The sequence below is a fragment of the Pinus tabuliformis genome, chromosome 2_1 (assembly GCF_031772625.1).
Source record: "Pinus tabuliformis cultivar Carrire ecotype Pingquan chromosome 2_1, CPIR1, whole genome shotgun sequence".
In the NCBI taxonomy this organism is placed as follows: domain Eukaryota; kingdom Viridiplantae; phylum Streptophyta; class Pinopsida; order Pinales; family Pinaceae; genus Pinus; species Pinus tabuliformis.
In genome coordinates this window covers 314,106,616-314,250,794 of record NC_142299.1, presented here as the reverse complement: position 1 = coordinate 314,250,794, position 144,179 = coordinate 314,106,616, and the positions used below count along the sequence as shown (strand labels likewise).

The following is a 144,179-nucleotide window of genomic DNA, read 5'->3' as shown; positions in this document are numbered from 1 at the left end:
TGAGACATTCAAGACCCAAAGACCAAGACCAAGACCAAGACCTTCTCAAGCACCAAGTCAACCCTCCAAAGAAACCTTCCTAAAAGGTTTGAGGATCAACAACTTCAAACTAGCCCAACCATAGAATTTTGACTCAAGCTCACAGAATTTCAACCCTTTAGCTTCACAAAAATTTCGGCCCTGCAACTTCAAAATATTTCAGTCCTACAACTTGCAAAGATTCCCTATAATTTCACACGTGTGAGCCAAAGATGCCAAAAACAAAAAGATTATTATTCTTTTTTACCTTTGCACTTCTCTGCAGCTTTTCTTTATTGGAGATCGAACTTGTGAGTGATGTTCAAATGAGGTCGAAGTCTCTTCTATATATAGCCTTATCAAGTGGTCGAATTAGGCCAACTTGTCTTTGCAAGGGCTGACTTGGTCTTGGAATTGGTTGGCGTTGCTACAACACCCTTCAAAAATTTCACTATAGTCAAGCCTACTTCACCATTGTATATAGTGTCGTCTTGATCATCAAGTGTCATTTCAAGTTATTTCAAGTGTTCTTGATCATCCTGATGTGTCGTTGCACTAATTAGAACACCTTTAGTGTATTTCATGGTTGTAACATCTTTGTTGTTGTAAAACGACACGTTTTGGTTGTAGTCGCACACACTTCATCTATTGTACTTAGGGAATGTTTGTAAAGTGGCATTCTGATGTCTACTTATCATTTTTCAAGCTTGTATAATTTTTCTTGATGATGTTGTATGTGTTGAAAATTATTTCATGTCTAAACTCATCATTTTCGCCCTTTGTTCTATCTTTTAGACTTAAACAAATTTTGGTTGCAATGTGAACCCATTAAGGCTAGGAGTACATGATCACAATCTTAAGCCTTGATTAGGAACTGTGTTCTTTAGAGGTGCACCTTGTGCCCTTCAAGAGCACATGGCGCACTCCTAAGCATATTTTTCCTTCCTTGTTTTGAACTGCGACCTTTGGAAAACTAAATCTTCCTTTGAGCGCACTCCTTCGACTCGAAGAAGTGTGCCCTCCTTGAGTGCACCCTGAAGACTTGAAGCTCAACCCCTTCAGCCTTAATCAATGCGCCATGTGCCCTCCTTGACCTTTGAGCACACTCTGAAACCCTGAAGCCTCATCCTTCATCCTTCTACACTATGCCTTGTGCCCTCCTTGACCTTTGAGCACACTCTGAAACCCTAAAGCCTCATCCTTCGTCCTTCTACATTATGCCCTGTGCCCTCCTTTGATTTCTTCAACACATGAAAGCACCCTGAAGCCCTAAAGTCTCTCCCTTCAACCTTCATATATACGCCATGCACCCTCCTCGTCTCCCTTGGGTGCATAACACACTTGGAAAGCTCGAAGCCTTCTCCTTCGTCCTTCGGACATGTGCCTTGTGCCCTCCCTTGAGTGCCTCTCTCCCTTAAGTGCATGAGCACATCCCGAAGGCTTGAAGCTTCTTCTCTTAAACCTTCAGCCTTTCGAAGTGCACCCTTGTGCCCAAAATCTCTCCTTACCTCTCCCAAGCACACTATTAAGGAATGAACAAAAAAATATACTTGCCATGAGTGATTACAGTTATAAGTATTCCAGGAACAACATGGAAACCATGCATGAAGAAGATCAAGCAAAGAAGTCAGCCAAAGGAAGCATGCGAAACAAAGAAAAAATTGAAGTCTTGATGATTGAAGTACCCTGAAAGCTCCATTAGACCAAAGACCCTTTGGAGGGTGAAGACATCAATGATCAAAAGTTTCATTCAAAACAAAGATAGAAGTGGCAGCCATGTCACCCATTGAAGAAAGTCCATGTCATCAGTCACTATAAGTCCAAGTCATCAATAATAGTGATTCTTGTCATGTCTTATCACATGATGATATGGAAGTATGATGTAATGGTGTAATCATTGTAAAGACAAAATAAGTGGAAGTCCAAGAGTCATGTGTGGACAAAAGAGCCATAAAAGTCCAAAAGACATGTAATACCAAGAGTCATGAGGATACGAAAAGTCATGCCTCAAGTTATAAAAAGATCCTCATTTCTCATACAAAGGACTTTTAACCTTGACTTCTCCCATAGGCATTAGAGAGATAGATATAGTAATTTTGGGAGCAAGTAGTGGCTCAGGCACTCCACTATTGAAGCTAGTGATGTTTATTGTACTTATGTGTCTTGGAACTTTTGCCTAATACTTGAAGCCTTTCGGCCAACACATTTTCATACATGGATTGTGGATGTTTTAAGGCTAGCCTTTGAATGTTTATGAATCATTTTCGCTTACACGTGTACTGAGGTAATTGAACTATTTTGGTGACTTTGGTGTTTAGATGATTGAGAATGTGTACTAATGATTAGAATGATTGTTACATCTATGTGAACTATTTCACTTGATGTTAGACAAATCTTTCTCATCTGTGTGTGTCTCCATTAGGGTAGTACTATTAATTCTCTCTTAGAGGCTCACTTTATTTCCCCTATGCAGTGAAATAACCTTGGCTCACTTTATTTCCCCTATGCAGTGAAATAACCTTGATACATCTACAATCAAACATTCACAAGGCACACTCATTTATTCAAAAGCACATGTGCACTTCTCTCTTGAGTTAATTGGTAAAACCAAGGCAAATCTTTAAGTAAACGATAGTTGGGCCGTATTTCAGATGAAATTACCACACCAAACAATGTGAGAAATGATTGGTACCTCATATGAGGAGATCCCCTATCTGTTGGCGGTATCCAACACTATCAACATTCTGGCGCTAGAAGGAGGGAAATCAGTTATTTATAGTTGATAACTCTACACATCCTAATCATTCATCTTTTGGATAAGGTAGCAATATTCTGAGCACTATTCCAAATCATATTCCTGAAGTAGGAGGGTGTTCTCATCATGTTCCCAAGTTGGCATACAAGGTTACCTACGAACAACTCCGGGCAATTCGACCTATAACTCGTCGGTTTGTGAAAGCTATCAGTTTACTCCTTGTTTCTCATAATCTCCCGCATAATTCTAAGAAGAAAGAGAAAACTAGTACCGATGTATTAGTTGCATCAGTAGACAATTTTGTTTTTTCCACCCAAGAAGAGTTATCAGAGTCTTTTGAATACACAGTTCAACAAGAGACACTTCCACCCAAGAAGAGTTGGCAGATTCTTTTGAATACATAGTTCAACAAGAGACACTTCGACCCATTCACAAAGAGTATGAGGAGGACATTGTTATTTCTGACGAAGAACAGTCGAGAGTTGATTTTTAGTTCAACAACGATTTAGACGATGAAGTAGAAGGCTCGTCAAATTCTTAAAAGGTTGAGGAACCAAGAGACGAAGACATGGCCAACCAAGAGCTAGATTGGATCGCCTAAGGGTCTCTTACGTTTCCGAATAACCTTCATAAAATTCCTAGACATCCGAAAAAGTTGTTATCAAATTTTGATCCAAATTACAAGACTAAGGCAAAATATCATATTGACGATTTCTACATGCATTTATAGATGTCAGAGGTATGTTGTGATGATGTTGCTTTCAGGCTTTTTACTTTTACATTAGAAGGTAGAGAAACAACATGGTACCATAGTTTGCCTGTCAATTCAGTCAACAGTTGGAGGGAGTTTAAGAAGTTATTTTTGGAGAAATTCGTTGATGACAAGACTCCCCTCATGTTATTAAAAGATATTGGAAATAGTAAGAATAGGGAAAAGGAGAAAGTAAAAGACATCAATCAAAAGTTCAACCACATATTAAACAAGTTTCCCCAGGCATGCAACCTCACGATTCAATCACTATCAACTATTATACAACTGCCTTGCCCATAAACATTTCCTTTTTTGTTAAACAAGCTGCAAAGAAAACATTGGCACTAAACTTTGTAGAAGCAATCGCCATGGAGAAGGAATTGCGTGCTATTGGAGTTATTATTGACGATGATGAATTTAAAGACTCCAAGGAGAGTTGCAGGAAGTATCAGCCTTCTTCAAGTAAGGAAAAGGAAAATGATTCGTCAGATATTGAAATCTTGACCAAGACATGAAAAGCACTTACCAATGAAGTTTCAGAATTAAAGAGAAGGTCAAGTGAGACTTCTACTAGTATCAAGCCCCCCAACTCCTTTCCATTTCAAAGGAATAATAACAACAACAACAATCAACCGACTAAATATGCCCAGAGTTCGAATGTTGTGTTGAATATTGAAAGTATGGGCATGGATAACTATTGCTCTTTCCACCAGGAATATCATTCAGAGAAGACATTCTCGTAGTGGAACCACAACATGAATGCTTTGGCCACAAACATTGTGGATTCCTTACTAGCAGATGAGCAGTCAGAACAAACAAAAGAAATAGAAGACCTTGTTGCGACTTGAGAAAGTACATGTATTAGACATGCAATGAATGCTTTTGATTGTATTCTCATTGCTGAAAATAAAAGTGTTGAAGTACCACCTCAAAAGTGAGCCCCCCCCCCCCCAAGAAGCAGAACGTTTGGTATAACTTGAGGAGCCAAGGGCCCATTTTGGAATAGGAGGTGATGAGACATAAATTGAAGAGGAAATTGTTAAGAAAGATCTCACCACCAGTTAATCTAGCTAAGAATACACAAAGTAAGTCTGGAAATGAAACTGCTTCTAAAAACACTATATACAACAACAAAAGTAAGTCCATCACTATGGAAGTGTCAAACAAAGCCACTCCTCCAGACACTTCAACATTGCCTACTAAAGGTTAAACGATTGATTATAACATAGTTGAAGATTTGAAGAGACCTTGTGCTGATATTTCCATCTTTGAGCTCGTGAAGATAAAAGGTTGGTGTGAACTACTCGTCCAAACCTTTTCACAACCTTCGCTAGGTGACAAAGATTCTACCTCTCAGAAGGTGTCTGGTAAGTCTTTTGGTTCCCTTGAATCTATGGTTAATGTTGTAACATTAGATGCTAACACTCTCTACCCTCCATTTTTGTTAACTTTTGAAAATTTCAATTACAATGTCCATAATTGTTTAGTTGATTCTGGTGCATCTATGAACATAATGCCATTCTCTGTTGCCAAGAAGATTAATGCTAAATGGGATAAAACCGATGCACAAATTATTTACTTGGACAGATCCCTTGTCCAAGCTATTGGTGAATTTAATAATGTTCTTATTCAATTATCATCTGATCATTGAGTATACTAATGTATAAACATTGTAATTATAGACATCCCTGAAGCCTATGGTGTACTCCTGAGTAGAGACTGGTCTATTAAATTACAAGGTCATTTTGCTACCGATTAGTCACATTTGTGGCTTCCATATAAGGGAAGAAACAACCAGATTCAAGTGGAAGTGAATCATACATGAAATACACTGCGACACTACTTGAAGGCTATATAAGCATGTTTCCTTTACTGATTTAATATTTGAAAATTGTTTCTTGGAAACCGCTCACGGGTGTTATCAAGCACAACCATCGCTTGTCCCACCAGATACACAGTTGGAGCTCCTTCCTTTTTCTCCAGCTAGTGCAGATGAATCTTATAATATAGATATACATAGTAATAATAATGATAGTATAGGAAGCAGTTTAGTAGCTAATAATATTTGGACTCTATACTTTGATGGTTCAAAGATGCAGGATGGCTTTGGAGTTGGTTGCGTACTTATAGACCCATGCAATAAGAAGCATATCCTATCATGTCGTTTGGAGTTCGAGTGTACAAATAATACTGTTGAATATGAAGCACTCGTACTTGGACTAAAAAAATCCATCGATCTAAAGGTAGAGTTTCTCAAGGTAATTGGTGACTCAGAGGTGGTCACTCGTCAGGTATGGGATACTATCCACTGTGTCTCACGAAATCTTAAAAACTACCAACAAGAGGTATGGCGATTAATTAATTATTTTAAAGTTTTTAATATCATTTTTGTTGCTAGGATTAGAAACATTGCAACAGATGCATTAGCTAATGCAGTCGTTAGAATGTCACCATTGACAAATGCTTTTTCTATTGAGATTATATATAAACCATCTGTGCCCAATAATGTCATTGATTTTCATGTTTTCAATGATGAGCAACAAACACTGCATTTCATGGCTAGTGCAGATGTGTTCAAAGATGTTGCCATAGAAGAGGATCAACACGACAAGGCTTTGCAGGGTTCATCTAATGCAATGAAAGGCAACACCATGCCTAGAGGTGTGGTGTCCCTTGAAAAAATATATGACCTGCAAAACCAGTCCAGAGGACCAACCAATACCAAGATCCAAAGCTCAAAGATATCATCGAACAAGTCAATCTAGGAACTGGAGAAGATCTGAATTATGTAAACCTTAGTACATGTTGTTCTCCACAAGAACGAAAATCATTCATCTGCTTATTCAAACAGTACTATGATGTGTTTTCATGGACGTACGATGAATTAAAGACATATGATACTTGTATTATCCAGCATGTCATTCCAATTAAAGAAGGGGTAAAACCTTTCCAGCATAAACTACGGAAAGTTCATCCAATGCTAGAACCCATCATCCAAAAGGAATTGAGAAAGTTGGGTGCTCGAATCATTGTCAAAGTCAAACATTCCACATGGGTTTCAAATTTTGTCCCAGTCAGAAATAAGTCCGGTGATAAGGTTATGTGTAGACTTCTGCAATCTCAACTGAGCATCTAATAAAGACAATTACGTAGTGCCATCCATGGAACAAATCCTCCAAATAGTATCTGGGTCTAATATGTTCTCGCTACTAGATGTTTTTTCTGGTTACAATCAAGTGCTAGTGGCGGAAACAGGTCGTTTGAAAACCACCTTTAGGACCAATTGGGGAACATTCACTTTTGAGTGTCATTCGAGCTTATCAATGTTCATGCTACATTTCAAAGGGTGGTGGACATCGATTTCCGTGGCCTGATTGGTCAAAGTGTAGCTATTTATTTAGATGATGTTACTATGTTTTCCAAAAGAAGATCATATAATGTACGTCATCTGAAACAAATATTTAAGCGATGTCGTAAATATGGGATTTCTCTCAATCCCAAGAAAAGCATCTTTGGTGTGTCAGAAGGGAGTCTCTTAGGGCACATCATTGCAAAGAGTGGAATTAAAGTTGATCTTGAAAGGGTCAAAGATATTACTCAGATCCCATTCCTAGTGAATAAGAAGGTTATGCAATCTTTCTCAGGGAAGATTAATTTCATGTGAAAATTCATCTCTTACTATGCTCAAAGAGGAGAAAGAGGCGACTCATAAATGGGACAAAAGGGAAAAAGATTCTTTCACTCACATTAAACAAGATATAGTTGATGCACCTACCTTATTCAGTCTTGATTATGGCAAATATTTCTTGCTTTATAGCTTTTCTTCAAATTCGTCTATTGCGGTTGTACTAACTCAAAAGGATGTTGAATGAAACAAACGACCTATCTCTTTCATGGATGCTGGCTTACAGGGGTCAAGCCTAAATTATCCTGCCATCAGCAAACAAGCGTATGTTGTGTATAAGGTAGTTAAATACTTTAGGACCTACCTTCTGAAAGCTCACACGATCATATTTGTGCCTCATCCAACAGTTAAAACATTATTTGTGCAGCAAGAGTTGGGTGAGAATAGGAAAAATTTGTTGACCCACTTACAAGAATATGATCTAGAGTTTAAAACAGGTCATACCATCAAGGGTCATGGCCTTTGCCAACTTGCACCAAATTGAGAGATGCTCTCGAGCAATATTTTCCAAGTTGGGAACAAGAAATAGAGATGTAAAATGTAGAACACGTTCCCCATACCACATCTATAGCCATGGTATTCTGATATTCGACGATTTCTAGAGCATGGCACCTTGCCCACATGTCTTTCAAACAAACAAAACAGGGAAATTCGCTTAAAATCTATATCTTACATGCTGGTTCATGGAGCACTTTTTGAAAGCACCACAATTGTGTCTTGTTGATATGCCTTGAGCCACAGGACATGGAGAAGCCACTTAGATAATTGCACGATGGACCGACATGTGGACACTATGTTGGTGACACAACTGCGCATAAGGTTATGAGGGTTGGTTATTATTGCTCCACTCTATTCAAAGATGCTCATGCTTATGTCCGCAAGTGCCCAGCTTGTCAGAGATGTGTCAGTCGGGATCAGGGGTTAGCCGCTCCACTGCTACCAGTAGCAGTCGAGGAACCATTCCAACAGTGGGGCCTAGATGTTATTGGAGAAATATTTCCATGTTCGTCAAATCAACACCGATATATTTTAACAATAATAGATTATTTTACTCGATGGATAGACGTAGTTCCCTTAAGACAAGTAAACGACCAATAATTTATCCACTTATTGAAACAAAATATTATAACCAGGTTTGGCATTCCAACATCACTTGTCTATGATAATGTGACATATTTTTTGTCATTAAAACTTTATGAATTCGCATTATAAAATGGGATTGTATTAAAGCATGCATATAATTATTACCTACGGGGAAATGTTTTGGTTGAATCGAGAAATAAAAATCTTATCCGCATCATCAAGAAAATGATTTTATCTGAGCAAAGGAACTGGCACAACTCTTTGACAAATTCATTATGGGTTGATCATGTAACCCCTAAGCCTTCCCTTAAGACCTCACCATACCTTATAGTTTATGGTAAAGAAGTTATCTTGCCCCTGAACATGTATCTCTCAACCTTGCAACTCTCCCAAGAGTCTTAAGGTAGACCTTGTCTTCTATTTCAGATGTAATAGTCCTCGTCAAAATTCCATGTAATAAATGTTAAAAATAATAACCACGGTTGATGGGACACTTATTCCAAGTTGAATGTTGTGCAAGACATCTTAAGGGGTGTTTATTTGGGTGTTTATGGGTAAGGAAATTGGCAAAGGCAATGGTTAAGGCTTTGGAAAGGAAAAATGGCATTTTCGGCATATTTATTTATGAAAATAATGGGAATTAGGAGAAAAGGGAGGTGTAAGGTCACACGTTACATGTGAGGAGGAAAATGAAGGAAAATGATCGAAAATGAATAAAATATAGGCCTAATTCATAAAAAGGCTTATGAGGATCAGTTGGTAACCTTTTGTCAGTTTAGTTTTGGAGCTCTCTCATTATTCTCTCTCTCTCACTCTTAGACACTCAGAGTTTTCTTGGAGCACTTTGGCATTGGAGCAAGAAAGGCAAAGAAGGCAAGAGGAAGCAAATATCAAGTAGGGAAACACAGGATAAAGCAGCTACAACAAGATTCTTTACAGGGATCAGTTTGCATATGTATTTTCCTTGCTAGATTTGGCATGCATGGTATTGCATGTGGTTCTTTTGCTATTATGGCATGGGTTTTTCCAGGTGTAACAATGTTTTCAACCTAGCCTTGCCATTTCCAGATAGCCATGGTGTGATGGGGTTCTCATGTTTTGGTTGAGCTAGATTGCCAGATGGATTCGAAGCTGAGTGAGGTGGATCTCCAAATGATAGAGCACATGGCCTAGTGGTCCCTGAACTAGACTGTGGATCATGGTAAATCCACTGGCCTAGTGACCCTTGAGCCAGACTGTGGGTTGTAGTAAAGCCAGGATTGTGTTGCCTTGATGGGTTTAGGAATCCTTGCCAGTGAATGGCAAGATATACGGTAAATCCAAGAGGTGGTTTTCTCTCCATTGGGCCTAGTAATCCCAGGTTTGGGATATGCGGTAAATCCTGGAGAATGGGTCTTGGTTTAGGGCCTAGTGATCTAGGTTTGGATTGCGGTAAAGCCTAAGAGACTATGAGACAAGAAGATTCCTCACGGTTTAGGTGGAGAAATCTGGTGGCATCCATGCTTTTTTGGCCTATTGATCAGGTGGAGATCACGGTAAATCATGTTATGATGATTTCATTATGTTGGCCTAGTGATCCAGGATGGATTGCAGTAAAGCCTAGTTTCTATTGATGAGGGTGAGGTGGTTTAGCCTCGGTATGCCCTGGTTGACTCTGTTGGTTTGAGTCCCACATTCATGCTTGAAATATGGCATGGGGGTGAATGGATGAAGAGAGATTTGGCTCAGCCATTCTATGGTCAGGTGGAACGTGGTAGTCCCATCTCGGTTGGTTTTTGCATTCATTAATGATAAATTAATTTCTTTGGTTTTCATGTGTAAATGTGCTGGTTTATATGTGGATCTTATGGTTGATATATTTATGGTATTTCTGTTGTTATTATGCTGGTTATATGTATGTTTTATGACAACAACTATGTATGGCTCTCAACATGTTTTTACTTGTAAATGAATGGACAATGTATCTATGACCTAATAGATGATAATGCAGCAAATTAAATGAGGGAACAATGGTCCTTAATTATTCTCAGATAAGTATGAGATCCCTATGCTTAATTTTGTTGATTACACCCATAGATTACATGTTTGTGATATGTTTGAGGAAATTCATGTCATGGCTAGTAGGGGTCTGGTTGAGGACTTATTTAAGTATTTTATCTAGCATCATTGTTTCCTAGTTATTTTATGGTTTTGAAGATGTCATTCAATTTTGGGCAGTGACCTGGGCTTCGAGCCTTAAAAAATTGGCTTAATTCCTGGGGATGTTGGCACAAAATTGAGAAAAAGAGTCCCTGGACACTAGCAGGCAGGCCTGTGAGAGCATCTAGAGGTCCTTCGATGTTGGCATGCCCATAACATGAGAGCATTGAGAGGGTAAGTGATCAGAAGTTTCAGTGGGACCCAGGGGCAAGTTGCTTGAAGTGTTGGCATGGTTCTCAGGGGTCCTGTAGTTGATGTGGAAGGTATGTTTGTTGTGTTTCCATCAATTCCATTTCCTTAAGGTCAATTAGGAGGTTGAATCCCACCATAGTAGCCTCCCATTGCATGTTTATGCCAGTTGGTTGGTTACTTTGGCAGATGTGGGAGGAGGGCGTTATAGAGTGGTATCAAAACATGGTTCACCCCTTGAACTGGATGGGTTGTGTGTTGGTCATGCATGCATGTCAGTTGCGTGTGTGTCTCTTACACTTGCATTACATTTGCTTGTTTCATTGCATAATGTTGATCATGGTTGTATTAATGTTGTCATGAGGAACTTGATGTTGTGGAGTTCATCATCATGAGTATATGACTAGTTACATGTTGTTAGATGTTGCTTACATGTTGTTATATGTCACTTGGTTACATCCTTGTATGTTTGGTTACGTGTATCAATCTTGTAGGTTTGGTTACAAGTATTGTTCGCTTATGCTTGATTACATGTGTTCATGTGTATGTGTGGTTGATTATGAATTTCTTATGCATGTTGATGATTGCATGTGGCAATGTGTACAATGGAGTAATGGTTGTTATCATGCATGAGGTCATCGCATGCACTGTTGATATGGTCTTGCATTGATGACTAGACTCTTACTAGAATGATGTTTATGTGTTGATGCATTTATTTGTATATGTCTATATGTTGTTATGATTATGTTATACATGTATCAGGCTGATTTGGATGATCTTGTAGATAAGGTATCCTCCCCGAGCTATACTAAGGTATGCTGGTTTATGGTTATTTTGTTTAGCTGACATGATATACCTTGCAGGGAGAAATATTAAATGGCTAGCAAGATGGTTGACTACGAAGACTCTCCCTATGAATGCAAAGAGCAATATGGTGGTGGGCACTCTTCTGATTTGGCAGATATGTTGAGAAGCTTGAAGGAAGAAATAAGGAGTTGTAAGGCAAATATTGATAGGATCATAAAGGCATAAGAGAAACAAGCAGAGGTTAAGGTTATACTTCTTCACAGAGTTTGTCAGAATTGTAGCGACAAGGGCCACTTCGGATCAGCCATGGATAGGAGGACAAGACTAATGGAGCATATGGTAGTAGGTCTCCTCGTAGACACAAGTCAGATAGATATGACACGGTGAGAGATGCAGGTTGTTGGACACTTCAAATAGGAGGGGTGATGAGTACAGGTACTATTCTAGTTTTGGTTCTGACAGACATGATGATCGTCATCATTATTGTCCTTACTGGAGGAGTGATAGGGGATACTTGCTAGAGGAATTTAAGAAAGCAAAGCCACCAAATTTTGATGGAGATGTGAAGAAGATGAAGATGTAGAGGCTTGGATACTTGGGATGAATATTTTTTTTTGAGTTGTATGAGTACACAGAGAACATGAAGGCCATAATCGTTATCTTTAGCTTGAAAGGTAAAGAAAACATTTGGTGGGAAGATGTTAAATAGTTTAGAGACATCAGGATGGATGACTTAAGTTGGCGAGAGTTCAAGAGGCTTTTCAAGAAAAGTACTTGTCAGAAAGGTAATACGACGGTAAGGCCAAAGAGTTCTATGAGCTAAAGGTGGTATTAATGACAAATGAAGAGTATACGACCAAGTTTATGGAGCTATTGAGGTATGTATCGTATCTTACATATTAGAAGGTTAAAGTTCAACAATTTGTCAGTGGTTTTCCATTAGAATTTAGAGATTGGATTAAGTATGATGAGCCTCGGTCACTTGAGGAAGTCATTAGGAAATTGAAGCATTGCTATAAACAGTCAAAGTGTAAGAATGAATCTCAACAATGTTGGAAAGGGAAAGACAAAGATAAAGGTAAATGGCAGCCTAAGGGAGCAAGGCCTCACCATGCAGATGAGAAAGAAAATGTGGCACCACAAAAGATGGTTAATGCAGCTAGACAGGGACATGGGTCATAACAGCAACATAGAGGTGATGGTACTGGTCGGTTGGAGTGTTGGACATGCGACAAGGAGCAACTTAAGAGATATTTTCCACAGAATCAGAGTGGTAGGCCTCATACATATAGTGCACAGGAGGCATAGACCGCTGGGGATGTTAGTTAGAGCGTTCCTCATATCTATGTAGCATTAGATAACAAACAAGAACACCATCAAGATTTATCATTGAGATGGACAGTAAGATTTGTGATCAAGTTATTTTTATTTTGATTGACCCTGGATCTAATTATAGCTATGCTAGTCCTGATTTGGTGGATAAGTGTGGTTTGAGTAAGGAATTGCATGCAGGGTCTTGGTTAGTGTTGTTGGCTACAGGTACAAAGAAGCGAGTTCATCATTGGGTAAGGGCTTGTGCATTTGATTTTAATGGTATGCCTACCACAACACATCTAAATGTATTGTTGTTGGGATCATACAATATGTTGTTGGGCATGGATTGGTTGTATCTTCATAGAACCAAGGTAGATTGTTATGACAAAGCCATTGAGTATGTTGATGACAATGGAGAACTAAGAGTCTTGCAAGGTAAGAATAAAGCCGCATTAGTTAGGATGGTGAAAACTAGGCAAGCAAGGCGTAGTCGGAGGAAATGGTGCAAGCTATTTGCAATGCACATTTCTAGTGGTAAGGGTAAGGAGGTTGAGGATGCCAATGTGTTGAGCATGTATCCAGTTTTGCAGCAGTTTCAGGATATATTTCCTGAGGATATTTAAAAGTTGCCACCTCACAGGGAGGTCTTGTTTTCTATTGAGTTAGTGTCAGGGGAAGCTCCAGCATCAAAAGCACCTTACAGGATGAGCACACCTGAGTTGGTTGAGATAAAGTTGCAGTTGAAGGAAACGCTTGACAAGGGATACATTAGGCGAAGTGTATCTCCAAGGGGCGCACCGGTAATGTTTGTAAAGAAGAAAGATGGTACTCCCATATTGTGCATTCATTATAGGTAGTTGAACAAAGTGACCATCAAGAACAGATACCCTTTATCGAGGATTGATGATTTGTTCGACCAGCTAAAGGGAGTTACAATGTTCTTGAAGATTGAATAGAGCTCCGAATATCATCAGGTACGCATCAAAGAGGAGGACATTTACAAGACAACTTTCTAGACCAGGTATGGGCATTATGAGTTTGATGTGGTTCCATTCGGTTTGACTAATGCTCTAGCTAAATTTATGTGCTTGATGAATAGTGTATTGCGTCCATATTTGGATAAGTTTGTTTTTGTGTTCATTGATGATATATTGGTATATTCTAAAAATGAGGAAGAGCATGTTGAGCATTTAGCAGCAATGTTGAGGTTGTTGAGGGAGCATCAGTTGTATGCTAAGTTAAACAAGTGTAGTTTCTTTCAAACTGAGGTACATTACTTGGGGCATGTTGTCTCCAAGGAGGGAATTGCATTAGATTCATAGAAGACAATGGCCATCATGGAATGGGTAGCTCCTAAGAATGTAGATTAGGTGAGATCTTTCATGGGGTTGGTAGGCTATTATAGGAGGTTCATCAAGAACTTCTCGCAGATCGCTTATCCTATTACATCATTGCAGAGGAAAGGTAAGAAGTTTGAATGGAAAGAGGAGTGTGAGGTTAGTTTTGAGCAACTTAAGCAGTTGTTGACACATGCACCAGTGCTACAGATTGCAAATCAAGAGAAAGAGATTATAGTGTGCACAGATGCTTGCAAGAGAGGACTTAGTGGAGTCCTTATGCAGGATGGATGGGTGGTATGCTATGAGTCGCGGAAACTAAACAAGAACGAGCAGAACTACACGACTCATGATTTGGAGTTAGCAGTGATCATACATGCATTGAAGATGTGGAGGCACTATCTTCTTGGTAGGAGGTTTGTACTGATGAGTGATCATATTGGGTTGAGGTATTTGTTTGACCAGCCGAATCTGAATGCCAGGCAGGCTAGATGGTTGGCCACGATCAATGAGTTTGATTTTGAGATCAGGTACATCAAAGGTAAAGAGAACAGGGTGGAAGATTCTCTCAGCAGGTGTGTATAGGTAAATCACTTAGCAGCTATGAGCTCCTATGAGACAGACTTACATGATAGGATCTTGTAGGCAAGTCAACAGGATGTTAGGTATATGGAGATTGTGCACAGGTTGCAGCAGAGTACATGTGGTGGTACAAGTATAGGTGATAGTACTGGTATAGGTAGAAGTATAGGTACGTGTACAGGTACAGGTGCAGGCACACAAGATGTGGACTATTTATTTACAACAGATGGATTTGTCAGGTTCCAAGACAGGATATATGTGTCAGATAACAATGAGCTCAAGAAGGTGATCTTGAGAGAGTTTCATGTGAAACCATATTTATGTCGCTCAGGTCATTAGAAGACATTGACAGCATTGAAGAAATTTTATTATTGGTTGAATCTAAAGAGGGATGTATTAGAGTTTGTGGCTAGGTTCTTTGATTGTCATCGAGTAAAGGGAGAGTGTAAACATCCAGGTGGGCTGCCACAACCGATTGTGATTCCAGAGTGGAAATGGGAGGTAATTTACATGGAATTCATCATAGGTTTTTTGAAAACAGTGAGATAACATTATTCCATCATGGTTGTTGTGGACAGGTTAACCAAGGTTGCACACTTCATTCCAATGAAATCTACATTCTCAGCTAGCGATGCAGCACAAGTATTCAACAAAGATGTGGTTAGGTTACATGATGTTCCAAAGAAGATTGTGTCAGTCAAGGATGCAAAGTTCACTTCCAAGTTTTGGAAGGAGTTGTTTGCAGGTTTGGGCACAGATTTGGCCTTCAGCACAACTTGTCATCCATAGACAGATGGATAGATAGAGAGGGTCAAAAAGATATTGAAGGACATGTTGAGGAGGAAATGGGAGGAGTATCTTCCATTGGTTGAGTTAAACATTCAACCATTCACTTTTGGAATATGATTAAATCAATCTCCTTGAAATGATTATCAGGAATATCAGTGATGCAACTAAGTGAGGATTTGAAAGCAAAAAGGTAAAAGCATGTAAAACTAACTGTAAACAACTAATGTATTTTTTACTTTCTCCAACATTCAAATGTGAAGCATTACCCTCTTGAAGCATTGTGCAAGAAATCAATTATACCTTAGTTCCTAGGAAAATAACAATGTACTGAGTAAATTCAATCACTGTATGAATTATACATTTAACCATTTAGTTTAGGATCATCATCATCTTGAAAAGGCTTTTGAAAACATCCATTAACATGGTTAATTGATAATTTTGTTCTAAGAAAATGAATGACAAAACAGTAAGAAAACTAAGCAACTGTGTATTCTTATTACTTCAATCTTAATTCAGTTTGGAAACAGATTCATTTTTCTCCACGAAATATCTTAGAAGAACAAGGTTGCACAGTTGCGATTTATCATTATGCTATTGATTAAAAACTCAAATGAAATATCATCCTAATTTAGAAAACAAATTTGCTAAAAACAGAGTAATGGAAATTGAACTAAAAACAACAATTGAAAAACCTCCTTTAGTGCAGGGGCCCTCTGCAACTGATGTGGCTGGAATGCTAGCTAGTTAAGGATGCACTTTAAACGATCATTGGCAACATGAAATTTGTATTATGAAAAAAACAAAGTCTGAATACAGAGTATCAACAAAAAGCTTGAACTCAACACATAATTCCTTCTAACTTCTAGCTTCCTCTCAGTTCCATGCAATCAATATTTAAAGGAAAATAACATAATTGTTTATGAGATAAACTTGCTACAGGTGGCTAATTCAAATTACAATAGGTCTATTTAAACTTTTTATTAGCTACAGGTGGCTAATTCGAATTAGATTTGTAACAGAACTGTTAGACTCTTGATTAGCTACAAATGAGCAAATCAAGAGTCCTATTGCTATCGGATAATATACTTTGACTCCATCTTTGACCATGACCATAGGCTTGCTTTTCTGTCGATCTGGACCAAGTGAATAGGATAGAATCAATGTGGAGATGATTCTAGAAATGCCCATGTGGCCTAATTATTCATTTGACACCTGGAACCTACCAAACCATGAGAGTAGCTACGGAATCCACAATTAGCTGCAGAATAGGCTGCGTTTTGTAGCTAATTTGCAAAAATATATTCAAATAGCAAGAACATGAAAATATAATATGGCGATCATTTTAATGCTTTCTTTAAGACAAAACCTAGCATTTATCATTGATTGGGTCAGTAATCTTATGAGAAAGTAAGGGAAAAAGGTGAGAAAAAATGTCAAGGAGAGGGTAATTCTGAGGTTCAACATAACCCCACTGCAAAATAATTGCATGTCCTCATGCAATTTGCCAAAAATGTGAGTTCTTCCTCCCTACTGCATTTGTTGAGACACCTCTGCTAGTACATCCAATTTCCTTCTTTTGTTCTTCTTTGAAGTGACTGTCATTCTGGGCTTTCTCATAAGAAGCTTGTACTTAAGGTTAATGACTGCTCTGTTCAAAATCTTATTCTTTCTTTTCAATTTCTTGTTTTTCTTATACCACAGTCCTAGATGCAGAATGGTATTATCGTGAATTGCCTTGTCCAATTTATCTTGTTCCTTCGAGGTCTCATTATTCTGTTTGATATGTCTGTTGAATGTCTCTAATTCATAAATTTCCTATTTGAGAGCATCATTTAGAGGTTCTTGTGGATTGACAGAAGGTTCTGGGTTCATTGAGGTACTTCTCTTCTCCCGTGATTCTATATAGTCATATATTTGTTGCTGCACTGGGTCTATGCCTGGATATCTTCTACTTGGGCTACCTTCAAAATGATGAACAGGAGAATTTTGAGGATTGTGTGCAGAAGAGATGTTAATGGGAGATGGTTCTAGAGTTTCCTCGTCTAAATTTATAAACTTTGTCCTTTTTGATGATGTTTTCTTTACCAAACCTCGGAGTCTAGAGCTCCTTCTAAGTTGTGGAGGACTTACATTCTCCACATTTATGACCTTTTTCTCCTTTCTTATCTTCCCTCTTCCCTTGATTTGCTTCCTAATTTATGTCAGTTCTTCAGAGATTAACTTTTCATCATCTTTCTACAATGAAGACTCAGGTCTGTTTTCAATAGTTATACCAGTCTTCTTTCTTCTACTTCTTCTGACATTATCTTCTTTAGGTGACTCTGGTGCTTCTTGGAAATGGTTTCTAATAAGGAAATTCTCCCAGGTATCTCCTATGCTTTTTAAATGAAACTCAATCAATATCTTTATCAACCCATGATGATACATGGTTGTATCTATGAATTGTATTCTCTTTTGCACATTTGAGGCCATCCTTCTTAAACTATTTAGCAGGAAGAAAGGAAGATTGATTTCTCCATTTTCTAAGAAATTCATCAGTAAACGGATATGGTAGACATACATGCAACCAAACCTCCCCTCACAAGTGATAAATTTCTGTAAAACCAAGAGCATGTTCCTCCACTTACTTTTAAGAGCTAAAATGGGAATACCTTTTCTAAAAACAGAGACATCCATACCTGGGTTTTTGAGTATTACTTTCCATGATTCATTGTGGAACTCCTTGTTCTTGAACCATCTTTCACCATGCCTTGGAAGTTCTGTAGCCTCGGTCATGAATGACTCAGTCACTACAAACTTGATATCTCCAATTTCTACCTCTGTGCCATCAAAAGATCGAGCAAAGGATTTTGTAATCTCCTTATGAAAACCATCAAATTTCTTAATGAATTTAAGCCATCCAACTTTCTGCAACATTTCTTTGAGCTGTAGTTATCCTTCCATGTACTTTGCTCCTACCAGTTTTGATATGACAATTAGCCCCGTGCCTTCTACTACGCAGAGTTCTCAACCTTCAAAATTACCCTTCCTGGTTTTATGAAATGAATTGGTTGCAAATATGGTGGAAGGAACTGCGGGTTTGTATGAAATAAATAGATGGTAGGGGTTTTGGAGAAACGTAGACAAGTATGTCATGTCGTAGTCATGACTGTTAATAATCAACGAGGGAGTTAATTATGGACTGTTCTGTGACAAAATATGGAGGATGTGGCGGATATGTAGTATGATGGAGATTGCAATGAAATTAAATGATGATTCGTCAAGGAAACATATGAATATCCATATTATATGTGCTTTATGTTTTAACCTTGCTATTTAAAATAATTTTTTGCACTTTACCTTTTAGTACTAAACCTTTTCATTTGTTGTTTTCTTTGGTGTTGATCCGTAGGTACCCTTTTAGCATATTGGTCTTCAAAACAAGATTCTTCAATTTCCTGCAATCATCATTTGTTTGTAAGTTGTATAATTATGCCAGAGTTGCTGAATGAGATATGGTTGCATGATCAAATTTGCTGTAGAATGGAATCAGCTATGGAACATGATAAAAAATGAAGTATGGCAATGGAACATGAATGTGAAATGAAATGGAAATGGAATATGACAGTGAAATGGAATGAAAGTGGAGTGAGATGGAATGAAATTGTAAAATAAAATGAAAATGGGGTGAGATGGAATGAGACTGTAAAATGAAATGAATTTGCAGATTATGAACTGCAAATGAATGTAGCTTTATGTCACTACTTATTACAGAAAGGAAATGGAAAATATTGGATGTCAGAAATCTTTGATTTTCACCCTGTATTTTCTGTATAAGTATGCCAATTAATGATTGGTTTTCATACTTATACATTTTATTATATACATATATATATATATCTACAGGAAAAATAAAAGCTAAGTTAGTGGAGAAGAAGAATTCTTCTTCACCAACTTCATTTCAATGTTATCTTGGAAAATCTTGATAAAATCCTCTCTTGAAATTGGCTTATGATATATCTTCAACTGATGACCATTCACAAGAAGAGGTACCTTTCTTTCATCTATTGTCCTTATTCTCACTGCTCCATTATTAAAGACTTCTTCAATTTCATATGGCCCAAGCCAATGAATCTGAAACTTTCCTTGAAAATCTTTGAATTTTGAATTGAACAAAAGTGCCCAATACCCTGCTTGAAACTTCTTCTTCTTGATATACTTATCATGCCATTTAGCCCTTTGCTGCTGGACTATACTGGTTCTTTGAACTACATCTTGCTTGATTTCATCAAGCTCATTAAGTTGCTCCAATCTATGTTTTTGTGCTTCTGATAAATCCAGTCCCAATTGGACTGCCATCTTGAAGGTTCTGATTTGAAACTCTATAGGGAACAGGACTTGCTTCCCATAAACAAACTCATAGGGAGTATGTCATATTATGTTCCTCCATGTAGTTTTGTAGGCCCATAAGGCTTCAGGAAGCCTTTCTGCCCAATCTCTTCTATGTAGATGTACAATCTTAGTGAGAATTCCTTCAATCACCTTATTGGTAGATTCAACTTGACCATTTGCTCGTGGATGATAAGAAGTAGACTTTCTGTGTTTGATCTTGTAATCTTCCACAAGCCTTGCCACCATTTTAGATGTAAATTGAGATCCCTGATCTGTCACAATTTCTCTTGGAACACCAAAGCGAGTGAAGATGTCCTCAAAACGAAAATTAACTACGGATTTTTCATTAGCAAAAGGTAGTGCTTTAGCCTCTACCCATTTAGTGACATAATCAATGCATACCAAAATATACTTCTTTTGTTTAGATGGAGGATTAATTGGTCCAACAAAATACAAGGCCCATTTTTCAAAAGGTTCAATGAGTACCTAAGTTTGTAGTGGCATTTCATCTTTAGGAGTAGGTTTTCCTACCCTTTGGCAGCTATCACACCTTTTGACATATTATTTGGCATCTTTGAAGATGGAGGACCAATAATATCCTAAATGAAGGATTTTATAGGTTGTCCTCTGGTCAGCAAAGTGTCAGCCACAAGGTTCATCATGACATGCCTTAAGAATTTCAAGCATTTCATCTTCTCGAACACATCTTCTGATCATGAGATTTGGACCTATTTTATACGATTCATTAGCAATCCATGAGTAACTTGCACTTGTTTGAGTGATTTTTCTTTTCTCCTTAGGGAATAAATGTGAAGGTAATTTTCCTATGACTAAGTAATTGGAAATATCTGCAAACCAAGGGGTCTGAGTAGTTACTGCAAAAATATATTCATCGGGAAATTTATTGTCAACTGGAGTGCCATCTTTGATATTTTGAATTCTAGACAAGAAATCAGCAACTGTGTTTTCTTTTCCAGGTCTATCTAGAATAGTGATGTTGAATTCTTGCAGGAGTAATAACCATCTTGTAAGTCTGCCATTAGTAATAGATTTACTCATTAAGTACCTAATTGCATAGTGATTTGTATGAACAAAGGTTTCGTAGCCTATTATGTAATGTCTGAACTTGTTGATAGCATGAACAACAACTAAAAATTCCTTTTTAGTTACAATGTAATTTAACTCAGTGGGAGTCAAATTCTTGCTTGTGTAATAGATGGCATAGGGGATCAAATCTTTTTGTCCTAATACAGCTCCCAAAGCTGTATCTGAAGCATCTGTTGAAATGTGAAAAGGTAGTTTCCAATTTGGACCTCTTAAGATGGGTGCTTCATAAATTTTTTCTTTTAAAGTCTCAAATGCCAACTGGCAATCAAGATTCCAATTGAATTCACAATCTTTGGTGAGTAATTTGAAGAGTGGGGATGCTAGTTTAGTGAAATTTTCTATAAACCTTCTATAGTATCCTGTGAATCCTAGAAAACTTCTAACATCCTTTTGACAACTTGGAATTGATAGTTTAGAGATGACTTCAACTTTAGATTTATCAACTTTAATTCCATCTCCTGAAATGTGATGTCCTAAAACAATCCCTTCTGTAAACATCATAAAACATTTTTCATGGCTTAGTGAAAGGTTTGCTTCCTTACATCTTTTAAGAACTTTTTCCAAATTTTCTAAAGCTTCTTCAAATGTATTCCCATAAATTGTAAAGTCATCCATATACACCTCTACACAATCATGTATTAGATCAGAAAAAAAAAAAAAAAAAAAAAAAAAAATTCCTAGTACTGCTCTTTGGAATGTTGCAGGTGCATTGCACAATCCAAAAGGAAGTACTCGGTAGGCATAAGCTCCCCATGAACAGGTGAATGTGGTTTTATCTTGATCTTCAGGTGCTACCTGAATTTGATTGTAACCACTAAAACCATCCAAAAACGAGACATACTTCTTACCTGCTAATGTGTCTAACACTTGATTTATAAAGGGAAAAGGAAAATGATCTTTTAGGGTAGCTTTATTCAATTCTCGATAATCAATACATACCCTCCATTTACCATTATTTTTAGGAACAATCACTAGAGGAGAAACCCATTGGCTGTCTGAAATTGGGTAAATGAAGTTTACATTCAGCAATTTTTGCAACTCCTCTTTCACAATTTCCCTAAGATTTGGATCCTTCTTTGAAGTTGTCTGATAGGTTTACAATTTTCCTGTAGATGTGATATATACAAGTCTTAGGACTAATTCCTTTCATGTCAGTGTATTCCCATGCATATGCAAAAGAATGTTGTTGTAATGTTTTGATTAGCTTTTCTTGTTGTAATTTTTCCAAGTTATTGTTTATGTTCAATGTTTTCCCTGTAAAGATTTCAACTGTAGAGCTACCAAATTCTTCCATAGAATAAAGAGACATCTTCCTAGATGACAAATATTCAATATTGGATTTTTCTTGAAATTGATTATGTTCATATTCTGAAGATGATTCAAAATTTTCCATTATATTTAAGATTTGACTATGTTCACTAATGGTTGAAATAGTAAAGAGCGGCTGAATATCATTTTCATCATCAATCCATTCTTTGTCATCTATCTCTATGATGTTCTTGCTGGAGGATATAGAGTGAATTTCTCAGTTGAGTTACCATCAGAGATATACATATCACCAGATCTACAACTAATGAAAGCATTAGTTGTAGCCAACCAAGGTCTTCCTAATATAAGTGGATGTCCTCCTAGAATGTTCTTAGGGGTTAAGATCATAAAATCAACAGGGTACTCCCAAGAGTCTAAGGAGACTGAAATATCTTCTAACACACCATTTGGTTTGATTACAGATCTATTTGCCAATTGCAGTAATGTAGGTGTATAAAGAAGATTAGGAAGCTTGAGTTGTTCCATGGTTTGTTTGCTCATGATGTTTATTGCTACTCCTAAATCAATCAATGTATTCGGAATTTCAACTCCATTGATATGTGTTTTTACATCTAGACTTCTTGGATCTACATATTTTTGTATGGCAAATTTTCCCATCATTATGTCTCCTATTTTTCCTACCAGCTGAATTCTTTTTATTTCTTTTGTTTTTCTTCCTGGTTTTTTAATGCTCAACTCCTTTATTGTTTTAACTATAATTGGAATCTCCTTAATGGCTTGTAACAAAGGGATTTTGATACAGACATTTTTCAATTCATCTAGAAAATCATAATTAGGCAACATAATATGCTTTTCTACCTTTTTATCAACTTGTAATCTTTTAGGAAAAGGAGGTGTAGAAGTAGATACTGGTGGTTGCTCTATGATAGGAGTTGAGTTTATTGGTTCTTTCTATTTTTCATTTTCAGTATTCTGGTTTTGAAGAGATGTTCCTTCAAAACTTTTATTTGGCTGTAGAGAATCTTCCTCGAAATTGTCGTGTTCTTGAATAACTACAAAAGGCTTTTTCTTTTTTAATATCCTACCAGATCTTAGTTGGACATCATTGAGATCTAGAGGAGTGATCATATAAGTTGGAAATTGTTGTCCTTCCACCATATAGGTATTCTAAGGATTTTTATTGTTGGGGTTTGGTAATGGTTGGGCAGGTAACTGATTTGGTCTCTGTGGGAATGGCAGTGAAAGTTGAGGATTTTGGTTTTGAAGTTGGGGCTGTTGATTTTGTTGAGGAATTTGTTGGGGAGGATAGTTTGGATATGATGGAGGATATTGATAGTATTGAGAGAATCTTCCATAGGGATTTTGCATTCCTTGAGCCCAAGGTTGAGATTGAGATTGAGATTGAGGCCAAGGTTGCTGCCAAGAATTCCAATTTGGTGGGGGCTAAATATACATTTGGTTGTTAAAACCCTGGTTTTGTGGCCCCTGCCAAGGTCTTCTAGAGACAAAGCAAAGAGATTCTGTTGGATTTGAAATTGTTTCCTCTTGAAAAATAGCCTTAAGACCAGGAATTGAAGGACAACTCTTGGTCTCATGGTTTTCTGAACAAATCAAACAAGTCTCTATGATTTTTGCATCCAAAGGGCATTCTCTTAAAGCATGCTTCTTTCTACATTTGGGATAGAAAATAGCTAAAGCATTAGTCTCGACTTTCTGCTTGTTTTGTAACTCAAGGGTGTCTATCTGATCACTAAGGCTCCCTACAATATCAGTTTTAAATTCATCAAGCATGTTTCCAATTTGGAAAAAATATGTTTCAAATTTCTGCCCTATTCACTGATCCAGTTGCAGATTTATTCACTCTAGCAAGAGAAGGATCTCTTAGACCTTTCCCAGTTTTGGATTTTCCTCTTGAGAGATGAACACATAATTCTCCAATGTCATTTAATGGGAGTTGAGAGATATCTCCCTTCCCCATCATGTTAAGGATGTTTATCCACTCATCTCTAATGGCTTTCAATAAAAAGAGCTTTTAAAGTATCTTGATCTAAGTTATCCATTTTTTCTCTTTTTTAAGTTATAGTTGAATATTTCAATTAAATCCTGCAAATTTTCATCCTCTCTTTGCATCATTTCAAACACTTCATCTTTGTGATTGATAGGCATGGGATAATCCAAATACCTGTCCAAAAATTCTCTCTTCATGTCATTCCATGTTCTAATAGACCGAGTGACCAATCCCAGGAACCATTTTAAAGCAGCTCCTTTCAATGTTGAAGGAAACAATTTAAGTTTTTTAGAGTCTTGTAAATAATCATAAGTTATGCACAAGACTTCAAATTCAAATAAAAAGGTTTCAGGATCTTCACTTTTTAATCCATGAAAATTTTGGAGGACAGAAGGTGAGATATTTTTCATTGTGGCATCTGTTTCTTCATCAACTATAGGGAATCCAAAAGAATTATCAACTTCCCTATTTCCTCTACCTTCTCCATCATTTCCTCTACCTCTTCCTCATCCAAATAGTGCAAATTCTCCATTCTGGACTCCCTCTCCTTCTTCTTCTCTTCCTGCCATTATAGATTCTTCAAAGTTAATATAAGATTCAACCTACAAGGTTAATTGCTTTTCCTTTGGTTCCTCTATCAATGGTATGTGGAAGAAAGGTTCTACTTCTCCCTCTCCACTAGGAATTTCTAATTCTTCAACTAAAATATGTTCCCCTGTAGAGGTGAAAAAGGCTACTCCTTCTGTTGGAGATCCAAGATTTTCTTCCTCTAGGACTGCCTCAGTAGATGAAGTAGGAGATCCTCTTAATTGGATTTTTTACCTTAGAACTTCAGGAAGTCTATGGCTAGTGAAATGTGGAATATGAGTTTGAGATGGAGGTGTATCTCTTCTTAGTCTTGGTGGAGTAAGTGGTGTTGTAGGAATTAAACTCCTGCCTCTAGCTATGAATCTACCCCTAGAGTCTCTTTCTCTACGCATATCATTTTTTAGATGTAAGAGATGAGGTTACCTAATTACACTTCCCCGACAACGGCGCCAAAATTTTTAGTCAATTTAGTGTCCTAAATTGCTTGCATAAATTATCAACCAAGGTTTGTAAGCTGATGAAGTGTGGTGCACTATATGTGCTTAGTTAACCTTTTCTTACTTCGTTGTTTTGTATTTTATGTTGTTTTTGGGGGGTTTCTGTTCTTTGATGTCTAAGAATGTACAACCTGAAACTATGAGAAAATTTAAGTGAATCTAATGAATTTTAAAGGAAAGGAAATGTTCCTAAGTTAATCTAATTTCCTAAAAATGGACCAAGAACTGTTGGCTAGTTAGAACCTAATAAAAAAAACAGAGCATCTATCTTATCTTATCATTAGTCCTAATCCATGGATCTAATTCTTAAAACCAAGAATGAAATTGATGCAGAAGGTAACTCAGTAATTGCATTCATTAAACATTCAACCATTCAATTTTGGAATATGATTAAATCAATCTCCTTGAAATGATTATTGGGAATATCAGTGATGCAACTAAGTGAGGATCTGAAAGCAAAAAGGTAAAATCATGTAAAACTAACTATAAACAACTAATGTATTTTTGACTTTCTCCAACATTCAAATGTGAAGCATTATCCTCTTGAAGTGTTGTGTAAGAAATAAATTATACCTTAGTTCCTAAGTTCCTAAAAAATAACAATGTACTGAGTAAATTCAATCACTGTATGAATTAGACATTTAACCATTTAGTTTAGGATCATCATCATCTTGAAATGGCTTTTGAAAACATCCATTAACATAGTTAATTGACAATTTTGTTCTAAGAAAATGAATGACAAAACAATAAGAAAACTAAGCAACTATGTATTCTTATTACTTCAATCTTAATTCAGTTTGGAAACAGAGTCGTTTTTCTCCACGAAATATCTTAGAAGAACAAGGTTGCACAATTGTGATTTATCATTATGCTATTGATTAAAAACTCAAATGAAATATCATCCTAATTTAGAAAACAGATTTGTTGAAAAAGAGTAATGGAAATTGAACTAAAAACAACAATTGAAAAACCTCCTTTAGTGTAGGGGCCCTTTGCTACTAACGTGGATGGAATGCTAGCTAGTTAAGGATGCAATTTAAATGATCATTAGCAACACGGAATTTGTATTATGAAAAAAACGAAGTCTGAATACATAATATCAGCAAAAAGCCTGAACTTAACACGTAATTCCTTCTAACTTCTAACTTCCTCTCGGTTCCATGTAACCGATATTTAAAGGAAAATAACATAATTGTTTATGAGATAAACTTGCTACAGGTGGCTAATTCGAATTACAATATGACTGTTTAAACTTTTGATTAGCTACATGTGGCTAATTCGAATTAGATTTGAAACATCATTGTTAGACTCTTGATTAGCTGTGAAAGAGCAAATCAAGAGTCCTACTACTTTCGGATAACATACTTTGACTCCATCTTTGACCATGACCTTAGGCTTGCTTTTCCATCGATCTAGACCAAGTGAATAGGATAGAATCCATGTGGAGATGATTCTAGAAATGCCCATGTGGCCCAATTCTTCATTTGACACCTGGAACCTGCCAAACCATGAGAGTAGCTACATAATCCACAGTTAGCTGCAGAATAGGCTACGTTCTATAGCTAATTTGCAAAAATCTATTCAAATAACAAAAACATGAAAATATAATACGACGATCATTTTAATGCTTTCCTTAAGACAAAACCTAGAATTTATCATTGATTGGGTCTGTAATCTTAGGTGAAAGTGATGGAAAAAGGTGAGAAGAAATGTCAAGGAGAGGCTAATTATGAGGTTCAACACTGCACACATTAACCTTTCATGGATTGAAACAATTGTGATATGACTTATCTTTTGTATGTTTGAACCAAGTGGAAGAAAGTTAGGTACTATGCGTATAACTCAATCAAAAGGGGGAAGTCGAGGAAATCTAATTGGTTAATCAATACTTCCAAAAGGGTTGACTCTTTAAATGAAAATTTATTCCTAAGTAGAGAAGCTGAAGCTTGCCCAATGTCGCCAAGTGTTGTCGCTGCTATAACACCCTCCTAAAATTTCACTATATTCAAATTTTGGAGCCTACTTCACCAACGTATCTAGTGTTGCCTTGGTCATCAAGTGCCATTTCAAGTTATTCTATATGTTTCAAGTGTTTTTTATCATCTTGTTGTGTCATCACACTAATTAGAACACCTTTAGCGTATTTCATGGTCGTAACGTCTTTGTTGTTGTAAACGACACTTTTTGGTTGCAATCGCACACACTTCATCTGTTGTACTTGGGGAATGTTTGTAAAGTGGAATTGTGATGTCAACTTATCATTGTTCAAGTTTGTCTAAGTTTTCTTTATGATTTGGTATGTGTTGCACATGATTTTATGTATAAACTCATCGTTTTCACCCCTTGTTATATCTTCTAGACTTAGATAATTTTTTGTTACAAAGTGAACCCGTTAAGGCTATGAGTGAATGAGCACACTCTTAAGCCTTGATTTGGAACCCTTCATTGTTCAAAATTTGCATTGCACCACTCAAGAGCACATGGCCCAATCCTAAACATCTTTCCTCTTCCTTGTTCCGAACTGCGCCCTTTGAAAAACTAAGTCTTCCTTTGAGCAAACTCCTTTGACTCGAAGAAGTGTGCCCTCCTTCGACTCGAAGAAGTGTGCCCTCCTTCGACTCAAAGAAGTGTGCCCTCCTTGAGCACATGAGGAACCCGAAGACCTAAATCTCAATGCGTTCAAACTTTAGAAATGTCCCTTGCATCCTCCTTGACCTTTTGAGCGCATGAGCGGACTCTGAATCCCTAAAGCCTCATCCTTCGTCCTTCGACACTGCGCTCTACACCTCCTTTGACTTCTTGAACACATGAGCACACCCTGAAGCCCTGAAGCCTCTCCCTTCAGCCTTCAACTCTACACCATGCACCCTCCTCATGTCCCTTGGGTGCACAACGCACTTGGGAAGCTCAAAGCCTTCTCCTTCATCCTTTGAACATGCACCTTACACCCTCACGCGAGTTCCTCTCTCCTTTGAGCACATCCCAAAGCCTTGAAGCTTCTTCTCTTTAGCCCTTAAACCTTTAGAAGTGCGCCCTTGTGCCCAAAAGCTCTCTTTACGTCTCCCAAGCACATTATTAAGGCATGAACAAAAAAATCTGCATGAAATATGTTAGACTACGGGATATTCAGGTTAATGGTTGCTTGCCATGAGTAATTGCAGTTACAGGTATTCTAGGAACAACATGGTAAGCATGCATGAAGAAGATCATGTAAAGAAGACAAGCAAAGGAAGCATGCAAAACAAAGAACACCTTGAAGTCTTGATGATCGAAGTACCCTGAAAGCTCCATCAAACCAAAAACCCTTTGGAGGGTGAAGACATCAATGATCGGAAGGTGTATTTAGAACAAAGACACAAGTGATAGCCATGTAACCCATTTAAGAAAGTCCATGTCATCAGTCACTATAAGTCCCAATCATCAATAATGGTGACTTGTCATTTCTCATCACATGATGTTGTGGAAGTTATGATGTAATGATGTAATAATTGTAAAGAAAAATAAGTGGAAGTCCAAGGGTCATGTATCGACAAAAGAGCCACAGAAGTCCAAAAGACATGTAATACCAAGAGTCACATGTAATTCCAAAATTCATTTGGAAGTCCAAAGGTCCTAGAAGTCCAAAGGTCATTAGAAGTTGGAAAGCCAAGATTCTTGAGGATACGAAAGGTCATGCCTCAAGTTATAAAAGGATCCTCATCTCATACAAATGACTTTTAACCTTGGCTTCTCCCATAGGCATTGGTGAGATAGATATAGTACTTTTGGGGGAGCAAGTAGTGGCTCTAACGCTCCACTATTGGAGTTAGTAATGCTCAATATACTTATGTATCTTGGAACTTTTACTCAATACTTGAAGCCTTTAGGCCAACACATTTTCATACATGGATTGTGGATGTTTTGAGACTACCCTTTGAATGTTTATGATCCATGTTCACTTACACATGTATTGAAGTAATTGAACTATTTTGGTGCTTAAATGATTGAGAATATGTTTTAATGACTATAACAATTGTTGCATCTATGTGAACTATTTCAGGTGTTATTAGATGAGTCTTTCTCATTTGTGTGTGTCTCCTTTAGGGTAGTATTATTACTTCTCTCTCAGAGGCTCACTTTATTTCCCCTCTACAGTGAAAGAACCTTAATATATTTGTAATTGAACATTCACAGGGCACACTTGCTTGCTCATTCAAAAGCACATGTGGGCTTCTCTCTTGAGCTAACTGCTAAAGCCAAGGCATGTATTTAAGTAAACGATGGTAGGGTCATATTCTAGATGGGACTGCGACACCAAATGGTGTGAGGCCTGATTGGGACCTCATATCAGGGAGATCCCTTGTATGTTGGTGGTATCCAACACCGTCAATAGGATCAAATACACTTTTTTAGATCAAAAGAAAAATATATATATTTTTCTTTTGATTACAAAATACCTGAAAATGGACTTTGACTCTTGACAAAATTTCTTATTGACTCAAGAAACCCTATAAAGCATGAAGAACATGCTTATCTACAATATTAAGAATATTAATATTAATAATAGATTTTATTTTTCTCTTTTCTTTTCTTTTTCATATAATTTACATTGATACAAGTACAAATACAATTATGAAGACCAAACCTAGTTACATTTTCTAAGAGAGAGGATTGGAGGCCTCATTTTGACCAAGTAGGAGCTTGGGTCTATTCAAGGTTGGAGCCTTGAAAAATCTAAGACATTGTTGTACATGTTGGAGCCTGTTGTTTAATAAGAGGACTAGAGTCCTCGTCCTTTTTATTAATAAAATTATTTTTATTTTGTCTCTTATGTTCAGGTTCATTTTGTGATGAAAATCTTAACTGACAAAAATAACAATTGAAAGAAATATTGATTCATCTCCCCTCTTAGTATTTCTAATAGATTCACCCCTCTCTTAGTATTTCCAATACTATGCTTATTGGTCTACTGTTAAGGAAACTAGACTGATAGCATAGTAGTAAAATTTGTGTTCATTTAAATAGTTTAAACTTGATAACAAAATTAAAGAGATAATAAAATCTATACTAGTTTGACACTTTACTAGAAACTCATAGCTGACATCGCCTAGGATTGCAACCATGTTGCTACTGTCACATTTAACAAAAATGAAAAGTAAATGCATCTATTTGGATAATGAACCCACTTGAAAAATATCAAGGGCTTGATCCTCCTCTTCGGAGGTATAAAACTATAAGTTTGCTAGCTTTTTGACCAAAATCAAGACCCTGTCGATGAGATTTCTTGTTTTCTTTTGCATTTCATTTATGAACAAAAACATCTCCTATTGGGTTTCAGAGCGCTCAACTAATTCTTTGCCCATGATGGTCTTCGATTGCCAATATATTTCAATAGTTTAAATATATATTGTTTGTCAGGTTCTTTCGTTTCCTATATCGAGCACCCAACCTCCAATCTCCTTGTAAATCTTGACATATATATTAAATATCCTTTCTATTCTATCTTCATGTTCTACATAATGTACCTCTATATGAATTTCAGGAGGGGTAGATTGCACATAAATATAAGCATAATGCTCTACAAAGAATTAAGCTTGAGAGCTAGAAGGGTGGTGATGGCCTCTTATCCTCTATGAGCCCTCTAAGCAAGATGGTTGAACCATATTAACAAGGAAGTATATAAAATTCACTAGGCCAGTAATGGGGAATGCTAAATTTCCTAGGATACTTTTGAATAAGAATCGGAGAGGTGAGGATAGAAAAGGGAAGTGTTGAGAGGCGACTAGAGAGCCAAGCTGACCCAAACCTAACAGGCTCGACCAAAAGGTTGTGGTGAGCCATCCAAAGCAAAACCCAATCAAAACCCCCTCTAAACTCGAGATAATGTAAATAATATGTAGGAAATGTTGAGGAATATTAAATTTTGGAGAAGTAAAAGGAAAGAGAATCGCTTGACAAGGGAGATCCATAATAATTGAAGAAACTTCTAGAAAAGCTAAGACAAAACATTGATAAGTAAAAATAATAATAATATGCCCAAGACAAGCTCGAGCAAGGAAATCAATCATGAAAGAAACCTAAGAACCAAAGCTACGTTGGTAAGGTAGAGTAACATTCAACATAGTTTGACTAGAAACATGTGTTTTCCCATTGAGGATCATCAGTGTTTCCTAACAACACAACAACCATAGCTCCCTGGCCACATATTACAGGCATAAACCTTAAGCCCAGTCTGACTTGGAACCTCCACCTATAGGCAGCTACACCTGCCAAAGATATACAACTACTAGAAACTCCTCCAAGCACCAAAATCCAACTGGGCAAGAATAAGATAAAATCCCATATGACTAAAGAGCTTTGAGTTTAAAAAACCCTTCCTAGATAAATACACAAATCACCAATTAACTAAAAATAGTATGAATTCCTTACCAAGTGTCTCCAAAAATTTCCAAATCCTTAGGTTTACACCCTTGTTGTTGCCATGAAAATGTTCCATACAAACAAACCTCTTAAAAAATGATGATACAATGGGGAAGTTGTTGACTTAATCTACCAAACTATGCCTAAAGTTTTGAGTTGACATCCCTCAGGTGCATGAGGGCTAAGTAAGGGTGACATAAACCTCCACCATCTTTATTATCACCTTGATTTATTAGCCATTATCCTGCGATCATAATCATCTCCCGTGGAAATATCCTTCTCTCTAATTATAAATTCAATATAAAAATATTATTGTCATCTTAAACCTTTATTGTGAATTAAATATAAAGAAATAAACAAAATATTATTATCATTCTATTTCTTTAAAATCTTTATTGTGAAGTAAATATAAATATATATATTGATGAGATACAGTGAACATTGCTTCAATTAAAATTTACATGATCGAATTAAGTTCGATTCTTGATACCCTGAATCTCCTTTTCAAAGTTTTATTTGAAAAGGAAATAATAAAACATAATTCACCCAAAAATTATTTCACAAAGAAGTGTTCATTTAAACTATGTACTTACCCTTCTATTACATGCAACCTTCCAACCCATCACAAAATCATTGTACCACACCTAACTTCACCAACCTTATTGTGGTAGTCCAACCAAGGTGGTATTACATGGTATCTTATATTGCCTTACTTTTTTTTTTCTCAAGGGGTTTATGAAAAAGTGGGTGGGCCAAGCCATTCACATGGCAGGTATGGGACAAGGGATTTCTTAGTAAACAAACATTCTATTTTTTCCCTTGACCTTAGCGGAAGATAAAACAATTCCTTATCAAATTATTTTCACTTTATAAGATCCTGACAGCTTCAATGTGCATGATCTATCTTTTCTTTGGTGAGTTAACAGGGTATGGCATTTTAGGTATGGATGAAGATAATATAAGGCAATCAATGCAATGGTTAATTCATAATTAATGAATAAAGGGGAAATACTATAGTGAAAGTTTTGTATTTTATGTATGAATTTAATTATGTTGATATGAGAGGTAATCATAATTTGGTGGGATCAATCATAATATGATATAACAAAAAATTTGGTCATTTGTTAAATGATCATTATCTTTATTTAAATTTTATACTTGATTTATTTTAAGTTATTATTATTTAATAATTTATATTAATTTGAAAATTAAATTATCTAAAAAATAATTCATTAAATTTTAAATTAATATTATCATAACAAATACTCTAAATTATAATAAGAATTTTAAAAATATAAATAACATCGTAAAATTTGTAACATAAGTATGATATATTTGATTAAAAGAAATTAAATTTAAAGAATATTTATCTTATTAAAACTATTATATTTAATTAAAAGAAATTATATTTAAAGAGTATTTATTTTATTAAAATTATTATAAATTAATGTAATTAATAAGTTTGTCCACAGGGTCTTGGATAGATGGTGATTGGGTGTTTTGTTAAGGCACTCCTTGTGAAGTCACCGATTCAATTCCCTATCTCGTTCAAGGTGATATATTGGACATGATGTAGATGTATTCCCACCAAGCTAACAAAAAAAAATGATAAATTATAGTATTGTAACAAAATTTTGAAATTGTGATTGATGTGAGTGTATGTAAGATATATTGGACATGATGAAGATGTAGTCCCACCAAGCTTACAAAAAAAAAATACAATTAATAAACTCATCAAATAAATTAACTTGAAAAACAATTTTGTTAAGTTTTGAATTTATATCATCAAATTAAGCATTCCAACTTACATTTGAATTGTAAAAATATAGTTAAACTATTTAAAATTTGTATTATAAATACATTTTACTTAAAAAGAGTAAATATTAATGAGTATTTATTTTATTAAAGTTATATAAAAGTTGCATTTAACTTTATTCCTTCAAAGGTTGGATAGACATAAGGAATAAGTTTGTTAAATTTTGATTTTTGGTTAGTATTGTTATAACTATTTTAATCTGTGAACGTATTATAATTTAATAAAAAAAATGAAATTTATACTCCATATTAGAACTGTTACATAAAAAAAATTATTTCTTTACATGAATGGGTAAGTTTTATTTATTTATAAAAACTATGATTGAGGCATACATGAATTACATTGAAGACGTCTATAATCCAAATGAACAACTATGCTTTCTAAGTTGATACATTAATACATGGAGATTAGAAAAGGGATAACTATCAATTTTGAGGGAGACAAAATTATAGAGGTTTAACTAGTGTAGTGCAGATGAAACATAAATAGGAAAATTAGAGAAAGGAACCTCTATCATTTAGAATTTTCCAAAAAGAAGTAGAATGTAATAAAAGTACTTGTACTTTGGGAGTGCCAACTGATTCGACACAGACATGGAACCATCCGTAAGAAATTTCAGTGGTCCTGGAGCAGTGGGAGGACTAGAGAGAGGGGGATTGTTGGGGAAGCCCGCACCATCGAAGAAGTGCCTTCAACCATTGTGCCATACGGGGAGCAAATCTATCATTCATCAATTTGAGCATTATTGCCTCCACAAATCAACATGATGTTTCAAGTATAGGTATGACAGAAGCTACAATTCTCCGTTGAGCTTATTTGCACCCTCACCCTCTTCTAATGTTACACGTCATTGAGTAAGAGCTGCTAATTTAGAGTGAATTTCTTGGATGGAATCACTGTGGAAACATAGTTGGTTGCGAGTTTGCAAAAGTTCATTAAAATCCATTGAATCTAGAAAGAGCAGCCTTGACAAAATACTCGAGACTCTGCTGCTTTGGAGGACAGAGCGGATATAGCGAGGTGAAAGGAGGCATTAAAAATATACCTATCAACTTGCATGACTATGAAACAATGCCATGGACGAAAACAATTGATATCCCACTTGTAATGCTTGTGACTAAGGAGGGTGGAATAATTTCCATCGATGGGGGGGCGAGGATTAATGTCATGAGTGACAAGGAGGTGGAGTGAGATGGTGGGATGTTCTTCGTGTGTAGATTTAAAATCTTTCGTTGCCTTTTTCTAAATGCGTGATGAGTGAAACTTATGGAGTGCATGACCAAGGAATTGGTATGAGGTCATGTTGGTCGTTGAAACTATAAATCCCTTTTGCACTTAAATGAATAGCCTCCTTCACTTGAGAATCCACCAGACAATTATTGGTTCTTTATATGTGGAACTAATCAATAAGGCACCCCATTGAGGATGATAAAGCTTTAATTTAGACATGATAACTTTTAGACAGAGGTTCTTAATATGAGCCGTTTTTTGCATGTGTCTAGATAGAAGTCTTTGGATTAGGGAATCTCCAAAAACAATGAGATAGTGAGAATAATAAGAATAAGAAATGAAAACACTTCGACAAAAAACATAAGTTTTAGCAAAATTGTCATTATAACCCCCAACTTCCAAAAAACTAACTTTCTATAATTCCTTGGGAACTTAAAAAATAATATAAAAATATAATTTATATAATTTTGTAATAATTAAATTAAATAAATATCAATGATAAGTAAAAAATATTAAAGTAAAAAAAGAGCACCATCAAATCGTTTTCAAAACTTACCTTTTAAAATCATTTTTAGATTCGCAAATCTTCTTGTTAGTTAAACCCTCTCTTCACGGGTCAGGGTTTAAAACTCCATAGACAAGCATGGTACTTTTGGTTAAGAGGGAACAACCATGGTTTTTAATAACAAGTATGGTACTTTTGGTTAAGAGGGAACATAAAGTTATTAATTTGGTCAAAATATATGTATTTACATTTACATTACTTGGAAGGTTAATTTGATATAAGAAAAACTTTTTTCTATTTCAAATTCATGTTTTTTTTTTTTTTTTTTTTTTTTTTTTTTGTTTTTTTAGCACGAAAAAAAGCTTATATTTTCTATTATGTAAAAAATATATAGAGATGATATACATTTTTTATAAGATAGAGATATACATGTAGAACCTGTATATCTGAATACATACCAAAATATGGGTAGAGCGATAAGCAGAAACATAGGAAAACCGACTGATTGTTCATCATGTTCAGAGAATATAGCTTTGATATAGGGATGTTATAATCAATATGCAGGAAATAACAAATAACAACAGAGGTCATCCAGGATAATAAGCAAAAAGAAAGGTCTTAGGTACATACCAGATCTGTGGACATGAGAAAGTAGAGTTATATACCTGGCATTTGAAATCCTGAATCTGGTAGGAAGTGGTTTCCACAGTGATGCACATCAACCATTTACCATGCTGAGAAAGGAGACCTTTTTTCGATAATGCATCCGCAACAATGTTTTTGCCCCTATCAATATGTTCAATGGAGAAGTCCGATCTGCTGTTCCATATAGACATAATCCTTTCCAGCCATCCTGATAGATTATAGTTCTTGATGGCATGTTTGGATTGGACATGGTCTATAATCATCTTAGAGTCTCCATATATTTTCAGCCCTTGCAAATTGAGAAGTCCGATCTGTTGTTCCATATAGTTCTTGTTAGGATTACTTAACTTGTCATTACATCACAATTTGATGAGATTTTTGATAGCTAAGCCCCTTTTTAATATAATTGACGAGGATACAAAATTCTATTGAAGATCATATTCCTATCAAGAGTGAGGTCATCAATTTTTTTGAACCTAGCTAATTGTTATTGTTATTTTATTAATATGAAGAACTTCACAATTATAAGTTTTAAAAAAATATTATTAATTTTTTTATTTTCTTAGTACTTTAATATATGATGAGTTTATTTACTTTTGTATATTAGATAGTTTTAATAAGTAATATAGATTTTTCTGGAGTTAGTTGCTTGAGTGGATGGGAGCACAATTTGTTTTTTCATTTAATGAGGTTCAATTCTAAGGGATATGTTTGGTCCATTGTGATAAGCCTTGAAGAATAAGATAGATCCCGCTTCGCTAGGGTCAGGACATCATAAGTCTTACTAAGTCATAAGCTATTGGTATATTTGACTTGCAGGTTGTAAATATACTATTGGCATTATGGTGGCGTCATAAGATTTGATCTTGAACTTTGCCCAAGTTACTCCAACAAGTTACAAAAAAAAGAAGAAAAAAACAACAATACAAATTCGTAAATAAATGAGATTATTCCATAATTGTCCATAGCTTCATTAAGGTCCTTAATTCTCTAAAGTCTCATGTTTCACTCTCTTCGAGGAGCTTCTCTTGACGAAACCACAACGAAGATTGGATAGGTTTGAGTGAGCGCGTGCATTATTAAAAGTGGATGTTAGGCCCCTATACTACTAGTGTAACCCCTTATTGTTATTAGTACAACCCACTTATTATATTGATGTACCCATGTAGTGCCCATATTGTTACTATTATGCCCCATAGAAGCCCACTATTGTTATTATTGTGCCCTTACATTATTATTGTTATGTCGGCTCTGATTATGTTATGACCCCTTAGACTCCTATATATAAAAAGGAGGTCTTTTCATTTGTATCATCGAAGAATTGTTCATTTATGTAATGTGAAGGAGGTTTCCCCCTCGAAGAGGCTGAATTCTAAGGCGTTGATCTATCTTTTCTATCTTTTCTTGAGCTGGTTTCATAACATTTGGTGTCAGAGCTTTGGATTCTAGGGTTTTGCTGCTCCAAACAGGTCATCGTGGAAATTTTGCTATAACTTTTTTTCTGCGACATGTCAGAAGTTGCAAAGAAAAACCCATTTGAGAAGAAATCGCGCTAAACCTTGAGTCCGAATTTCAGAGCTTTTCGTGCTATATTTGCGGAGATATGATCTGAGGAATTTGGTCTTTTTGCAGACTCCTGAATTACATTCCAAATAGCTGACCAGGGAAAATCATCATAACTTTCTCTCTAGGGATCAGATTGAAATTTCGTAAGAAGGTACAGAAAGAGGACGGACTGTAGTTTCTTGTATACATTTTTTAGATCCAAAGGTTGAAACAGTGACACGTGGCACTTAATACAATTTCACTCTTCTGGAAAGGTCTATAATCAGGTCATCTTGGGAGATTGTCCATAACTCTTTCTTAGAGAATCCAATTTGGATCAGACTGGTGGCATTGGAAAGAGGACATAGAGGGCTACTATAGATCACAATTTCAGAGCTTAAAGATCCGAAAGTACAGAGTTACAGTCGTTTCAAGGTCGAGCTCCTAAAATCAAGAAAAAGCAAGATCAGGAAGTTTGATGGCAAGGATCCGTAAATTGGATACTTCAGATGGAGTAATATTTTAATCTACATGGTGTACAACTATTACAAAAGGTATGTATTGCATCTTCATATTTAGAACCATATCAATTTTTATGGTACGAAGGGCTTTGTTCTCGTAAACAACTTGTTACGTGGTCAATTTTCACGGAGGAAATGATAGCACATTATGAGGATACAAAGAGCAACACCACAACAATTGGAAAGAGTAAAAGGGCTTTGTGACATAGTGGAAAGCAAAATTATGGAAACCAGGAAGCGTACCCCTCACAACTATAAAGATGGAAGTGTTGTTTCTCCTAGCCTTCCACAACCTATAAGGGTTACACCATAACAATTGGAAGAAAAAAGAGAAAAAGGGCTTTGCTACAATTGTGATAGAAAATGCACTAAAGGTCATAAGTGTGCTGAGAAGAAATTATTTTACATAGAATATGAAGAGGAGGAAGAAAAGGATCAAGAAACATCAAAAGAAGAAGATATACGCCAGGACCCCACCCAAGAGAAAGAAGAAATGAATCAGACCATATCTTGTAAAGCATTGGCAAGAATTACCACTCCTCAAACTCTCAATATAGAAGGACATATCAAGAAGAAAAAGGTGCAAGAAGTGAAAGATCCCATCGAGAAAGAAGAAATGAATCCAACCATATCTTGTAATTCATTGTTCAAAATTACCACTCCTCAAACTATCAAGATAGAAGGACGTATCAAGAAGAAAAATGTTCAAGAAGTGAAAGATCACATCGAGCATCAAGAAATGAATCCGACCATATCTTGTAAAGGATTGGAAGAAATTACCACTCCTCAAACTCTAGAGATAGAAGGACATATCAAGAAGAAAAAGGTTCAAGCAGTGAAAGATCACATCGAGCATCAACAACAAGTTCTCCAACTTTTAAAGGATAAAGCCACTTCGGTGCAAAATCAAACAAAACAACAGGTAGATCAACATCGTAGTGAAAAATGTTTTGATGTAGGTGATTGGGTATTTTTACTGCTACATCTCAAGCAAGCTATTTATGAGAAGGAAACGTTGGCAATACTACATGCACTTAAAAAATGGCGACCTTACCGAATGGGAAGACTCTTCAAGGATAAGGATGTGGAAGCATTGTTTTGTGCTATTTCTATTATCCAACCAAATTGGATAAACGAAGCAAGGGATGAATGGAAGAAGGACGAAGAAGTATGGCCACTCATTCAAAAGTTGCAAAAGATCCCAATTCAAACAATAGTGCCAGAAATTGAAGAGGAAGGAAAAATCATATTGGAACCTGGAGCAGTCACAGAAACAAGAACCCGACAGCTACGAAATTGATCAATTTCAGAGTATCTCATCAAGTGGAAGAACTTACCCGTTGAAGATTCCACATGGGAGGACGAGATTTTTTACAGAAGCATCAAGAACCATTCAAGCGTTGAGGACAACGCTTTTTGAAGGAGAGGGGCATGTTAGGCCCCTATACTACTAGTGTAACCCCTTATTGTTATTAGTACAACCCACTTATTATATTGATGTACCCATGTAGTGCCCATATTGTTACTATTGTGCCCCATAGAAGCCCACTATTGTTATTATTGTGCCCTTACATTATTATTGTTATGTCGGCTCTGATTATGTTATGACCCCTTAAACTCCTATATATAGAAAGGAGGTATTTTCATTTGTATCATCAAAGAATTGTTCATTTATGTAATGTGAAGGAGGTTGCCCCCTCGAAGACGCTGAATTCTAAGGCGTTGATTTATCTTTTCTATCTTTTCTTGAGCTGGTTTCATAACAGTGGATCTTGGCTTATAATAGGGATAACATTTGTCAAATTAGATCCGATGAAATGTCAACTAACTTTGTTATATGGATTGTTATAAGATTTTAACATTTGTGCACTTCAATATAGTTTACAGTCCTTGTTGACTCTTTTGAGGGAGGTCCTCTCAACCAAGCCATAACAAAAACTTGAATATGTTTAGGTATACATGTGTAATAGAAAAAATAACTCTAAACTTTTAATACAATAACGTTTATAAAATTTAGTCAACATTTTACTTAAAACATTATCAAATTTGTTGTATGTATCATTGGGACATCCACATTAGCAAAGAATGGTGAATATAAATAGGGACCATTAATAAGATCACCATCCACCAACAATACAGACATACGCCATCTAACACTTAGAAAAAAGTGGATCTTGGCTTATAATAGGGATAACATTTGTCAAATTAGATCCGATGAAATGTCAACTAACTTGGTTATATGGATTGTTATAAGATTTTAACATTTGTGTACTACAATATAGTTTACAGTCCTTGTTGACTCTTTGGAGGGAGGTCCTCTCAACCAAGCCATAACAAAAACTTAAATACCTTTAGGTATACATGTGTAATAGAAAAAATAACTCTAAACTTTTAATACAATAACGTTTATAAAATTTAGTCAACATTTTGCTTAAAATATTATCAAATTTGTTGTATGTATCATTGGGACATCCACATTACCAAAGAATGGTGAATATAAACATGGACTATTAATAAGATCACCATCCACCAACAATACAGACATACCCCATCTACCACTTAGAAAACTCTCATTATTAATCAAAAAGTCAAATTATTGGTCAATACAAATGAAAAAGAAACACAACTATGAAATATAGTCATATTTTAACTCTTACATTTCGACTTTTTTGTAATTAATTTTATTTAAAATCCAACAAAAATCTGTTGAAATCAAAATTTAAATTATAAAATCTTAAATTTTTTTTCCAGGGTACTAAATTTATTTATATATTCAAAAACATATTTTAAAAAATAAAAAATTACAATATTTATATCACCAAATTCCAACCAAAAAAACTAAAACTTAAAGTAATTAAAAACCCCTAAAATATCCCACCACCCACCACCATCCAATTTGACGCTCCCCACTTTTTCCAAAATAAACTCTCCTACGCATTGAAAAACTACACTACTATTCACAGCTTGTGGGTTTTCCCTTCCACTTTGTCGTTAACGAAGAAAAGACGCACAGCAAAATCATGATAGATATTTGATACTAAATATAAACTTAGAAGCGTACACCAAACATATATTTTTTCTAGTTATGAAAAAACAAAAAATCCTTTTTGTAGGCGGTGTTGTAATTTTAACCCGTTATTAGAAAACAAAAATATCCTTTTTCCTTGGCGGTCTCGTCGACAGCCGGTCTCCTGGCCATAGACAGCCAAAGGGCTGCCGATAAATGACCGGGAATACCCGACGACAAAAGAAGGGGATCGTGTCAAATCCCGCTGGCATTGCCAAGCCAGGGTTGGACAATAATGGGTTAATATTTAGTAAACAAATTTTCATCCTCCCTGAAACCGAAGAATGTCCACGTAATCACCAGTCTTCATTCAGGGGAAATTGACCAATGAATATTAACACGTCATCGAGGCATAATGCTCTGCACTGTACTGAAGTGCGCTGTATTGGGCACGGCTTTTCGTCTCGGTGCGTGTTACGAGGGTTTCAAGGTGCAGATCCGGCCCTGTTCTTTCCGGCTTGATGCAGAAGTTTGCAAGGGAGATTTCGTATTCGTGCTCTGCAAGTTTTCATCCACAGAGCAAGATTAAATCTGGGGTCTAATCGCCGTTTACGTGCATATATTTCTGTGATGATGAGAGATCATAAGCCGTTTTTATAGTTCACCTTGTCGAAATCTGGGACAAGGTCGACAAATTTAGCGAAGCTTGGAACAGTGCAGGAGATTTTCTCCGCCGTCAAGATGTACGTGGCTCCGCCTCCGCAGTTATCCGATGCAACGCAGAAGAGCACAGATGAAAACGCGGCTACCAGCAGGATTTACCAGATTTGGTTAGGCAGCAATGTAATATGGTTTTCAAACTCAATTTCTTATCGTATTTACCTGAAAAATGCATTTATTTTGAGCTTATTTTGAATTAAAATTGCAATCTTTGTTTCTGCGTGCTTGATCGGGCTCTAAAGACTTCAGGTCTCTGCGCCGGTGCTTCTAGGCGAATCTCTGCGAATAATATGAGCGTTATTTTGGAGAGTTGTTTGGAAGCATTTTTTGTTGTTGTTGTCTGTCGGTGCTTTGAGGCCGGCCATCATTCTTGAAATCGAAATTATTCGGTTGTTTTAGCCATTTCCTTCTAAATACTGCAAATTTTCCTCTAAACAGTGCATCGTTTCCCCATCACTGCTCTGCTGAGCACCGAATAGCCTTATAAATTCCAGCTTTTCCGTACCAATCGAGTTTCCTGACAGTGATCGAAGAAATCGGTACATTTTACCCATGTTCGATAATTTCTTGATATATAGAGGACTAGAAAGGCTCTGAGCAAAAGATCTTCGTTTTGAATTACCACTGCATTTATGGTCTGGTAGACCTCGATTTACTACTTCATATCACTGGAATGATAAAAAGTCCAGTTCTGATAAGACTTAGGTGTACTTCTGCCCGATTACTTGTTCAAATTTAACTGGATCAGGTATTATTTCCAAAATTAGATGAAGCGAGACTCTGTAATTCCTTAATCAGATGCAATATTTTGCTCCATTGTGCCAATTTTACTTCGACTGCAAATCAAGCTTCAACATCACGATTAGGCTATCCTCTTTTTTTTGTTTATATATATATATATATATATAAAAGAGATCAAGAAAGGACGTATATTGAAAAAAAGAAACATGCTGGGAAGGCAGGGTTAAATAGAAAATAAAAATTAAGAGAATTCCTAAAAGGACATAGTTTCATCTCCGCACGGTTAATTATGGAAAAAAGATTAAGATAACCTGGGATTTAGCATTCCTTATTCTGTCTCTGGGCCTGTCTTGTCTCTCTGACAATGTTACCAGGTTTGGTTGGACCCCAAGCCTTTTGGACTGGCCGAACAGGTGTGGACTGAACCTCTCAACCTTTCATAAAAATGCAAGGAAAAAACCAATTTTTTGGATTTAATAGCGAGAAAAAAATTGTATTTTGTGTATATTTATGTAGTTTTGTGGAATTATCTGAATTCAGCAATATGTATAGATTCAAGTATAATTTTATATGTTCCATATTTCTGAACTCTGTTATTTTTTTTGTTGATTTTATATGTTCCATATTCCTGAACTCTGTTATTTTTTTGTTGATTTTATATGTTCCATATTCTTGAACTTTGTTAGTTTTTGTTGGTTTGACCCATGGGGGATTTGAATTTTGATTTTCATGGTTTACACAATACTTCGTAACATGGCGATCACCCGTTGAATTTATGGGCTCACATTCCTAAACCATTTGAACTTTTTCGAAATTTTGAAATTTTCTGATATCCCCTCAACCAGACCTATCAAAAGTTTTGAGGCTGGTAAAGTCTTTGTTTGGTTTTCATCTACCTCCGCAGCGGACAGATGGGGGTTTTGCATTGTTTGTCGGAATAGCTTTTCCTACATTTTTTCTCAGGGAAAAAACTAACTCACTGAGCTTCTCCACACAAAATTTTAGGTAGTCAAAGATCTGCTGGATCTCACCTTGGTGCGCAATCATGTATCTCAGCTGCTCAATTTACTCCGACGTGGGATTTTATATGCTGCTTTTCCATTGCTGTAATAAGTTATTACACCAATTGGCCTAAAGCTGCTTATGCTTAAATTCTGCTGCTGATGTGAAGATATCTTGTATTCCCCTTGAGTCCTTTTGGTGCTTTGGCTATCCTACTTATCCCAGATGGAAAGTGGTCCTTATATCTTCAATACATGCTTATGTCAATATCCGACAATATTCTTTGAAATCAATATAGCATGTCATCTCAAAGCATTTCCTTAACATAGATCTATTTTTTCATTTCAACGGTATTTTACTGTTTTGTCATATGCTATTTTGGCTCCCATTCCTCTTCTTCAGGATAGCTTCCGGGAGTACTGGGGTTGTGGATTGCGATTAGCTTCAAGGTTGGATCAGATTAAGGTCCGGGGACAATTGTTATATTTTCATAAATTCATCTCTATTTTTAGAGTTTATCACCCATGAGATTGAAGGCCAAAGAGATTATAGTTGGTAGCATAAAGGTCACCGTGGAAGCTGGCTTAAGAAGCATCCAAGAAAGTTGATGAGTAAATTTGTCCGGTTGAATATTTAAAACTTTTGACGACTTAAAGGTCACAGTTGGTTGTTGAAAGTTTTTTGCTTTATCCTCCTTCATGCTGAGACTAAACAGTTTTAACAACGTTTGTACTGGAATTTAATTTAATTTAATGAGTATTTGTTTTTTGATAATGAACTTTAGTTTAAAATATAGAACTGCAGGAACTGGCTGTTTAAATGATGGTTTCCTTTTATTTTGATGTAACATAGTCCCAAAAAGGAACCTTTCAAAGATTTCTCAAGGAATTACATTTTCTGTTCGAATATAGTGAAGATTAAAAATGGAAGCTCAACTTTATTGGAGCATCGAACTGATAATTTAAATTGTTCAGAAATTGGTAGTTCAGAAGCTTGCATCAAGTCAGTATCGTGCCTTTCCTTTTGTAGGATGGAATCATGACAGAACATCCTTGCAAAAGAAATCCTCAGAAAACTTTTCGGTTGTCCCTGATAGTGGGCAAAAGTTTTGCCCAAAATGTTAGAAATCTTTATAATTATGATGCAGTTTCCCTGAGGCACAATGATACAAGTTGTGGAAGTCTATGTAGCTCTAATATTGTAGTATCAAAGTGCAGCTTGAAATTTTTTATAAAGTAAGAATTATATATCATATTTAAATATTGTAGGGAAGAACATGGAATTTACCGTTAACCCTTGAAAATTGTGGCATAAAATGAATATATTGTACACCAAAATTTTCAAGGGTTAATGGTAAATTCTATGTTCTTCCATACAATATTTAAATATGATAACAATTATGTAAAATTTAGCAAATATTATGGAAAGATTTTGTCAATTTACAAACTTGTTTTCTATGAAACTAGTAGAAAATAGCTTTGTGCCAAAAAATGGTCCATAAATATTCCCGTTAAATTGACACGGACTTTAGAATATGCGAGGGTAGTTGAATGAAACTGCCTCTAGTTTGAGAAGCTTGTTTTTGTGTCATTATCAACCAGAGTTGTGGTAAATATTGAGGGGACCTTGATGAGCTGAGCTGCATAGGTGACAATAGTATCTAATTGAAATGTTAGTTTTCAACTCAGACTATAAGAAACAAAATAATCAGTTATCCAAATCAGAGATACAAACATGGGGGATGTCCTAAGGTTTGAGTCACTCCCAAGAAATAACAGTTATCCATATGCTGGCAATAGGGACAGACTGACCAAGATGCATTATGTGAAGTTAGAATTAATTGATCACCCAAGCACATTTTCCTTTATTTTATCTTTAGAAATGTATAGGTGCCTTTTCTTGATTTATTTTGTGTTATGAACAAAGTTCGTATACACAACAGAATACTCAGAAGATCTGAAATATATAAATATCCATGATAGGGCAAATATATTTATATAAGAATGTATAGAAGATATGAGACATTGTTACAACCGAGGGCCTGCTTATATACCTAGGCAGGTGCTCCTTTGTGAACAGTCATGTCCTTAGGGACATGCCTCTTCATTAACTAATATATTATTATGATTATTATTTATTTATTTATATTTATATTCACATCTTCTACAAATTTTTGGAGTTGTCATCTTCGTTGATACAAGATGATAGGATCCTTTGAGTGATAAACAAAATTGTTGCACTGAGAAGGGATCTTACTATCCCAAATCAATCTTCTGTGGAATCTTGTAGTCACTGGATACTTCGTGTGAATTTTTATCACAAGACTGAATTATACTGACATTAGTAGTCTTTGGAACATAAGTTCGTTGTTTCTGTTTTGAGTGATACAAATATGCACACTAATGGAGTTGTCTGTTCTTGTGATTCGGATGTCGATAAGGAGTTCTCGTGGTTTTATTTTCCCTTATCATGTTTGTGGCAATTTCTTGATTTACTTCAAATACTAATGTTGTTGAGTTGGTTACAGAATCTTCATTTGGATTTTTCATCATTTGATTTGCAACGTCCAAATATGTTTTTACTTCAATTGGTTTGTGTTAAAATTGGCAACGCCAAACTCCACCTTGGACAACTCATATGATGGAGATGGTATTTTTATTGGATTCCTCTTTCCAAGAGGTGTAGGATTGATATAAAGATCATCTCATTCTAACAAGTACAAATGGAATTATGAATTTATTTCTTCTATGGACAAATTGTCAAGGTAGGCCAGAAGTCAAATGTAGTTTCATAAAGCCCAACTGACGTGTCTCTTCACCTTCAACGTTGTGTATATATAGAGGAGTCATTTTCCTCATTTGGTCACTCATCATTTCACATCTTTCTCTCCCTTCATTTGATTGAGTCGTACAAATTTTAGGTAGCCTGTTTCTCTCCACATGTGCGAAGAGTTGACTAGAAATTTCTGTTCTCTGCGTTGACCAAGTTGCAGCCAACTTTGACCAATGTTGATCGGGTAGTGTTTGACTGCGTTTTTTGTGGGAAATTCTCTGTTTGGGCAGGTCGCATATTCTGGCATAGAAATCGAGATTTTCTGTGTAGGTTGACTAGCGTCGACTGCAACCCTTTGACCGCAAAAAGTTGACTGTGCGTTGACCAAGTTTGACCAGATTTTTCAGTATTGTTTTGGGCTGATTTGGACTATCTTTGTAGGCCGAGTTGACTGGGTTTGACCGGGCTGATTTGGAAGAGATATTCTGTTGGTTTGACCAACGTTGAATTTCTGGTTAGGGCATCCTATTGATTGCAGTTTGACTGGACTGTTTTACAGTGTTTGGGCAAGCAAATTTTGTATATTGTACTCTTCCTCTCTCCTGAACTTTTGAAGAATATTAAGAAGATTTGATCAAAGGGTTTTCCCCACATTGGGGTTTTCCCCGGCATCTGTGAAATATTCTGTCCTCTTGTCTTGGCTTGTCTTCTGCTTATTGTTTATGTTCTATCTGCATTTACTATCAATGTTAATGTGATTGCTAACCTGGAATTGATATTGGGTTAATAAGAAAAATTGAAGTAAATTGCTCTAAAGCATAGAACATACCATTGTTATCTAAAATTAACAGTTTGTCATCTTCTTGAGTTGTGATATTGACTAGAAACTTGGACTGTTATGTCTGAAGACTTCGATATTTCTTTTGTTATAAGTTTTTCTACTTTGTTTTTTCAATGATTTCTTATCATCCTTAAGTTTCTTAATTTGAGTAAGCAAATTTTGGTTTTGATATTTTAAACATGAAAGTTCATCAACTTTTGATTCTACTTCATTTTGACGCTCAAGCTTCTCATTTTTTAAATCTGCGATCTGTTTTAAGAATTTTTGATTAAGGGTTTTTAAGTGAAAATTTTCCTCTTCTTGTTCTGATAGGTGCTTCATGAGTTCTTTCTTTGTGACCTTAGCCTTCTTGATTTTTGCCAACAATTTTTCATTGTGGTCCCTACAACGAGAAATTTTTTTCCTCCTTTTTAATTACTTCCTTATAATGCATGTCCTCAAGATCCCTTATATTTCTGTTTGACACCTTCCTGTTTTGCTGAAGTTTGGCTATTTTGTCTTCCAAATTTTTAATATGTGAATTTTCTTGATCTTCCAACTGCAAATTTTCAGTACATTAGATTACATCGTCTTGTGGGAGCGATGTTGGTTATTCAACTTGCAAGTTGGATTCTGTTTTCTTCAATTCTTGATCCACAATTTTTTTATCAAAAATCTGTCTTTTGTTGCTCAATTGTTGCCATTAATTGTTTTATCCCTTCATAAAACTCAACATCCCTTTCCGATGATTGTTTTTGTGTTACTTTGATATTCAACTAAGGTAAACAATTTTCGACATGCTGGACAATATGTTGTGCGATTTTTAAAAACTGACGGATACTCAAATTCTGTTCTACAAAACGAGCATCTGGTCCAAACGTAAAGTTATGTGTAGAATCCATAGTTCTTTCATTCATTTTTTATTATTGCATTCAACGATAATTTTAGTAACTTTTTACTTCACCCTTCCTTTTAACTTATATAATAATATTTTCTAGTTTGTTTTTTTAATTTTTTTTTGTTTTTGTTTTTTATTTTTATTTTAATAGCCAAAGGCCTGATTGTAGAAGGGAGAACCTCTCAAAACTTGTGTAGTGAAATGTTTGAATCGCAACGACAGCAAAGTTGATGACAGGTTGATGATCAAAGGCTGGATCAAACAGACTCTCTACAGTGGTTGAGCGGCCAGAGGATCGAACAACTCTTATACCAAATGTTATGAACAAAGTTCATATACACAACAGAATACTCAGAAGATTTGAAATATATAAATATCCATGATAGGACAAATATATTTATATAAGAATGTATAGAAGATGTGTGATATTGTTACAAATGAGGGCCCACTTATATACCTAGGTAGGTGCCTCTTTATGAACGGTCATGTTCTTAGAGACATGCCTCTTCTTTAACTAATCTATTATTATGATTATTTATTTATTTATTTAGATTATATATTTTTATATAAATTATATTCATGACATCTTGACTTTTGCACGTGGATGAATATTCTCATGTTAGGAAACGACCTTTCTGGAGTGTAAACACAGCTATGACATTTGAGGTTCGGTTTAATTAAGAATTGTGTTTGCACACTTGAAGCACATGAAGATAATAAACTTGACATTATAAGGTTTACTGTTAGTGCCAATGCATATGTACTGGAGTGTTTAAGGTGTGTGTGATCAAGTGCAGTACTCTTTGCATGGTAGACAATCATGCACACTTTAGGGAAGCTTAAATCCTCCCATGGGCTGATTTTTCTAATCAATCAAAACTTGATGGTCGTAGTGAGCTCCACACAAGGAGATTCCATGCATGTGACCCTTAGACCTTCAGTTCTAGCTTCTTAGTACCAATAGGTCCAAGGTGACTTCATTTGACTCTCATCTTATATGTCATTTTTTTCAGCTTATAAACCGAAGCTTAAATATAGAAGGGGCCTCATATCAGCCTCATATCACTCAGAACTAGGCCACAAAGGGGTTCAACATATGACATGAAAAAGACAAAGTCAAGTGAGGCTAAAGAATCCATGCCTCTTGCACACCCCCCCCCTGCCTTGCCCAAGTCAGAGAGGTAAGGAGGATTGTTTGAGGTTCAAAGGAGATGAAGGGTTTCACATTTCCTCCAGGAACCCAAGGGTCAGGTGGGTTTGAAGACAGAATTGGAACACTATAAATATCTCCCCATTGGACTCTTTTGAGGCATGCTGTGCTAGTGATAAGGGCAAGAGATACTATGGCATTTCAAAAGTTAGAAGCTGCAAGTTCTATATTTTGGTGTGTTCAGAGCTGCAAATCAGATTGACAACCAGCTGAAAGTGATACCTCTTGTGGCAGATTGGAAGGAGAATCATTTAACTTGTTTGATATTTGTTTCCTTCTTCAAAGGGGAGTTGTATTGTGGGTAAAGGCTTTATATCGGCTGCAAGCAACTGACACAAGGGGCTGAATTTTGAAAGAATAACTTGTGCCCCTATTTCTTCTTGTCTATGTACATAAACATTTGGTTTTACGAAAATAATGATATATTTATTTCTACTTTCCCTACTTATTATTGGCTATCTTGATTATTGGTGTTTCACCATTTAGTCAGGGATGGTTCTAGTCCAGGTGACTGTAAGTTGGTAGCTGCTTGTGAAAGTGGCTGAGGAGGATATGATATTTATTGGGTTACAAGATGGTAAAGCATTATATTAGATACACAAAAAATTACCCTCTACATGGTGGTGAGCCCTAGCATGTCTTTGACAAGAATGGCCTCATATGACTACTGAATTTGCATATGTTTTTGACTCACTATCCGTGGGTGGGCATGGAAGTTATATCAAATGAAACTAGGGATTGCATGTACATCTGTATTCTGCATATTTTTTTTGTATGCATTGTTTTGGTATGTGTTTGGAGTTTTATGGAGGTTTGCATGGGTAGTGGAAAATCCAACTAGAGTTGGAGGGACTAATCCTGTGTATGTTGACACAGAACCCCCTGGTGTCCTAGTGGAACGGTTATTACTATTCTTACCTATGAGTAAGAAGGGTCTGAAGGAATTAAGTAAAATACCTTATATGCCCCCAGAGTATGATAAATGGTTGGCGTCACTTGTGAAAACTATGATTATGTGTAAATTTTTAAAACCTAGGTGACTGTTGTCTTAATGTCCTCTCATTAAATAACTCAAAACATAATTTATTTAACAGTGGAAAATCAGATTTCTGAACATTGCATCCACACAATTGCATATATACACAGGGATTTCTCTTTCCATTCAGCGTTTCATTACTTTGATCAAAGCTTATGAGTTGACTTTGACAGCCTGCTCTAACTAGCAACTGGGTAGTCATTAAATCACCTCAAACATTAGTGTACGACCTGGGTAAAAGAGGGGACAACTACAGTAGTATGACCTGATCTGTTTCTGCCTTTCCTGGACAGCAAACTACTCTCACTCTTTTCTGAACACTGAAACATACTTGAGCAAGCACATATGACTGTGTGTATGGTATGGCCAGCTTTGTAAGCGCATGGTCTGTGCATAAAGAAAAGATGGCTACAGCAGAGGTATGACTTGTACGGCCTACTGGTATCTAACTGGTCTCTTTAGCAATCCGCTCCTTTCCTCTTGATGCAATATTCTTCCTGCCAATTCTCTTGCTCTCTTCTGATATATGAGATCAATCTCTTCCTCCCTTGTTCTATTTATGCTTTGAGAAAAATAACTGATCTTCTCAATCCTATTTGTCACTATCTCGATCTTGAGATTTATAGCTAAGAGTAAATCCTAATCTAAGATCCTAATGTCTTAAAAATTTCATAGAACATTTCATTGACTTTTAATATTAGGTTAACTTTGAAACACTAGACTTCAATTTATTATGTATTTTTCAAGTGAAACTAGAAGAGAGAATAGTGATCAAACTTTTCAAGGTGGTCGGTCAGTCAGTAATGAAACATCTCGAACCTCTTCTTGCATGTTCACATTGAAACTTGTGCAAGAAGTTCTTGCTCGAGTTACATTTCTCAACACTCCCTCTTAGCGAGGAAGGAATTTTGCAGCAATTCAAGTTTGTCTTTGAATGTTTCAAACTTCCATTTTGCCAAGGGCTTGGTCAAAATATTAGCTAGCTGCTGATAAGTGGGAATATGTTGGAGCATCATTGTTCCCCTTTAAACTCTGTCTTCTATGAAGTGTGATATAACTTTGATTATCACAATAAATGACTATGGAGTTCAACTCTTGATGAAACAATCATGCAAATAAATTGCAAAGCTAGATAGCCTCCCAACTAGCAATACTTGTTACCATGAATTTCTTCCGCTTTTGTTGAGCTAAGTGCAATGGAAGTCTGCCTCTTGTTGAACCAGGATATTATTCCTGATCCCAAGCTAAATCAACACCTTGGGGTGCTGCTATTCCTATCTACTGCATTGCTTGCTCAATTTGAGTTCAAATATCCCTGCAACTTCACTTCACCATCTCTAAGATATCTTAGATCAAAACCCGTTATGCCCCTCAAGTACCTCGACACATGTTTTGCTACCACTTGATGCTCTTCCTTGAACTCCACCATCCACTGACTCAAGGCGTTCACTAAAAAACATGTTTATGGTCTAATGGTGACCAAATACATCAAGGAAACTATTAATTGCCTGTACAAGATGGGATCCACCAACTCCGAATATGAAGTTGTCACTTTCTTCATATTAGTCATCATGGGTGTGGCCATAGGTTTGCAGTCCTCTATTCAAAATTTATTTAGGGTCTCAATTGCATACTTAACCTGCCCAAGGGAAATCTTCCCTGGTGTTTGCTAAATCTCTAGACCTAAGATATAATGCATTATGTTGATGTCTTTCATCTTAAACTTAGTTGTCATGTCTGCTTTGCACCTACAATGAGTTTCTCTACACTTGTAAGAAACAATTCATCTACATATTGTTACTCCCTCACATCATAGATAGTGGTCTCGACAATGGCATTCATGGTTCTCCGCAAACAACTAGTTGTAGATGCCTCTCATATCATGCTTAGCTCTCTCATTTGATATGGTGTTCGACATATGAGCTACATTTGCTCATTTGCTTCATATTAAGTGTTAACGCCCAATGTATTTGGCATGAAAGTAGTGATGCAAATGGTGGAGGATCCTAGCACAATGTCATGTACTAAGTAAGAAATGCAAGGTTGCTGGCTGGTTGGCTATCCAAAGAAGCAGAACAAATTTCTCCTATTGGGTTACCCACATTTTGGTGGGTAACAATTCCATTAAGGAAAGCTGTCTTCGCATCCATTTGTTGTATATTCCATCTCATAAATGAAACTAAGGATATAGCTTCTCTAATGGAAGGCCTAGTGAGTGAGGCAAATGTCTCCTCATAGTCCACTCTCTCTTTCTAAGAGAACCCTCTTTGTTGATTTGGGGTAGCATCGGATGTGTTCTAGCCATGAAAATTGGTGGAGGCTAAAGCACATGAGATCTCCAAGATCCAGAAATGGTTTGGACATATTGTACCCGGTTTGGGAGATATTAAAATAATTAATATTTTTAATGGAGTTCCCAAGTCTAAATTTAGGAAAAATAAAATACTAATGGGTATTAATATAAAACTAGGTTAGAAGGTTCCAAAAGTCATGGATCAAGCCAAATCTAATCTTAGCCGTTGATTAGAGATTTAATCTCAGTTGTTGAAGGACCAATAAGAAAAGTATAAGAGGAGGCTTGAGGGTCAGTTGGAGAAAACACAAGAGGGATCAATCATTTGATTTGCTAGAGCGGGGTTGCTAAACAAAGTCGAATCAGTGATCAATAGCGAGGGGCAGTGATTACTGGACAAAGAGGCAAAGATAGTGCCTAGAGACCAGCATAGAGGTAGAGAGCGAGAAGCAGCAGCTAGAGCAGGCCACACAGAGCCAAGCAGAGACAACATAGAGGCCAGAGGGCCTGCGTCATCCACGCAGAGGGCTGCAGGAGTGACGCAGAGGGTCCCAGAGGCTACGCGATGCCTCAGAGGGCTGACGCAGAGAGGTTTGAGGTTGACGCAGAGGCCAGAAGGGCCAGCGCAATGCTTCAGAGTTGATGGAGAGGGTTTCGTGGGACAGGTTTTCTAAATACTTGTTTCCTAATAAAGAGGTATTACTGCAGGTTGTTTTTTTTTTATTTTTATTTTTATTTCTATCAGGTGAGCCAGTTTGGCACCCAGTTGTACTCAAGGAAATACTTTATAATAATAAACCCTCAGAATAGCTGCACCCATTTTCTCGCATTGGGTTTTTTCGGAGACATTTGTCCAAAAATAACGGTGTCACTTGTGTGTTTATTTTCTTTTAGCCGTTGATCTGTAGATGTTGAGACTGTATTGTGTTTATTTCATTATTTATATGTTTTAAATAACTTGTTTAGAATTAACAAGTAGAAGAAATAAACCAGAAGAATACAGATTAAATTTCTAACGGATAGACTTAGAAATTTCAACACTCTTGCCATGAACCCCGCCTTGAACTTCTCAATGTTTCCATTTGCTGCATGCTTGATCCTGTAGAGCTACTTGGAATCTTGCTGAATTCCCCTCTAATCTTGGCACTATGTTGCAAACATCATTTTTCATGATGGAGGTGTACTCTTTTACAGTGACATCCTGCCATACTTGCTGGTTTGCTGCATCCTGTAGGTTGGAAGAGTTAGGATCTATGATGCTTGTCACTATTGCCATGTAGTATGGAAACTTCTTCAGAGATCTTCTCTCTCTAAATGTGCTCCTAGGAGCCTCATTATAATCCTAAGCATCCCTTAACGTTTGAGTTAACCATTGAGGTCTCTTGATGGAAGTGGAAGGGACAGTTATCTCCTCCTCTTCACCTGAAGACTATTGTATTACTTTGAAGGTCATTGGCGATACTAGCTCAACCTTTGGAGCTTTCTACTCCTCAGTTGTATTGCTTTGGAAGTCGTTGGTGACCTTGGCTCAACCCTAAGAGCTTGCTCCTCATCCTTTGTCGTTGGAATAGGATCATGGGGCTTTTTAGATGCAAGGTCTTCTTTAAACTTTACATCCCTCCTCACTATTACCTTCCTCTACTTTGGAAAGTAGATCTTATGGGCTTTTGAAGTTTCACTATAACCCACAAATAAACCCTTCCTGCTGAAGGGCTATAACTTGGTCCTCTTTTCTAATTGTACATGAATATAAATTGGACAACCAAATATGTGAAAATAACTCACCTTTGGCTTCACACTAGTGAATGCATCCTTTGGTGTATGGTCCTCCAAGATCTTGTGAGGGTACGTATTCTAGATGTAGATTGCTTTGTTGCATGTATGCCATAAGAAACACCGGCAAGTCCTGGTCATGAATCATGGCCTTAACAACGTCGATGATGAATTCATTCTTCTATGTTGCAACCCCATTGTACTATGGGTTGAATGGAACGATTAGCCCCCTCTTGGTTCTTGCCTCCTTGCAGAAACCCTTGAACTCCTTAGAGATATACTCACATCCATTGCCCAATCTCAAGATTTTAATCTTCTTCTTTGTCTGTTTTTCATCTAAAGTTGTGAACTCTTGAAACATGCTAAAGACCTCATTCTTGGTCTCAAGGAAGTATATAGATGATCCAAAATGGATTTTGGATAGACTCCTAAGTCTAAGTGTTCCTCACAGAGGAAAATGAAAGTCCAAGGAAGTTCCTGGGCATAACCCCATTGCAGAGATCTTTTCATTATGAATCTACTACAACTTGAATGGGCAAAAATGGACTTAGGATGCAGAAGTTATCGCATAAAGAAGATGCCCTTTGTTCTTTGGAAAAAGAGACAAAATCCCCTAAAAATGGCAAAAAACCCTTATAAAGGGAAATCGCATCGAAAAAAGGCAAAAGGCCAGACTTAAGCGAAAGCGAAAGAAACCTCGATCGGCCGATCCGATGTATCGGGTTGGAGGCAGGTATATATGCGATATCGGGACCTCGGACTCGGCGATTGCGATTATGCAATATGCTGATTGCCGATGATCGGATTGACAAATCAGTATCGACGATGCCACGAGGCAAAGGTCGGACCCCTGGGCCAATGCGTCTTGCAATTGCGATTTGTCGCATCGCAACGATGTACAAGGGGCGATAAGGCCAGACCCGATGGACTCTATAGGCACGGTTTGATAACATTTGAGTTCCGCCATAAAGGGACTTTCTTGTGTGAAAGCGTGTTTTGGTGTAAAAACCGAAATACAAAGGAAAGCAATAAAAGCCAGACTCGAAGGGGAATTAAAGGCACGATTCATAAAATTTTGAGTTCCGTAAGAGGGATTTCGGGCGGGCCTCGAGTGGTAAATGGTATTGGACCAGCTCCGCTCGATCCCATACAATGAACAATGTGTGGCTTGGAGGAGGAGAGAGGAAAACTGCCTTTTCGGGCGGGTAACCTCCCTACCATTCAGCCACCCGAAATCGCATGATGACCGTTGGATCGGAGATCACCCAGATCGATGGTGGAGCTGTGAAAGTGACCTAAGGCGGACCCGATGTGTTTATAGGGTGGATGTGATAAATTTTGTCCGATAAAAAGGATTTTGTCAGGTTTTCCAGTGTTTTCTCGTGTATTTGGGATTTTACCCAATATGCCTATGCGATGCGATATAACGCCTAATGGCAGACCCGATAGGGATTTTAGGGGCGATTGAATGGAATTTCATGTCCGAAATACATGCCCGATAGTGTATTTTCCAGAAATCTTTGTGTAATGGGATTTTCTCCAATTTTTGGGTTTTTGCCTATGAAACGGCCCCGATTCCTTTTGTAACACCCCTGATCATCATGCCACGCTGAAGCAGGCGTTTATATAGGCAATGATGCTTTTTGCAGCCACAGAGCCGCAGAGCCAGATGGCCAGTGTAACCGACAGGGGGCAGAGAAGCCGCAAAGGGATAATGAAACACAGAGAAACGACTGGGGTAGCCAAAAAGCCGGAAAAGTACCTCAAAGGAGGCAGAGAGCTCAATTGAGAGGGGAAGCAGAAGGCAGAAGCTGAGGGCAGAGAGCATAGAGAGCGAAAGCTACTACGAAGAGCAGCCGAGGGAGTCACTTGGAGGTCAAGTGAAAAGCCAGATAGCTGTAAGTTGCAGAGAGCCAAAGAAGCCAAGGCTGAAGAGCCAGAGCCAGAGCTAGAGCCGAGAGCCAGAAAGCCGAGAGCTTCAAGAGCGAGGGATAAAATGGTGTCTAAACCCATTGTTTCTGTGTAAAACAGTGGAGTTGAGCGAAGAGCTTGTAAAAAGGACTTTGCCATAATCCCAAAGAGTCTAGTTGAGTTGACTAGAGCTCACGGAGACGTAGCCCAAGAGTTTTGGGTGAACTCCTAATTAAATTGCTGTCTTATGTGTTTGTTTTATTGCTGCATCGTTTATTGTTACATGTATTTATATATCAATTTAAGCACATCAACTTACAACACATAAACAGTTCTAAAACAGACATAAGCATACACCTATATTGTCAAGCATGTATTTAATTCTGCATTGGTTCATCATAAAGACTTGGGAATAATTTAAGCTTTGGAAGTGGGAGAGGTTCTTGTAAGTTAGACAAGAAGCCTAGGTGCCCCATTTTCAGATCAATAGATGTTTTGCAAAAGAGAAGGAAACATAGTACATAGTACATGCTTCCTAAAATTAATACTACTAACATCGATCCACAAACATCCGAATGTATTTGGCCTAACATCTCCTAGACCTATGCTTATTGCTTGGGAAAGCAATTTTGGCATGCTTGCCAAGTGTGCACCCTCTGCATATTCTTGGGTTCTCAATGTGCAATTTTAGAAGACTTGTGACTTCTTGCTTAGATAGGTAATGACTCGTGACATAGGTGCCCCATCCTCCTATACTACAACTCGCACAAATTGTCACTATTATGAACCAGGGCTAGAACAGGTTAATTATGCAATTTGTAAATATTACCTTCTCTAACTCCTATTACTTGAGTTGTATTTGGGCTAGATTCCTTTGGTTTGATGAGGATCTATTGGTTCTTGAACTCATCTGCATAGGCCTTGTCCTCCATAACTAAAACTCAAAGAAAGTTCTTTCTAAGACTTGGAATAGACTAGACATCATCAAAATCTTACGACTTACATGACTCAAGCTGGAAGGGAACAATGCCAGCTCATACTACTGGATGCTTGGCATCATAACCAAACTCAATTTGTATCCCAAGTCCTGCTTTGTTTGACTAGAAAATTACTGTTGGGACGGTTGTAATATGACAAGTTGCCCCATTATGCACATACCATGCATTCATCGGAATTGTGTTTCTGGAAAGGAAAGATATCATCGAGAAGTCCTTCTATTATTGTTTTCCTTTATCGTTCTTTTTATTTGGATATTGTGATGCACAATGATCGTGCTTTTGACAAATGAAGCTCTTGATTTTACTCATGCCCTTTGCTCGTTGTGCTGTGAGGTTGACCCTTCACTTTATCTCTTACCCTTATTGGGTCCTTTATCTCTGTGCTTATTGGTCTAAGCAAATAGGGGTAGGTTCTTGTTACCACCCTTTTGTTTGCCTTTGACTCCATCCAAGTCTCCTCTTAGATGCAGTCATCCCACTGCATTTCAAAGTTTGGAAGATTCTCGTAGGCACAAATACCTTTAACAAATCGTTGCCATGAAGATGGGAATCCATTTAGTGCCATGTTTACCAACTCTTTTTATCCGCATTCTTCTCCCTAACTGTTGATCACAAATCAACGTGACCTTCACAAGGTGACTGGTAACTGAATATGATTTTGTCGTCTCTACAGATTTGAGTTTTGTTTCACAAGATTATTTTTCCATCAATGTTTTCACTTTGGTAGAGGCTATGTCATAGGGTTTGCCGAATTTGAACCTTGAGTTTCGAAATTCTTAGAACCCAATTTTTTTTTTCAAATTTGTTCAAGTTCGGTGAACTTGATAGTTGAATCTCAAATTCAAACCTCAACGAATTCGAACCTGAAGTCGAACCTAAAGAGGAACCTGAAGCTGAATTTTATAGTTCTTTTAAATTTTTTTGGGGTTCGAGGTTGGAGTTCGGGCGGTATTTGTCAGTTGTTTTAAGATTTATGAGAAAAGCCATGGGAAACACATGGTTTTCTCTTGTTTCGCTTCCCGCCAGTTAGTTTCCCGCGGTGGCCATTGGTTTGGCTTTATTTACCATGGTTGTCGATAGATTTTCACAAGCCAACTTCAGTTTGAGTGTACTCGCTCTAGTGTGCTCAGTGTTGCCGCTGCGTGTTGTATTCTCTGCAATTTCCTGAATTCAATTTCTAGATGTTGCTTGTCCCCCTAGAGCATGAAGTGAATAGTGGTCGTGATTTGTGGCTTGTGGTTGCTCATTGCTACTCATATAGCTTTATTGATTGATTTTTATTTTTTATTATTTTGTCTTTTATATATATACATATATATATTGAAAAATATGTATATTCGAACTTAATGCTGAACCTCATACGAACCTCATCGGAAAATTTGAATTTGAATCGAACTTAATTGTTGCCGAACTCGAATTCGAACCCGAACCGTGTGACATAGGGTAGAGGTCAACTAGAGGATACAATATCTCTTTGCAGTTTTCTTTTGGGATACATGAGGGATCAAATGATCCTATATGGTGTCCATGGTCATCTGCTTGGCCCTCTCTTTCTTTTTGTGAGATACCAGCTGTTGCAGCACTGTAGGTAAAGGTACAACATCACTAACAATATTCAAGAGATCATTCTCTTCTAATAAGAATTTAACTGTCATTATCCATGACAAGAAATTTGAGGCACCATTCACTCTATTATCGGATCTGAGGCTAGCTGTGGCCATCTTTGAGATATAATGCACAAACTCCCAGATTTGAAAATTGGTCCTTAAAAGGAATATTGAAACCCTCTAACTGCCAATCCTCCTTTTCAGTAGTTTATTTATTGGTGTAAACCCTTGAGAATCTCAATTATAGAAATAGCTGCAATACCATGTAAAGTTTTAAAGCCAAGGTGACTTGGTAGCATAAAGTTATGGTTATAACTCACAATAAAATGTACTTAACATCAGAAAACTAAATTTCTGAACATTGTGTAAAAATTTCTGTTTTCCCACCCCGGTTTTCAGTTTCTCCTTATTTCTCCCATGTAGTTAAATGCCCATTCCCATAACCATACATTTAACAGACTGAAAAAAATAAATATTGCTGAAAACACAAATTCTGGAAATTTTTCAGAATGCTGGAAATTGCAGAATTAAAAATCAGCAATTAAAAACAGCGATTAAAACACATTAAAACACTGATATTTTTGGTCAACTTGACCCTGGAAAAACCCCCTACAACTCTTGGGGAAAACCAGTTTGAGAGCTCTTCTTTATTTCTGAAAATTGTCTTTTTACAGTGAGAATTATTCAGCAAAAAATCAGCAAGCAAATTTACAACTTATCTCCTTTCCCGTGCCTCACAGCAATCTGGAAATTACAGCAAACAGGACAGCAATAAATGCTGTACGACCTCCGTTTTGTGTGCAGAAAAATCAGCAAACTGCTCCTCTATTTTTGTGCAAAAATCTGCCTTTCACTATGTGCTGAATCAGCTGTACAAATCTGCTCAACTGCTGCCTTGGAATGTGTGCCAAGCTGCTGTCTCCTTCTCCTTCCTGCTCAGAAATCTCTCTTGCTCTCTTGCTCTCCTTCTCCCAATCTGCTCATGAAAGAATGAAAATGACCTTTTCCTCCTTTTCCTCCTTTAATATAACTCCAAGTGACTTTTGGGTGATCCAAGTGACTTTTGGGTGATCTCTAAATCCAATGGCTGAAATAGATTTAGATCAATGGTTGAGATTAAATGCTCATTTAAATCTCACTTTCTATTTTTTTAATTCACCCCACTTTAATAAAGACCCACTTAGTCATTTATTTTCAAAGTCACTTTTCCTTTCTAATTTTTCATTGACTTTATAAAAGTCACTTTAAAATTAGACTTAATAACTTTATCACTTAAAGTCACTTTTAAATTAGATTTAACTTTATAAAATTATAAAGTCACTTTAGGAGAAAAATTAAATTCTTTTGGACACTTTTCCCTAGGCCAAAGATCAAAGCCTAAGGGAACCACCTATCCTCCGGTACCAAATTTCAACACTCCCTCTTACCGAGGAAGGTGTTCCTCACCACACCCATCTTGTCTCTGAAGTAGACATGCTTGCCCCGTGGTAAGGCTTTGGTAAGGATATCTGCAACCTGCTCATCAGTGGAAATATACTCAAGCTTCACAGCTCCCTTCTGAACATAGTCTCTGATGAAATGATATCTGATCCCGATATGCTTTGACCTGTCATGAAATACTGGATTCTCCGTGAGTTTAATGCAACTCTGATTATCACAGTAAATCACTAAAGGTCTCAACGGCTGACCAAATAAGCCAAACAACATCTTGCGAAGCCAGATGGCCTCACAACTAGCTAGACTGGCTGCCATATACTCTGCTTCCGCTGAACTCAGTGCTACTGACTGCTGCTTCCGGCTGAACCATGACACTACTGCTGAACCCAACCCAAAACAACACCCTGAAGTGCTCTTCCTATCAGAAGCACAACCTGCCCAATCAGAATCAGTGTATCCTGCCAATCTCACTCCATCTCCCTGCCTGTAGTCCAGACCATAATCCACTGTCCCCTGCAAGTACCGCAAAATGTGTTTTGCAGCCACCCAGTGAACCTTCCTAGGCTCACACATAAACTGACTCATCGTGTTGACTGCAAAACAGATATCTGGTCTAGTGTTGACCAAATACATCAAGGAACCAATCAGCTGCCTGTACAATGTGGGATCCACCAACTCGGAATCCGAAGCATGAAGCTTCTTCCAGTTGGTGATCATCGGTGTCGACATGGGTCTACAATCCTCCATGTGGAATCTGCTAAGGATGTCCACAATATACTTCCCCTGCCCCAGGAAGAAATGCCCCTCCTCCTGCCACACCTCCAAACCCAAAAAGTAATGCATCAAGCCGATGTCCTTCATCTCAAACTCCGCCGCAAGATCTCTCTTGCAGTGCTCTATGAGTCTCTCTGCACCTGTAATGATCAAGTCATCCACATACAGCACCAGAATGAGAGGCTCCTCACCAATCACAATAAAGTAAAGGTTCGGATCTGCCTCACTCTTTGTGAAACCCATCCCCTGCAAGTATGCATCTATCCTGGAGTACCAAGCTCTGGGAGCTTGCTTCAGGCCATAAAGGGCCTTCTTCAATCTGCACACATGGGACTCCTTCCCATGCACCTCAAAGCCCCGTGGCTGCTCAATGTACACCTCCTCCTGTATGAAGCCATTGAGAAATGCGGTCTTCACATCCATCTGGTGGATCTTCCAACCCATCTCTGCTGCTATCGATATAATGGAGCGGATCGAAGTATATCGAGCCACGGGAGCGAAGGTCTCCTCATAATCAACTCCCTCTACCTGGGAGAACCCTCTAGCCACAAACCTCGCTTTGAATTTCTCAATGCTGCCATCTGCAGCATGCTTTACCTTGTAAAGCCATCTGGAAGTAACCACAGATTTGCCCTCAGGCCTCGGCACCACCTCCCAAACATCATTCTTCATGATAGAAGAATACTCCTCCTGCATGGCCTCTCTCCAGACCTGCTGGCTAGCTGCCTCCTCATAGCTAGAAGGCTCAGAGTCAAGGATGCTGGTAACCATCGCCATATAACTACAAAACCTCTCAGGTGGTCTACTCTCTCTGACCGGCCTCTTCGGCTCAGCAACAGATGTGGCATCTCTCAAGGTGTCCTGAAGCCACTTGGGCTTCCTCTTCCCTGAGCATGCTTCTCCCATAGGAGAATGAAACTCCTCCTCCTCATCACCATCAGTAGCCTGAACTCCTGACTGTCTGTCTGCTGTCCTCCTGCCTGCACCTGAACCTGTAGAAGCTGAGGTACCGTGTGAACTGTCCATCAGTGGACTCCCTAGTGAACTGCTCTGTGAACTGCTCTGCATGCTGCCCGGAGCACCACCCCTCTGGCTCGGCGAGCCACTGCTCACTGATGGACCTGACATCCTCATAGATGTACCTTCGGATCCTCCTGATCCCTGCCCACTGGATCCTTGCGACTGACTCAACTGCTGCTGAGGGTCTGGCTGATCCAGATACTCTAACTCCCGTGACCTCCTAAAGGCCCTGTCCTCCTCGAACTTCACATCCCGTCTGACAACAACTCTCCTCTGTGCAGGAATGTAAATCCGAAAGGCCTTTGAGGTCTCACTGTAGCCCACAAAGATACCCTTCTCTGCGGTGGGCTCTAGTTTGGTCCTCTTCTCCTTGGGTATATAGGAGTATGTAATGCATCCAAAGATATGAAGATGACCAAGATCAGGCTTCTTCCCAGAGAAAGCCTCCTCCGGAGTCATGTGCCCCAAAGCACGATGCGGACTCCTGTTCTGCAAGTAAACAGCTGTGTTGCAGGCCTCTGCCCACAAGAACAATGGTAACCCCTGATCATGTATCATGGCTTTGGCAGCCTCTATGATGGATCTGTTCTTCCTCTCCGCAACCCCGTTCTGCTGGGGGTTGTAAGGAACAGTGAACTCCCTCCTAATGCCTGCCTCCGCACAATAGTCAACAAACTCTCCAAGGGTGTACTCTCCTCCATTGTCCGACCTCAAGGACTTGATCTTTCGACCTGTCTGAGTCTCCACAAGAGCTCTGAACTCCTGAAACCGCTTGAAGACCTCACTCTTGGTCTTCAAAAAATAAATCCAGGTCCTCCTGGAGTGATCATCAATGAATAAAACATAGTGCTCATATCCACTCAAGGAAACATGAGACATCCGACCGCTCACATCGGAATGAATCAAATCAAGTATCCCCGTCGCTCTGCTGTCACTGCTGGGAAAAGGGGATTTGGCAAACTTGCCCATCGCACAACCTCTGCAAGTATCAAAGTGATCAGTACTGAAATCTGGCACACCTGTAGTGATCTCCCGCAATGTCCTCAAGGCTCCATGATACATATGTCCCATCCTGCGGTGCCAAATCTCACACAGCTCAGAACTGCTAGCTCTGCTGTCGGTACTACTGCTCAATGCCAAAAGGGGTTGGAATGCAAACTTGTACACCTTTGCATGGCGTACACCTATCACTCTAGCTGAATCAGCTGGAGTGCCCCTGGGATACATCAACACCTGTCCTCCCCTGAACAGTACCTCATATCCTCTGTCCTCCAAAGCTGAGACGGATATGAGGTTCTTCCTCATCCCTGGCACATAAAGAACCTCTGACACTTTCAAGGGAGGTTTGGACTCCCTCTGAAATGTCACTGTCCCCACCCCGACTGCTCTAACAACTCTGTCATCACCAAGTACTACCTCAATATCAGTGCCACTCTCTGAAAGCTCTGAGAAGTACTCACGGACTCCTGTCATATGACGTGAAGCCCCACTGTCCACATACCAGATACCTGAAGATGCTCCGCTAATCGAGGGAAAAGCATGCTCCCTCTGAACCTGTGTGGCAGGCGATCCTGTACTAGAGGACTCACACGTAGTGAACGCAAACTCTCGGTCAAAACGACCAGCAAAGTCTTCAATCTCTGCTGAAGCTGCCACGTCCTGGTACTTCCCCTTCTTCTTCTTCTTCTCCGGACACACAACTGCATAGTGTCCCATCTTTTGACAATTCCAACACTTCACCTTGGAATAGTCCTTCTGTGTGTTCCCCTGTTTACCTTTACCTTTGCCTTTGCCCCCACCACTGCTTGTGGAAGCCTGCTTCTTCCCTTTGCCTTTCTTGCCTCCTGCCACCAGTGCTACGTCCTCATCCTGCTCAACTGGCTTGGCTGCCCCAAGCTGTCCTTTCCTGATCTCTGTCTGAATACAATCATCCCAAAACCTCTCCCATGTGGGAAGGGTCTCACGTGCACAAACCCCATCAGCAAAGTTCAACCATGAACGGGGGAGGCCATTCACTGCAATACGCACCAACTCAGTGGATGGAATGGCCTCTCCAATCGCTGCCAACTCATCTCTCACATTGGTAATCTTTGTGAGATATCCAGCTGCACTATCATTACCCATCTTAATGTTCTTCAGCTTCTCCTTCAGGACCATCTTCCGGTTCTCATTGGTACTCTGGTAGAGATTGGACAATGCTGTCCACATCTCATGGGCATTGCTCTTTCCTCTCACATGAGGAATGCAATGGTCTTTGATTCCGTCTAGAATCAGCCTCTTACCCTTATTGTTCTTCTTTTTATACTCAGCCAACTGAGTAACATCAGTGGGCACAACAACAGGGTTCTGTGCGGTATGCACCATGATATCCCAGACTTCTGCCTCCTCAAAGATACTCTGCATTCTCTCCTTCCAAACGCTGTAATTTATATGCCCATCCAGCCTATCCTCCACCCTCAATCCCAATGACATCCTGCTGTCCTAAAACTGAAAAATAGCACTGCTGTAGTAAAGATAAAACTGCTGTTTATGAAAAAATCAGCTTGCTGGAATTTTCTGAGTGAAAAATCAGCAACTGTAATTTTTCCTTTTGCTGTCCCAAACTGCCCTTCAGCACTCAAGCTCTGATACCATGTAAAAATTTCTGTTTTCCCACCCCGGTTTTCAGTTTCTCCTTATTTCTCCCATGTAGTTAAATGCCCATTCCCATAACCATACATTTAACAGACTGAAAAAAATAAATATTGCTGAAAACACAAATTCTGGAAATTTTTTAGAATGCTGGAAATTGCAGAATTAAAAATCAGCAATTAAAAACAGCGATTAAAACACTGATATTTTTGGTCAACTTGACCCTGGAAAAACCCCCTACAACTCTTGGGGAAAACCAGTTTGAGAGCTCTTCTTTATTTCTGAAAATTGTCTTTTTACAGTGAGAATTATTCAGCAAAAAATCAGCAAGCAAATTTACAACTTATCTCCTTTCCCGTGCCTCACAGCAATCTGGAAATTACAGCAAACAGGATAGCAATAAATGCTGTACGACCTCCGTTTTGTGTGCAGAAAAATCAGCAAACTGCTCCTCGATTTTTGTGCAAAAATCTGCCTTTCACTATGTGCTGAATCAGCTGTACAAATCTGCTCAACTGCTGCCTTGGAATGTGTGCCAAGCTGCTGTCTCCTTCTCCTTCCTGCTCAGAAATCTCTCTTGCTCTCTTGCTCTCCTTCTCCCAATCTGCTCATGAAAGAATGAAAATGACCTTTTCCTCCTTTTCCTCCTTTAATATAACTCCAAGTGACTTTTGGGTGATCCAAGTGACTTTTGGGTGATCTCTAAATCCAATGGCTGAAATAGATTTAGATCAATGGTTGAGATTAAATGCTCATTTAAATCTCACTTTCTATTTTTTTAATTCACCCCACTTTTTTTTTTTTTTTGTAAGCTCAGGTAGTACTCATTCTATTACTGAAAATTTTTCAAAAAGATACATCAATCCAAACATAGATGCCCGCCCTCAAGGGGAAACCGGGTCAAAAACCATCTGTAATTTTTCAGTCCAGCCCAGAAGTAATAGGCTCTCCGACTAACCAAAGTAGCTAACACAGCATAGCAGTTTTGAAACTTACAGTAGATCCTATTCATAACTACATTATTATTTCTACTATTCATTTAAAAAGACGCAAGCAAAATCAGGACCAACAGTAGCATAGCTAAACATATCTGCCTTCATGCATTTTCCTCGTCCATCGGTCGGCGGGCTCCTTGCGCGGGATTCCGCTGTCTGTCTTCTTGAACAGGATCCTGACGTTCACCCTTCAACAGGCAGAGGATCTCATCCAGTTTATCCTCCTGCTTTGACAAGGTTGTGCGGATATAGCTTAGCTCCCTGCTCATCTCAGGTTTCTTCTGGAGCAAATCCGCCATTTCTTTGGCAACCTGTTCCAGGGCCTTCGCCATCAGGCCTTTCATTACCCAATACATGTGAAGGGATTGCTTGAAAAGGGTCCTGCGGCCACGAGTGTGGCCCGGGTCGTGGAAGATTGTAGCCCATTCCTCCATCTCGTCTGCCGATTGCTCCTGTTTGGCCTCCTCTTCAAGAAATTGCATAATCCTGCGAATATCGGGGTCAGCGTTGTTTTGAAAGGCTTTTTCCGCCGCTCGAATTTGATGCATGACGGTCCTTTTCGGTTTCGTTTGTCTCTGCTGACGCCTGCCAGAATTTTCCCCTTCCTCATACTCTGTCTTTCCGTGGTCTTTATCCCCCTTGTGCGTTTTGCTTTGCCCACTGCTCAGTGGACGACCTCTCTTGCGGAGCCCCGAGCGCCTATCTTCAGAAACCTGCTGCATGGACGAATTTGTTTCCGCTTGGGGCGTGCTGCCCTTAAAGCTCCTCTTTTGCAGTTCCGTGGATCTTTTCCCAGAGCCACCCTCTTCTTTCTCGTCTGAGTCGTCCTCTGTATCCCAAATTGTGATTGGGGGTTCCCGGTTTAGGGGGCTTTTGCCCTTCCCTTGCTCCCATTCTTCCTCAATTACACCCCGCTCCCCTGCGCCACGGCCTCTCTGACGGGTCTCCATGCCTCCTGCAGCCCTGCCGCTCTTCCTTCTCGGATTATTTCCCCGCTTCGACTGCTTCCGCTGGAGACTCTGAAAGTGATTCCAAATTATCCCGCAAAGATAGTTGTTTATCGAATTTTGTTTCTCTTGAACTCGACGGTTTCCAGTATATTGCATATATAATGATGCCCGAATTTGAGTTCCCGGCCTCTTCCTATCTAGATCCGGTACCCCACTACCGTCGACCGTTCCATCCATGATCACATCTACTACGGTGTATCCTGACACCTCGTTAATCTCCCCTCTCAGCTGATGCGTCTTAATTATCGCATCGAATGCGTAATCCTTGGTGCTCATCCCCTCTGCCGCCACTATACCTCCTTTCAATTCCTGCTTCATCATTGTATGAATTGGCATGCCATTTAGCACCTGAGGTGATCGAACTTTGGTCATGGTTCGATCGTGTCTTTGCCCTTTGATCATCTCTTTCATTAATTGAAGTGTGTTCCCCGATAACACCGTCACCTTAAGCAATCGAACTTTGGTCATAGTTCGATCGTACCTCTGCCATTTACTACTGTCTTTCATTAATCTAAGTGTGATCCCCGATGACACCCTCATGATCAGCCTTAATGAGCGTGTGTAGATTTTTCCATTCCCCGTTTGCCTCCGGATTCCTCCACTGACTATCAATCCTGCTCTGCTGTCCTTTGCTGCCCCAATTGGCCAGCCAGTCCGCAGGTTTATTGCCATTTCTTCGAACATGATTGAAGATACAGTAGTCTATTCTTTTAATCATATCCGCTATCTCCTGAACGATACCTGCTGTGCGCCAGCTCTTAGTCACCTTTTCCCACCCCTTGCCATTCCTGAGTTTCTTAACCATTTCAATGGCTATTTGGGAATCGCCCGAAATTTCCAAGTTTGAATATCCATTTCTGATAGCTATTCGCAATCCAGTGTGGAGAGCCCAGAACTCGGCCTCATTGTTAGTCATATTCCCTCCCCAGTCAGCATATATCCATCTTACTTGTTTGTTGCTGTCACGGAATATACCCCCGAACCCTGCATCCCCAGGGTTGCCCTTAGAAGCCCCGTCAAAATTTAGTTTTACAAATTGATCCCTGGGATAGGTAAACGTGTCTGGACTTTTAACCCTCATGTCCTGATCTTTCCTGAATTGATACTGCACCATCTCAAATTTCAGGTTTAGTCTGCGCAAAATTTCGTGTTCCCCTGGATCTGCTTTCCAATCTTCGTCCTGCCATCTCTCTACCAGAATGGTTTCTCTCAGCGCCTCTACCACCCGCTCCCAAATTGCCTCAGGCTCCTTATTAACACTTTTAAAAATTCTAGCATTACGTTCCTTCCATACCAGCCATATTACAAAACCTGAGGCAAGGTTCCAGGCTCTCTGTATGACTCTGCATTTGAAGGTTTCCTCCCTCCAATGGAAAACCATTTCGTTGAAATCTCTAATCTCCACCTCAGGTTTATTAAAGGTATGCTTTGTATGAGACCATAGTTGTTTAATATACTGGCAATGGATCATGATATGATCTCTGCTTTCTTCATGATTTTTACACAGGTAACAGCTCGAAGGTCCCGAGAAACCCCGTTTCTGGATGCAGTCCCAAGTAAGAATTTTGTTTTTCAAAGCTATCCAAGCGAAAGTGGTTACTTTGGGCCACCAATTTAGATCCCAAATTTTCCTCCAGTCCTGTTGGCCATTAATTCACCCCACTTTAATAAAGACCCACTTAGTCATTTATTTCCAAAGTCACTTTTCCTTTCTAATTTTTCATTGACTTTATAAAAGTCACTTTAAAATTAGACTTAATAACTTTATCACTTAAAGTCACTTTTAAATTAGATTTAACTTTATAAAATTATAAAGTCACTTTAGGAGAAAAATTAAATTCTTTTGGACACTTTTCCCTAGGCCAAAGATCAAAGCCTAAGGGAACCACCTATCCTCCGGTACCAAATTTCAACACATTGCATTCATCATATGATAGCTGGAAAATGAATAGCAGAAGTAAAACATATAAAGATTTCTCCTTCTAAGAAGCTTATTCTTTTGATCAAAGCTTACAAGGTGACCTCTATAACCTTGTGCTTTTTTGTGTTGTGGTTTTAGGTTGGAGCTTGAGATTGAGAACTTGTTTGGAAAGTTTTGAGATGTATCTTGATAAATTACTCACAAGGTACAACCTTATCAAGAAGTTAATCATCTAATAAAATTAAAAGTTGTAGCACTCCCTCGTCTACAAGACGTGGTTAAACTTAGCTATGCAAAAAAAGAGGAGGCTAAAAAATAGGTGTGGGAGCTATTGGAGTAGGGGTTTATTCAAAACTTTGAATACCCTTTTAGAGCACTTGTATTGTTGGTAACAAAATGAGATGGCCTTATGTAGATGTGTGGACTGTAGGGTCTTCAACAAGGTCACTATAAAAGATAAGTACTTACTTCGTGGCATTGATGGCCTTTTTGATAGTTTAAGAAGGGCAACAAGTTTCTCAAATGTTGACTCAAGGAGTGGATAACATCAAGCATACATTGTGGACAATGATGTATGAAAAAGTACCTTTAGAACTACTTAGGGAACTACAAATTCTTGGTAATTTCAGTTGGGATCATGAATGCCTTGTTCACCTTTATTAGGATGATGGATGTTCTCTTTAAAACCTTTTATGGTGGGGGGGAGTTTTTAGTAGTTTTTCTTGATAATTTGATCTTAGTAATTTGGAGTAAGGGCTCATTTGACACCTTGAGATGGTACTAACTTTGCTGTGATAGGATAAGCTATATATGTAACATTTCTTCCAAAAACAAGTTGAGTACCTGGGGCACATTGTCTTTGGAAAAGTAGTGGCATGAGACCTTCAAAAGATTCAAATCACTAGAATGGGAGTCCTTGATTAGTTTTCATGAGGTGGGAGTGTTTTAACTTTTGGAGCTTGGCTGATTTCTATAGATGATATGCATCTAATTTTTGTTTAGATCGATGTAGCAAATTGTTATTGAGTTGAAGAAACCCAAAAGGGTTTCACAGATACACAGGGTTAAAGATAATGTCAAGTTGCGTATGAAGACATTAACATAGGCACTAGTCTTGATTGTTCAAGATTCTTCCAATTTTTTCTATTTATACTAAAGCTAGTGGTGTAGCCATTAGTGCTTTGGTTTTTGTTAAAATACTTTTTATAGTCATATACATATATTTACATGAAGGAAAAAAAATAAAAGGGTATATACAATGGTATTTACATCCTTTTCCTTAAAGCCATAATAATAGAAATAAAATCCAAATAGGCACTAGGTTCTAAGATTTTGGCGTCCTTGAAAAGCAAAAACCCTTTTGCCAAAAGTTGTATATGTATCTCCTCTATCCACATATGACTAAAGGCAAACAAAGAGCTACACTCATTCTAGAAAATGTATTTGCATTGAAGTTTCCAAGGGACAAACATGGCTGTGAAATAGTGCCAAATGAGAACAATGGAGTAAGTATTTGGAGTCACCAAACAAAACTGCATACCAATACAATCTACCTTGAAGAATAGTTGCTTGTTTTAATTGTAAATGATCGCAGCAGGCCATGGGAACAATCCCATAATAGATGTTTCATTGTTTTTAATGGGAGCCAAGTAGCATAGAGACCATTGTAGATGCCACTTTTAACCAGTTAGGCCTTGGTAGGAAGGCCATGATAAATTGCTAGGCATGCAAACACATGTGGCTTAGAAGAAAATCTCATTGACTAAACATTATGTAACCTTTGAATCCATTGATTCTTTGCATCAAAAGCCAATCACCTCAAAATGTACCTTTAGAGTAGTTTCAATCCTATTAAATATGTGCATCTTCGAGGCTATGCCTTGAAAATGTACAAGGAAACACTAATGTTAGAGTTCAAAAAGGAATGTGTACCCCTTACTTAGCTAGGGTTGGGAAGTAGGCATCAAGCTGAATATCAAGCTAGTAAATTATATACTATAGTAAGTGAATGTTGTAGTAACCTTCATCTCTGCCCTTTGAAGAAGTTAAATCAGAAAGAGTGCTCATAGAGGTGTTCATAACCTAATTTTCTAAGGTTCACCACCAACATCTTTTGGTCACAAAAATTGGTGAGGGCATCTAATTGCCTTTGCAGACTATTGTGGGAGGATGCTAAGAGAGGGGTATTCAAGATGTGGCGCAACAATCATCCAATTATGTGTTCTTCCCAAGGTACTTCCCTAAATTTTTTGGTTTAGATCCCAAATAATGCCAAGGAGAGGGGCATCCTCGATAAACATGATTAACTTAAAGTCCTTGAATTGTAAAAAACTAGCCTACAATAGTCTCATAGAGTTTCATAATAGTAATGTTGAGAGTCTAAGAGAATCCAATGTCATGCAATCTTTAAATCAGTGAGTGTCTCGATATAGAATAAAAGGCCTTTTAAAACTATACAATACAACAAAAGACTTTTGAGGATTGTTGACTAGCCTCTTCAATAATAGCTTGAAGTGTAAGGATGTTATCAATAGTTTGGTACTCTATTCTAAGACTTGCTTAGCCTTTGGCTCTAAGCTGCTTATCTCCAAATGTTTAAAATTGTAGCATAAAGCTTGGCAAAAGTATACCCAATCATATAGTCATGGAACCATTTGAGTTAGAATTGTTATTCTATTTAAAATAGTATGAAAATATATCATGACCATGAAGGAGGAGAACTCAAGTAAACTACATTGAAGAGGTTGGTAATATAATGTGCAAGAGAGTTAGTATTGTATTTGAGAAATTTATCTTGAAACCCTTCATCATTAGTTGCTTTGCTAATTTGTAAATTCCAAATAGCTCTTTTAATATCTTCTGGGGTAAATACATGACACGAGGTATGAGGAGAGGAAACAAACACAAACAATTGGATTGACATGTCATAAAGCGTAAGGGGAGGTGGCATGAAACGCCCAAGATTGGGAATTGATATCTAAGGGGGTTGGGGGTTGGGGTGGGTAGGAGCAACCTTTCCTTGAAAGGAGAGTACATAAGGATTTCTTAGGGAAAGATGAGAACATTGATGCTCTATATGTGGTTAGAATAGATAATGGGTCATGGGTGAGAACATCTGACAAAGTGGAGGTACTTGTGCATAGCTTTACACTCTTAATCATATCGTTGATTCATAGGCCATTTACCTAGGGGATGGATAGGGTTTTTATGGTGGATGGTGTGTGGGTAATAATCAAAGGTGGCCTCTTGAAGGATATAGGATAAGAAATATATGTGGTAGTGGCAATAATGAAAGAAGAAAAGAAAGAAAAGTTAGAAATAATTTGTGAGAGGTGACTGGTATAGGTATTGGCATACAAAGTGTTGAAATGAACCATGATAGGTTGGTTGAAATGAACTTGGGGGAGGGAGAGTGTCGCAAGAGAGTAAATGAATAGTCATGATCAACAATGGGAAGTGGGTGAGAGATAAAGAAGCTTTTGATATGGGGGATCAAACGATGGTTTGCTAAAACTTAATCAACCATAATTGCCTTTACCACTATGGAGAAGGCAAGTGTACTTGTTGAAGCTCAATCAGCTGGGGAGTCCATTAAGAATTGATAGATTGTGGGATTCACCTAATTAGAGAAGGTGTCACTCATATGTTGTGATGGGGCCAAATCCATTTGTCGAATGTCTTTGCAAACCAATATTGTTCTAGTCCCTCTCATGTACACATAGTGCCTCCTTGGTCTAGTCATCCATTGATGTTTGTAGGGTCCCAAAGCATGCATCGAAATATTGCATAACCATTATATAACCCAAAGAATAATTGTGAGAAATCTGTGTAAGTCTCTATAAACCAAGATGTTGCCATCACTATTATATATGAAGTTCAAGGATGCTAGGGGCATATAGAAAACAACAATGAAGACATTCCAAACATGTGGTGGGCTACTTTGAAGCTAACAACACATATATGTAGAATTCTACCATGGAAAACATATATTTGGAATGTGCATCTGAAGCTTGTATTGACATTCCAAACAAGTAGTGGGCTATTTTGAATTTAACACTAAATATATCTAGAATTTTCCTATGGATCACATATATCTAGAATGTGCATCTAAAGGTAGCGTTGACATTCCAAATAGGTGGTGGGTCATTTTGAATCTAACGCCACATATATTTAGAATTTTTTTGTGGACTACATATATCTAGAATGTGCATTTAAAGCTAGTATTGACATTCCAAATAGGTGGCCGACCACTTTGAATCTAACACCTCATATATCTATAATTTCTCCATTGGACACATATATCTAGAATGTGCATCTAAAGCTAGTAATGATGCCTTGGACTAGAGGTAATCACAATTTGGTGTCTTGTTCCTAGACATTGATGTCCATTCATATCCCATAATAGGTGGGATTTCTCTATTGAGGTTCTCATATGTCTTTTTGAGGAAGATGTAATCTTGTGTCAAATCATATTCTAGAAGGTAGATGTAGAAGACTAGACATAACAATTGTAGCTTCAAGAGTTGGTTAGCAGTTGTCCCCACCATGATTTGAGAAAATCCACAATTAGTTGGCCAAGGGCCTAGGCACCTTAGTGTAGGGTAATCACATATCGTTGCCTTAATATTGTGAATTTTTGCCCATATGTTCTCTTTTCTAGTTGTTATCGTTGGTGCACTAGCCTCCTTAAGTTGCTTGACTTGTATTCATGTGACACTCTTTTCCAGAAGACCATAGGAAAAGCATAAGGGTAGAAGCAACTGTCATCCATTCTCTTGAAGTTAATGTCTTTCAGGGCTTGGGTGTTGTGAATGAAGGTTTGACTAGTCTACAAAGGGTAAAGAGAAGAAGGGAGGCCACAAATTTTGATGCTAAGATCCTTGGTGAACATGTAGTTGGTCCGGATTGGATCATTATATTGTTTGTCATCCATATCGATGCTTTTAGAGTGGAAAAGAGTGGAGGAATTAGCTCACAGCACTGTTTTTACTGGCATGACCCAATTTGGCAAAACAGGGTCTGAAACCTTTCGTGAATGTTTTGAGGCTTAAAATGACGTTTTGTGGGGGTAAAACTTTGTTGCTTTAGCACCACACCTTTTCATGCTATTCTACACATAGAGATCTTTCCAACAACACAAGAATTGCGTCAATCAGAGTTCGTATGTGAAAGTTATGCCACTCAAAATTTGACCTTCCTGTTTTCACTGCCATAATTCGAGAGGATGCCATGTCAACCCCTATTATTCATGGAGAAAGGGCTAGCCATGTGATTACGATGTAGAAGACTCGAGAAGAGTCAATATTGTAACTCTAATTAAGAGTTGAGGTAGTCAAACATAACCACTAGTAGGCTATCCGGTTGTGTTATAATCGGGCCACTAGCAGGAATAGGTATTTCATTCTTTCTAGTCCACTTGTTCCATAGTTGAGCAAAAATAACCAAGAGGGATAGGAGGTAGATCACACAGAGAGGATTTATGCACTATAGCAGCCCACGAGCCACATGCCATACTTCTTTGTACTTGCAACCATATTTCCATTCAGAGAGAGAGCAGAGCGACCTCACCTTCCAGCTGGGTTTTTCTCCCGAAAGGGTTTCCTAGAGCATATCTTGTGTCAAATGTGTGTGTGAGCTTTTATTTTGCCATTCTCTATTTTCTGCATAATTTTCATTCGCATGCATGCACTATTAACAATAAATCTACAGATCCAGAAATCTAATAAAATCGTAATAGAGTAGAATTTCTGTTTTTAATATAATATTATCATGTCTGTTGTGACGAACTGTTCAGTGGAATATCCGTGACAATTTACGGATCAATAATGCTCTTATTTAACTTTGTTTGCATAAATAGCTCCACAGTTAAAGGTATTCTCTTTCCTTTTACAACCTACACGCATTGACTATGTTCTCCTTGTTCTATTTTTGGAAAGAATGTTGGTAAGCTAATGTTTCTATTTTTAGATTCTCCTGTGGATTTGGAATCTCCATTTGTTTGTTTTTTAAGTCAATGACTTTGTTTAGTAGCAAATGAGTTTCTTGAAAAGCAATGTAGGTGACTCTTTAAGAATTGAATATTCTTATGATGGTTTAGGTCGTGCTAGAAAGATAGTTCAAGTAAAATGGCAATGTTGAGGTTGATGTAGGGTGGAATTGGACAAAAGGAAAATAAAGATATTTAAAGTGGAGCCAAAGAAGGTTGAAGTAAAAGAAACATGGTCTACCATGAGAATTGTAATGAGACACAAAAATCAAGGACACTTACTAAAAGGTAGATGCTAGCAAGGACAAATCCACCAAACTGGTCCCCCTCTTTTACGAGGGAACAAGTGAAAGAGTTTGATCTAGAAAATATGTGGTGGTTGTATAGAATAATTTGATCATGGAAGTCACATAAATCTCCAAGACCAAGAATACATTGATTGTAATAAATGGCATGCATTGATGAGTTAATAGATAAGATAATGAGTACAATTCAACATGGTCTAAATCACATATGAAATTCTTCCTTACCTAAATCGCATGTAGATTTTGGTTCCTATGCAATCATCAAAACCCCCTAATAGGTTGACATTTTCCTTTACAAAAACATTATTTGGATAGTGATCAAGGTATGGATATGTATTATAGACTTTGATGAGGTTAGATGAAGCAATGGATGGGTGATTTCTCGTTGATTCTAGATATATGATGAGTATGAGGTGTTGGACCCTCGGGTTAGGAGAACCCTCACTTTTGCAGATTATTGTCATCTAAAGGAGAAGTACAGGGGGGCTTGAACCTCATCCAAAGGAGGACAACAGTACTAGAGTTGAGATAATCAGAAGTTGGCAGGGAAGGTGACATTGCCCAATTTGATGGGTCAGCCAGGAGTTCAACGAGGGCTTAGGTTTAGAAGCTAGATATTCTTAATCTGAACCCAATGAGGGAGACATATGCCATTCGATTTGCCGTGCTACATCTTAAGGGGGATGCATAAGAGTGGTGGTACCGTGGGCTGATCACACTTGGGCATGCTTGCATCACTTCTTATACCGAGTTCACTCGCATGCTAGTGGTGAGGTTTGACCGAAAAGATCCGGAGTTGCACTTTAGGGAGTTGGCTAACCTAAAGGAGACAGGCAGTGCAAAGGCCTATATAGCTAAGTTCCAGAGGCTTGTAGTGATGGTCTGAGACATTTCGTAGGCGAGATTGATTATGTTGTTCGTAGAGGAGTTGGCCAAGCCACTGAGAGGATGGGTGCGTGTGTACAAGCTAGTTTCATTGCAGGATGCCATTAGTTGAGCTCAGGACATGCTAGATGCTGTTCCAAAGACGAGAGTTCCTACACCCACTAGATCCACTTTCTTGCAGAAGGGAAAAAACATCAGGCCTCTGCAAGAGGAGTGGACAGGGAGGGGACAACTGGATGATGAGACCAGGAGGGACCTCCTGAGGAGGAACTTGTGCTTCACTTGTCAGGAGCCATGGGCACCTAGGGCATCGATGACGCTGGATATATTGGCTCTCTTGGAGAAGCACTAGGCAGTATTTGGAGAGATTACATTAGGCAGGCCACCAGACAGAGGGTTCAAGCACACCATTGATCTGGAGGAGGGAGTACATGCAGTCATCACCACTCCCTACAACCATCCTAAGGCATATCGGGATGAGATTAATAGAGCTATATAGGAGTTGTTGTGGTTGGGGCATATCAGGCCTAGCTCGAGTCCTTTCGCTTCTTCAGTGGTCTTAGTGAAGAAGAAGGATGGGACCCTTCACATGTGCATAAACTACAGGGCCCTCAACAAGAAGACGTTGAAGAACAGGGATCCCATTTCGTACATTGATGAGGTGATGTACGAGCTTAGAGGATCCAAGTACTTCTCTAAGGTAGACTTGTGCTCAAGGTACCACCAAATCTAGGTGAGGGAGCAGGACATCCCCAAGACTTCCTTCCGCTGCCACTACAGACACTTCAAGTTCTTGGTGATGCCCTTTGGGCTAACCAACCCACCAACTACATTCCAGTCTTGCATGAGCCATGTGTTTTGCAAGAAGTTACGTTGATATGTCCTTGTTTTCTTCGATGACATCCTCATTTACAACAGGACATGAGAGGAGCACCTCCATCATCTGGAGGAGGTATTGCGCATATTGGAGGAGCAACAACTGTATGCGAAAATATCCAAGTGCGAGTTTGGACTGACATAGATGCTATACCTTGGACACACGATCAGGGAGGATGGAGTACTGGTACACTAGGAGAAGATTAGGGGCATCCTGGATTGGCCTACGCCCAGGAATGTAACATAGTTGAGGGGATTCTTAGGCATCTGCACGCACTATAGGAGATTCATGAAGGGGTTTTCCCAGCTAGCAGCACCCCTCATGAATTTGATGAAGAAAGGGGCTTTTGAGTGGATGGATGTTGAACAAGAGGCCTTTGAGTGCCTCAAGAGAGTGATGAGGAGCTGCCTTGTCTTGGCCCTACCAGATTTCTTATGGCCATTTGTTTTGGAGTGCAATGCATCTAGAGAGGGAGCTGGGGCAGTTTTGATGCAGGGGGGCCGTCCTATAACATTTGAGAGCAAGAAGTTGCAACCGCATGAGAGGTTGTACTCCATCTATGACAAGGAGATGCTAATCATGATGCATGCGCTGGCTAAGTTTAGACAGTACTAGGTGGGGAATAGGTTTAAGGTGAAGACTGAACACAACAATCTTCAATTCTTCTTGGAGCAACAAAACTTACAAGAAAGGCAACAAAAATGGGTCAATAAGATCCAAACATATGGCTTTGAGATTGAGTATGTCAAGGGCAAGCAGAACATAGTGGCTAAAGCACTATCACGGAGGTCCAGAATTGCATTTCTCCACCAAGATCTTTGCATTTCACGTTGGTCTTAGGAATTGCATTTCATATAGGACAACAAAGCATCAAGGTAGTAGTTTTCCATCTGGTACTTGGTCTTAATTTTATAAAGCAAGAATATTGATTCCATAAGGCATTGGTCTCAAATATAAAAATTCAATGTAATCCTTAAAATCTTGCTAGATTTAACCAAGTGCTAGGCCACTCAACTGTGTCTCCCAGGCTAGTTGGTTCTCGACTTGTCCTTCATTATTTCATTTCCATAGGGTCTACCCCCCATAGCTTGTTGTTGGGAGACAAATAGAAAGGATAGGTTGGGGATCAGGGTGGCAACCCTCGACCTGAGTCGTTGTTGCAGTGCATATACCATTTGAGTGACAACAGGGATGATAGGTACTAGGTGATGGATGACGTTATTTACTACAAAGACAAGATCTATTTGGTATTGGGATCACAATTGAAAGGGAAGATCCTGCACACAATTCATGATTCACCATTGGCAGGGCACTAAGGATTCCTCAAGACTTTATAGGGCCATTTGGGAGCATTTTAGTTGGCGGGTCTTAAGGAGGATGCCTTGAAGCATGTTTGGGAGTGCGATGTCTGTCGGAGGAACAAGGCGGAGCACAGTCATCTGGCGGGGCTCCTACAACCTCTTCCTATTCTCGAGAGGAAATGGGAGAGTATATCGATGGACTTCATCATTGGGTTGCCAACAATACAGGGGTGAGATTGCATCTATGTGGTGGTTGACAAATTGACAAAATTCACGCACTTCCTTGCAATTCCAGCTAAGTACTCAACCTCTCAGGTGGTCGAGTTATTTTTACGAGAGGTATTCAGGCTGCATGGGCTGCCCAAGATTATTGTCATTGTCTGGGACAATAGATTTATGGGACGATTTTGACAGGAGTTGTTTCACCTTGTAGGCACAGAGCTTACTCCTAGCATGAGCTGCCACTCCTTGACAGATGGGCAGACAGAGATAGTGAACAAGTGGTTGAGGGCTTCCTACGCAACTATTTGACCGGGTATCAAAGAGAGTGGGTGAAGTGGCTGCACCTTGGGAGTATTGCTACAACACCACACATCACATGTCCATAGGTATGTCACCTTTTCGTGCTCTATATGGTTATGATGCACGAACTTTTGTTGACATGGTCTTTGGAGATAGCTGGACCCCAGGGGCAAAGGATTAGATACAAGAGAACCAAGACACCCTTAGAGCTCTTAAGGACAACTTGCATATTGCCCTGAAGCAACAAAAGTTGTATGCAAATATGGATAGAGTAGACAGGTAGTTTGAGGTGGGGGACTTGGTTTTTCTGCGGCTTTAGCCATATAAGTAGCCCACGTTGAAGGGAGCTGAAGATATCAAACCCTACTTCTATGAGCCATACAGGGTGAACATGAGGGTAGGAGAGGTAGCATATGAGCTGGAGCTTCCACCAGGAAGCAAGGTGCATAACATTTTTTCATGTTTCATGCCGGAAAAAGGTTTTGGGGTAGCAGGTGACAACTACTACAGAGCTACCACCCTTGGATGATGAGGGGCACTTGGTTTTGACACCAAAGGCTATTTTGCAGGAGAGGGAAAGGAAGCTTAGGAGCACGACTATTAGGGAATTCCTTGTGAGGTGGAAAGACTTGCCTAAGGAGGATGCCACATGGGAAGGAGAGCAAATTTTGCAGCATCCAGCGCTTCAGTTGCTTGTGGATAAGCAACATTTGGGAGGGGAGGACTGTCATATCCCCAACAAATAAATATCGCTAAGGTGGAATTCCAATTTTTGCATTTTCGATAATTACCAAATGTTTTGACTTAGAAGAAAAGAATGGAGGCATAAATTAATTTTGTGAAGGGAAAAGGGTGGCTAACTTAGGAGAAGCAAAAATTAGAAAGATGGTGGGTTGTGGGGGCCACCCACAAGAAATTCGAACCCCTTGGAGAAGTATGCACCACATGAAGAAGGAAGCAAGGGAAGAGTTCGATTTGGTGGGCCCACAAGGAATTGGAAGGGGCAACAATTATATATATGAGGAGCAAGCTCATTTTTGGGGGTCTTTTGAATTGTGCATCTTGATGAACCTTGAGTGTCACCATAAGGGAGAGATTGAGACTTTCAAAGGGACGCATTTCCAGCTATTTTGAGCCATTTCAGCAGTACCTTTAGCCAGTGCGAGTTTCCCAGGAGGGCGCAATAGCAAAATTCGTGGTGCTGGGTTAGGGGTCATTCCGGGGGAGTTTCACTGAGATAAATTGCAGAGTTTTTCCTTGTAGAGGGACGAGTTTCCTTGGAGAGTCTCAGGGCTGGAGATTGCTGCTCCTGTGAGAGCTGAATTCATCATTTCTAGGGCCTGTGCCGGGGTCTTCCTGGGTAGAATTTGTGGGGCGAATTTGAGCTGGATCTGGGCTGGATTTGAGCAAAGGATTTCACTCTTATCTTCAGGGAGGATTTGCAGAGGCTTTTCCAGCAATTTGAGGGAGGAACCAAGACCGAACTAGCAGCAGCTTCTTGGGTGGGACGCAGAACCAGTTAGAGGGGTATTCATTCAAAATTTGGGTGATTCCGGCCACCGGGAGGTCAGAATTAGCCCAAAAAATTTCTGGGTTTTGCTGGTCTGGTGTCAAGGAGCCTGTATCTAATTTTGCAGATTTTTTGGGGGAGTTTTGGATCACCAAACCACAGGTTGCCTCTAGCAGCAGTTGCAAAAATTTCTGGGTAGAACGCACAGCCAGAGCGAGCCATTTTGGGAGGGGAAATTCACTTATTTTCACCTGGGTATTTGCTTGCTTGTTGTAGCAAGCCCAGGTGCACACTTTCCATCCCATTTGTACTCAGATTTTCCATGGATAATAAAATGGCTCAGATTCCTTATTTTTGCCCAATAGAGTTTTGATTTGTAATTGCATGTGTGTATATTTCAGATTTTGTATGTTAAATTGTGCTGTAGCTAGTTCATGTTTTGGTATTCCACTGTAAATTTTCTAGTTAGAACACTACACATTTACCGAACACCCATCCTTGGTGTTTCCAGAAAGAGCCTCACATACCAATGTTTAGTTTAAACAAGTCCTCAGGGGGATCAATCCAAGAATGTCCTTAACAGCTGGCTGTTGTGTTAATGATTTATGGTTGTTCTGAGATCTAGCCTTAAAGTCCCAAAGATCTCACCAAGTAAAAATGCCCTTTCAACTCGACCTGCACGCCTGGAACCACAGGAGCTTGACAGTGCACTAGTCATAGTGCTTTAGCTCCAAAATTTGATGCCAGTGCAAATAACAAGCTTCTCTGCTGCCCAAGTAGTTCCATTCAACCAACCTGGCAACAATTTCCATGACTCCCAAATGCTTTTGGAGATGAAGGATCATGGAAGCTAGAGCAACTGTGGGGACAGGATTATCTCACATAGGTTAAAAAATTCACACACTTTCAGCACATGCTGGGCTGGATTAAATCTATGTATGACATAGGAGGACCTGCCATGGGGCAGAGCCCTCTAAGCATCTCATGACCCACTTTGCAGCCAAAATACTTTCGTGTGAGACAATATCAAAAGACCCAAACCCCTCACCTCCTTAGGGGTAATGGAAATATCCCAAGGAACCATTGGAAGACTTTGCTCTCGACCATATTTCGACCACAAAAAGGACCTGAGAACCTGCTCCAACCTTTTGAACTGAGCCCTGTAGGGGACCTAACATGTGTAGCATGAGTGCTCCAAAAAATAGTCAACTTACCTGCAAAAGAAAGATACTTAAATTGCTACAATTAGAGTTTGATCTGCAAAGTTTGAAGACACCATTCCCACATAGCCATGGTTGAGAGGCTGTGTCAAATGGGAGCTCAAGATGCCACAAATGTAGTTTGGGTGTCTGCTGCTTCAAGAGTGGTTCATGATAATATAGTGACAGAGTTGGATAAAGAAATTGGCGTTTATGAAACCTAGATTAATTTGATTTCATTGTCTATGACTCTATGGCATTTTGAATTACTATGTTGTACTTTTAAGTTTGATATTTTGCTTTGATCAAGGACAATGTGATGTATGCAATTGATATATAAAGTTTTTATGAGAGGTTGATTACGAGTATACCAGAGTTTTGTTTTCCATATAGCATTTTGTAAAAATTACTAGATGCCAGTCTCAGATGTTTGAAATCATTTTATTTGCTTCTTTCGAGTACTGGCTGTGTCTTTAAAAAATGTGCTTTCACATGTGTGATCTGTGCAGTCTTTTTGAAATGACGTGGACTAACATTTGTTAAATGTGGCTTTGTACAGAAGTTTTTACTTGGTGGGAGGCTAATATTTGGTCCAGATGTGAGGTCATTGTTCTTAACCATATTCATGATAATAGTTCCTGTTGCCGTATTCTGTGCCTTTGTTGCAAAGAATCTTTTGGACAAGTTTCCCCACCATCTCGGGATTTTTATATTGGCCATTGCAATTACCTTCACAGTTTATGTGAGTACTCATTTTTTTTTTCCTTTTTTAATATTTCTCAGTTTGGAATATGCTTGTGTTAAAATTTTCGTGGAAAGATTCTTTAATCTTTAACTGAAGTTTTTTTTTTTCCATTCTTTTATATATTTGTTTAGTTCTTCTAGTGAATTGCTTTTTAAAAATTGACATTATGTTTCTTTGCTTGTTTTCAGTTTTAGTGATATGTCAAAAATGGTCATATGAAATCGTCTGTTTCTGGATTGTTGGTTCTTGTTCTAGATATAGAGATTATCTTTTCAGATTACTTTTTGGTAAATTAAATGAAAAAAATTGCAAAAGAATGTTTATGCTAGATAGAAATCCAAAACTAAATAAATGTACATTAGAGTCCAGAGATAAGTTTCTAGCCTGTACAACCTGTTTTTTTCCTTTTGGTTAGGTTTCTTCTGAGAATAGCATTGTCTAATTTCCGATTTTGGCAACATATGATTCATTTTGATGACATCGAATAGAAATCTTTATAGCCATCTTCATACAAGATCCATGAGCCATTTACATTTGGGCATTTCATTTCATGCTCAGTTTCTGATTTGCCCAAAATCACCCAGGAGATGCACATGGTTTCATCCCTTGAAATTCATGCCATTTGAGTGGGAGACAGTGAGACTGAAACTTTGTTGGACGGACTAACAAACTGTTGACATCACTAGTGAACCAAAGTCCCATTGGGACAATTTTTGAGAATGGTGTAATCTGCACATGTGGCCCTGACCATCTTATCTTGTCTCCTTAATGCATTTTGTCAGGCATTAGTTATGGTTATGTTGACTCCTTAATGCTTTTGTCAGGTATTAGTTATGGTTATGTTGGAACAATGTTCCACCTTGTTTCTAGGACATGGGGATGCGGGAACAGGGAGATGCACATGGGGGACCTGTGGGTGCCCCTCCACAAATTTTAGGGAAATTCAGGGGGGATGGGAGGACGTAAGAGTGTGTGTCTATATATATATAAACATGATTCCAATTCAAATTCAATAATAAAATTCATTGATTCAAACATCAGAAATGATTCAATAAAATAGAAATAGTAAAATATTGTATACATTAATTTAAATTCATCATTTGTTACTGTAGAATCTGATTAGTACCAAGCAAAATATTAGATATTAATGTCTGAAGGTTGGAATAGTAAAAAGTGGTGAGCCAAGGACTTGGTCTAAAGTCATCGATATCAAGAGTCAAGACTCAAAAGTTAAACTAAAAATGAACAATGAACAATAAACCAATGTTATCAGAACTGGATAGGAGGAGATCGAATCAGTCAACCCCAAAACTGGGAGATAGAAGAAAAATCAGCCCAAAAAACTAGTCGACAAAAAATATATATAAATATTCAAATTTTGAAAAAAAATGTAAATATTCATGTTCATCCATATGAATCCAAACCATCATAAGCAAATATGCAAATTTTCTCATATATATATATATATATATATAGGCAAGGGTGCATATAACCAAAATAGCAGAAAGAGGCTCAGATGGCCTCTATTGTCCAAAAGAGTTCATGCTACAACAAATACCTACATATCATCAAAAGCATTACGTATGTTGGGATCCTCATCATTAATATTACCCTCTAGCATTAAAATAAGATAGCAAAAGCTTAACATGTCAAGTTGAGATTTTGTTTGAGTGGTAGGTACAATTTTACTAGGGTCATGATAGAGGAGTTCAATATTCAATGCCACTAACATCGAGGTACATAGAAGGCTTGGTGCTCTTGATTAAATGCTAGTTCCATACCTTCATACATGATAGAATCCAATGGAAACATTGCAATCCTCACAATTTTGAAATCTTGAAAACTGTTAACTCTATTGGATTTTGAGTGGGATCTAAAATTATAGTTTCTCCATATGAAACCCATTGAGGTCAGAACCAATCTCAAACATCCCGAGTCAATTAATGGTAATGCTAAAAATTAAGTATAAGGTTGAAAATGAAAGATAAAGGAGAATGCCACTTTTATTACATTATCATTAATTACATAGCATTAGTAGGGCCATAGGGTTGAATATTAGGCTTCCCCACTCATAATCTATTGTTTTCAAGCAAAATTTAGGGGGGTGCCCAACCCTTTTTGAGGGGGGGCATCCACAAGCACCCTTTTTGGGGAAATGCATCCCCCACATTGCAGAAATGTTACCCCGAGTTTCCCCCAAAAGGGGACATGGGGAATCGTTTCCCCAAGTGTCCCCCTGTCCTAGGAGCATGGAACACTGGTTGCAACAAAAGTTTGACCCAACAAACTCGTCTGTATGATTCAACAAGAATTCAACCATATGATTTTTGGGAGGAGGCAATGCGATTCAGATCAGCAAGGGGCCATATGAGTAAGCTGTACAGGGATGTACGACGACCATATTTTGCTGTAGTTCTTTCTTATTGGATAAGTTTTCCCAGTGTGGGAAGCCCTTGTAAGTTTGGAATAATTTTTAATGAAAAACTGTAGGAAAATTACTATGTGCGTGGAATTTATTTTTCTTTTGTTGATTTATTTTTTCCAACAATTGTGTGATAATTCTATGGTATGAAATTTTTTGCTTAAAAATTAAATTTTATCAAGTAATTTTACTTGAGATCATAAGAAAGTTATTCACCCAGGGTTTGGAAAAAATTTTAACATGTTATTAGAGCTTGGTCACTAATTGGAGGGGGGGGGGGATTTCCAAGTATGTACAAAATAGATCGAGTAGATCTATAAAGTCCATAAATTGGTTTTACTAGTGCTTGAAGGACTAAGTACTTTGTTGGGTAGTTTGTTTAGATCAGGGAGGATGGCAATAACATGTCTTAGATTTGAGGACAAATTGGACGGAGCCTCAAATTTCTTCTTATGGAAAGCTAGGGTTACACCGTTGTTGGAGGAAAACAATCTCTGGGATATTATTGAGTATATAGTTCCATTGCTGACATATTTGTACCGGTGGGTAGCAAGAAAAAGGAGGTTAAACCCAAGCAGGTGATTTTGGATATAGTGAAGGATCACTTGGTTCCTAAAATATTCGAGAAGAATATGACCAAGGAGATGTTCGATGCTCTGGTAGGTCTCTACCAGACTCCAGAGCAAGAAAATTAACATGAAGATGATCCTGAGTAATAAACTCAGATGCATAGAGATGTCTAGACATGTCCCAGTCACCAGTTACCAATGTTCCACCAAGACTCCGGTGCAGGGAGATGCATAGGAGGGACGTGTTGGAGTACCCTCAATTTTTTGGGAAATTTTAGTGGGGGATGTCGGGGTATATATATATCTATCTATCTATATATATATATATATATATAGATATAGTTCAAGTTCATATTCAATAGTGAAAGCATAAATAGGCTAATAGTAATACATTGAAATTTGATCCACACATAATTGAATTAAATAATGACATACATTAATCCATCCTCACCATTCATTTTGGTACATACATCATTCATAGGACATACTCATCATTCATCCATACCATGAGATTCAATAATAAAATTCAATAATGAAATATTCAAATACATTGATACATATCATTCATCATTCATCATTATACAATCTAGATTGATTTAACAATTAAATTCGTCATTCATCATTCTAGAATCTAAATTGAAAGCAAAACAAACTATGATACTAATATTAGTATTACTATATAATATATACTAGATACTGAAGTTTGAACACTAAAATAGTAAATTACTAAATTCAAAATTTATATAACTCAAAGTCTCAAACTCAAAAATAGTTAAGAGTGAGGAGTCAAGAATCAGTGTGAGGTCATCAATATCTAGTGTCACAAGTCACAAGTTTAAATTGAAAAGTAAAAATGGATAATGAACACTAAAAATAAAATCAACATCAAGGACTCAATCTCAATGATTGGTCCTTTACATTCATCTGCTGCATGAATTCATCGGGACCATCAATGGGAATGTCGCTATCTGAGTCAGAGTCACTCTCTTGAGTAACCAACAGAACTCCAACCAAACCATGTTGCAGCTCATGTAGTCCATCCTCATCATCTATCTGCGCACTCTTTTATGGATCCACATTCCATCATGTTGAAGGCCCCCTCTGATACATCGATGTCTTCCTATGTGCAAGACATAGAGAAATGTGCATTGCAACTAACTTCTCTGCTCTCCTAGAGGAAAGTCTATTCCTCTTGATAAAGTTGATGAAGCTATATGTGGACCCATTCCTCTCTGCTACAGAGGAACTTGATAAGCTTGGACATATGCATCACGATGTCTAGAGAAGAAGAATGGCAAAGGGAAGCAACAATAGAAGGAGGTGACAACCTTAGTAGAAACTCAAATGAGTGAGTTTGCTACAAAGGTTGAGAAGGATTTCTCATTGGTTTCTTGCCTTTCTATGAGCACAGTTCCAAGGAATGCATGGTATGTAGATAATGGGGCATCTTGTCATATGACATTAGCTCCACAATTTTTGAGCAAGACTCAACAATATAGGTGGAGTTTGGTGATGACGCCAAGTATTCAGTAGCTGGAGTTGGATTGATTTCATTCCAACTTGATTTAGGGAGCTCATTGGACTTGAAGAATGTGGTGTATGTTCTAGGCCTCAAAATGAATTTGCTTTCAGTTTCGGTCATGGAGGATATGGGTTTTGTTGTAGTAATCAAGAAAGGCCAAGTATTCATCAGGGTGGAAGGATATAGCCTAAACACAAATCAGGTGATTGGGGGGAGAAATGGTAATTTGTACATGTTACAAGGTAGGCCTATTTGAGCTCTAGGTCATAGGAATGATAGCTTGTGCGAGTTGTGGCACAAGAGAATGGGGCACCTGCATTGTAGAGTGTTGTTGATTTTGAGGGGGATGGTCATAACTCTTCTAGATTTTAATGTTGAGCATTAAGGTGTATGCAGAGGGCGCACACTTGGTAAGTATGTTAACGCTGCTTTCCCTATCATTGAGCATAGGTCCAAGGAGATTTTGGATTTGATTCATTCAATATGTGTGTGGACCAATGTTAGTAGCATCAATATGGGGAGGCATGCATTATGTCTAATTTATTGTTGATTACTCTCGTAAGAAATGGATCTATTTTTTGAAAACAAAGGATGAAGTCCTTAATAGGTGTCAAGAGTTTAAGGCTCTTGTGGAAAACTAGATAGGAGAAAAGATCAAGGTGTTGAGTTAAGATAATGGATGTGAGTATACCTTTAATGAATTCAATGTAATGCCCCCATTTTTGATTTACTGTCTCAAGAGGCCACAAGGAGGCTATCCACACCAGTGGAGAGAGAAGTGCAAGTTTGGGAGGCAAGGTGGGGGCCACTTAGGGTAATACACATTAAGAGGAGGAAATCAAGCTCCTAGTGGAATGTGGGGGTCGCTAAAGGAGGCAAATCGAACTTCAAGGAAGGGAGGATGAGTTAGTTGATTGTGGGGGCCACCAAGGGAAGGCAAGGGATCCATGGATATATAAGGTAGAAAGGAAGCATTTCTGTTCATCTTTTGACTATTACACTTCACATTTCATTTCTCTTGGAGCTGTTTAGCAAAAGGGCCAGAGTGCTGTTTAGCACTAGGGTTTCAAGCGAGGCTCAAGTCCAAAAAGGGAGGTCGATTTAGCCATTTGCGCAAGTTGGAGAGACGCTCATGTGGCAAACTTTGCTGGAGGATTTTCTCCCTTTCAAAGCTAGAGATTTAGTAGAATTTTTTTGTGGTAGTTCGGGGCTTTCTTGAGGGCCAATTTTCTCTTTCTTTGGCAGTGCGTGAGCTTTCTTGGGTAGAGGCTGTGTAGGTGTTGGAGCAAGATTGTTGGGGAAAGTGAGGAGTCTAGGAGTTAGGCCTTAAAATGTTATTTTTTTTTATTGGAGAGGAGTCCTTGGATTGCGAATTAAAGGGCTTTCCTAGTAGGTGGATTTCCACACAGAAGCACGCTTAGCCAGTCAGTTGGGTTGTAAGCACTTGTTGGTGGGCTCTCTCGTTGTTTGGAGGGAAGTCAAACAATTTTAGGGTTTTTGTGGGTAGTTGGAGGAGAGGCCATAGCTCAAGTTTCAGAATTTTCTGAGCAGTATACAAGGCAAAATTGACTAGGGCATATAGCCAACCAGAGAGCCACTTGCACCCTTTTGGAGGGTTGCTTCATCATCCGTATTCAGCCCAAACCATTTCCGAGTTTTTGTGGTTTTGTCAGAGGAGTCCGGGGCTAAAATTTTAGAGCATTCTGAGGGATATTCGAGCCCAAGGACACCATTTCAGCCAACAACTAGTATCAAATTATTTAGGACAATGCACATTTCTTGTTCCAGATCACTTCTCCATTTGGGTTTGATCATTTAAACTCATTTTATGTACCCGTTCCCAGTAGGAGTCCGGGGCTAAAATTTCAGAGCATTCTGAGGGGTTTTCGACCCCAAGGACACCATTTTAGCCAACAACTAGTAGCAGATTATTTAGGACAGTGCACATTTCTTGTTCCGATCACTTCTCCATCTGGGTTCGATCATTTCAACTCATTTTATGTACTCGTTCCTAGTATATTAATAAACTAGCTTAGAATATTTTGTTGGTGTTTCTTGTCTATTGATTTGGGTTGTTGTGATTCTTTACCTAGTTTGTTGTTCCTTGTACAATGTTATGGTATTATTGTCATTTTTTTCCATTAGGAATATTACAGTGGTATCAGAGCATGATCTTGGCCAGTTATGAGGAAACTAGCAAGATCATGAAAGAGTTGGGCATGCATGCACATTGATTAGGGGGGGACTATGGACATTCCAGTGTCTCAAGGAAGAAGGAGTACACAGGGAATCATGGATGAGATCCTAAAAAACAACGAAACGCTGATAAAAATGTTGACCCAATAGAGTAGTGGTAAAAGGATAAACCAAAGCCATCCTCATTTTTATGACAGGGGCCCTATAGATGCTCATGCCATGGGGATGAAGCCATTCACACAATATAGGGGAGATCAGCCGAATCAGGACATGCGGATGTTAGTGGAAAATATAACCTTGCCCAACTTTGATGGTTTGGTTCGGAGCTTTGTCATAAAGTGGGTGCAAAAACTTGACACATGCGTCTAGCTAAACCCCATGAGAGAGGTGGATGCTATTAGGTATGCCACACATGAGTGCATACTGAGACCGTAGGCATCAACCTGCATTCTGTCAGGATCTCCATCTCCACCACCTCACCTCCATAACCTCGGATGAGTGGACCTCCTCTCCTGATCCTCTTGGAGAGATCTGACAGACAAGCCTCCCTTAGTGTGCACCTCTGCATATTGAGACCACTCTACCTAATATACTGGTGTTGAGGGATTCCACCTTGTTAGGATAGTGCGCAGATCTAGGGTGATGCAGTGGCACATTCAGAACCTCGATATTGCTTGCAGTGATAGTGTGGGCCAGCCAATAGAGAGAGCGCTTGTTTGAGCATTGCTCGAGGACAAGCAATTTTGGGAAGGGAGGGTTGTAATGTCCCCAATTTTGATTTACTGTCTGAAGAGGCCACAAGGAGGCTATGCACACCAATGGAGAGAGAAGTGCGACTCTGGGAGGCAAGGTGGGGGCCACTTAGGAGGTAATACACACCAAGAGGAAGGTGGGGGCCACTTAGGAGGTAATACACACCAAGAGGAAGAAATTGAACTCCTAGTGGAATGTGGGTGCCTCCATAGAAGACAAATCGAACTTCAAGGAAGGGAGGACGAGTTAGTGGATTGTGGGGGCCACCAAGGGAAGGCAAAGGGTCCATGGCTATATAAGGAAGAAAGGAGGCATTTCTCCTCCTCCTTTGACTATTACACTTACACATTTCATTTCTCTTGGAGTTTTTAGCACAAGGGACAGAGTGTTGTTTAGCACCCGGGTTTCAAGTGAAGCCCAAGCCAATTTAAGAGTACTTCGAGTGCCTCCCTAGCTGGAGATTGGAGGAGTCTACTTCAAGGCTTCTATGGAGCTACATCGATAGTAGGTTAGATTAGCAATGCACATTTATGGGGCGCAGAAAGGGATGTTGATTTAGCCATTTGTGCAGGTTGAAGAGGAGCTCATGTGGAAAACTTTGTAGGAGGATTTTCTTACTTTCAGAGCTGGAGATTTAGTGGCATTTTGCTGTGGTAGTTCGAGGCTTTCTTGTGGCCGATTTACCCTTTTTTTGGTAGTGCGTGAGCTTTCTTGGGCAGAGGCTACACAGTCATTGAAGCAGGATTGTTGGGGAAGGCGAGGAGTCTAGAAGTTGGGCCTTAAAAGGCTATTTTTTCTAATTGGAGAGGAGCCTGTGGATCGGGAATTAAAGGTCGTCTCCAATAGGTGGATTTCCTCACAGAAGCACGCTCAACTAGTCAGTTGGGTTGTACGCACTTGTTGGTGGACTCTCTCATTGCTTGGAGTGAAGCTAAACCCTTTCTAGGTTTTTGTGAGTAATTGGAGGAGAGGCCATAGCTAAAGTTTCAGAATTTTTTGAGCAGTATACAGGGCATAATTCCAGTAGGGTGTATAGTTCGCTAGGGAGCCACTTGCACCCTTTTGGAGGGCTTCATAATCTGAATTCAACCCAACCCATTTCCAGGATTTTGTGGGTTTGTGATAGGAGTCTAGGGCTAAAATTTTAGAGAATTTCGATGGGTATTTGACCCCGACGGCACCATTTAAGCCAACAACTAGTAGCAGATTATTTCTAGGCAATACACATTTCTTGTTTCAGATCACTTGTCCATCTGGGCTTTGCACAGCTTGCTTGGCAGGCCCAAATTCTATCATTTTAGCATAGTTTATGTACCCGTTCCCAATATATTAATAAAATGATCCAAAATCTTTTGCCGGTGTCTATTGTGTATTAATTTTGTTTGTGATTCTTTATCTATTTTGTTGTTCCTTGTACAATTTTTTGGTACTGTAGAGAGGAAAAATCACTGCACTTCTGTTAGATATGTGATGTATATTGTCTTAGTCATGGAATGGAGGATATATCAGATTGATGTGAAGGTAACATTTCTTAACAGGGTCATTGGGTAAGAGGTGTAAATAGAACAACCTCAGAGCTTTGAGGTACATGGGAAGGAGTCTCATGTGTGTAGGATTAAAAAAGATTTGCATAGACTCAAGCAGGCACCTAAAGCATGGTATTTCAGTATTAACGGATATTTGTCGAGCATGGGCTTGCCGCTTCACTAGAAGTGAAGCAGATCCTAAGTTGTATTACATATTTGTTGGGACTGATTTTCTTATTTTGGTGCTATATGTAGATGATTTTTTCTTATAGGTGCAAGAAGCTTATTGTAGGGTGCAAAGTAGATTTGGCAACAAAGTTCAAGATGAAGGATGTCGGCTTGATGCACTTCTTGGGGTTGGAGGTTTGGTAGAGACCAAGAGAGATATTTTGTGGACAAGGAAGTATGCAGTTGAGATCTTGAAGGGATTTTGGTTAGAGGACTGCAAGCCTATGGCCTATGGCGACAGCTTTGGTCACCAATCTGAAGAAGGTGACTACTTTAGATTCAGAGTTGGTGGATCCCACGTTGTATGGGCAATTGATTGGTTCTTTGATTATTTGTTCAACACTAGCTTTGATATATGTTTTGCAGTGAACACCTTGAGTCGGTTCATGGTGGAGCCAAGGCAAGAGCATTGAGTAGTTGTGAAACATGTGCTAAGACATGTGAGGGGCACAATGAAGTATGGTCTGAGGTATATTGGAGATGGTGAAGTGAAGTTGCAAGGGTATACAAACTTACATTTGGCAGGAACTTCAACAAACAAGAAGAGCACAATGGAGTATGGTCTGAGGTATATTGGAGACCTTGAGTCGGTTCATGGTGGAGCCAAGGCAAGAGCATTGAGTAGTTGCGAAACATGTGCTAAGACATGTGAGGGGCACAATGAAGTATGGTCTGAGGTATATTGGAGATGGTGAAGTGAAGTTGCAAGGGTATACAAACTTACATTTGGCAGGAACTTCAACAAACAAGAAGAGCACAATGGAGTATGGTCTGAGGTATATTGGAGATGGTGAAGTGAGGTTGCAAGGGTATACAAACTTAGATTTGGCAGGAATTGCAACAAACAAGAAGAGCACCTCAGGGTGTTGATTTAGTTTCGGATCAGTGATGATATCCCAATTTAACAAGAAGTAGAATTCCGTGGCACTTAGTTTAGCAAAAGTAGAGTATATGGCAGCGAGTACAATGAGTTGTGAGGCCATTTGTCTTTGCAAGTTACTTGCAGGGTTGTTTGATCAAGAGTTGGATCCTACGGTGATGTACAATGATAATTAGATTTCTATCAAACTCTCATTCCACGAAAGGTCCAAGCACATAGAGATCAAGTACCACTTCATTCGAGACAAGATTCATAAGGGAGCAGTGAAGCTTTCAATATATCTGCATAGATCAGTGGGTTGCAAATATTTTGACCAAGCCCTTAAACAATGGGAAGTTTGAGGTCTTCAAAGACAAAACTTGGATTGGTGTAGAATTCCTTCCTTGCTAAAAGGAGTGTTGATGCTTGTAGCTCGGATAGGAACTTCTGCACAATTTTTGTCTCAAACATGCTAGAAGTCATTCGAAGTCGTTTCTTTTTTATAATTCACTTTTAATCAAATTATTAAAGTGAAAAGCCTTTTAATTTTAAGTTATGAAAGGTCCAATAAAATGTAATTTAATTACACTAGTGATTTAGATAAATCTCCACCATTGATATCTAGTGAGATTGGGATTTAATCTGAATTGTTGATCTCAATACGAGATTAGGGTTTTAAAGATTTACCTATCAACTCAAAATTATAAATGAAGGGCAAAGTGAAAACAAAAGGCAGTGGCACTCATAGTAATTCAGTTGCAGAAAGTGACAGAGGTTTCTACTCAGTGTGCAAGCCAAGGAGACAAGGAAAAGCAAAATAGTAGCCAAGAAATCGACTTTAGCTAATTTGTGGAGACAGTACGATCCAACAGTGAAGGAGGCCGACGAATTGGCTGTTACACTAAAATCTAACAAGCTTTAGAGGGGGAAAACAATACAAGAGCTAGACTAAGTGCTAACGATGGGACAATGACCCACTATCACCACAACCAAAGTCCTTTGCTCTTTACGGACTTTTACTGATGGGAGGAGTCCCAATAAGATAATGATCACCTCTATTAGATATTCTAAGGTTTAGGGTGAAAGGTGATGGATTAGGACCTCTCAACGAAAGATTAAGATTATGATGTGATGCTTCAAGAGGTGCCTCTCTTTTAAGACACCTAGAGATGAATTGCACAATACCTCGGGTTTTGTGAATAATTGAGGATAAAGGTGCTGCCAAGATCAAGGCAATAAGGAGAAAGGGCTTCTTATGATACCCTTCACCAATTACTAAGCTCATACAACCCTTAAAGAAGTCCCCAAGTTGAGGAAAAATTATCTAGGGTTTCCATATTAGGGCAACACCTAGGGCAAGAGATTTTATGGATGAAATCCAAGTGGATGCCCACCCTATGCTTAATACTTAGGCTCTTGGAATAACACCAAGTGTCCTCCTATGCAATTCACTCTAAGCCCTAGATAACCTTCCTACCTTAAGAGGACTGAAATTTAGAGAGGAGAAATTGTGGAGAAAAAGTGAGTTTGATTACCAAGGACTTGGATTAGTGCCTTGTCCTTTGGGCATATGGAGTCTTAAGAAGGTTAAGATGAGCTAAATCATCTCTAAGGAGGCTTAAAAATGATGCCCTAGGTACCAAGATTAAGTATTTACCCGCTTCACGAAATAATGGAGTTTCAAGAATTTCCTCCATTAGTACATTCATTACATGCCATACATTGAATAACATATGCAATACTCTACTAGAAAGCCTTTCTAATTATTTTTCAATAATTACGGTACAATTAGCTCATTCTAGAAGCAACAATTCCACATATTAAACAAATTCAAGAGAAAGATTCATAAACATAAGGCACTGACAACATGACATGCAATATATCCCTCCAAGATCCAAGATATAGCTCCAAAGCAAAAATCGAACTAGCTCCAAATATCAAAATGCATCCAAAAGATTCTCGAATCGCCAAAGAAACAAGTGTGAGTTCTTCTCAAGAGATCAAACCCAAGAGTAATGATGATGAGAGACTCAAATGAAGTCTCTTCTATTTATACATGATCTATCAAGTCTAATTTTAGCCTAGAAGCCCCTCTTAGTTGTCAAATGGAGGGAAAAACTAATTGTGGTTACAATCCAACCACATAGCCAATGAAAAATCATAAAGATAAACACACAAGAGGGTCGAAATGCTGATGTCATCACTGTGTGGGTCTCTTAGAGGCATGTGTTGAGCTCTCTCTGCATCAAAGTGAGTCAAGAGGGCTCCATAAATCATCTACTAGGGGTTGGCCCCTAGACATCCATGCAAATCATCAAGTGGACCCCAGTTTTGTGTTTGGGGCACAAAATGGGTCTCATGGGTCTCTTGGTGGTAGAATAGTTTGTATCTACTCCATTGTTGAGGGCTCAGAGAATGGTGCTAACCCTCCCATGTCTCAAAGGGTGGGACAAATCTCATTTGGGCCTCGGATCAACTGCGAAACCATGTGTACACAATTAAGCCCTCTAGGGCATACTCGTCCAAGTGCATAATCTCGTGAATAATATGGGCCAAAGTGCAGAGTGCTGTGTTCCATGGCATGAAGTAAGGATGCTCTGTAAGTATAAGAGTCCCATGGCTCTCCACGCTTCACCTGGAGAGTGTTATGTGCTCCTCTAGTGGACTTAGGCACCTGTTAATTTGCCCAACCCATGATGAAACCACCTGCCAATCACATATAATGTCCAGTGCTGCATCCGCACCATTAAGAACAATAATTCGTCAGTGCATCTAAGTGAACATGCTTGTTAATCAAGGGCACATTGAGACTTCATATGGGGCTTCTCTTCCAAATTTGGAGCTTTAATCTTTTAGTAGTGTTACCTCCCTAGGTAGGAGTGGCTAATAGACGACCCTATTAGGTGCTCCCAACCTGTAAGGGGAAGGACAGGTCCTTGGTTCATTCTACAATTAATAGGTGTCATTTGCATGACGACGAAATGGATGAGGATAGGGGATCTCAATGCCAAATGCCATGGGCACAAGGATAGAAATGATGAGGTATGTGCATATATTGGGTATATAAATGTAGGAGGGAGCAATCGTGGAAACACGAGTTAACCCAACCTTTGTTTTTCCACCCCTCTTTATCTGCCTTTTGCCTTTCCTTGATTTTTCTTTGTATTACTACTTGAGGCTCCAAGAAATGAGAGCTTGTTGTGGATGATGTAAAGCAGTTATTACCCCCTTAAGGTGGGGTAGTTCATTGCCCACCAAGGGTTGGGATGTGCATGGGTTCCTTAATGATGTGAGGGGCATTCATGGGCCCTAGGAATCCGGGTGATGGCCATGCTAAGGGGTAGAGCTCATGTTTGGCTTTTGCCCACGTGCTATATTAAATGCCCCAACCATCTTTTGCATTTTATAAATTCTTTTTCTTTTAATTCTTGCTTGTGGTCATGATACACTTTTAACTTTCTTTTAGCTGCATCAACCTCTGGGGCAACATTTTCAGGCTCGACCCAGATATGTGGACAAGGGGGGCGAGGGTGGTGTGTGCCAGTGCCATGTGGACCCAATGGTCATGTGGAACTAGAGAAAGAAAATTATGAAATGGGGCTTGTAATGTGCGGAGGGGGGTGAAAAATGTGGAACGGAAAACAAGACCACGTTACCAAAATCAGGGTTTCCTAAGTAGTGCCCTTCTTAGAGCCATAGGCCACTAGGGGAGATCCCATGAGACTAGGATTAAAGATTAACTCCCCATTTAAGGTGAGGGAAAAAATCACAGTCAAAGCCTTTCCTTCTTCCAAATCATCCAATAATCCATGCTTAAAATGCCCAATGAAAAACAAGCATAAACACCCAATTACATAATGAAAAGCAAGCATAAACAGTCGATTGCACAATGAAAAACATACATTTTGGGTTGGATTGCCGACCTTCTAACATATGATGTCGATAGATGGGCAAGGAAACATATAATCGTTGTAGGGAGCAGAGACAAAGCGACACATCTCATCGGCTATGGGTGGCTCTCAGGGGCTGCATGCTGTTGGTCGAAGAAGATGACTAGAAGGAAGCTCTCCTAGGGGTCCCCACTTTTAGTGGGTACCAGGTTGCAACAATAGTAGCAATAGAAGTTTGACCCAACAAACTTGGTCGTACGATTCAATAAGAATTAGGCCATACAATTTCTCTTGAAGGTTTTATGATTTAGAGTAGTAGGAGGCTGTACGTGTGAGCCACACAGGGCTATAGGATGACTGGGTTTTGTTGTGGTTCTTCTTTCTCAGTGGGTGAATTTTCTTAGTGTGGGAAGCCCTTGTAAATTTTGAATAATTTTTAATGAAAAATTGATTTGAAGGGCAAGAGAAATTATCTATGTGCTTGAAATTTATTTTTCTTCCAATGATTTATTTTTTCTAGCAATTGTGTGATAATTCTGTGGTCTGAAATTTTTTGTTTAAAAATTAAATTTCAGCAAGCAATTTTAATTGAGATAATAAGAGGTTATTAACCTACGGCTTGGAGAAAATTTTAACAGATTTCCAGTTATTCAATCAAAAGATAATTGCTCCTAAAGGTAGTCTCCATAAAAAAATTCACGTGAAGTGGTGTGAAATGGCCTCATAAGTGAAATTTGCCCTCCAAAGGGTACAATGTTTCATCCAACAAGTGCAATGTCTCATCCAAAAGGGTGCAAGAACCTCATCATAGGTTTGCCACACCTTCTCCAATGGATACTAGGATGTCTCATCATGGGTGCCAAATCATCATAAGGCTCAACGTCCTCCAAAAGCATTGGACGGCCTCTATCAAGTGTGTAAGAAGACTCATCACCATCCTCCAGAGGAACCAATACTCATGTCTCCATCATGTCCATGCGAGATATTGCATCCAAGGAGGGGCTTAAAGTGTCCATGAATGACCATCCAAAGCATATGTAGAAGTAAATGCATCAAAGAAAGTGAGTTATGTCCAATATAAAATCCATTAGGTAGATCACGTTGTGTATCGTCTTCAAGTATTACACTAACTCATGAATTTTTGCAATTTGCCGAGTTTAGGTAAGGGAGGATCATCACTAACCCATATTGCGTCTGCTAGTGCCCTATTACCCACCAAAATGGGTAACCTCATAGGAGAAAGCTTTTCTCCTCCATTTGACGACCAACTGGACAGCCAACCAGCCAACAGGTTGTAGCCCTTGACAACAACTATTTTCATGATGGTTTTCCATGTGCCTCTGCCATTTGCATCAACCATGTGCGTCTCACCAACCAACATTTATACTTGGACGAAGGTGGGCTGCTTTTCAAAAGGTACTTTGATCATTTTGTAATTGGGTGCTTATACTTGTTTGTTTTGGGCATTTATTATGGATTAAAGGGGTGATCTGGAAGATTGGTGGATATTGAATGTAATTTTATTCTCTCACCTTACCAGAGGGGTTAATCTTTAGCCCTAGTCTAGTGGGACCTCCCTTGAGGCGTTAGGGTCATAGGAGTGGCACTACTTGGAAAACCTAGATTGAGGTAACGTATTCATTACCCCCTATACCATACTTGACAAGTTGACACTTTCCATCCCACATTGCAAGCCCCATATACCATATCCATTCTTTGGGTCTAACTTGTCATTGATTCTTTGGGATTTGGCACCCACATGTTCACACTCCTTGAGTGGGGCCAAAAAACTATTGCCTTGGAGGTTGATGCAACTAAAAGAATAAAAAAGCGTATCGTGGCCACAATGTAAGAAAAGGAAGAAAATCAAAATGCAAAAAATGTTTGGGACATAAGTTAGCATGTGGGCAAAATCCCAACATGAGCTCTACCCTCCTCGTTTAGCCATAACCTAGTTCTTAAGAACGTGATGCTCCATTACATCAAGAGGAACCCTTGCATGTCCCAACCTCGATGAGCGATGAATTGTCTCATATTAAGGGGTAATACAAATGCTACATCATAAAGAGCAAGCTCTAACACTTGAGCTATATGCAGTAATACAAAGCATTATCAAGAAGTAAAAGGCACACAAGATGGGTGGAAAAAGCAGGTCGAGCAAGGTAAGTCAAGCCTCCATGATTGGTTTCTCCTTTACATTCATACACTCAGGATGTGGACACCCCATCAGTTGTTCCCCTTGACTATGGCACTTGGCGATGAAACCTTTTCCCCTTCATTATCATACATATCTACACTAACACCTATTGATTGAGGGGTTGACCTTGAATTGCCACTTCCCCTTGAGGGATGGGAACACCTAATGGAGTTGGCCATTAGCCACCTCTATCAAGGTAGGGAACATCTTTACGAGACTTTGTCTAGGTAGATATGAGAAGGTGATCCTTGTTTGAAGTATTGACATGCCCTTAACATTCAAGTCTAGTTCACTTAGAGGCATATATGATCTTAGTCTCTGATGGATGGTTGCTTTCACTTGAGTTCTTGTTGTTTTTGTTAGGTGGTCCATTCTAGCCGAGGCCTTGACGACATCCACAACACAAGTACACAGGCCCTTCAGAGAAATATGGCTTAACATATGCAATGTTGAGAGAGTTGAGCCTTTTCACAACATGGGCAAATGTTACATGTCCTAGAGCACCTTCAAGACCCAAGCCATTGGTCTACTTTGACTTAACATGGAGGATTTCTTCATGATGACACCATTGGATCCAATGTGCCACCAGTTTGTCCTTGACATAACCTGAAAGGAAAGCCTTGATTGAAGATTCAGAGCCCAAATGATGATGGTTTCCCATTAAGAGACTGGGGAGGGCTTGTTGCACCTAGAGAAGCCCTAATGCTGGAGAGACGAGGTCTCATTTTGACAGTTGGAGACCCATGAAGACCACATGATGGCAACCAACTACACTTGGGACCCTAAAAGGAGGATTTGAGGGACCTTCCTCAAATTTTGGACAATTCTAGCATCATGGTACCTTTTAACACCTTATCACATCATGGCATGGCATTTAGAGCCCTAAAAGGGCATGGCATCAACTTTTCTAGGGGTTACGACTCACACGTGTGGGCATATGTGGCTTATTTTGTCACTTAGCTAGTGGGCTGGCTTGTAAGTTGTAACTTAAGGTTATTTTATGTCAAACTTGATTTAGGGGCTTCATTAGTCATAATTTAGTTGAAGTAAATATCATACAAATAGAGGTCACTTCATTTGTCTTTTCATGATCACTTTTGGATCAATTCAGCCTTAGAGATTTCAGCCTAGCTAAAATTTGCCTTGTATCTTCTAGAGATGTGATCTATTGTAAAGTTTTTGCTTATGGAGAAATAAATGATTGGTTCATGCATTTGTTTTGTAAGTGTTCTTGGTATTTGGGAATATCATTTATGGCTATTGCATGGAATGGATATTTTTAGGGTTTCTATGGTCTAGTAAGTATTAAAAGTTTTTCTATGAAATTTTGGCAATTGGTATTGTATCAATTCAGCCTTAGAGATTTCAGCCTAGCTAAAATTTGCCTTGTATCTTCTAGAGATGTGATCTATTGTAAAGTTTTTGCTTATGGAGAAATAAATGATTGGTTCATGCATTTGTTTTGTAAGTGTTCTTGGTATTTGGGAATATCATTTATGGCTATTGCATGGAATGGATATTTTTAGGGTTTCTATGGTCTAGTAAGTATTAAAAGTTTTTCTATGAAATTTTGGCAATGGTATTGTATGCATTACCCTTTTAAAATTTTTGTGACAATCCCATGAGTGATTTTTCATATTAAGCTCTCCTCATTGACTTTGCTCCCTCCTTAAGTGATAGCTAGGGTTTGAAACTAGGGTTTTCATATTTCCTTGCTCCATTCTAGGGTTTAGTCTTTTCTCCTAAGTAGACGTTCCATAGACTCCATCACACAAGGTCAAGGCACTGGCCTTATTCACATTGTTGATCACACCAAAAATCATATTTTTCTCCGCCATCTTTGATTTTCAGCCGCTTAAGGAAAGCCGCTAGGTTAGGTTTAGGGTTATAATTCAACTAGGGTTGATGTGTTGCCTTATGGAAGGGTTCAACACGTGGATGTAAAGTCATTGCGTCAAAATCATCTTGTTCCCTTGGCTAATTCTTCCATTTTTAGGGCTGAAGTCATTTTCCCTAGGTAATTTTTGCCCTAGGTAAACCCTAGTCTTGCCCTAGGCTTCAACTTGAGGCTTTTTGAAGACTTGTGTCTTAAATTGAGTATACTCATCTGTTTCAAGCCTTTCCTTGGCCTTGTGATCCTAGATAAGCTTGTTAACGTTGCCTAGCTTGAAACCCTAGGTCACCTTATGCCTTAATTAAGCCTTTTGGAGGATGCACACTGCCTTGTTTGAGCTAACTGGGCCCTTTTCCTAAGTTGAGTATCCCTCCTAAGCCTCTCCTTATCATTTATATGCCTAGAATTTGGTATATCCATTGGGTTGCTTAACATAGGGAAGCCTTCCTTGTGGTGAAAGTCTATGAAAGAGCAAGAGGTAGTCGCTATGGTGAGAGTGGGCCACACCTCATAGTGTTGTCAATTGGTCTAGTTCTTGTCTTTCTTGTCTTGTGTGATCCCCTCACAAGAACTGCTAGATTTTGAGGCAACATACGCAAAAGGAGTATCATCTTTTGAGAGACCCATCCAAGAAGAAGTGCAATGACATATGACATGGTTCAAGGTTTGCTTCATGTGTGGTGTGATTAACATGCAAGGTTACATAAGATATTCATCCACATGAGCGCCACTATAGAGGGAGTGCCTATGCATTGCGTTACCCTTTCCTTGGCACTGTGTCTTTCTACCCCTTACCTTTTTCTTGTATTCTCTTTTCTTTACTTTGTTTTCTTGTATATGCATTTTACTGCATAGGGTTTTGGGATAAGTAAATCTAGTCTTAATTATGTGTTTCATTGCATGTGACTTGGGGCAATGGCCTGCTTATATGAGACATGTTCTACAATTTTGGAAGCATGACTTGGTTCATGGGCACCACTTGCAAGGCCTAAAGGAGGAATGCCCTTCACACAGTAGGACCACATAGCACATCATGCTTGTTGATGTTGTCAGAAGGATACAAAAAAGGGGAGCACTCCACTTGGAAGGTACTAGAATAACACATGTACCAAAAAATTGATAAATGCATTTAATGGAAATATTTAGAAGGCAGTCATAAATGGTCCCTATACATAATAAATCATTGTTTTAAGGGAGCATCCCATGATGAAGGGACTAGAAAAGAACATATATCAAAATAGAGATGTTATTTGATGGCTCGGTTCTAGATATGACAGGTGAATTGATGCTGTAGGAGTGGAGCGTCCTTATTTTAGCGTGTTCTAGATCATTCTATTAATATTTCTTTCTATGTTAAGTTGCAAGGAGAACCTATAAAGGAAGGCCTCCTCTTTATTTGCAACTCGTGCTTTCACTGTGGAGAAATTCCTAGACTATTGGGCTGAAGTTGAAGATATCTTTTGCAGGTTTGAAGCTTTGTTAAGGAAATATTCAGAGCTGTAATCTTTGTTTTGTAGGGCTGCTTTTATACAATTGCTTTTTCTTTTATGTTGGAAATATTTCCGCTGTTTTAGAGTTTGTTTCCAGCATATGATTCTTGAAGAAAGACCTTTGTGTCCTCTTTAGGTACCGTGATTTCATATCTGGATCATTTACTGTATTGGGTTGTTATCCTAATATAAAGCTTCTCTTTTATTCTTTATATTCAGATTTTATTATATGTGACAGGGAAAATATTTAACAAGAGTACTCTAGCATCTTATTGAGCTTGGTACGCTCTCTGAAAGTGAAATTGGAGACTTGTTATAACTGATTACATTTCCTTTTTGAGCATGCTTCTTGGTTGAATATTTCCTACTATAAAGTTCTCCTTGTCATTTAAGTGTTTTGATTCCTTTGCCCGAGAATAAGGCACTAATCTACTTGAATGCACAACCGTATGTCTATTTCATATATAAGCTCTTAAATTGCTAACTTTGAGATTGCTTCAAGGGTTTAAGGACAGACTTAGCAATTTCATTGAGAAATCCCCCCTTCTGCCTGGGGAGAGCTGGCTTAATGCGAGGGAAATGTCCACTAAGGTGATTGTGAGTAAAACTTCCAAGTTGCCCTAGGTCTGTATCTTTATATTGTACTTGATTTTTTTACAAGTGCAAGTCTAAAAGGTAACACTTCGAATCTTCATTTTCTAGATCCATTGCTCTTGCCTGTGTTTCATCACACATTGTAGGTGGTAGGATCCTCATTTTGTTCTCGCACTTAAAACAAACACCGTTCCATAAGCCATTTCTTCAATAATCCATTCTTAACTTGTATTTCCATCTGTTTCTACAAACATCTTTACATTTTGTTTGCATTTTTCCGTGAGTTTGAATATCTCATTCATAATTTCGTGATTATCTCTTAATAGTTTAAAATCCTTTGTGAATGCATTTTTTTTCTTACTCAAGTTTCTGGACAACACGAGCAAGTGGGAGCTTGAACTACTTTATTTTAGATTCAACACTTGGACAGAAATGTCCTATGTTATGGATATAATTTATATAAAAATAATAAAAATGTAAACAATAAAAGCATAAATAATGATTAATTAACCAAGTAGTTAATAATGAAGATGCATGTCTCTAAGGACACGACCGTATGTGAAAATGTACCTGCCTAGGGTATATAAGCAGGCCCTCACCTTCATTTGTAATCATCTCACTTGTATTCAAAATTTTTTATACAATATATTATCTGTTCCATGATGGACATTCTTATATAGCAGATATTCTGAGTATTCTGCTGCGTATACAAACTTTGTTCGTTACATTGGTATTAGAGCGTACACAAACTTTGTTCGTTATATTGGTATCAAAGTATTCCTCTGAGTATATGATCTCTGCTTATAAACCCTAGGCAGGTACCTTTTTATATACAGTCATGTCCCTTTTCACATACGGTCATGTCCTTAGAGACATGCCTCTTCATTATTAACTACTTGGTTAATTAATCATTATTTATGCTTTTATTGTTTACATTTTTATTATTTTTATATAAATTATATCCATAACATAGGACATTTCTGTCCAAGTGTTGAATCTAAAATAAAGTAGTTCAAGCTCCCACTTGCTCGTGCTGTCCAGAAACTTGAGTAATTAATCATTATTTATGTTTAATTTACATTTTTATTATTTTTATATAAATTATATTCATAACATACTACCATGTTATGGAAGTCTTTGTTCAGCTAAAAATCCATGAGTGGGGTATCTATTATGCCAAAGTCCCCTAGGGCTTGCACTTGGCCAAATCCATTTTAGCAGGCACAGGTTAGTACAAGCATAAGCATGTCATTTAGACTTGAACCTGATGTAGAGATTTCTAACTCATTGTACAATGTAAACATATTTGGTACTGTGCTTCAATTCCTACAGGAAACCAAAAGCATCAAAACTGAGAACCTATCAAAACATCAATGTTAGTAAATGGTAGAATCTATAAATGCATGCTGTAGAAAACGATGCACAAAATTCAATATATGACTGTCAAAACCTGTCACTGCTTTTATTAATTCTGAATATGAAAAAACTGCTGCAGAAGAATACCCCTAAACTTCTCATTGCTAGACTCAGGATTCAATGAATGAATCCATAGATTCCATACCTCTGCCCTCTCTCTTATAAATTTGGGAAGGGCATACTAGGGTTTACAAAGATAGGTTTGCATGTGACTCAAATTCTGAAATAGAACTTACTAAAGAATAAAAATAAGCTGATTTTTTTTTTTAATCTATATTTCTATTTTGACTGCTATCTTCAATTGGTGGTGCATGCCTCTAAGATAAGTTGGTGATGGCACATACCTTATCTAAGGTTAGCTGGGAGGCACATACATGCATGTGTGCACCCTATCCCTCTTTAAATCAAGAGTGATTTACCCAGATCTACAGGTGCCCAGATCTGCTACTATAGTAGACAGCCTGTAGCTCATAGGTGCATGCATACATATACTCTTTCCCTTTCTCTGAGGTACTTTCACTAACACTCCCTCTTGATGAGGAAAGTGTTCTACACCAAACCAAGTTTCTCTCTATGGTTTTGTTTTTGGGACGGCAAGCTCTTCTACCTCCACGGTCACTGCTGGAGGTTTCTGAGACTTTGAGGACGATGCATCCTCACAAGTACCTTCTATTGAGATGGAGTGCATACTCTATAAGCTTTTTAGATCTCATTGTAACCTACAAAGATGCCCTTCAAACTAAAAGGTTCCAAGTTGGTCCTTTTCTCGTCAAGAATATGAATGTATACAGGACAACCAAAAATATGAAGATGTGATACCTAAGGCTTCTCTCTTATGAATACCTCCTCCGCAAAACTCCATGAGAACCATAGAATGTAGACAGCTGTAAGACATGCTTCTACCTAGAGGTATATGGGTAGATCTTGATCATGAATCATGGATTTGGCTGTTTCTATGATAGATCTGTTCTTCTTCTCTGCAACCCTATTCTCCCAAGGGTTGTAGGAAACTATCAAGTCTGTGATTCTTTCTTCCTTCCTGCCTCCTCATAAATGGAAGGTTCTACATCAATAATGGAAGATATTAGTTCAACAGAACTAGTGAACATTTTAGGAACATGGCTTAAGCAAAATGAAGTATACGGAGCACCAACTTGCTCTAGTGCCACCTGCAATGTCTAGTTGAGCGATCTAGGCTTTTTGGCTGAATTGAAAGGTAAAGAGGCACCTCTGGAAGCTTGTTGATCTGAATCTATTTTTTCCGATTTTTCCAATTTCTGCAGATCAGTTTTCTAGTTAAGTCAGGTACATACAAATTGCCAATAAGCTCAAGGATATCACCTGATGGCAATTGGAATGAGATGGATCCCACTCCTGCAATTAGATACATAGCATCATCATCAAGTTCCATGTGCATGCTTAACTCTTGCGCCTGAAGTTTGCTGAAGGCCCTCTTGTTAGAGGTTTTATTTTTGGAGGCTTTACTGTCCACATACCAACTGACACCATGAGCCCATAGAGAAGTGTGTCTCAAGCTTGGATGAAAGCTCATCCATTTAAATTGATGCTCGTGCACTCCCTGCAAACTACTTTTGTTGCCATTGCTTCCCATTCCCTTTCTTCACATGACACTAATAAGCAAAGTGCCCAAACTTTTGACACTCTAAGCATTTGATGTGGCTTAAGTCTTTGCTTTGGTAAGAGGAACCTGGGTCCTCTTCTCTTTTGGATCCTTCCTGAGGCTTTCTTGTTTCTCTTCTTCATATTGCTGATGAGGGCAAGATTCTGCTCCTTCTCCTCCTCCGTGTTTCCTCTTGGATGAAAGTCATCCCATTGCCTCCAAAAGTGGGAAGCTTTTTCTCGGCATAGACCCCACAGACAAAAGGTTACCTAGAAGAAGAGAACCCATTTTGATTGCAATGGTTACTAGTTCCACCCTTGACTTCCTCTCCAATTGCAGCAAGCTGATCATGGAGTTCAGTGATCTTCATCAAGTAGGCAGCTATGGTATCTGTCTTCCTCATCCACATGGCTCTAAGCTTATTCCTTGACAACATCCTCTAATTGATGTTCTCACTTTGATAGTGAGTGACTACAGCACCAAATATGCCCTTTCCTCTAATTGATGTTCTCACTTTGATAGTGAGTAACTAGAGCATCAAATATGCCCTTTCGCATGGTCTTCTTGGCAATGTGAAGGATCAACTGATCCTTCACATGGTTAAGGATGACTTGCGCCATCTTCTTTTTATGATTTTCCAACAACATGAGATTGGTAAGTGCTACAATTAATTTCTCAACAAAGTCCCATAGATCCTGCTCCTCCAAGAACATCTTTACCGAACATTTCCACGAGACAAAGTTAGAGGGATCTTCCAATCTGTTATCATATTCAAGATTGAATGTAGTCATACGTTGCACTGGATTTTTCTGCTAAACAAAGCACATCAGCTACTTCAGAAGAAAACAACAACTTAATCATAGGTCCTCTATGCTTTTGTCAAGTACGGATCACAGACATCTCACCCCTAAAACCTCCAGACAGCTCCCTCTCAGAGGTAGCGTTGACAAATCACTAGGGCAGCCAATTAGGGTTGACTTTTCTTACTTGATAATTGCTTGTGAATATACGTTAGCTTCTTTATTACTTTTATTATGTTCTCTTCATCAAACAATTATCAAAAGATAAACATGAAGATCACAAGAAGACAATGAACATAAGATATAGGTTCCAAGCCAGGGCAAAACCCCACAAGGGGGAAAACCCAATCAAATTTTCTCTTCTCATAGAATCAGATTAATGTAAGAAATCCAAGACCCAAATTCCAAGGCCAAGACCTCCCACAAGACCCAAGTCAACCCTCCTTCAATCCTTCCTCAACAAAGTCAAATGCAACCAAGTCAACAATAGTCAAAACTCTCCAAATCTGGTCAAACTTCTGAATTTTGGCCCCTGCAATAGGTCTACAATTTTCGGCCCCTGAAAATTCGCACGTGTGACAGAAACTAGGGCAGAAAACTTCGCACGTGTGGCTGATTTCTCTCTCCTATGACCCTCGCTCTCTCTCCTTTCACTCTAGCTCTTCTTCTCTTGTCTTTCGCTGGTTTTCTCTCTCTTCTTGGCACAAAAAATGTATTTGCTTGTGATAATCCAAATGAGGATGAGTTGCATTGTATTTACTATTTATACACATCCAAGAGGTTAAATGGGTCTTTTCTAGGGCCAACTTGGTCTAGTGGGGACAAAATTGACAATTTTGACTGAAATAAAATTCTTTTTCTTGCTTCTTTCAAAAGTTCAAATTGGACTTGACTCAAGTACAATAGATTGAGTCATGACAAATATTATTTTCACTCAATAAACCCTAGAAGCATGAAAAACATGCTTGTCCTAAATAACAATTTGACTTGAGCATGAAACCCATGCTTGAAAAATAAAAATTCTTTTTCTTCTTTTGCTTTTTACATGAAACCCTAGTGCATGACACAGGGAGAATAGAGTGTCCATCATAAATCCCTCTCAACCAGGGAGGTAGTCCTTTACTCCCTCTCAACTAGAGAAACATCAATACAATCCTTAGCTTGTCTCAATCATTAACTACTTATTCTTCCATGGAGATCTTAATAGTAGCTGCAAGGGCTCCCATCTTGCATCATCAACTCATACCTGGGCTTTGACCTTCCTGGATGTCACTGAGCCAAAATTATTTCACAATCTATCTTTGTGACGGGGTTCTTTCCATCAACCTTTTATATCACTTTCCATCAATCATCATTAGCATCTTTGTCAAGCCAATCATTGTGGAACTTATTATAGCTCCCTTTGTCCATTTGGGAAAGTGAACTTCTTTTAGATCAACATCAAATCGATCATACCATCAAGTGATCAACAAATTATCACATGACTTCCTATATCAAATTGTTGCCTCTCCTACCTTTATGGTGTACACATTTCTGTCATATACTCTTTCAAGAAGTCATAACATATCCAAACACCTTTTCAATATCAGATTTGCCAAATCATAATGGCCTTTAGTTAAGGTTTCAAATTCTACAACTTACTCCCTCTGAAATCAACATTCCTTTGCATGGTCTATTTTCATATTGTTCTAGAGTTCTTCTTCAAGCTCTTCAGCATTCAGTCAATGTGTTCTTGAACCAATCAACAAGCTTCAATATCATATCGGTTGATTTTTGGTAGCATCAAATGTGCTCTAGCCATGAAAATTGGTGGAGAGGCTAAGGCACATGAGACCTCCAAGACCCAGAAATCGTTTGGGGAAATTTCGCCCGGATGGAGAGATATTAAAATAATTAACATTTTTAATGGGTTCCTAAGTCTAAACTTAGGAAAATTAAAATATTAATGTGTATTAATATAATATGGGTGAAAAGTTCTAAATAACGAGGATCAAGCCAAATTTAATCTTAGCTGTTGATTAGGGACTTAATCTCGGCCGTTGAATTGTCAACAGGAAAAGTATAAGAGGGGGTTTGAGGGTCAGTTGGAGACACATCAAGATACCAAGAGAGATCAGTCAGTTTGATTTTCTGGGGCGAGGTTTGCTGAGGAAATCGAACCAGTGATCAGTTGCAGCGAGGGGCAATTTGACAGAGGGCTGAGAATACATAGTAGAGAGGCAGAGAGAGTGTCGGAGAGACAACGCAGAAGCTAGGAAGGTTGATGTAGACCCTGAGGAGGCTAGCGCAGAGGGCTGTAGAGCTGACGGTGGGTTGATGAGGCTGCGCTGAGGCATTTTTGTGGGGTAGACTGAGAGCTGATTAGCTGACGTAGAGCCTAGGAGGATGATGCAGTCCTTGGAGGGTGACGCAGATCCTGAGGGTAATTTGGAGCAGCTTTTGCTGTCCGACTAAGGGAGCAATCAAAGTCACTATGGGGCTATTCATCCAGTTGCTGATTAGCCGGAATATCTGTCTCCGAAGAGAGGTACTACTGACGATGGCATTCTCTGATGGGGAGCCATTTCTGGCACCCTAGTTGTATTCAGAAAACCACATAATAATAAAACCCTCATATCTGCTGCACCGATTTTCTCGCATTGGGTTTTTCCGGGGACGATTGTCCAAAAATAATGGTGTCCCTTGTGTTGTCTCAGTTTATTTGAGTTGCTGATCTGTATATTTGTGAAGGCTGCTATTGTGTTTATTTCAATATGTATGTGATTAAATAGCTTGTTAATGTAAAGAACAAGTAGGAGATAATAAACCAAAAATAGCAGTAGGGATTTTTGATGCGTTAGATTCAGAAATTTTCACATGGTATCAGAGGGATTGCAGATCACAGGAGGACTGAAGATGCCAATAGGAGAAATTTGAAAATTTGCAGCAGAAGTAGTTGTCTCGAGAGACAGCGCTGTTCCAGAGTTGAAGTGGCAAGAGAAGAAGTGATGTAGTGCTTAAAGGGCGATGCAGAGGTTCACACAGAGCCCGTGTCAGCATTTCGAGCCAAGGAGAGCCAGTGTAGAGGCAGAGGAGGGGCATATTAGGCCTACATAGTGCCCGGTCATCTTTCTTAGACAAGAAGGATTGACGCTGAGGCTAGGAGGAGCTGATCGAGCGCTCATTATGATTGCGTAGAGCCAGGAGGGCTCAGATTCTTCAGTTGCTGGGGCTAAGGGAGCTGTGTAGATTGCGGTTTGAGGAGTTGGTGGGACGCTGTTTCTATCTGTGCAGAACAATGTCTAAGGAGACAGAACCAAGGTAGAGGGAAGCACTACCTCGACGGATTTCTAGCCAAGAGATCCAGATCCGAGTTGCAGCAACAAAGGGGGATTGGAGAGGAGTGATTCGATAGTTGGCTGATTTCCAGGAGGGAAGTTGAGACTTAGAGGGAGTCTAGAAGAGGAGCAGAGATGGCAGTGAACGGATTGAGGGATCTGGACAGATTGGATGAAGCCTCCAATTTTGTCATTTGGAAGGCTAGGACCCTGGCAATCCTGGATAAACCAATGTTTTACAAAACGGACTCGGATTCGGACTCGGCCGAGGATCGACTCGGAAACGGAAACGGAAACGGCAATGACTCGGCCGACTCGATTTCAATGACTCGGTCGTTGTAAAAAATACATTAAATATTTATTTTTTTTTATAAAAAAACATAATTTTAAATATTTTAAACATAATTTTAAAGATTTTCATTCAAGTTTCCAAACACACAACATTATAATATACATGGAAGACAACATATGATCAAAGTAGGCTCATGAACCAATCCATTATATCAAAATGGTACGGTGTACCCAATGGCAATAGTAAATACATAGTCAATTGTAGTCTGTCATACATGATCAAAGACTCAAGAGTACGGGAAAGGCTTCCATACATGATGAAGACTCAAGAGTACTAAACAATTGGAGATAGGCTGCCAAGGTGACAGTGGCAACCAATCTCTTGTTGCCCTGAGGTCTGGATTTGTCTAGTGAGGCTCTGCACTAGGCCTGCTAGATTTTGCAGCAATGGGATGAACAGTCATGATACATTAAAAAAACATTCCGAGGGAACTTCCATTAAAAACAGAGTGTCTTTAATTGGTATGTTTTGTCTTATGTCTAGGATCATTTGAGGAATGGCATTACCATACATCTGTGCTGGTATAAGGCTGTTAGAAAGAGGTGTTAGGGCCATATTTTTTTTAAAGAAAAAGAAAAAGAAGGAATTGTATCACTTGCATTTGAATATTCTCTGATGTTTGTAACAGCCATTTCCCTTAATGCTGTTTGAGGTTAATTTCAAGACCATAATTGCAAGCCCAATATGCTGTCAAATACCCTGAGAAATCTATATATGCTGGGTGCTAGGAAGAGACTTGTTCTATGCATGAAATAGTAATTTGTATAGTATTTGAAGTTACGAACAAGAATTCCCATTTACAGCAACATTTGATTGAGTTTTCCATGTAGTATATTGTGTAATGAGTAACCCCAGTAATTTTCCATAAAACTCAGATTGGTATAGGATTGCACCAAATTGGATGCGTGTTTGAAGCATCAAATGAGACCTTGATCACCAGCTGTCCAATAACACCTCCTTAATCAGTTTCCAGCCCAATCAATATTTGAAATCCACAAACCCAACTTAACTTTACAAAATATCAGCAAAAAAATGAATTTTTTTTATTAAAATCGCTGCCCAGCCGGTTCCAATCGGTACGGCCGTTTTTTGACATGACCCGGCCGGGTTGACCGGGTCAGCTATGACCCGGCCGAGTCATTGGCTGACTCGGCCGGGTCATAGCTGACCCGGTCACCGAGCCGGGTCATGGGGCCGTTTTGAAATTTTTTTGTTCAACCCGGATCGAAACGGCCGTTTCGGAGTCAACCCGGCCGTTTCGTAAAACACTGGGATAAACATCGCATCAAGGACGGACTATGCCTTGAAAACCGTAGCTGTCCCAGTTGACCCGAATGCTAATGAGAAGTATGAAGAGGCCGAGGCGAAGGCGAAATGCATGATCCTAGATGGGGTTAAAGATCATGTCATACGACATATTGCTGAGAAGAACACAACAAGGGAGATGTGGGAGGTGCTGACCACCTTATACCAGGGCTCTTCTGTGTAGCGGCAAATGTTATTGGAAAATCAACTGTGGTCATATCAGATGTAGAAAGGAGACGAGATAGATCACTTCCTCCTCATGTTACAAGGAATTCACAACCAACTTACTTCCGTGGGGTCTACACCGGATCTAGAGTTTATGGTCAGGACTGCTCTGAACGCTGTATCCGAGGATTGGGAGATGTTTGTCCAAAGCATTTTGGGCAGAGTGACTCTCCCTAGTTGGGAAAAGATGTGGGCAGCTCTTTGACAGGAAGAGATGAGGAGGTTGACTAAGGCGGGGAGTAGTGGTAAGGGAGTTTGAGTCAAGAAAGACGAGGAGGATGCGACTCTAGCATTTGCGGGACAACAAGGGAAGAGGAAGAAAAAGGACATCTCCAAGGTCAAGTGCTTCAATTGTGGGGAGCTGGGACATTATGCATCTCAGTGCCCTAGGAAGAAAGGCAATGGAGAAGATTCTGACTCTAAGGCAGCTCCAGCAAAGGTGGAGAAGGATGTCGAGACTGATGACAAATTGTGCCATGAGTGCTCATACGCCTTCTGAGAAGAGGTGGGGAGACATTGAGTTGTAGTCAGGAGGACTACATGCTAGGGGCAAGATCCTTGAAGTACCCAAACTCTTGGATCACATCTGGCTACGGGAGCCCTTAATGACAATAGCATGATGATAGGTGTCAAGTGGAGCAAAGTGTGGTGGAGCAGCAAGGCAAGGCTAGACTGCAGAAGTTTGTAGCAGCGCAACAAAGGTTGTCGCAGTGCGAGAGGCACATAGGTGTTTGCAACAGCGCAATGGCAACAGAGGGAGCACATGATAGCAGCAGATGTAGCTTCAACATCACGGGGCTTCTAGATTGATCGGGATGTCAGTATTTGGGAGAAGACAATTACTTACTTCTTGGTTATTGAGTTGTAGTGCAATAGTTAGTAGTGGAAGTGCTGTGGGTAGCATGATTGAGCATGTTGAAAGGGAGCTGTAGTACAGATGTGGTAGTTCCATGGGCACCAGTACAGGAAGCAGTAGTGCAGGGGATGCGAGGTAGCAACCCAAGCATCAGCACAGGTACCGATGTAGAAGATCAGTGTGATGTTTCTATGGTGAAGCATTACTAGAACACATCCTTTCTAAGAAGGAGTGTTGATTTTTGGTAGCATCAGATGTGCTCTAGCCATGAAAATTGGTGGAGAGGCTAAGACACATGAGATCTCCAAGACCCATAAATCGTTTGGGAAAATTCCACCCGGATGGAGAGATATTAAAATAATTATTTTTAAAGGGTTCTTGAGTCTAAACTTAGGAAAATTAAAATATTAATGTGTATTAATAAAATATGGGTGAGAAAGTTCTAAATAACGAGGAGCAAGCCAAATCTTATCTTAGCCGTTGATTAGGGACTTAATCTCGGTCATTGAATCGTCAACAAGAAAAGTATAAGAGGAGGCTTGAGGGTTAGTTGGAGACACACCAAGACACCAGGAGCAATCAGTGAGTTCGATTTTCTGGGACGAGGTTTGCTAAGGAAATCGAACTAGCGATCAGTTGCAGCGAGGGGCAGTTCGGCAGAAGGCTGAGAATACATAGCAGGGAGGTAGAGAGAGTGCCAGAGAGACAACACAAAAGCTAGGAAGGCTGACGCAGAGGCAGCTAGGATTGATGCCTACGCTGAGGAGGCCAGCGTAGAGGACCCAGAAGCCGTAGTGGCTGATGCAGGCAGCACAGAGGGCTGTAGAGCTGATGTTGGGGTGAAGAGGCTGCGTTGAGGCATTTCGTGGGGCAGACTGAGAGCTGATTAGCTAACACAGAGCCGTAGCAGGGTGACGCAGTTCCTAAGGGTAGTTTGGAGCAGCTTTCGCAGTTCGGCTAAGGGAGCAGTCAAAGTCACTGTGGGGCTATTCATCCAGTTGCTGATTAGTCGGAATATCTATCTCCAAAGAGAGGTACTACTACCGAGGGCATTCTCTGTTGGGTGAGGCATTTCTGGCACCCTAGTTGTATTAAGAAAACTACATAATAATAAAACCCTCATATCTGCTGCAACAGTTTTACCGCATTGGGTTTTTTTGGGGAGGATTGTCCAAAAATAATGGTGTCCCTTTTGTCATCTTAGTTTATTTTAGTTGCTGATCTGTATATTTTTGAAGGTTGGTATTGTGTTTATTTCGATGTTTATATGATTAAATAACTTGTTAATGTCAAGTAGGAGATAATAAACCAGAAATAGCAGTAGGGATTTTTGATGTGTTAGATTCAGAAATTTTCACAATATCCATCAAAGTCTCTACAACTCACTCTGAAGTTGCCATTACTTTGTTTCTTTCATTCTTCAAGAGACCATATTGGATGTTGATCAATATCACCATGTGTCCTGCTCATCTATCATGCTTCTATATATCGAATAACCATATGGAAGAGTCTTGACTTTTCCAATGTAACCAAGACATACCATGCTTATGCTTCCAAGTATATTTCTGTGTCCAACTCTTCCTATTACCTACAATACTTTTTGAAAACATGAATCTACTTTCTAATGAAGAGCCCTTTTTCTAAAGATATGCATACCTCTTCCTTTCATATAGCCATCTAGTTGACTTCCTTTTGAACGAACTGCTTCTTTAACTTTCCTTGAAGATAATGTCTATGATGATACTCCTTTCTTAAGATGAGAAATGCTTCAATTATACCTTCATGCTGCAACTCATCTATCTTCATACCTTCAAGCTTCTTAGATGCTTGCTTCCATAATCTTCTAGTGGAATATACTTCTGCCATGTTACTATGAATCTTTCATACATCGAGGAACCTTCTATGATGCTGCATATTGTCCTTGATCTTGCTTAATGTATTTGATTTTATAATAGATCCTTGTAGTTCCTTTTTTGCTAAATGATAGCTTCTAGATCATCATGATACAATGTAGTTGTTGCATGAACTATGAGTTGCTAGATGGTCGAATTCTTTTTAATGTTGTTCTTGCTAGATGCTTAGATGAATGCTTCCAATATTGCAATTTACTATGTAGACTCTAACTCTTCCAATGCTAGATGCTTGTTTCCATGATGCCATAATTTGCAAAATCAAGAACCTTCTACGAATGTAACTGCATATGCTATTCTAATTGCCATCTTCTAGTAAAAGAGAAAACAAACTACTTGTAGACTTGGTAGTGGTGGAGTTCTTCAATAGTAGAGATCCTTATGATCTTCATTCTTTGGCTTCTTTTCGGGTTCTTCATTCTCTTCAGTGATATGAGCTCCACTTCTTTCCTTTCTCTTATTGTTCTTCTTGTTTTGAGGATCTTTGGGACAATCCCTTTTGAAGTGTCCATATCCATTGCACCCAAAGCATTGTACTTTGGACATATATTGTCTTCCACGTGGTTGATTGTTGTTGTTGTTGTTAAATCCTCAACGAGGTTCAATCCTTCCAAACTTTCCATTCTTCTTCTTTGATATAGCAACAAAGGCTTGAGACTTTCCATTGATGGGATCCGTGTCATCCTTGGTCTTCAATCTTGTTTCTTCTCAAATACAAAAGCCCATAGCTCATTAAAGTTTGGAGTGTCCTTTCTTGAATAGATGCTAGTCACAAAACTGCTCCAGTCTGAAGGTAAAGCATTGAGTACACAAGTGGTTAATTCAGAATCGGAAATGACTTCTCCAAGTCCTTGTAGTTGATCTTTCAAATGTGAGATTTTTATAAGATATGAGGCCAAGTCTTCATCTTTTGATATCTTGGTTTGGTAAAGTCGATTCTACAAAGATATTTTTTGACCTGTTGTACTAACAAAATATAGTTTTACCAATTTGTCATAGATTGCTTTAGATGTGCCCAAATCTGCAACAAAGGGGATAAGATGATCTTTGATGGACTCAATAAGAATCCTTTGAGCCCTAACTTCTCCTTTATTGTACTTGGCCAATTCTTGAGTCTTATCCTTCTCTGGTCCATGACGTCATTGTCTATGAGCACCAAATCAATTCTCTTCTTCCATGCTTGAAAGTTTGATGACCCATCGAGTTTGTTGCCTTCCTTACAAAATGAAGTCATTTGATTTGAAGATTGAGACATAGAGAGTAATAAAGTACTTACTTGTCAAGAGAGTGACCTACTTGATGATGATGTCTTCAAATACCTTGATGCTCCCAAGATTCCAAGAGTCTTTGAATATGTCCTAGAATGATGACTTCTACAATGGCTGATGCAATAGTAACTTCAAACTACTTCAATAATGATTCCTTCAAGAGTGTGAATGATGTTCCCAAGAATCTTGATGCTACATAGATCTTCATAGATGTCTTTTTATAGAGAGATCTTCCCATATGAATGATGATCAAATAACTTTAGAGAGAGAGAGGGATTGGTAAGATGATGATCTTCTTCTATGATGATGAGTAACCAAGAGCCTTCAATGATAGAGAGAGAGATGGATGGCTGATGTAGTAGTCTTCCATCAGGATGTTTAATGGTCTTTGAGTCTTCTTCCTCAAGCCCCTTCCTTATGTCCTTTGCAAATGATATCCTCCAAAGTAGCTCAGATGAATTTATTCCACTTATGCCAACAAGAGTGATCTTCAAGCTGCCTTCTCTTCACCTTAGCTCTGTTAGCATGTTTAGAAATCATCACTAAGGCAACCAATTAGGGTTGGTTTTTTTATTTGATAATTGCTTGTGAATATATGTTAGGTTCTTTATTACTTTTTTAATGTTCTCTTCATCAAACAATTATCAAAACATAAACATGAAGTTCACAAGAAGACAATGAACACAAGATATAGGGTCCAAGCTAGAGAAAAATCCCACAAGGGGGAAAACCCAATCAAATTTTCTTTTCTTATAGAATCAGATCAATATGATAAATCCAAGACCCAAATTCAAAGACCAAGACCTCCCACAAGACCCAAGTCAATCCTCCTTCAATCCTTCCTCAACCAAGTCAACAATAGTCAAAAATCAAGATCTGGTAAAACTTCTGATTTTTGGCCGCTGCAACAGATTTTCAGCCCCTGCAATGGGTCTGCAATTTTCGACCCCTGCAATTTCTTGAAATTTCACGTGTGACATAAAATAAGGCAGAAAACTTCACACGTGTCTGATTTCTCTCTCCTTTGACTTGCTCTTCTTCTCTTGTCTTTCACTGGTTTTCTCTCTCTTCTTGGCACATAAATCGAACTTGCTTGTGATAATCCGAATGAGGACGAGTTGCACTGTATATATACACATCCAGGAGGTTGAATGGGTCTCTTCCAGGGCCGACTCGGTCTTGTGGGGACAAAGTCGACAATTTTGACAATTTTTTTTTCTTGCTTCTTTCAAAAGTCCAAATGGGACTTTGACTCAATTACAATAGATTGACTCATGACAAATATTCTTTTGACTCAATAAACCCTAGAAGCATGAAAAACATGCTTGACCGAAATAACAATTTGACTTGAGCATGAAATCGATGCTGGAAAAAATAAAAATTATTTTTCTTCTTTTGCTTTTTACATGAAATATATAATGACATAAGTACAATGAAAATAAACTCTACCTCCACTGGAATTTGACTTCTCGTGGCAAACTCGGCTTCCTCATGCAAATCCATCTCTCTGGCAAAATATCTTCGTGCTGCAACAACTCGGCCTCTCTGAGTCAATTCACACTGCTAGGAAACTCGACCTCTTTGCAGATAATAACGATCTCCTCTAACTTTGACAAGCTGTAAATATCTGTGAAGAATGTCCTCTGGCAGCTCTGTCTCCAATCGTTGCGAATCTCGATATGCTGGTGCTCTCACACTATCACTGTGCCCTTTGCTCTCACTGCAAATCTATGTCTCTGATGTGTTCTCCAATAACCCATTGATTGCCTCTTATAATCTCTCGTTGACGAATCAACGACGACGATCTAATCTCAATTAATGGTTAAGATCATCTTGACCCCTTCCATGACTTTTTTGGAAGTCGGTAGAGACAAATCAATTTACCTCAATTAATCCTGATTAATTAAGCCATTTCCCCAAGTTTGACTTGGGAAAATTAATAAACTGGTTAATTAATTCTAATTAAGGCACTTTTCCTTATAAACTTTTTTTGGGTATTGGAGAAAATTAATTCACTGTGTTCCTTAGCCTCATAGACACCATCGGAGACTAGAACACCTGTCTGAACTACACAAACTAACACTAAGAACATATCCCAAAAAATTTGTTAGTAAATACTAGAATCTATAGACACATGCTATAGAGAATGATGCACATAATTCAATATATGACTGCCAAGACCTGTCATTGGTTTGTTTTTCTGGGCCGGATGTAGCCAAGTGGACCAAGACAGTGGATTGTGAATCCACCACCTGAGGGTTCAATTCCCCTTGTTTTCCCATAAAAGAAGATAAAAAACGGACTGAATCTGATTCTTTTTCATTTTCATATTGCGATGAAAACATTTCTATCTATATATCCTGAACATGAGAAAACTGCTACAGAAAAATACCGCTAAACTGCTTATTGGCAGACTCAGGACTCAATGAATGAATCTGTATCTCTGCCCTGTATTGCAGATCTGAGAAGGGTGTACTAGGGTTTACAAAATAGGTTTGCATGTGACTCAAACTCAAAAATAAAATTACTGAAAAATAAAACCAAACTGAATTTTGTTTTTATTTTTATTTTGATTCCTAGCCTCTCTTTAACTAGTGGCACATACTTTTAAGATAATCCAGTGGTGGCACATGCCTTATGGCTAGCTGGCAGATGCATGCATGCAGCACCCCCTCTCTTTATAACTCAAGAGTGATGTGCCCAGATCTACAGGTGCCCAAATCTGCTGCTGTAGAATACTTTCTGTAGCTGGCCCTTTCAGGCACCATTCATGTCTTCTCCACATTCCCATTTTATTGGGTAGTGTAAGGTGAAAAAATTGCCTTTGGACGCCTTCTTATTTACAAAATTAAGTAAATTCATCAAAACAAATTTTTCCTTCGTTATCAGTTTGGAGTATCTTAATTCATCTACCAAACTTGTTTTTGATCACTGCTTGAAATTTTTTGAACTTTCCGAAGGCATCAAACTTTTATTTAAGAAAACTAAACCCACAAGTGTTTGTTTAAATCATCATCAAACAACAAAAAATACCTTGCAATAGAAACAAAAGTGTCCTCATAGATCCATAGATATCACCTTTTCTATCTTCAAAAGTCAAAGCATATTGTTTTCCTTCTTAACAAGCTGAAAATATGCCCTTCCTTGCTTGAGTATGGTAATCCATGCACCATTTTACAGTTCATTAATAAGGAAAGATGCTGGAAATTGAAATGCCAACACATTTGATTCCATAGACTATTGCTGTTGGTCCCAATCATCGCCATTGAAGCATATGATAATGTGATTTCATCATCAATTTACGTCTATAGACCTTTATCCTTCACCCCTAATGCAATTGATTTATTATTCTTTTTATTTATCACCAAAACCTCTCTCCTCAAAGTGATATCTAGCTGCAGATCATGTTTTATGATCTCAGTAACTGAAACATATTTTTGGTCGATTGAGGAATTTTAGAAAACATTTGCAATCATCAAAATCTTACCATTCAACTGGAATTGCACATTACCATGACATTCCACATAGTGCTCTCTTGTGTCACCCAACACCACTATATTTGACCTAATCTTATCTTCCACATACACAACGAACAAGTCACTTCTGTTAGTCATATGTTTAGATGCACCAGATTAAACGAAACTCTATCTGTTGGCTTACCACCCATTTGCACTGATTTAAATTCATAAAACCCCTATTTTTACGATTTGCAACATTTGTATGTTTCTTCTCATATTGCCCCTGGTTGCATTACTTCTCCCATGTCGTCTTCATGCCGTGCACCCTTGTATGGCCATGTTTACCACGATAAAAACATTTCAAATGCTTAACTGATTTACTCAGACCTGAAGCTTTTCTGCCATTGCTTTTGCCTTCATCATGCTTTCCTTTGCCTGCGAATTTCACCGCAAAGGCCCTCTTGGATGCACCACTGCCATCACAACTTTTGAATTGCTTCTTCCACTTGTCTTTTTGAAGCCATTGAGTGCTTAAGTGCTCAAAAAGAAATATATGTGGACTTAGATGTAATATTCAACGTTTTAATAAAAAGTTCAAACACAAATGGAAGACTTTTCAAAATGATTGCTATCAAGTGTTCCTTGATTACTTCTTTTTTAATGAACAACCCTCCCCAACCAAGATTGCTTCTCCTCAAGCAAATTCAGTCCCGGATGTTGGAGGACGTGTTCTCCTTCCCAAGTGGCATCTTCGACAAACAAATCTTTAAGTTTGACCGGATATTCTTTAATGGTCCCATTTCTTAGTGTCCACTCCCTTACCGCCAAAATTTCTTTCGAAATCATAATCAATTCCCCTTCTTCGTCCAATGGTGGAAGCTCAGTAGAAGTGACAATGTGTTGCCCCAGGGCTTTCTTGACGCATGAAACATGGAAGACATTATTTATCTTACACACCTTTGGAAGCTCTAGCTCTTAGGCCACCTCTCCTATACGCCTCACAATTCTATAAGGTCCATAGAATCTGTGTTTCAATTTCTCTGCCCCCTTCCTTCTAAGTGATGATTGTTGGTGGGGTTGCAAATGAAGATATACCAGGAGCCCAACCTCAAAACTATGCTCCACCCGATGTCTATCTGCATAAATCTTATGTTAATTTTGAGTGGTCTACAAATTTTCTTTGAGTTGCAGTATGTCCTAGCTCTCTTGAATCTAGTCCTTAGCTATAGGTGCCTTGTTGTCTCCAAACACCCAGTCTACAAATGTTGGTGCATCATACCCATACAGGGCTATGAAGGGAGTCATCCCAATCAACATGTGATAAGTGGTGTTATAACAATACTCTCCCAAGTGCAACCACATTATCCAAGCTTTCTAATGGCCCAACACATAGTTTCTCAAATAGCCCTCCAACCATGTGTTGACTATCTCAGTCTGCCCATCTCTTTGTGAGTGGTAAGTAGTACTCGACGTTAACTCTATCCTAGTCAACCTGAACAACTCCTACCAAAATTCTCCCATGAATTTGCTGTCCTTGTCAATGATAATGGTTTTTGGCAGTCTGTGCAACCAAATTACCTCCTTGAAGAAGAACTCTGCTACCCGTGACTCCGAATATCGGGAATCTATAGTGAAGAAGTGTGCAAACTTCATGAGCTGGTCAATGACCACATAAATGCAGTCCTTTTCTTGCACCTGAGGTAACCCCATGATGAAGTCCATTGAATTGCTTTCCCATTGTTGTTCTGGAATAAGAAGTGGCTGAAGTAACCCTGCTAGATGAGTATGCTTTGCTTTATTTTCTTGGAAGATATTGCACTCTCATGAATTTTAGATAGAGGAGGAATGACCTGTTGTAGAGTTTTGTAGTCCGAAACGTTGGGTTCACAAAACTCTACAACAGGTCATTCCTCCTCTATCTAAAACCATCCTCACCTGTATGGATTCACTATTTAACAACTCTCATGAATCTCAACATATCTGTCTTAAGGCCCTTCCATGTGAACCTTTCCTTGATTTTCTTGTACGTTTTCAAGTACCCAGCGTTCCCTGCCAGTTGTAAGCAGTGCGCGACATGCATGATCATTTCCTTAAGCTGGGATTCTGGTACCCGGTAGATCCTATCTTGGTAATAGATGGTGTCATCAATAACACAGTACTTGTCAACCTGGGTCAAACCATCAAGGATCTCACAAGCAAACTTGTTCTTGGAGTACTCAACCTGTAGAAGAGATTTCCAACGAGCTGAAATCTCCATGAGAGAGAGAGTGGGTGGTATTCTAGAAAGGGCATCGGCTATCACGTTGGCTTTTCCATTCACATACACGATCTCAAAATCATATGCCTGAAGTGTACTGATCCACTTTTGTTGTCGCTCACTCGACTTTTTATGCTCCATGAGGAACCTTAAGCTGTTATGATCCGTCTTTACCTTAAATTTGTTCCCCAACAAGTACGGTATGAATTTGGTCAATGCATGCATAATGGCCAACATCTCTTTGTCATATATCAAGTAATGCCGCTCATATTCCTTGAGTTTGTGGCTCTCAAAAACAGTGGATGGTTATTTTGCATCAATACGACTCCTATCCATCCCTGAAACATCACTCTCAACCACGAATGGCTAAGTGAAGTCTGGTAATGCGAGAAAAAGACATGAGTTCAGCTGTGAGAACCCCTTAACAAACTTCTTGTAATAGGTGTAGAGGCCTAGGAATATTTTCAGTTTTGCCACATTCTTTGGGGTAGGCCACTCGATGATTGCCTTGATTTTCTCCTAGTGTACTTGAACCTCGTTCTCCCCGATTATGTGCCCCAAATAAAGCATCTCAGTCATACCAAACTCACATTTGGACTCTTTTGCATAGAGTTGTTGTTCTTCTAAAATTCCCAACACCTCGTCCAAATGCTTGAGATGATCCTCCCAAGTCCTACTGTAAATGAGTATGTCATCAAAGAAAACCAACAAATACTTCCGCAATTGTTTGTTGAACACATGGTTCATGTAGGATTGAAATGTACCGGGCGCAATGGCCCAAATGGCATAAACAAAAGCTCATAGTGCCCATAACAACACCGAAAAGCAGTCTTCGGAATATGCTGTTGCTGAACTTTGATTTGATTGTAGCCATAGCAAAGATCTATCTTCGAGAAGTATCTGAGCCCCCTTCAGTTCATCCATTAGCTCATCAATCCTCATAATCAAATACCGGTTCTTGACTGTTTTCTTATTAAGTGCCTGATAATCAATTCACATCCTCAAGATGCCATCTTTCTTCTTGGCCAACATTGTCGAAGAAGCAAAGGGACTAGAACTAGGACGAATGTGGCCCAATCGCAACAACTCTTTGATGGTCCTTTCAATCTTGTCCTTATATACCTTGGGATGATGGTAGGGGCTAGTTATGACTGCCTGAATCCCCTCCTCTAACTCTATGACATTCTCAAATCCTCTATTTGGTGGTCTACTTGGGGGAATATCACCAAATACCTTTTGATGTTTTTAGAGCAATGATTGGATATCCTTTGGATATTTTTGTGGTTGGTCTGGTGGCTAACTGTCAGAAATATAATTCTCAACTACCCATTCTATGTCTCTTTGCCGCAACACTGCCTCCTCCATGTTGTGAGATGACACTATCTTGGGAGGATACTGATGCATGGCTCGCAAAACTACCTTTTTTCTATTATGGTCTGTTGACTCCATCTCCATCCTCCTTTGATCTGTAGTGTACCTCCCAATGGAATACAACCACTGAACTCCAAGTACTAGATTAGTATTTGGGACATCCATCACGAAAAAGTCATTTGCTAATGTGTAAGTTCCCATGGTTATTTTTTGATTGGGAATCCACCTAGTGCACTCCATCTGATGATCACCCAGTATGACCACTGTAAAGCACTCAAATTCTTTTGTCGGAATCTCCCTCTGATCCACCATAGATGCGTCTATAAAGTTGTGGGATGCCCCACTATCAATCAACACTGTCACCTTATGTCCCAATAGAACCCTCGTGACTCTGAATGTGTGGTATATAGGAAGCCCTGACATGGATGGGATAGCGAGGCCTTTATCCCTAGACTGTGATGTCTCCTCACCTGCTGCCTGGTGTCACTGTTCTTGTACCGGTTCCTCATCCTCATCACTTTCACTATTTGAATAAACCTCAATGTATTGGGCTTTGCCTGCCTTGTCCTTCCCTGCACATTTGTGCCTTGGTGCCTAAGGCTCCTGACAGCTGAAACATAGCTTTTTCTTCCTCAGTTCTTTCCAGGTCTCCTCATCCATCTTTGGTTTCTCGGTCCACTCCTTTTGGAAGGGTTTAACTTCTTTGTTCTTTGGGGGAAAGGATGGTTTAGGAGGAAATCTGCTTTTAGCAACAACATCCTGCATGTCTCTAACCCTACTGATTGCGTCTTGTAGAGTGGCAGGCTTGTAAGCCTTTACCCAACCTTGTAGAGGCTCAGATAGCTGTTCAACAAATATCACCAACCGTGCCTTGGGTATATCAGTGGCCATCACTGCTAGCCTCTGAAAATCTGAGATATATGCCTCTGGACTGCCAGTCTGCCTGAGTTATGCCAGCTCTCTGAAGTGAATCTTTGGGTCCTTGTCAAAGCGTTCAATGAGTCTTTGTGTAAACTCGTAGTAAGAGGTTATGCTGGCATGACCCAAGGTCACTAACCCATGGTACCACCACTCATGGGCCTCACCATCAAAATGTAAAGTAGCCAGCTTGATAGCATCTTACCTCGGTCATTTGATGGAGCTGGAAACGTGTCCAATTTCTGAACCCATGATCTAGTTGAACATTTCGAAGATCCATCAAAACAAGGGATGGTCACTTTCCCCACTGTTTTCTGAAGCTCCTGGTTTTGCATCATAGCCCTCTTGGCTCCTTTAGGCTTGTTTCTCATCTTGAGGTTGTAGAAGTCTATGAAAGTCATGGCAGCTTGAAAGTCCCCTGCCTCCTATATTCCTCCAAATATGCCCCAAAAGGCTCATCCTGATCAGCCTGTTCCACTTGGCCTGCTGCTGTCTCTTTTAAAAATTGTGGCATAGTGGGTCTAGATGACTTACTGTGTATATGTGGGTGGCTTTGTAAGGTTGTGCGGGCATGGCTGCCTTCTCCAATATTAGATCCTTCACCGTTAATGGGGTCCTTCTTTTGCTGCTCCCCCAATGGAATCTCGGTAGAACCTCCCAATATTGGCTAATTTCCCCAGCAGTTCCACCACCACCTTCTGGCCCTTAGCCAAATCATTTAGGATGCTAATGAAGCTGTTAAATCCTTGGTTTTCCTTATCACCCATGACTGCCCCACCTTTTTCAGACTGTACTTCCTCCACTTTTCCCTCTTCCAAAATTTCTTCTATCTCCCAAATTGGAGTGGGTTCTCTGACTTGATAGCTTCTCTTATAGGTAATGTATTGGTGGTCTTCGGAACTCATCAAATTATGTTATAGATTTCCCTTCAAACCACATGACTGTCCAAGACCATGCTCAGATACCACTGTAAGATACCCCCTTGGAATATGTTAAAATTCCCCTTAAAATTTCCCAAGTTTGTTTGAGTTAGTCATCGTGGAGTTTCGTCAAAAAAATTGCATGCATATGGCTGTAGGTGCAGTTTTTATATTTTTTATATCATACATAGATATACAATGCCAAAAAATGACCAATAAACACTTCAAATCAACAACACATGATTTATACTTATGCCCCAAAATACAAATACCACTGATATATGTTTGCCACTGCAATAAAATCCTTTTTTCCCACTGTAACAACCGAGAATTATTACAACAACAGATCTAAGGACTCAGTTATTTTAGTAGCTTGGTAACAGAGGTTACAATGCTCACTATTTAAGGGGAACTTGGTAGAATCTTTAGTAGGACAAACTCCCATGTATCAGTAACTGTCGCGTACGACACCAACAAAATAGTCTTCGGAAGTACTAGCTTCAAGATGACTGTAAATTCGGCTCTTTCCACAGAGATCTTAGCTGTGGCGTACAAACTGTTAACAACAGTCAACTCAACTAGCAAAAAGAAGTGACTCTTGGCCTCTTGTAACTGGTGTAACTTGGCCTCAAAAGGGTCAGACTTAGCCCTCAATAAAAGCAGCAACTCATTCCTCTGATAAATGAATTCGGCCAGCAAGAGGGACACAGGACTCGGTCTCTTTGCTATCAGACTCGGCCAGCTACGAAATGAACTCGACCTCCCTTGAGATGTGAAACTTTACCCCCTTTTCTCAGAACTCAGCCCAAGAAATGATAGTGCTTGGCCCTCCGGAAGTGATAGAACTCAACCTCTTGGAAGGTGTGAACTCAGCTTGTATAAGAAATATAGAATACTAAAAATCAGATAATAAATCAACTAATAACACCTTTGGCTTATTCCTTTCTGCCCATGTCTTCTTTTTCTTCAACAAGGAAGCACAATGTCGGAATTTGAGTGACACCGCTCCCACATTGGCTAGGGTGTATAGTGTCAACACTGAAATCAACAACCAGAATGAAGGTTTCCAAAAACTTAGTCTCTTTCTCAAAAGCTCATCCAAAATTCTATTTTCAAGTGAACAAATGCAAGAATGAAGAGGGACTCCTCATTTTCCCTTTTTTTATAACTCATTTGACTCTTTTGCCACCTTTTTATCTTTTTATTTTAAAAAAGTCACTTTAGTGGGTTTCCTCACATTATAATTTTAAAGTGACTTTTCGTTAGGCTAGGCCCCATCTCCTCTTTTTCCCCTTTTAGCTTTAATAAAGTTTTCTCCTAGATGAATTGTATTCTCTTGATTAATTTTCGCGTCCTAGCCTACGAGAACTTAATTAGGCTAGCAAAGTCATCCCTTGGGGACATTACAAAGGGCTGCTGCAAGTTCACTAATGCAAGAATCGATGCTTGATTGATTTTCTTCTTTAACTCTTCAAAGGCCTTATGTTAATCTTTCCCCCACTCATTGTTAGGTGTGGAGTGGTGCAACTATTGCTGAAAATGAGGCTATGAATTTCTTTAGGTACTGTGTTGCCCCAACAAAAGTCTTGACCTTCAAAATAGTTTATGGAATTGACCACTTCATGATCGCCTCCTTATTGACATGATCTATCTTTAGCTCCTCTCTACCAATCATGTACCCTCTGCCTAAGTACACCAAAGACTATTGTGCATACTCACATTTCTTGAGATTTGCCAAAATTGGGTACCTTCTTCAAAGTCTAGCACCTGCATCAAATGTGAGATGTGCTCCTCACAGGTAGCACTGTATATCAATATATCATCAAAATAAACAATAAGAATTGAATCTCGATATGGGCACATTATATCATTCTTTAATCTCATGAATGTAGTTGGTGCATTGCATAAGACTAGATGGCATGACTATCCACTTATACAAATCCTCTGTTTTTGAACTCTGTCTTTTAGGTATTTTTTTATTTGATTTGAACCTGGTGATAAACTGATTTTAAATCCAGCTTTGTAAGTGTTGTCGCACAGATTGTCACGACAACGCTCAGACCGGGGGCTATCACCCTGATCCTCGATCTCTCCGTTTAAGCCTGTCTCCTGCATCTAAGGGGGGTAGACCCTATGGGATAATGGATGACCAACTGTGGACCAGTTGGGTTTGGGAGACACGAGGGAAAACAAGCACTTATTTGATTTTATTAAGTTAATAGACCGGTGCCTTATGGAGTTAATGACAGAACAATTGTTTATCAAATGCTTGCAGAAATATGAGCTCATTAACAATCATTTACCATCAAATAACTCAAACAAAGGTTAACTTTTGCCAAATGCGAGATAATCGATAAATTCTCAATGGCTTAACAATATTCCAACAATTAAAATTCAAAAGATTGAATGCTTTAAATAACCACGAAATTTTAAATGCTAACCAGTGATCACTTTCATATAGTTATTCTTCAAATGAACATTTAAGCATGTTTAACCACATAAAAAAATGATAAATATTAATTCCACATCAAAATTTTAACTTCAGCAGAAAATATATATCACAAACATGACAAATCCTTGAGCCAAGACTGAATCCGGCAAAATATTTCCAAATTTTTGTATTATTTATATTTTCAAATAAAACAAAACTGAGTTAACTAAAGACGAAATAAATGAAACTTTAAATCTAAAATCTAAATAATACTAAAATCTAAACTAAATTAAAAGAAACCTTTTTTATTTTTTATTTTTATAAAATTAAATCTAAAATCTAAATAAAACCTAAATCTAATCTAAACTAACTTACATCTAATATATATGAAACAAAATATGAATGCTAAATAGAATGAAAACTAAATAGAACAAACAAAAAGAAAAATTCCAAATATTTATATTTTTAGGATTTTTTTTTTAATTGTTAAGATCTAAATCTAAACAAAATTAAATAAATCTAAAATTAAAACTAAAATTTAAAATCCAAATATCTAAAACCAAAAACCTAGGCCAAACTAGGGCCAAAAAAAGTTGTTGTTGTTGTTGTTTTTTTTTTTTTTTTTTAAATCTAAAGCTAACACTTAATAGAAAAATGAAACTTACAAATTTTTTACGTTTTTATTTTTTCTACTTTTTATATATTAAAACATACTCTATATATATAAACAAGAGCTAGCTCTAATCGCGTATGCATATTAAAAAAAAGAACTAACACTAAAATATATTACATTTACAATGTAAAAATAAAATTTGAAATCGAAACTTATGTACAGTTACTCTTGTCATCCACGTCTGATCTACTCTTCACTTGGTTGCTCAAATCTGTGGTTATGAGATTTTTCTTCTTCAGATTCTTCTTACGGTTCTTTGGGTTGAGCTCTGGATGCAATTTTTAGTGCTTCTCCTCTATGTGACCATCAATTTATCAGTGGTTGGTAGTATCTTTGCACTGGTTCGCTGTGGTCTTTGTCTTCTTGTCCTCCCCCCTTTCAAGTTCTTCTTCCACCCTTTGGAAGCCTATTGGTGTTCTGCTTTAAACGCTTCACTACTTTTTCTACTCGCCTATGTTTTCCAAGAACTATGCCTGTACACAAGCCTTATCCATCGTTCTGGGTTTGAACAACATCACTTGCTTTTGTAGATGGCTCTGTAGACCCTCGTTGAGCACATCTAGGTTCTTGGGGGTATTATTACCATGTTCTTGAATTTTGTGGTGTACGCTTGTACACTGTGCCACCAGATCCACTGTTCCTCTACAAACTTGATAGGGTAGAATTGGGACTTCATGGGGATTTTAAAATTGTTCCACTTAGTTACTAGGGGATCCCCATCCAGCTAAAGGGTTTCCATGTGGCTTTCCCACTAGATTAGGGCATGACCCTCTAATTTCAAATGAGCAAATGAAATTTTCTGTTCCTCATCTATGTGGTGAACAAAATAAACCTCTAAATGTTGCAATCAACGATTTAATTTGAAAGAATTGATCTCACCTTTATATGATTTGATGTCCACCTTTGCTTCAATTTTGAAGAGGGACCGTGAATGGTTCACTTTATTTGAACTTGGTTGCTCATTTTTTGGATTCTTTCTTGAACACCTTCTTTGGATCCCAATCCCTCCTTCGATTTTCCCTTTGATTAGACCTCTAAGTTGGAGCTCCCATCTTCCTCGATTAGCAATAGTTTATTGGTTAGGGATGCCATGATGAGGTTCACATTACAGTTTATATCTAACTTGTGCTTCTAGCCATGCAAACCTCTCTTTTGCTGGATCTTGAGGGTTATCATAAACTAATTTGTCAACCATGGCCAGGGTTTTATGACTTTCTTCTTAAACCGACCCGCTCCCCTACCATTTCCCCATAAAACACCTAAAGAAACGTGCTATGATCTCAATGTGATCTATAAATTGCTGTGGATATTCCATTGGACATTTTGTCACAACAAATCTATGAAAATAAACTGGAATTTGAACTATGAAGGGTTAATTCCTTGTAGATTACATATTTTTTATCACTGATTTTGTAGATTAGGCATGTAATAGATAATATGCGGAAAATAAAAAGCGGTATATACAATCGCCCACAAACCACAATGAACACCAAGATATGCTTTGGGAAACTCTTATGAGAGAAAACCCAACTAGAAGGTGAGGTTGTTTTGCTCTCTTTTGTTTGGAATGGAAATAATGCAAATACATAGGAGAAAGAACTCTCTATGGAGTTTCCTGAGACTCGTGGTGGTGGGTTGCTACAAAACACAAACCTCCTCTGTTATGCTTTCTCTTTCTATCCACACTCAACTAATCTGCTCTATTATGGAACAAAATGCAACAAAATAGAATGAAACCCTTTTCCATCCTATTGGCCCGATTGTAACACAACTAAGTTGCCAACTAGGGGTTAGATTTCATTGATTCAACCCTCAACATGAGTTACAACTCGACCTTTCTAGAGTTCTCTTCATAGTCCCCATGCGGCTAGCCCCCCTTGTCCATGAGGAATGGGGTTGGCGTGGCATCCTCTTGAATCATGGCAGATAAAACAAAAGATCAACTTTTAGGAACTCTTGCATATGGACTCCGTTTCATGTCTTTTTTCACTGTTGGAAAGGTCTAAGTGTAGAACAACGCTAGGGGGTTTGGTGCAAGTGAGACTCTTTAGACCCCAAAATACTTTGCTTAATGCCCCAAACTACCTCTAGAAGGCTTCAAATCCCAATTCGCCAACCCGCTATTATGAATAAAATATAGATATAAAATAATGTAAATATAAATAATAATAACACATCATAAATAATGATTAATCAGTGAATGAAGAGTATGTCCCTAAGGACATGACCATTCATAAAGGGACACCTGCCTAGGGTATATAAGTAGACCCTAATTCTCATTTGTAACACCATTTTCATTCATACATTTTAATATATATTTTTGTATCTTTAATGGAAATCTACATATTCCAAGTCTTTTGGAGTGTTAACCTGCTATAATGAACCTTGTTTGTTACATTGGTATCAAAGCCGTTCGATCCTTTGGCCACTTAACCGTTGCACAGACCCACGTTATCTGATCCAGGTCCTTGGCCATCAAAATTTGTCAACTTTGTTGCCGTCAAAGCGTTTTGCTACAAGAGTTTGGAATTTCTCCATTTTGCATATCTTCATTCAGGGCTTTGGCCATAAAAAAGAAGGAAAAAATATATTAAAAAATAAAAAAATATAAAAAGAATTAAAAAAAAGAGTGTTATATATATATATATAAATTAAAAAAAAAGTTAAAAAATTCAAAATAGAAAAAAATATATATAAAAAAATATTTAAAAAAAGAGATTTAAAAAAGAAAGAAAGAAAAGAGAGAAATAAATAAATATATAAAAGAAAAAGGAAAAAACACAAACGCGGTCATAGGACCGACTGCATAGCAACTATTGCCTGACAAAGCTGTGACCAACTGTTGCTCGCCCTGACCACGCTTCTCCTACCGCACTCAACTTCTGCACGACACTTCTTCGTTGTTGCAACACGCCGTGCCACCTGATATACTATTACCGACAACCCCTACAAACTTGTCCGCTACAACTGCAAGAGGTTGCCACCACTATACATCATTCATTGCTAGGTCACACACCATAGCCTTGTTGCCTCCTGCTCTAGTCGCACTGTGTCTAACCCACACTATAATTGTCGCCATTGTTTAGTTCACTAACATGTTGTAGTGTATCATTGTTTCACCATTGCCATACTTGTTGTGGATCGCAGGAGCCACCACACAGTTACACAACCTTGCAAGCCACTAATCCACTGTAAAGAAAAATCATGTCATTGAGATGTTCTGCTTGTTACATATTGTTTAAGAAAACTTTTCCAACCCATTATTAAGAGAAAAGGTGCACAAAATAAAAGGAAGGATCGTGAGAAGGGTTCTCTGTCACATAAAGTGCTGTCAAATCAATTTTGGAACAAGGTCTTCAAAGGTCATGTCTGGACATAAAATACCTTATACGTTATACCCTTACGACAGTCAAGGAGTGGCCAATATATTATATTGAACGAAACAAATAAAAGTAAGGAATAATTATTTAGGTGTGCTTTTTCCTTTACAAAGTTATTTCTTCATAGTAAAAATGATCAAAAGGTGAATTAAAAATAAAGGGACAACTACTACTATTCAATTAAAATTCAAAGCAAGTACAAGGAAAACATTATAAGATGACACCTACAAACTACCTTAAAAGTGAGTGAGATTTTAAAGAGAGTTACTTTTTGAAATTCTACTAAAATAATATTTTAGTTAAAAAAATTAAAAGAGTATTTTAGGATTCTTTAAAAAAAGAGATAATTAAAAAAATATTATTAGAAAAAAGGGTTATTTTCTAAACCCTAAGTCCATCTCAACAAAACAAAATGGAGTCAAACATTGAAGAAAAAAGAACAGATTCTAATCTTGAAATGAAAAAAAAGAAGATTTCCGAAAACCTCGCGTAATTATGCTTCAGTGCTATTCATAATTAAAGGTTCTATTGCAGGGAAAGATTTAATATTGCTATTTCACTTGCCGAAGACAAAATTTTTATAAAGCCTAAAATCGCAACCCAATTAGTGATTTCCGAGTCAAATATAATCGAAAAATTAGACTTTTGGCAGCAAAAAATATGACATAACCAATTTACAGTTAAAGATAAGGGATTATACATTTATATCGCAATTCTGAGTTCAAACCCTATGGAACACTCAACATTATTTTGGGTTCCCCCTAGACGAAAACTCTAGGATCCTTCATCTTAAATACAAAGAAGAAGCTTTTAACATTTTTCTACAGGAAGAAGAAAATAACACTTTCGGACGTTACCCAAAAGCCAAATTCAGTAACACCAGAAGACATACAAGATATCTCAAAGGTAATTTTTTAAGAAGGTAAAAAAGTACAACAAAATATGCAAAGAGAAGTTGACAAGATCACCACTGAAGTTTCTCGGCTTAAAGACCATAGTGAAAATTTACAGACGCAAATTAAGAAGCTTAAGAAGGATAAGAAGTCATTGGAAAACAAGGTACAACAACTTATCGAGAATGAAGCATCGAATGTAGAAGTCCAAGTTGAAGAAAAAGGAATAAATTTCGATTTAGTGAATATCACAACTCAAGAAAAAGACAAGCTAGTTGAAGAAAAGACACACTTAGATGTTGCAGTTCAGATGATGAACATCCCAAGTGAAGGTTTTGTAACCAACTCAACAACATCGTCTCTTGAAGTAAATCAGAATATTGCCACATACATGATAAAGGGAAACCAAACCACAAGAACACCCTATCGACATTCGAATCAGAAGAGCAGACAACTCGATCAAACTGTATTTCTGGATCACTTAGATCATAAACAACAAATTTTTGTTCCAAAGACTACTAATGTCAGTGCAATTCAGTCTTGTGATAATAGTTCACACAAAGTATCCAGTAACCGTAAGATTCTGCAAAAGATTGATTTAGGATGGTTAGATCCTTTCTCAGTGCGACAATTTTGTTTATCACTTAGAGGATCATATCATCTTGTATCAACAAAGATGATGGTTCCAAGACAAGAAGACACTCAAAATAGAAAAAGAGATCAAGCTTTTTCATCAGTAAGCTTTGAGGACAAAGCTTTTTGAGGATTACGACAATGTTATGAACAAAATATAGATTTAAAATAATGTAAATATAAATAATAATAACACATCATAAATAATGATTAATTAGTTAATGAAGAGGTATGTGTTGGGAACTGGGTAGGGCAAAGATTAATTCAAATTCTCTTACATGATAATTGCTTGCGTTATATCTTTACTTATTATATTTTTTCATCACTATTACAGTGTTCAATACATCAAACAACTATCAAAACAATAACATTAGTGACACAATAGTTAGGCTCCAAGCTAGGGCTAAAACCCCTCCTCTTGAGGGGAAAAACCCGCAAAATCTCTTCTTATAGATACTTCAATTGACAAATACCAAGACCCTTGACAAATACACTTGACACCAGTTCACTTTCAAGACACTTGTCACTATACTCCTCGGCCTTCACACTTCTGTCCTTCTTCTTCGCATTGTGTGGCACTGTCACCTAGAGAGTCTCGATCTCTATCTCGCAGTTCTTGACACAATCCTTCTCAGCCTCTACTGATCTCTTTCTTCGGTCCACAAGAGTCTCCTGACTTCGGTCTCCTTCCAACACTGTTTTGCACTTGATATAGCCCTTAATCGAATTACTACTGCCCTAGAACAGTCTTTGGTCCTTCGTTAATATTGTAGAGATGAGACAGACTTAGTCCAAAATCTTTTGAGACACTTACACACTATTGTAGCCTTTCCTCCTCATTGTACTACCCTTATCAATTCGCGCTGTTGTAGATCAAATGTGTCTGAATTGCTTGGTGCTACAATGAGTTCAAGTCACTCTTTATATAGTAACTTATCCTTGCTATCTAGGCCGACATGAGATCTTGGAGGTAAGCCGACTTCTTCACAAGGAGAATATTGCCTTTCTTTAAGCCAACCACAAGAGGGATAGTGACAATGTCTTAGAGTGCAACTTTTACATAAATGACATGTCTTTCACATGTGTAACATGACTTCATATACATGACTTTCTTAATTATATTTATGACAAGACGACAAACTCCTAAAGACATCAAGAAGTCTTTGACCTATAATAAAACTCCTTGCTCATGAAACCCATGAGACAAGCATTACAAAAATATATTTTATTATCTTTGCCTTCTTCATTACATAAATTCATAATTACAAGTCATTATGAAAACCGAACCTAGTTACATTCTACACCTAGTTACATTCTACAACAATAGGTCCCTAAGGACATGACCATTCATAAAAGGACACCTGTCTAGGGTATATAAGCAGACCTTCATTCTCATATGTAACACCATTCTCATTCATACATTTTAATATATATTCTTGTATCTTAAATGGATATCTACATATTCCAAGTCTTTTGGAGTGTTAACCTGCTATAACGAACCTTGTTTTTTAGACCCGCCTGAAAAAATGGCCTTGTAAGCTGATTCCTCCACTTTTTGACTCTGAAAGCATCAAGATGTATGACAAATATAATATAATGATTCAATCCAGATCAAGGAACCAAAAATTGTTTCCAAAATTAATGCAAGTAGATCCAACAAGGCACTAATGGAGAGATGAAAGGGACCTCAGGCTCCAGTTGTGACTAGGAAGGATCTTCAAGGCAAAGGAACATGAAAATGGCCTGTAGAAGTTGAATGAAGCTCCTCCACAATATCACACAATATGTATATGGGCTTAATAGGTACACATATATATTTATCATCATTAGGATCAATTGTGATTGTGTGAAGAGTCCAGGTTTTTCTGTTGCAAGGACAACATGTTTCTTGCATTACATTGCCTCTTGAAAAACATAGATCCAATGACCTAAAAGTTATTAACAACAAATGCGACTTCCATGAAAGACTTGATGCCAAGTGGCTGATTATTCTTAATGTCTCTGGTTGTTTCCAAGTGAAATTTGCATAACTTTCTTTGTTGGGGAACTTTACTAAGCTGAGTGGTAAGTGTGGGAGGCCAAGATAATGCTAGAAACAATCTGATAGTTCCTTTGCAGGAGTGAGTTCTTGAACAACCATAATAAAATTCATTTTTAAGCCTTGCTTAGCACAGCTGGAGAGATTTTCAATCCAAAAGAAGCTCCCATGAATATAGTTATTTCCTATTTTCTAGTCTTCTCATAACTATTTTGTTGCATCATCTTCACCAATTATTTCAAATATTCCATTTATTTACTTCATACAAACCCCTAAAATGGTGCAATAGATCAAGGATATCCAATGTAATTTGGCGCACATCTTCAGGGATTGATTGGGTTTGATGTGGAATTATCTGCAAAATGACTCTGGAGGGTACTTTCCTTATCAGGAAGGACAATTCCTTGATGGGTTTTAATGTCATTACCACTGCTAACATTTAGAATCTATATCAGTGCATCGACGATGACCATGTACAAATAGGAAGCTAAAGAACAACCTGCTTTTATTAGTTGTGGTTATAGAATGACTTTGTATTATTGGTTGCAGCCTAAGTTACCTGGTTTGCGTTTGAATTCGGGGACCAAGAAATTCAAAAGAATTCTAATGCAAAAAAAATATGATGAAATTTGCAATAAAGTTTGATAAAGACAATTAAGAGAATCCCATTGTAATTATACGTATTCAAATTTCAAACAAACACAAACACAAATATTTTGAAAATTCAAATTTGATCCAAAAATATGTAAACTTAAATGTGCTACACATATAGATACATGCATGGTTTTGTTTCTATATTGTTTAAGTTTATAAAAATGTCTGAACGTTATTTTTTGAAAATTGTTAAAATCTCTGCATGGCTGATTCAAGTCAGGATTCAATTTCCACTGTTTGAGATTTGATGAAATTTGAATTTTTTCGAAGAAATTTGCCATTTGTGGTGACCAAGGTTGTAGCTATAGGGAAACCTTGTCCATTTGCTATTTGTAGGTGGAAGGATCTATCATGTTCTGTCCACAACCACTTGCGCAGGTGCATTGGAAACCATGAGCATATCAAGAAGATGGAAACAAACAAACTTCCACTCTTCTAAGCACCCAGATATCATGTTCTTTGTCACCGTCTGGCCCAACTAACAGTCTTTTCAAGAGCCATGTTTACAAAGTATTCTTTCCTTTTTTCTTTCCTGAAAAGGGTGTTAGTTGGGCCAGACGGTGACAAGGAACATGATATCTAGGTACTTATAAGAGTGGAAGTTTGAAAAGTATAGACAATGTGCTCTCTTCTTGAACTTTATCAACTTCTTGTCCTCCTTTAAGGCCACATCTCTGAAAAGTAATGAACTGGTATTTAGTTGTTTTGAAAAGTTTTCTTTAACATTCTTTGTTTCTTCCTTTGAAGTCTGAAACAAAAAATTGAGTGCCAACTAAATAAAAGCTTTCCTAGCAATTTACTTATAGCATATTTTGTACCTATAGTCTTTAGAGTTCTGGTGTCACCCATTTCCATTCTTGTAATGTTATTTATTATAATATTTTGAGTTCAGCAGATGTATAGAAAAGGAATTACCTCTATCATGATTTCTAAAGTCTCTCTTTCATTCTTGAATTTATCAGGATCTGTTTCTTCTTCTTTTAACATCTGGAAGGGATCCTGGCATAATACCTCGGAATGAACACCCTCCCGAACCAGAAGAAGATTATGATGCTTCGACTCCACCTGCAGATTGGGGAGGTGGGCAGACACCACGCCTAAGATTACCACGTACAAAGGATATAATGGTCAATGGTGTTGCAGTTAAGATCAAGTTTTGTGATACTTGCATGTTGTATCGTCCTCCTCGTTGTTCACATTGTTCTATATGCAACAACTGTGTGGAACGATTTGATCACCATTGCCCATGGGTTGGGCAATGCATTGGACAAGTATGTTATGATTCCTCACTGATCAATGATGAAAACACCATTTTTGAAGATTGGGGCTGTATAAGTTGTTTATTTGTTTGTTGCAAGGAACATAGACTCATTGAATATTAAAGGGCAAATTTATCACTGTTCTTCACTCGCTTCTTCTATTTTTAGTTTATTGTTTGGTTGAGTACATAAAGAGGTGCAGTAGATAAGTGACAAAATTTCATCAATTTGTAGGGATTAGTAAGTTTTCCTGCAGTGAGGTTTCTCCCAAATCTGGTGTAGTGGTGTTGGGGCGGGCTGTTCGTCTTTTGCCTTGTGCTACTAAAAAAACCATGTATTCTCTGAATAGGAATATATGTAGCATGCTACACTAAATTTGTGAAGGAAGCACTTTGGAACCTGTAAAAGCCACAAGTTTTCCATTCATTGGTCATTCATTTCACTGTCTCAATTGACTGAAGCAAAGGTGTAACAGAAACATAGTAATCTCTTTCAAAACTCTTAGCATTCAATTTTAAAATCCTATTTGTGATCATTTCTGACCATCCTGAGATTTTTCTCGCAATTTGTGATGACTAAGCTTCTACTTGAAACTATGAAAGTGGGTTTCTATTTGTGTAATATCTTTTGCTTATCACAGATTAGGTGCCATTCAGGATATATGGTCTGTTGCATATAGTTTGCAGAACTTGTGCTTGTACGTAATATGATTTTTTCATGTTTATGCTGCTACCAATTGAATCTCCTAAGTTCCCTGCCGAGTTTACCCATGCAGCTTCATCTGGTTGATATATTTTTTTCAATAGTTGTAGTTGTCGGTGATTAGCGACCTATTTGAATTACTATAGAAACTATACATTTCAATACTCATGCTCCAAGTACACTGACTTCTTTGTTGACTGTTTGTCTGCAGCGTAACTATCGGTACTTTTTTATGTTCGTATTTTCAACGACGCTTCTGTGCATATATGTATTCGCCTTTTGTTGGGTCTATATTAAGAAAATCATTGAGGAGCGTCAGATCAACGTGTGGAGGGCAATGCTAAAAACACCTGCATCGATTGTGCTTATTATCTACACATTTATTGCAGTTTGGTTTGTGGGAGGGCTGACTGCTTTTCATATCTATTTGATCAGCACAAATCAGGTAACACTTTGAACAATTTAAATTTCATTGCTTTTAAACTTGAGTCTTCCACGATTGCCTTGTTCTTCTGGCTTTAAGAATGTGGATCTCCTGAGCTTGGTTGTAACTGGCTGATTTCTATGTTCATAATTATGGTACAGTTGAATACGCTATTTTAGTGCTATTTGGTAGTTATGAAGGTTAGTTTCTGTTCCTCTGCAGACCACTTACGAGAACTTCCGCTATCGATATGATAGCAAAGTAAATCCGTACCATCGGGGGTTGGTACAGAACTTCATAGAAATATTCTTTACAAGTACACCCCCTTCAAAGAACAATTTCCGAGCAAAGGTGAGGCGAGAACCTATAGGGTACGGGGATTCTAATTCTGCAATAGACAGAGATACTTTGGATCCAAACATGGGAAAAGGAGGGGGTGACCTGGAAATGGGTAGTAAGCCTGCATGGCCATCACTGGGGTATGAAATTCCAGAAGATCCAGAAGATTTTCAGGGTCATCCTTTCGAAGGGTCAGACACAAGAGGTGGCATACAACATCCAAGACGATCCAGTTGGGGCCGAAAGAGTGGTAACTGGGAAATAACACCCGACATTATTGCTTTGGCTGCTGGAGTTGGTGGTGAAATTAGTCGAGAAAAACGGGCTAATGGAGTTAACACTCCTCCTGGGAACCGATGAATGATGGTGGTCTAAAAAAGATAGAAATGCTTTATATCTGTTGGGCATAAATCAGAACAATGCTGATCCAATGATATGATTTGTTTTCTTTGGAATTTAATTGTTGTAATATCCAGACCCTGCATATGAATCCATGTTAGGGATGACAACATTTGCTGCTCGCAATCAGGGAGAGAAACAAGTGCTCAGAGAATAGTTCACACACACTCCAAAAAATTTATGTAGAAATTCAACATTGTATTCTATAAGGAAAGATACACTGGCTATCTTTTAGATGCGAGAGGATTTTGTCTGGTTGCTTGCCCAGTCTTTCTGGAGTTGCAGAGAACTCCGTTGGAATCAAGCCTCACAATCAAGATTAAGGGCAAGTGTTTCAAGTGCAAAAACCTGACATTTATTAATTGCTGGTTTCTTGTAAGTTTATTTTGAGGATTTATTTATGGTGTTGATTGTAAATGGATGATTAGTGTAAATTTATTACTGTGGGAGGCTTTCAACGTTTTTTTTCTTATATTATTTGTGCAGTAAAAACAATTTAAACAGGGGAGGCCCAAAATATCTACTTTAGTTTTCATTATATGGTTCTTACGATAGTGAAATTGCATACCAGAATCGTAGCTTGACTTGAAGCTTATTCCTATGTTTGCAAGTAGGCATGTACTACCTTTTGCTTACCAGAATTGTAGCTTGACTTGAAGCTTATTGCTGTGTTTGCAACTAGGCATATGTTACCTTTCGCATTTTATTGAGCTTATGTAGTTGGCATATGGCTAGGTCCGCTGGGAGCTGGTATGTCTGCGTCCTACCCATGGACGGGGAACTTTTTATTTATCATCTATTGATTCAAGGGTGAGAAATGAACTGGGTGATCCTCCAAAGCATATTATCAGTACCACCCCAAAGAACAAACCAAGCCTCGAACCATTTAATCCTAGATTACATTATTTCAATCCAAAGCCATACCTCAATGACAATAAAGAATGAATAATATCGGGACTTGTTTATGTCATATGATATACCAAGTTGTGCAGTCTTATATTACGGAGATCAGTAGAGGCAGGTAGAGCAGGGAGTGATATAGGTGATTGAAAACTTGGAACGGCATTCAGTATTAAATTTCAGAGGAATCACACACAAGGGAAAGGGGAGATATATGATCAGTAGAAACTTTATTCGCTGGAGGTCTCATTCAACCCCATAGGATATATAGTTTTAAAGGTTAAAATGATATTTTATTTTTTTGCAATTTAGTTTGTCAGCTTCCTAACTCGACACCTCATATGCCTACTTTTCCAGCTACGACTATATACATTAATTTATTTCCGTTATATCTTATCATATAGTATACATTAACTGCCAAAATTGAATAAGGTTAACGCCACTATTTCGGGGAAAATCATGAAAGCGTTTTAGAAGTTGACATATATGGTTTTTTCAACGACATTCAGGAGTGTATATTGGATCATTTTATGACATGCTAGGCAATTAGTTAAACAGAATTTTTTTTTTTTTTTTTTTTTTAAGGTCCTGTAAAGATGATGTATCAAATGTGGTATCAACAACAAATATCAGGAAATATGATTAAAGCTCCTAAAGGGTTTGTATTTTCTGTCATCCTGCCTGGCAATCAATGGTCACACCACTTCATGGACATCGGTATAGCTTGTTGTATGCCGATCTATGATAACTACTGTTTCAATTTATGCATACAATAAGTACCTATGTTACACGTGCTAAACCCTATATCCACTTGTGTAGCTTGTGTCAATTAGTTTGCTTTTCTGCAGCGGTCTTTCATTGTATGCTATCCTATTAATATTTGCATGCTAGATGAATATGTGAACTTTACAATAGCAAAGGATGCCATTTAGTGCAGCAGCAGAAATCAACAGAAGACTTTAAGAACTGAATTCTTCAACAAGACCTCTTAATTTGGGCAAAAACATGTTTTAAATGATGAAATTTTAAATCATACATTATAAACTCATAACATAAAATAAAATAAATTAAAAGAGGTAAAATACACAGGAGTCCTGATTTGGACAAAATTGGGGTTTTAAGTGATGAAATTTAAGATCCTACTGGATAAAATAGAAGGGGAAACACAGACATCCAATGATTTATGCCATTTATTGCAGTCATAACCAACAGCAATTAATAAAGACATTGTTACAATTTTTAATAACAATGAAAACATAAAGAAAACATCTGCAAGACTCTGTTTTTTTAGTCTTTCATTGATGCAATGTTCACTTTTCCATTTATTTGATCACATACATGTAAAAGACTCTGAGTAAATAAAACTTTTTGAAATTTTAAGCTGTGGGAACAAAAGTAATTGATAGAAACATACATGTAAAAGATAGGAGTGAATAGAACTTTTTGAATTTATAAGATATGTGTGAGAACAAAAGTAATTTACTTGGAGCGTTGTATGGTCATATGGTCATTCTTATCCTCTTAGGGATAAATATATTCATAATATAACCTGCATAAGAAAAGTATAGTTTAATCTGGTCAGTCATTTTTGTACATGTTTTAAAGTAGATTTTATTTTTTGCAAAAGTATTTTTGGAATGTGTTTTCTGGTTGGTATTTTATATGTTTATTTATTATTATTATCATATAAAGTAATTTTTTTTTCAAGTCTAACAATTCTATTAATTCATCAAAAATGAATTATATCACATCACAATATATCAATCTTCACCTAGTCAGGCTACAGAACATTACATTTTCCTTGCGGGACTTGGGCTTTAGGATTATACCTGGGCTTCTCTTTCTTGCCTCTCCTCTTCCGAACGTTTATCCAACCCGAGGGATTGTCCGAGACAACCACTTCTTTTGCCTGAGATGTTTCTATTGTTGAGTGCTTTGACATATTTATTGGCTCCTTGTCAGTGTCTGAATGGTCTGATTCGTGGTTATGTTTTTGCAAATGCCAAAATTATGGCTGAATTTTGTGCCAAACTAATTGATGGGTGAGCTTTCTCCCCTGATGGATGAGATGACATATCATGAGCTTGAGATGGGTTTGTAGGAGAAGAGATGGCATTATGAGTCCTCTGATTTTGAGAATTCCCAGACCCGTGAGCCACAATGGACTTAGAACCATCGGGTCCTTTTGGATCACCATCCACATTTTTTCTTCTTGGCTTTAGGGTGCGAAGAGGTACCTTGTGAATATGGACACATTTTGTAGGCGTCCGGGTCACTAACAAGATCTACAACGAAAAGCTGTATTTTCGTAATCCACTGGTTGGGACTAAACCCCGTTTCGCCATTTAATGAGGATTTTGCCTGATCACAAATGCGAATAAATGTGTAAATTCACTTTCATAATCTTTTCCAAGTCAATTTTGATGAACCACACTAACAAATTTCCCAAATCTTCTAAGATAATTGTGTGTGTCAAATGGATGGGAAAACTGGGAAAGTTCACCTACACTGGAGTTGCTAGATTTGACCAAGATAGAGGATTAAAATCTGGAAACCAGGGTTGAAGGGAGAGACCAAATCAGCCCCACAACCAGGGTCCTTGATTAGAAACCTTTTGACGGTCCTCTAACTTCTGAAACATAACAATAAAAAATCTTTTAAATAGTAATGGGCTGCAACATCTGTTATGTGGACTTATCCCTTTTGTGGACAAGAGCAATCTCCCTAGACTTCAAAAGACCCTAGTAACAAATAAACAGAAACTGCTACCTTTCTCTAGAATCTAATTGACTGAAAGCAAATACAATGTTTCTTACCGATTAAACGAAATGATTGATGAAGTCCCCTTCAAAGTTTCTGACCATTCGCTCCTCGATGCTTTAGAGATCCTCTCATCACTTCCCACAACTTCTCCATAATGTCCTGAAAGAGATCTTCATAGACAAAAACAAACAAGAAACAAACAAGAGATCAAAGCATCCAACATATAAACAAAGAGATAAATGAACTAATTAACCAATTATATATCATAAATTGATCAATATGCAATCACAATCTATGTAGGTGATAAGGAATTCTACAAATTAGATTAGCAGAGATGTAATTGAGAAATAACAATTCATTTTATATTAATAAATTGGAGAAAGGCCTTGCAACCATATAGCCTTGATGTTGCAAATCCCTTCTACAATCGTCAACCCTTTCCCTTGCAAGGATAACCTTCCAACTTTATTCCAATAGTGTAAACCTACTTCCAACAGTGCTCCAATCCTCAGACATGTAGTAGCTTTATAGGCCAAGAATGGGAAGTTTTGGATCCATTCTCCAAGGGATGAGATCCACTAATAGTGGGATAGGGGCTTCACAAAAGAAACGGAGTTGCTCCATGATGGGAGGGATCAGGGCTAAATAGGTACCTATTCGAAGCTTGTTGGTTGGGATAGATGTTACCAACAATGTTTTTAGACTTTACTTTTTATTTTTACATTCGTTGAGTCATGTTTGCACGTCATAGTGTAAGACAATGCGTACTTATGCGCATCTCTTAATGGCTTCTCTGCGTATGTGCAAAAATTAACTAGGAAACTGCGCAGGTAGTCAAACACAAGGTTTTTGTACCATGGGATCCAGGAATTCCACATTTTTTGAGCTGATTTAGATTCTAACTTTGCAGGGGAATGCTCTTAGGACACATTTGTGGATAGCGAAAGATCCAAACCGATGGTCATTTGCCTAATGCGACAAAATGACATGTAACAGATTGCCCTCTAAAGTGCAAAGTCAGAAGAGATGTATGATCACTGAAGTGCTTTATCATGCCAAGGTTTGCTTTAGAGACTGCAGTCGGAGACCTGAAACAATCAATCAAATGTTACAATGCAATATATAATATCATCGATGAGGTAGACATTCCCATACTCAGAACATAAATGCGTCAAAGAACAATAAATAAATAGATCTGAAGATCCATGTCAAAAGACGACATAGTATGGACGCAACCATCAATGGACGAAAATAAAACTTATTCAATGTAAAATTTTAACGAGCCCAGAGAAAGTAAAACTCGATGTTTTTAAGTTTTAGGGAGTCAGGATAAAAACATAAGTAAACTCCACAATGTCTTTTTTCGTAAATTGAATCCCTCAAGCCCGAAATAGGGTAAATAATGCAGGAAATAACTCTATTGACCATGATTAGTCAACGAATACATTTTTCATAAATACTCTGTTTTAGTCCGTAAAAAGGGTAAACTTATACTTAATACTCTGCTGTTCATTTACTTTTACAAGTTCGAACAATAAAGTACTTGACAAGCTTTTCGTGTTTAAGGAGTCTGAAAAGGAAGTAAAGAGAACTCCAGGGTTTCACTTTTTCATAAGTTTTAATGAGTTTGAAAAAGGGATAAAATGTACTCAATACCAAAATGATTCGTTTTCCATTAATGACACGTGACTTGCACACTTAAACTCAAAATAATTATCTCTGCTCACAAATAAAGTGAAAAACATTATAAAATTGGATTTTAAAAGTTAATAGGCAAAAAGTAATATTTAAATAGGCCTAAAAACTCATAAAAAACCCAAAAACTAATTTTTTTTACCATTTGTGTTTTTAACCTTTTGAGGGTGATAGAGGTTATTTTCATAAGAAACTTCAGACGCTGATTCCAGGCAAACCGCTGGGCGAAATCGCGAGTAGTCTTCTCTAGGTAGATTATTTCTCCAAGCTCTTCGTTTTCATGTCTTTTATTTAGCATTTCACCATAGATTTTGATTTTTTGGGGAGGGTTTTCAAAACAAATTTCGCCCTCGATGTGCATAGGTCACCCTTATTGAGCCTGTGCACATCGATTAGTTTTTCAACACTATGTGCACAGTTTCTAAGGAAGGAACTATGCACATGCACACTGTTCATATTAGTCGGCTGTGCACAACACCGATGGCATAAAAATGGAATGGAAAACACCCAAATTTTTTGCTAATTTTCTCCATGATTACTTTTAATGATCTTTTATGTTTATTTGCAGGGTTTTGAACCACAAATATGGAATGGAGAGAACTTGAACATGAAGAGCAAGACATAACTGCCCTAAACTATCCAACAACCATACATGCCCAATCAGACTTGCTAGAATGGATGGTGGGCAAGTGGAACGTACAAGGAGAACGTTTCATAGTCAGAGACTATAGACTTGTCATTGATGTTGAAGACATTTACTTCCTGAGTGGACTTCCACGCCGTGGGGTGGAAATCAATTTGTATGGGCATAAGCAAGGTCGTGAAACAAATGCCACCTATTTGCTACAACATTGTACTTGAGGGGCTTCTCTCAAATATGAGAGAATTGACATCAAGATCATAACACAACTTCCTTTAGAGGCTATCGGGTTCACTGTTACACGAC

The 144,179-nt window shown here is 38.3% G+C and overlaps 1 protein-coding gene across 3 annotated transcripts; it reads left to right on the top strand.

Annotated features, from left to right (window-relative positions):
* The first annotated feature begins 41,417 nt into the window (after window positions 1–41,417).
* Window positions 41,418–138,296, top strand: LOC149200113 (putative protein S-acyltransferase 7). 3 transcript variants are annotated; one of them, XM_089402588.1, is made up of 5 exons: window positions 41,418–41,847; window positions 81,731–81,913; window positions 135,715–136,023; window positions 136,925–137,158; window positions 137,360–138,296. In XM_089402588.1, the coding sequence occupies exons 2-5, from the start codon at window positions 81,797–81,799 to the stop codon at window positions 137,834–137,836; spliced, it is 1,137 nt and encodes a 378-aa protein (XP_089258714.1). In that variant the 5' UTR covers window positions 41,418–41,847; window positions 81,731–81,796; the 3' UTR covers window positions 137,837–138,296. The 3 variants fall into 3 exon arrangements, with proteins under 3 accessions (XP_089258714.1, XP_089258713.1, XP_089258715.1); XM_089402587.1 differs by having other exon boundaries at window positions 41,419–41,860; XM_089402589.1 differs by lacking the exons at window positions 41,418–41,847; window positions 81,731–81,913 and adding an exon at window positions 101,001–101,060.
* Window positions 138,297–144,179: the final 5,883 nt, after the last annotated feature.

Coding starts and splice junctions, on each gene's coding strand:
- LOC149200113 (XM_089402587.1), top strand. CDS start 41,759: ATGTACGTGGCTCCGCCTCCGCAGTTATCCGATGCAACGCAGAAGAGC. Junction 81,914..135,714: donor CAATTACCTTCACAGTTTAT/GTGAGTACTCAT, acceptor TGAATTTATCAG/GATCTGTTTCTTCTTCTTTT. Junction 137,159..137,359: donor ATTTGATCAGCACAAATCAG/GTAACACTTTGA, acceptor GTTCCTCTGCAG/ACCACTTACGAGAACTTCCG.